At 34.0% G+C, this 133706-nt stretch overlaps 14 protein-coding genes, 1 long non-coding RNA gene and 1 other non-coding gene across 20 annotated transcripts; 10 read left to right on the top strand and 6 right to left on the bottom strand.

The window, feature by feature from the left end:
- The first annotated feature begins 21848 nt into the window (after positions 1-21848).
- LOC108226127 (uncharacterized) lies at positions 21849-22744 on the top strand. Its single transcript, XR_010284677.1, has 2 exons — positions 21849-22060; positions 22195-22744. It is a non-coding gene; the product is annotated as an uncharacterized LOC108226127 (transcript).
- A 12690-nt stretch (positions 22745-35434) lies between these two features.
- On the top strand, positions 35435-44153 carry LOC108227387 (uncharacterized). The gene is made up of 4 exons (XM_017402501.2): positions 35435-38905; positions 39149-39408; positions 39978-40574; positions 41613-44153. The coding sequence occupies exons 1-4, from the start codon at positions 35570-35572 to the stop codon at positions 44050-44052; spliced, it is 6633 nt and encodes a 2210-aa protein (XP_017257990.1). The 5' UTR covers positions 35435-35569; the 3' UTR covers positions 44053-44153.
- Positions 44154-44859: 706 nt separating this feature from the next.
- LOC108224842 (NAP1-related protein 2) lies at positions 44860-51150 on the bottom strand. Its single transcript, XM_017399576.2, has 10 exons — positions 50824-51150; positions 48683-48805; positions 48525-48575; positions 47618-47689; positions 47389-47502; positions 47250-47311; positions 46869-46929; positions 45845-45901; positions 45688-45732; positions 44860-45144 (listed from the first exon to the last, which is right to left on the bottom strand). Exons 1-10 carry the CDS (start codon positions 50941-50943, stop codon positions 45088-45090), a joined length of 762 nt encoding a protein of 253 aa, XP_017255065.1. The 5' UTR covers positions 50944-51150; the 3' UTR covers positions 44860-45087.
- Positions 51151-56356: 5206 nt separating this feature from the next.
- Positions 56357-58348, top strand: LOC108225427 (amino acid transporter AVT1I). Its single transcript, XM_017400283.2, has 3 exons — positions 56357-56647; positions 57004-57611; positions 57778-58348. Exons 1-3 carry the CDS (start codon positions 56452-56454, stop codon positions 58288-58290), a joined length of 1317 nt encoding a protein of 438 aa, XP_017255772.1. The 5' UTR covers positions 56357-56451; the 3' UTR covers positions 58291-58348.
- A 3379-nt stretch (positions 58349-61727) lies between these two features.
- Positions 61728-74009, bottom strand: LOC135146985 (uncharacterized). The gene is made up of 3 exons (XR_010284204.1): positions 73384-74009; positions 64105-72269; positions 61728-62990 (listed from the first exon to the last, which is right to left on the bottom strand). It is a non-coding gene; the product is annotated as an uncharacterized LOC135146985 (long non-coding RNA).
- Positions 74010-75637: 1628 nt separating this feature from the next.
- LOC108227585 (pentatricopeptide repeat-containing protein At5g15280, mitochondrial) lies at positions 75638-79620 on the top strand. The gene has a single exon (XM_017402817.2). The coding sequence runs from the start codon at positions 75653-75655 to the stop codon at positions 79472-79474; it is 3822 nt and encodes a 1273-aa protein (XP_017258306.1). The 5' UTR covers positions 75638-75652; the 3' UTR covers positions 79475-79620.
- A 515-nt stretch (positions 79621-80135) lies between these two features.
- Positions 80136-82197, bottom strand: LOC108227587 (pentatricopeptide repeat-containing protein At5g15300). Of its 2 annotated transcripts, XM_064079243.1 has the most exons (2): positions 82058-82197; positions 80136-81604 (listed from the first exon to the last, which is right to left on the bottom strand). In XM_064079243.1, exon 2 carries the CDS (start codon positions 81602-81604, stop codon positions 80276-80278), a length of 1329 nt encoding a protein of 442 aa, XP_063935313.1. In that variant the 5' UTR covers positions 82058-82197; the 3' UTR covers positions 80136-80275. The 2 variants fall into 2 exon arrangements, with proteins under 2 accessions (XP_063935313.1, XP_017258312.1); XM_017402823.2 differs by lacking the exon at positions 82058-82197 and having other exon boundaries at positions 80136-82047.
- On the top strand, positions 82050-92635 carry LOC108227586 (CSC1-like protein HYP1). The gene is made up of 11 exons (XM_017402818.2): positions 82050-82190; positions 82949-83276; positions 84229-84378; positions 85316-85379; positions 85473-85682; positions 86453-86632; positions 87390-87688; positions 87922-88198; positions 89031-89306; positions 90193-90426; positions 92084-92635. Exons 2-11 carry the CDS (start codon positions 82999-83001, stop codon positions 92243-92245), a joined length of 2130 nt encoding a protein of 709 aa, XP_017258307.1. The 5' UTR covers positions 82050-82190; positions 82949-82998; the 3' UTR covers positions 92246-92635.
- A 198-nt stretch (positions 92636-92833) lies between these two features.
- LOC108226920 (early nodulin-like protein 20) lies at positions 92834-93912 on the bottom strand. The gene is made up of 2 exons (XM_064080151.1): positions 93840-93912; positions 92834-93168 (listed from the first exon to the last, which is right to left on the bottom strand). The coding sequence occupies exons 1-2, from the start codon at positions 93910-93912 to the stop codon at positions 92834-92836; spliced, it is 408 nt and encodes a 135-aa protein (XP_063936221.1).
- Positions 93913-95518: 1606 nt separating this feature from the next.
- On the bottom strand, positions 95519-97134 carry LOC108226125 (UDP-glycosyltransferase 708G1). The gene has a single exon (XM_017401073.2). It carries the CDS (start codon positions 97043-97045, stop codon positions 95657-95659), a length of 1389 nt encoding a protein of 462 aa, XP_017256562.1. The 5' UTR covers positions 97046-97134; the 3' UTR covers positions 95519-95656.
- A 619-nt stretch (positions 97135-97753) lies between these two features.
- LOC108226439 (B3 domain-containing protein REM16) lies at positions 97754-102363 on the top strand. Its single transcript, XM_064080150.1, has 9 exons — positions 97754-97774; positions 99157-99202; positions 99389-99427; positions 100449-100511; positions 100594-100863; positions 100994-101121; positions 101222-101477; positions 101607-101746; positions 101895-102363. The coding sequence occupies exons 1-9, from the start codon at positions 97754-97756 to the stop codon at positions 102132-102134; spliced, it is 1203 nt and encodes a 400-aa protein (XP_063936220.1). The 3' UTR covers positions 102135-102363.
- A 766-nt stretch (positions 102364-103129) lies between these two features.
- LOC108226438 (uncharacterized) lies at positions 103130-110658 on the top strand. Its single transcript, XM_017401400.2, has 8 exons — positions 103130-103632; positions 103857-104043; positions 105424-105521; positions 106323-106428; positions 106634-106851; positions 108852-108894; positions 109381-109631; positions 110135-110658. The coding sequence occupies exons 1-8, from the start codon at positions 103469-103471 to the stop codon at positions 110541-110543; spliced, it is 1476 nt and encodes a 491-aa protein (XP_017256889.1). The 5' UTR covers positions 103130-103468; the 3' UTR covers positions 110544-110658.
- Positions 110659-111172: 514 nt separating this feature from the next.
- On the top strand, positions 111173-113664 carry LOC108226441 (mitochondrial outer membrane protein porin of 36 kDa). The gene is made up of 6 exons (XM_017401403.2): positions 111173-111478; positions 111600-111667; positions 111755-111865; positions 112387-112479; positions 112696-112907; positions 113037-113664. Exons 1-6 carry the CDS (start codon positions 111430-111432, stop codon positions 113386-113388), a joined length of 885 nt encoding a protein of 294 aa, XP_017256892.1. The 5' UTR covers positions 111173-111429; the 3' UTR covers positions 113389-113664.
- Positions 113665-113849: 185 nt separating this feature from the next.
- On the top strand, positions 113850-123047 carry LOC108226442 (mitochondrial outer membrane protein porin of 34 kDa). 3 transcript variants are annotated; one of them, XM_064079593.1, is made up of 7 exons: positions 113850-114000; positions 114389-114468; positions 114701-120671; positions 120772-120879; positions 121926-122018; positions 122247-122449; positions 122568-123047. In XM_064079593.1, the coding sequence occupies exons 3-7, from the start codon at positions 120540-120542 to the stop codon at positions 122596-122598; spliced, it is 567 nt and encodes a 188-aa protein (XP_063935663.1). In that variant the 5' UTR covers positions 113850-114000; positions 114389-114468; positions 114701-120539; the 3' UTR covers positions 122599-123047. The 3 variants fall into 3 exon arrangements, with proteins under 3 accessions (XP_063935663.1, XP_063935661.1, XP_063935662.1); XM_064079591.1 differs by having other exon boundaries at positions 122557-123047; XM_064079592.1 differs by lacking the exon at positions 114389-114468 and having other exon boundaries at positions 113854-114000; positions 122557-123047.
- Positions 123048-123960: 913 nt separating this feature from the next.
- On the bottom strand, positions 123961-128331 carry LOC108226436 (protein CLP1 homolog). 2 transcript variants are annotated; one of them, XM_017401396.2, is made up of 11 exons: positions 128116-128331; positions 127592-127804; positions 126892-126960; positions 126727-126819; positions 125807-126048; positions 125579-125717; positions 125409-125465; positions 125031-125165; positions 124693-124928; positions 124510-124554; positions 123961-124427 (listed from the first exon to the last, which is right to left on the bottom strand). In XM_017401396.2, the coding sequence occupies exons 1-11, from the start codon at positions 128314-128316 to the stop codon at positions 124340-124342; spliced, it is 1518 nt and encodes a 505-aa protein (XP_017256885.1). In that variant the 5' UTR covers positions 128317-128331; the 3' UTR covers positions 123961-124339. The 2 variants fall into 2 exon arrangements, with proteins under 2 accessions (XP_017256885.1, XP_017256886.1); XM_017401397.2 differs by having other exon boundaries at positions 127592-127800; positions 128116-128251.
- A 2080-nt stretch (positions 128332-130411) lies between these two features.
- On the top strand, positions 130412-132968 carry LOC108226124 (probable inactive receptor kinase At2g26730). The gene is made up of 2 exons (XM_017401072.2): positions 130412-131973; positions 132233-132968. The coding sequence occupies exons 1-2, from the start codon at positions 130611-130613 to the stop codon at positions 132802-132804; spliced, it is 1935 nt and encodes a 644-aa protein (XP_017256561.2). The 5' UTR covers positions 130412-130610; the 3' UTR covers positions 132805-132968.
- The last annotated feature ends 738 nt before the right edge of the window (positions 132969-133706 follow it).

The raw sequence follows: 133706 nt of genomic DNA, 5'->3' as shown, positions 1-133706 counted from the left end.
CCTTTTTATAATAGTGATGCAAGAATAATTGATTTACAATACAAAAATTCATAATTTATTAATAATATTACCACATAATATATATATATATATATATATATATATATATATATAAATTTAACATATATTAATAGCCTATATATTATGAGAGGGTAGTTGAGAAATAATTATATCATAATTTAATTTATAATATAAATCACTTATATACATATTAAGAAAATAGAGATAAAATCTAAAATAAAATTTTCATAGGCATAAATGAATTTAGATATAGATATAAAAGCACTTAATATTATTATTATTATTATAAATTAATTAGTATTAAAAAAAATAAGCATTTCATATATAAATTCATTAAATTTAAATCATTTATTATATTATTAGAATCGATTGATAATAATATTAAAAATATACATATTTAAAAGTCGAGTGGCCGCTCGGCCATGCCGAGGAACCTTTGTATAATAATTATGCAAGAATAATCAACTTTGCTGTATAAATAATTTATAATTTGTCAATAATATTAACTCATAAATTAATTTTAAATAACCTAGACGTTTTGAAAGGGGTAGTTGAGAATTATATTATAACTTAATTTACAATATAAATCACTTATATATATTAAACTAAAAGATTAGCTTATATAACAATCATTGTTTTTATCATCAATAATAAATAATCCATTATTATATATTATATTCACTTTCTTCATACTAATATATTTTGAATAAGTATTAAAATTAGGATGATGCTTCATACACATCCTGAATTTTGTTTATGCATTTTTTAATCTTAACGTGTATAAATATAATAAGATAAATATATAAATATTAAATATGATTATTATAATACATATAAAATAAAGTTTAAAACATGCAACCATGCGAAGCGGGTAAATAGGGTTATGCAGTCTTATTACAACTCATTCATTTGTAACCGAAAAACACTTGAGTACATTCCTTTTGAAGTGCCCAACACAATTGACATTTCAAATGGTATTATGGGTCTGTTTAGGAGTGCTGTTAAAAATTGCTGTGCTGTCAGAAAAAATACTGGTAAAATAAGTACGGTTGTAGAAATCAGATAACTGTTTGGTAATTTTTTGATATTTACTTATTTTGAATTATAATATAAATAAAAATAATATTTTTGGTAAGGTTTTATAATGAAATCTATAACATCATTCTGCAAAAGTTGAAAAACAGCTTTTTCCAAAAGCATGGGAGGACCTGCTTTTTCCTCAGCTAAAAGCTGCTGTTCGGAAAAGCTGTTTTTGGATTTACCAAACAGTTTTTCACATGCTTTTCAGCAAAAAACTGCTGTTGTTGTTTGCAACAACAACCCCAAACAGTACCTATGTCAAAAAAATTATCACCGTAACTAAAAGAGTAATACATTCTTTAACCACAACAAAACGAACATTTATTTAACCACTTTTTGGTATCATTTCTTTCTCAAAACTTTTGAGCAATTAATTTTAATTAGAAATCCTATCTATAACCATGCGTAGCGGGCAAAAAATCCTAGTTCAGATATAAGGTAAGAAGTGTTGAAGTGTTGCTGGTCAGAGTACTTGGTACAGACCTTGTTCCTATAAAAGTGACACAAACAGCTCGTCTTAGAGTTGTAGGAGAGATTATAATGAAAAATAGTTATAATACAGAAATTATAGACTCACTGCTGGATATGGATGTACTATGACTTGTTGGAGTCCACTATACATAGGTTCATTATTAAATAAGTAAGAAACACTGTCTAAACTTTACCCTATGTCGAGTATATGGTTACTTTACCCTATCTAAAGCAGGATTTAAACTTACTCGGAGGAAATCAGAGATCATTCTCCTAGTTAATTGAGGTGCAATGAAGAACATCAACATTCTCTTTGTTGCTTTCTTCCACACTCTGAATGTTGTGGTTCCCGAAAATACTAAATAGTATTGAAATTTAGACCTCAGACTTTTCGCCTGGAACCTAGTTTATGTCCATTAACGTAAGATCAAATTTATAGATTTATGCACATATGATGATTATAAACAAAAATATAAAGAACAAAAAGTGTGGTCTTCTCTGGCAAAAAAAAAGTGTGGTCTTCACATATATTTTCAAATTAACAGGAAGTATTTTATATATTTTCCCGAATATATATACTTGAAACAAAGTGAGAACAAAGCCATATGTATTTCCATCGACATCTTCAGTGTTTCTCCATGTATTTTATCTGTTGCGCCTGCATAATAGCGGAAGGTTTCTGCTGCACTTGGAATATCCTGATTCTTGCCATGATGAAACAATTTTCCTGCATCAATAATATCTAAAGCTGCCAACTCTTCTTTATTTCATCAATCAAGTCAGCTACTTTCATCAGTATCCTTCTCCTTTGCTGATCATCAGAAGAAACCATTTAACTTCTACACAAATTACAACATGTCTGCCATGTTTAAATCGAGCTTATTGACACATATCAAAACATATGTACAGAGTAGTAGTGAGCACATAACAAATCATTGCAATAGCTCCGTTCAAACAAACATGACCACTTAGGATCATACTCCGAAAAAACATTTGCAAACCACCCTCCCCCAAAAAAAATGTAAGATAAATTAATCCTTCGAAAAAAAATAAAAATTAACACCTTGAGGTTTTGTGAAAACTGGTCACTTAACACTATTTTGGGACCATGAAAAATTTTAGAGAAATGATCGAGTGCTTACAGCTCCGGAAAATCGATGGCCAGGGACCATTGTCAAAAGCTTCCCGAGCAGCCTTGACAGCCTTCACTATACTGGGTCATTTTTGGCTGCACTATAATAGAGCTTGATAGTAATTTCTTTACAACATTCTACACCGTTATGTCTCAGTGTGAGCTTGGAAATTTTCATCATATAATTGTCACAAAAAATTATACGTATAATTTCCACCATACGTTTCAATAAAAATAAGGTTAATGTTATTGTTTAAAGTGTCTACGAACACACCACAAATACCCTACATATATAATAATCACGGGCTTATGCACAAAAATAAGTATCAATAAAAATAAGCCTAATGTTAGTGCTTAGAGTGGGTTCATGGATACGTAAAAATCTACTTCTATATATTAAATGGCAACCAAGGGCAAAGAAAATGGCTGTGAAATGTCCATTATACCCTTATATTAATTATAATTACAAAATTACTAATATATGATTCATTTATTATACTTGATATATTAAGTATTAGTAATTAATACATTTACATAATAGATATCCATTTAATTACAATTGCCACCTATTTATGACTACTCATTACAAAAAATTGAATATGAAATGCTGACATAGTTAGTTAATTTATATTGTATAAAATTAATTCATGTGAATTGAACGTGGGATATTTAAATAAACTCTCATGTAAACTCTACATCATATTAAATTAAGATCTCTCGATTTTTATTTTATCAAAAAGAAAAGTATAATCTTTTTACATGTGCGGATACCTCAAATTATTTTCGATTTAACTTAGTGTTGTTTCTAATATCGTAATTAATAAATTTTTATCTTTTAATGGAGTGATTTTGTTTATTAATCTAATTTGTAATATGTTTGTGTGTATGTGTCTATAATAGTACAAGTGTACAATCATATTTATTAATCTAGAGTTTCACATTAATTATTGACACCAATTTGATGACAAATAGTAGATTTATTACATATTGTATATAAAGAGTGGGAGTACAGAAAAAAACATTAGACATATATCTTGTGATATAAAGGCTACGACCGCTAATGGTGTTCAATAAAACTCTGACACTCAAGTGGCAAGTCAATTGGTAGCCAACTAATGTTTCTAAAGATTGAATTCCGTTTTCGCTTGATAAGCCTATCGAGTAACGAGTACTCATATTAATTGAAAAGTACTTTTTAAAAAGTTTGGATATATTTATAAATTGATTTTAGAGATTAAATATTCATTAATATATATGGATTATATGATGAATTGTAGTTTATGTTATGATATTATATAAAACTAGCTTTATAGCCCGTGCAAGGAACGGGCGTGCTCTAACTTGGCTTGAATATATATCGGGCAGGAAAAACATCATTTGTCATAGGGATATAACATCTGCTCAAGATATACAGAAACAAAGTGCTAACAAGTTCTTTAGGAATACATATGTGTATTCATAATGCACGCCGTTTATCTTGCAGCGATGTTGTAACTGTGCTAAATACCCTTATTCTGCACTTCTGAATGATTGTGATTTTGCTACATGGCAGAATAGATCCCACTACTTGATGTAGCAACTACATAAAGTGAACAGTAAGTCAGGATCTTCCATGTATATGCAATATGCACAAATATAAAGTACATGCAATGTATGCCTATACAATACGGATATTTTAATATTCTTCATATAAATTATGTTTTTCTCATTAAATTATATCAACAAATTATGTCAAGGTATAATACATATAGCCACTATCATAGGAATTGTGTTACTGTAGTAGCCTGACTGGATGAGTCCCCGCCAAAATAATTTATGCATATTATTATAAACCTTCAGCCATTTGTACGTATCCATGTTTTGCTACCAGAAAAATATATTTGTTGTTACAAATCCACATATAACAGATATTACACCTGAAGTGCCACACACTTCTCCCAGAAAGATATATTTCTTGTTACAGATCCACATATAACAGATATTATACCTTCAGCGCCACACACTTCGACAATGACATATAGTCAAAAAAAATAAGATACCTTAGATGTTCGTATCCATAAGAGAAGGTTATCATGCGATATATAACCCAAAACCCGCTCAAGTACTACAAATCAGTATCAAATATACTAAAGAGCAATTACATCGAAAAATAATTAAGCCATACGTAATAAGTTTTATAATATTGTTCTCTAATGTATTTTGTGACAAACATAGAGACGTTCAAATATTTATCTGTTGCCACAATTGCTTGAATAAAACTGGTTAGGAAGTTTGATTCAGATTTCAAGTTGATGTAGAAGAGATAACCCAAGTTAAATGAAAGGACTGTTGCAAACATAAGCACTAAGAGTACCCCAGCACCAAATTTACACCCCAAGTGATTCTTATCAAAATCCTGCATCGATCCATGTTTAAGAAATACAGGAGGAAAACCACACGAAAAATTAATTAGTTAATGAAAATCCTGAATAATGACTCTGGCACTAAGGTTTGATCGTCTAATCATTTTAATTTAGCATGATGGACATAGACGCCAAAATATATCAATAACTGACTATTGTAATACATGATCAAGAAGTGTCTTCTTTTTGCCTTCAATATAGTGCGTACAAAACAGCTTTTTAACACTACAACACCAAGAGCCCTCTTTGGAGACTATTAAAGATCACTATCAGTCGTCCAACCTATTATGTAATATGTATATTTCATAAAACTAATAATGTAGAGATAAAAATGCTTGACTAATTGAAATCATGGCGACATAAATATTAAATAAATAACCTACAGCAATAACACCAAATGTACCAAGGCTAGATGTTTGAGGACCGGAACATATGCTCTATTCATCTAACACACTTACAGGCCCTTTAATTCATGTCACATTGTGTATATTGCCAAAACTATCAGTGCAATAATATTTTTAATTTAATGACAAATGATACTTAAACATCAGGAGACAAAAGAAATTTATCCTCACCATCAGATTAAAGATCAAATTGATAGACATTAGATATTAAGCCGCTTCCATGTTCCTGGACCATATAGAATGCATTAGTATACAAACAAATCATAATAAGAGAGTTACACCACACAAGCAACAATAGTATAATCGACTTTACCAATTCAGAACCATCATATTCATGTCCCGTATGTCTATCTGAAACCAAGCCTAAAAAAATATCATAGGTTGAATTTTTGAACTTCTATAAAATTAAGAAAGGAAACATGAGAGACTCTCTATAATTTTAAATTACCCCCTAATGATGTTGCACAGACATAACCATTCTGCAGGCATATGAAAGTATAAGCAAGGCATAAAGCCAAGCCTTAATATGCAGAAATTGTCACAGAATCTTAGTTTCATTTAGTGGTTAGCTCAGACCTGGGGACTTAACTACTGTTTATACACGAGCTTTGCCCTTTTTTATAGTATTTTCTTCTACCAGAAAGGTGAATTCATTCTATTCTTCTAAAATTTTATGCATGAACATGAACTATTTTTATTATATATGTTGACGCATTTCTAGCATCAACCCACCTTGAAATTATATGTAATTTGTATGTGGCTGATGTATAGTATAATAAGGAGAGGGAGAATGGAACGTGAAATGGAAATATCATAATATCCTAAGAAAAATCTCTCTGACAAAAATTCAATTGCAATTGATTTAAACATTTCATCAAGCACTTTGGCACTCCATATTTGATAAACAGGAGTTATGCAAAATTCAAGAGGACACCCATAGTAAAAACATATACAAAACGCAAATTACCTGGTGATATATTAGATACACATCCAATCCCACCGTTATCAAATCGGGTCCAGATGATTTCAACTCCATCATATTCGTCGCTGATGATACCTCCGGTGACGCTGTGATGAGTGCCGAAAAATAGCAAGCAAGGAAGAGCCTGCAATAAGAGCGGCAACCTGGAAAGATGTCAGGAATTTTGATGCACACAAAGGAGGATACAACAGTTGTTCTTGTACAAGTATAATGAACGATTGCAGAAATTCCTTGGCAAAATAACTGAAAAAACCGAGCGTGTAGCATAAACTGGAAGAACGAGTATTTAATTTCACGTTAAATGACAGGCAAATTTGTAATTTCATACTGATTTTTTTTTCTCACAAAAAATTCAGTACGTATTGTAGGAAACGATTCTCAGGCCATTCCAACTGTTATGTTTTCTCCAATCTGCTACTCCATCGGCGGAACTTTCCTTTCTTGAGCTTACCTGGAACAAAAGGCAGTTCTCTTTCATAACAGTACGACCAACTCAATAGAGTTTCAGGTCTAGATATCTCTCTCCAGGAACCAGCTCCAGGAGGCCCCACACTACTTGACATGAACCAAGTTGAGTCTCTGAAATGGTTGATATCTGTGCTCTAGTTAGAGCTTTTGGTTTTGTAGTTCTTGCATGAGAAAGTTCCTGAGCAGTATCTGTCATAACATCAAGTATCATGATCCTGTGGCTAACATCTAAGTTGGGTGAATAAAGGAGTTTATTTAGAGTATGAAGATACTCTAAAGGTGACATGGCAATCAATGCAACCAGCGCTTTTGCCTCTTCTCTTCTGCAGAGTCTTCTTCACCGTCTATACTTGAATCAAAGCAACGACTTTGTACAAGAGTTCTAAATAGTTCACCAGCTACATATTTAAGTTCATCTGAGGATGCCCAAATAAGCTTTACAGCAACATTTAAAGCCCTTTGCAGGTGAGAAGATAGAGGTTTATCGAGCGTATATTATTGCAAGAAGATCTTTTTAGCTAACTAAACTACCATTTTTTTTATATTATGTTACTAATATCCTAGTGAGATGCTAATTGGTCTTATTATTACCACTATGGACTACTGGAGAAGTTATAATGTTTAATGAGATAATCAATTCTATCTTTGGACATCAATAATAATAAAATATGTTAATTTCCAGCAAGGCTCTAAACATGTAATTGCTAATAACAGGAAATCATGTAGTAATATATAACTTGACAATTACCTTGATAACAGTAATGAGAGGACCATTTTTATTAACATATCCCGATTAAGATTTCAGCTGGTAGCAGTGCAGCACATCCCCTTCATTCTTGTAATCATCTGGAAAGAATAATTGTAAAGATAAACTAAATGGTAACCTGACAAAACATTTTGGTCGATAAAGGCTTTATGCTGTTGCACTATTGGTATATATCTTGTTCATATTCTACAAAGCAATCTCATATTTGTATACTGATCTGAACACATAAGCGTACTAACCTCAGAAATAATGAACTCCTCTGCAAAATTACAAACAACTACATGAAGCTCATAAAAGATAGATAGACACCTGTTTCAGATAAGGGAACAACAATTTAGGAGAGATATAACAATTTAATACATACATATACGTGTTTTTCTCTGATCCTCTCAAGCCTAACAAATGAGAACACATGAAGTTCATATGGTGGTGTGTATAATCACAAGCAAATGAGAAAAGAAAGAGAGAAAAGAGAACATACATAGAAACTTGAGCATATCATCATTATAGTACGAATTGGGGAAAGAGTAAATTTTTTATACTTAAACTAATACAAGAATAGCAGGCACAAAAAAGTAGCAAAGAGGAAAGAAAGAGAGAAAAGAGAACATACATAGAAACTTGATCATATCATCATTATAATACAAATTGAGGAAAGAGTAAATTTTATATGCTTAAACTAATACAAGAATAGCAGGCACAAAAAAGTAGCAAACCCTTATATGTCGGATCTAACTAATAGCAATCGGCAGTTGAGAGAGTTCCAATCTAAGAGCATGGTGAAACTATAAATACAATTTTATATCCTATATATGCATACATAGGTGTTGCATTTCCAAGTTTATCAAATTTAGACATGTACTAAGGCAAGATGAGGATAAATGAAAGTATAAACCAGTAGTTCCATCTTCACATGAGCAAGAACATCCCTCCTCTATTCAGAAAGCCTTTATGTGCAGCAGCGCAAATATATGCGGAAGGTGCCTTATGTTACAGATAGTTGTAGTTGAGTTCTCTGCCCAACTCAATAGCTGTTTGCTAATAATTATATCATTGTACAGACACGTCTTAATGTGCACTAATTTCTTAGAACAACGTAATCCTGCTATACTTCCATGCTTGCACATGTGTTTTTTTACTGTTTATATTATGATTATATGAATCCATTTAACAAAATTTGCAACTCAGCTGAAAATTAAAAACTAACCAGTAAAAAAAATGGTTGGCCAGTTCAGCTTTACACCACTCTTCATAATAAAGATGCAAGCTATGATATAAATATAGCTGCAAGGAATCAGCAAGGAGTGGAATAGACAACCAATGTAGTTTAAAATATTGTAAAAGTAAGGAAAAAACTAAAAAAAACAATAAGATTACAGCTTAAATCCAATGCTGAAGAGCCAATTCCTGCACTCTGACATCTATGGACAAACCCTGACCGACCTACACAGACTTGGAACACATAATTAGAACAACACAATTCTTGTGATTTGGCATCTTAGTGATCTTCTTACAGAATTAGAAAAACCCACACAAGAAATGGATACCTTGCAGCAGTTGTCTCGCTTGGGGAAATCGAAGAGAGTACTCCTACTACGATGAACGTTCCATCCCTAAAAACTGAGTTACTACCAGCTACATCATTTACAGTCAAAAAAACGAAATTGCACAATAACAGAGGAATTATAAAAACCCATTTATAGCCATTATACCAAACATAGTCTGAAAGAAATTGAGAATGAACCGAGAAGGCAGGGGCGGTTCGGGGAGGGGAGGAGATGTACTCTAGGCTTTTTGAGGAAGTGGAGTATGCTCTCAGTCACAACACACCTGAGAAGGATTTCTCCGACCATCATGTACCGTGCTTCACCAGTAACAACAAATCGAAGATGATGAAGGGGCGAACAATTTTAATTACAATTTATCTGAAAAGGTCCGGGGCAAAGGAGTAGGAGATTAATACGGAGCACTGAGCAGGCAGGGAAGGTGAAGGGGGTAACGGATAGTTAGTTAACGGGGTATTAACGGGTGAATAAAATGGCTCACCGACGTTTATGAAAGTCGTTGTTGCAGCATTATAGATACTAGCCTATAACCCGTGCTTTATAATTTTAATATTAATTTATTAGAGTTTTTCATTAATTAAATAAAATGATATTAAATTATATTAATCGATTGGTTATATTCACTTTTGAAAGTTTGTCTTGTACAATATTTTTTCTATATTATAAAATATTAGTATAAATAATCATTTCTTTTCCATATATGAATGTTTTCTTAATATTAATATGTGATAATGTGGTTTTTGATCAATATTATCTCATATTTCATAGTATAGCACACGGTACTATTGTATTTGAAAATTTTAGTTATATTAAAATATTGAGCTAAAATTTTTAGTTATTGGAAAAGAAATCTATTTTCATTTAAAAGTTTTAGTTATTAAAAAATTTTATTATTTATATGTGAATTTTTTTTTATAATATCAATATATGATAATATTGGAAAATGTTACGACAATAAGGATGATGCCTCCTTCCAGAGCTCTTTGTCAATAACTGTATTCTTGTTTGTGTAATGTGTGGATAAGTGGCAAAGACTCAAGCATAAGAGCATTCCCATTGGCTCCCCCATATGTTTCCCTATCCTCATAATTTAGGGAATTTCTTAACTTTTTATCAAAACTGAAGCTACATCTGGAACCCTAAAATAGGGTTTAGTTTTAGGGACCAAAACTCAAACCCCATATTTGGGGACTCACTGTACATGTCCCATCCTCTTTTCTTTCATTCTTTAGTTATATTTTTAAGTGCAATTGATTAGATGATGAATGAAAGAGAGAGAAAGAAGTATTATAAAACGGAATATAGGGATGGGGTAAGATAGGATGGGGAATGAGATGTGGAAGATTTTTAAATTCATGAAGATAATTTTGGGGAATTACTAAATTTAGTAAGAATATAGGGATAGGGATGAGGTACCCAATGTGAATGCTCTAAGATCAGTATTCATGCAACAAAGATCCATATACCCCATGTTATATCAACTTGCATGTACACAGTTTATTCCTCTTGTAATTTTAATAATACATACTAAGTTTTTAAGCAGCCAAAGATATGTATTATTGTTCCCCACATTAAACTGGATAACTCTATTAGAATTAGAATGACTCTTACCAATAATAATAATATTAAGTGTCTAAATCACTTGCATTATAGGTCTTACATAAAAATAAATTGAAAATAATTTTAAAATAGATCTAGATAGAAGTCAATGGATGGATTGTAGAAGATAAACTAAAAAACATCCCATGAGTAGAGCAATTTTATCCTGAAGACATGTAAATTCATCTATTTGATCCGGATGTACGGAGTATCCCTTCAATTTATAATGATTGTCCTCATTTGATATAAAAAATATCAAATAATTTAAGACAGAAGAATTTCTTAGAATCTAACACAAAGTTAGTATAATAAACTTATATCTCCGATTTTAGAATTTGTGTAAAGTATTTTGTAGAAAATATTGGAGAACTGACCACTGACCATTTACATCATATGCGACAAAGAATATACACTTCACGACAATATTATCTTTATTAATAAATAATTTTAATAAAAATTAAGTTAAAATATATTATAATAGTTTCTTGGTCTCACCTAATCTAATACAATTAATTTAATGTAAAAACAAAACATAGATATTATGTAGAAATATAATAATTTAAAAATATGATACTCTTTTTTTCTAAATATTTAAATGGTATTTTTTTATTAGTAAAATAAGTTCATATTAGACTTTTAATATTTTTAATTTAGTTATAAGTTATAATTAATTACTTAATATGGAATTAATGTATTAAGAATAAGTCAATTTTATATTTTTTTTAAGTCACGTGTACACTTAGTAAACAAAACAATTTTTTTATATATTTTGATATAAAAACTGATGGGAAATCTTTATCATTCTAAACACTTTATTTTTCATTTTTTTTAAAATAATAGATAGGCAAAAGTATTATATCCATCCATTTCAACATTGTAAGCCCCTCTGCTAAGATTTTAACTATTATATTCTGAAAGAAGATTTCATACGGACAACAAAGTTTCTACAAAAAAGTTACCAAAAACCAGTTTACAGTCACATGAGGATCACTATATTCTATATTGGCAACATATACTGGTTCACCATTTGCAAGAGGTGCAGGATCTCCAGAATTCACAAAACGATCAACTTAGACAACTTTATTAGCTAAATGTCCCCAACAGAAACAGAATATGTCTCTGAAACCTTGCTAGCTCCTCAACTTGGACTCTTAGAAAGACGGCAGGATAAATTTCTCATGAAGTGTTTTCAACACATTGGACGGAATTCATCTCCTTGGCCTGCAAAAAGAAAAAGAAAAAAAGAAAGCCGGTCTCCTGCAGATGGACGGGGCTCTCTAAATTGCATAGTTAACTTCTAAACTATTGATTCTACTTGTAAGAAACAATTAACTTCTTGCTTCTAGAGCATTTTAGACTTGGACAGGACCAAGCTCTGAGTCGACTTGAATAGGTATACTATCAGTTGAAACTTCAATGCTTGAAATTTGGCAATCGAATTCAGCATGTCAAGTAATTTTTGCACAGTTGTTGGTAACTATGGGTTCGAGGTTTGCCAAACAAATCAGAAACTTAATGGGTGTGGTTATATCCTAACTTTTCTGGATCCCATCTGGAATATCAAATAATTCCAAGAAAGAAACTACTCTGATATAGGGGTGTAAATCCAGTAATATTAAAATCAACTCTCAGAACAGAAATACAGGTCAAACAAACTAACTTCAATGGATATCAGTAAAGATATTATAGGAGCTGGTTTTAGAATAAAGAGGAGTCATAATTTAAATTTAAAATAAAAGTTAAAGGAATTAAATTGTGATGCTATATGTTTGTTTACAGGAAAGCTACAGCCAGGGGATTCCAGAAACAGTATAATAGTACTCTTACAGGCATAAAAGATAGTTAACCGCTAAAGCTCGGTACTTTGAATTTGTATATCCTCGACTACACTTCGATTACTAATAAGATAATATGAAATCATGAAAAGTGAAAGAATGAAAAACATAATTAGATGCAGTCAAGTAACCTTAAGTCTCAACATTACCAGTTGAGTAATAATAGAGATCTGGAACTATCTTCCTATACCATGATTAGCATCCAAGTGATGAAGCTGCTGGAATATAAATAACCCAACTTCGATACCTTTATTCCTTGTAAACAGCAGGTGCAAGTGGTAGGAACTGAATGTCTCTGATGCTTATATTACCACATTGCCATTACTTTCAATGACAACACTAAAAAACCTACCATTGTAAATTGGCCAGCATATTATGTCACTGGTCAGTGGTCACCTATTTTTGACAAAATATTTTACTATTTATGAGTCATCTACTTATACTTGACAAAATAATTTAATTATAATTAAAATGCATAAACAAACTTAACCCGGGCTTGTCAAGCCTGATCAGATTCAACGGCCAAGTATTGTATTCAAACAACTTTAAACGCATGTATTAAAACAACTCTAAACAGAGTATACTAAGGGAGCAACTAATAACTTCTCAAAAAGACTCACATTATGATGAATTAAATTCCTGCTCAGATTAGCACAACCAAATTGCCATTATCAAGAATTTAGGGCATGTCGTCACCAAGCTTAGTTTCAGCAGCCATGAAAAGCAAATGTTGTCAAGCTAATATTGCAAGTTGCTGTGCAGAAAAATGGCTACACTCTACTGGATAGCATAAAATCAAAATGAATATTGCAATGACAACACTAAAAAACCTACCATTGTAAATTGGCAAGCATATTATGTCACTGGTCATTGGTCACCTATTTTTGACAAAATATTTTACTATTTATGAGTCATCTACTTATACTTGACAAAATAATTTAATTATAATTAAAATGCATAAACAAACTTAACCCGGGCTTGTCAAGCCTGATCAGATTCAACGGCCAAGTATTGTATTCAAACAACTTTAAACGCATGTATTAAAACAACTCTAAACAGAGTATACTAAGGGAGCAACTAATAACTTCTCAAAAAGACTCACATTCTTTAAACAATTTGCAGACTGATCTATATTGTAGATATTTATATTTAGTCCAAGACCAATCAATAAATAAAAAGGCAGTGATTTATGAGTCTGTAAAACGAAGAAAAAGTAAAATATGCTAATGCACAATAGAAAACATAGCCAATCAAATATAAAAATGATACAGGGCATTTGATAAAACCCTTAGAAAACATCACTCAAGCAATAATCTAATTTTTAAGATCCATAGTGGCAAAAACAATATCCCCTTCAGCGACTTTAAGATATATATTTGGAAGAGCTGTATATAGAGAGTTCTTGTTTCTTGAAGTACACAAAATGGTACCTGGTGTGAAAAATGTAGCATCTCTCTCCTTGGAATCCTTTTGATGGCATCTCAATTTGAGTTTCTGTGATATACTGTTCTAAAATGACGTAAATTAATCAAATAACCTAAATTTTCCATTTATCATTTGCACACCATGTCGATTGTAGTGAAAGAATTCCTGTTCATAAAAAACATTTGACAAATTAGTGAAACAACATAAAATTCAATATTCCAGACATATATAGACTACTCAGTTGTCACCACTCAATTGCCTCCGCAAAGGAGTAATTTGGTCGTTTTTTCAAGTCACTTCAAAAAATCTTAAAATCTGCAGAACACATATAAAAGTCAGTGATATATGTGCTTTACATAAAATACATGAACACGTACCAAAGACACAAATTGAAAATTGGCTAACCACAAATGCCGAATATCATTAGCATAGCAGAATGAATGTTGGCACTTGACGCCCTCAGTTACACGTCCGAACTAAAAAAAACACCGAACTAAATTCTCTCTCCCTTTTCTGTTTTTTTTTTTGTATTTCTTTAGTTTATCACAATAAAGTTAAGCAGTTTCTCATGATAAAGTGGGGGGGGGGGGGGGAGAACAGGGTGACAGAACAGTGACATCCTGAAGCTCTTCCAAACAAAAGCTGAAGTGTCTGGACTTAAAATCTTTGTTGGCGGAGAAGATCAGCCATGTGGGTAGCTAACCTGATGGGAAAATGATTCAGCTAATGGCTCATATTTAATATACAAAATCAACTTGTACATATATAAGAACTTGCCCCAACAATATGAATAATAAGAATTCATTATAGTTTAAGAAGTCTCATGTACCTGCTTTCCAACCATCACTTTCTTTAGTTTCCACACACCATTAAAACATCCACTGCACCAAAAAAATTAGTAACCGGTTAAGAAGAATGCCATAGGCAGCTCCCATACCTATAAAATCAATGAAACTCATCAGAATTAAATAATAGATATGCTGCTTGAGAGATGTAATAAACAGGCACGCCATATATTATGGTAGTAGGTAAAGTTTATTAACATCTCTATGTGCATCCTTTATAAAGATCTTGAACATACTTCCTTGCAACTTGAGATATCTGGTAAGCATCACAAAATAAACGTTTCATATAGAGCAGGGTAGAACACCAACATGGAGCTTACACATGCTGACACATAACTGCAGGTAATTATAGAACACAAACACCCTTCACGAATGCTCCTCCAGCCTATAAATCAGAGTGCATAAAGAACTCTTTCCAGATCATTTTTATATACAGCGAAGGTAAGTTAAAGCTCGTCTAAGATGAAGGAACAGGCTTTACTAATGTTGACAATGAAAAGAAGACTATGCTAAAAACTCTGTTAGCTCTAATTTTCTAAATACAGAACATACAATCAATGACAAAAGAAGTACTCAGGATAGCAGTCTAAACTGCTTACCTAATAAATAGTCATTTCTTGCAAATTAAGAGTGAAAATTCATAGACCTGGTGGTCATGTAGTAGTATATAATATTGAGTAAATAATAACAATATACATGCGAAACCCATGCAGGAGGTAGCTAGCCAGTGATGCTTGCCTCTGCGGGTGTTTTAATTTCGCAAGGGATACAGATTCAATTCAGAATAGTGCATATATAAAAAATAGAGGAGGAGCGACATGAAAACGTGATGGGGAGAGAAATGCAGGATGCAAGGGACTACATAATACATATGCAGGACATCTTGCGTATCTTAAACTATCTGCTAGGCCTATCCTCAGCTCCGCTATATGATGCGATACCAACAATAATACTCAGTTCACACATATATATTTTTATACATGCAATATGATCTGAAGCATTTGGTTTGTTGTAGGCTTGTAGCTATAATATTAATGGTGGGTAGCCTTAAAGATATTAAGTCCAATTCATAAACATGGTGTATCGAAAATAATTTTTCTTTTCTTTATATATTTCTCTTTTTCATACGGTTTACTTAAGTAATGGCTGCAACTTAAAGTTTATGTATCTGACCTCATGTCCTACTATGACGTCACTGAGTCTCTAGATTATAGATGAGGCTTTGACAATCAACGAATCTTTAAGCAAATCGCACCCCCAATGAATAAAGATGGTAGTATGTAAAAAATATTATTTCATTTACACATAAGAACCTACCCAAACACACATACCTGTTGCAATTGAATGCTTGAAAATCTTCTCAATCTCACATTCTTAAAATTTTCATTTATCACTTCAAGGAAAGATGTTGAAATTGCCCTCCTACCTGCTGCATTCCATGGATATAAGCGCTTTGGATAATCTTTAAATTCTGGTATATCTTTCTATCTAGGCATATGTTATAAGGTGGCTTCCATTAACAATCTACGGGAAAGTAACTTCAAGGCTTGACACAATGACAGATCCTGCTTCTCCCAGCATTGTCCTATCGAAATTTTTTGTTCCCCGTTTTCTTGGGTCAATCAGGTATCACATGATATTACTAATGAGTATATGTATTGGAACATTTAGACCAGGACTACACTGGAGTGCAATTTACCAAACACCAAACTCAACTGCTACCAAACTTCTTATCTTTCTTCCGGTTCATAAAAAGTTTTGCAACATCATATTACATATGGAGTTAAAAATCCGTTATGACTTGCTTCTTAAATTCACAAATTATAACGTGAAAAGTTCTTTTTATTTTCAGTTTAAGAACTTAAACTGGTGGTAATCATTCACGACGATCCTTGATGTCGCATTAGCCTACATATTAATTACAAAAAAGATAAAAGCAAAAACAAAAAACAAATCAGATCATCTATGTACCGTCTTTTAGAAATCAGATTCATTTGCCTAACTACACGTCGACATACTTTTCCTTTCAGCTGCCTCTTTAAATAGAACATATTCATGCACCGTACACGAACTAACCTTTTTCTTCTCATAACGTGTTTCAGTTTTCTTCTACATTTTGGTTTTCCATAGTTATTACTGAACTACCCATTGACATTTTTAGGTTTTTTACTCTGATCAGTTTAATATATCTGTTCCACTTTTTGGAAGTCATCTTTTTTCTTTTCCTTTTTTGCAGGTACTCAACCCTACACAATGTCAAGAGACCATGGGAAAAATCACCTGCTCAAGCTTCTCAGTACCCAGCTACATGCTACTGACAGCTGATCATGATGACCGAGTCGTGCCACTGCACTAATTGAAATTCTTGGCGGTGAGTTTGCCAATTAAGATAAGTTTGCATTACTAGCTGAATTATGGCTATTCTTTCCTTTTCTTTTCCTTTAGTACTAAATGCTGCTACATAGTCCAGATTGTATACCATCGTATGATATCTACTTCTAAGCCATAGGTTCAAAAAATTATCAATTTTAACTTTTAAGCTAATAGACAAAAAAAATTCAATTTTAGCTTCAAAAAAATAAAGATCAGAACTAAAGGATGAATCCTTCTTTGAAATTATATTGCACACATCATCTAGAACAATATTAATTCAGATATGCTAATTCTAAATAATTGCAAACTATAGTACCGTATAATTAAAGCTGCAGATAATGCCTCAACACAGGATAGTTGACAGGGTCTGCCATAATTTATTGGATTTGCTGCTACCAACCACGGTACTACAAAAGAACACATCTCATTTAGCAAAAGTCGAAAAGAAACAAGACTACATAAAACAACTAAAGATATTGAATACACGCTGAAAGGCAAGCTGCTAACGAAGCTGTTACTTTAAATTCTTATTTGTACTAAAAGCAAGTAAACCTCACGGTGGTTGTGGAGAGTCATGGACCGCAGACTTGTGTGTTGATGGTGCCTTGGCGTTCCCATCGAATACTTTCTCTTATCATGAAATCTCTCAGCCTTGTAATGATTAGTAACTGACAATACATTTACAGGAGTTTGAAGCCCCTCTTCCTTAATTTACCAGTTTCGTTTTTTCTAGATTATTCAACACAAAAATTCATCCTCTGGCTTTTCTTTTAAACAAATTCTGTAATCCCCAACACCCATGTTGTTGTTTAGTTTTTGAGTATAAAACCCCAGAAATCATCTGCTCTGTTTTCTCGACGTCAAGTGTCTACAAAAGTTGAAACAATAGTCAGTTAGTTTATTATGTAACCTAGGAGTTTAAAGAATTCTTAATCAAACAACTCCAAGCACCAGATTTGCATTCTTATTCTGTATTGCACAATCCATTGACTTCTATCTAGATCTATTTTAAAATTATTTTAAATTCATTTCTATGTAAGACTTATAATGCAAGTGATTTAGACACTTAATATTATTGTTATTGGTAAGAATCGTTTTAGTAGAGTTATCCAGTTTAATATTATTGTTATTGGTAATAAGTTTATCTTATTTTTGTGAGATCTGCCTTTTAGCTTGGTCTATAATTCGACTTAGGATCTTTGATCATACATTAGTAAACACAGCTGTTGATAGTTTCTTTGTATTCGTTTCATGCATCTAAAGACTTGGCAAAAGTTTTGATTTGACCTCAGACTTTCGACTCAAATGCTGCAGAGGTAAAGCCAGTTTAGTCTGTCTGAATCAAGACCAGACCAGGCAGTTGTCAGTACCAGGTTTCGGACAGTTTGATGATGTCTCAACTGACATCAAAATGTGGCAAAGGAGATCGAACTCGATATCAGTCACATATTCTTGATTTTAATCAGGTAAATGCTTCTCTTTTTATTAGGCCATTTGACTTTTGTAAGCGTGGTAGAGGCTTATGATTCTGTTGTGCAAATTTGTTTATTCTAGATGTCGGAGTTTATGAACCAGAAATGCTCTGTTCCTGGGAAGATTCCTTCGGGTTGGTTTAACTCCATGTTTGGTTTCGAGAGTGAATCATGGGAGAGTGATGCTGCAAGAACAAAGTATTTAGGATTAGATGGTTACTTTATATTGTTATATGACCTTCATATAAATAGATATCATCTGCAACTTCTGGTTGAGGTGAAAAATGTAGTTCCTTCAACTTGGGATCCATCTTCTCTTGCCAGGTTTTTTTTTAGGTGTTATTTTTATGCCTTGATTTTCTTATTGTTTTTTTCTTAGTGTTTAGGATTGATATTATTATTAAAAAAAAGAAAATTTCAAAAATAATAATTTTATCATGCGGTCAAAAGACTTAAAAACACGTGCCAAAAAGTCAAGCGACCTATATTTTAAAACGGAGAGAGTATGATTAAATACATTGTTATACTGAACCAGATGAAGAAAAACCAAAAAGTGGAGGAATAGATTAGAATATGAAGTACTGCGTCATTCTTCACATAGAACAAATTAGGCACTGATGCGATTCAAATCCAGTTACAAGCGATGTCAACTATTTTCATTTGTCGATTTCTTAAACAATACGTGCAAATGTGAAATTGATACGATGAACACGGATGAAATTGAGTTCCATGAAATGATGGATCACTGCAACTTTTAATAGCAGAAAAACAAATACAAAAAACGTGGCGTATTTTCTTAATCATAATTGTGCTAAACATTTATGGCCTAAAGCATAAATATTTCAATCAATATCTTTCTTTTCACGTGATAAAAATAATGAGATTAACATTCAGCCAATGAATAATGAGAATTAGTAGATATGTTTATATTTGGATGGTTTGTAAATGATTGTGATCAATCATTAAGCTATTAAGCTATTCATTCATGTTATTACTCAATCGTATTGGTTTTGTGCTTCTTTATTATGCTTAAAAATATTTTAAAATATAGAAAAATAATGTATAAGACAAACTTTCAAAAGTGAATATAACCAAGCGGTTAATATAATTTAATACCATTATATTAAATTAATAATAAAACAGCTATTCACATTATCGCTCAATCGTATTGGCTTTGTGCTTTTTTATTATGCTTAAAAATATTTTATAATATAGAAAAATAATGTACAAGACAAACTTTCAAAAGTGAATACAATCAAAGGGTTAATATAATTTAATACCATTATATTAAATTAAATTAATAATAAAATACGAAAAAATGGTATTAAGCTTACAAAAATAAAATAAAAATAATATGGTCGTCCGTGCTTCGCACGGGTTCTGGCTTCTGTATAATATTTTTACCTAAGGTTAGAGAGGACCGAAGCTTTAGACTGTAAAGGTTGTACTTGTCTGTAGTTAAAGGGCTTGCTTTCGAAGTGTTTGATAAGAATCCTGACATATATTTTTGTTTTCTTTACATATTTAAATTAAAGGATCACGTGTTTCTCTTGCAGAAAGTCTTGGTCATAGTATTACTTGGCAGAATCCTAGATGCTTTTTTCCCCCTCCTTTTGAAATGGCCAACTCAAATTTAGAGAATAAAGATGTAAGAGCATCTCTAAGGGGCTCTCTAAATGAGCTCTTAACTTCAAATTTAAAGAGCAATGCAAGAATTAGAGCTCCAATGGGCTCCTAGAAGCTCTTTAAAAAGTTAAGAGCTTAACATCTCTCCTCTCTTTTAAAGAGCATGTAAGAGCTCTTAACTTCTTTTTCATGAATATAATATTGGTTTCCCTCCAACTTTACTCCCAACAATTCTCTCTTTTTACTTTTCTCTCTCTTTTATATGAATAAAATATGAATAAGGAGCAAGTATAAAGAGGAGCATTGGAGTTGAAATCTTTTTCAACGTCTTAACTCACTAGGAGCCAAATATTATATTATATTTTGAAGAGTGACTTAAGAGCACCATTGGAGATGCTCTAAGGACATAATATGTGATGGAGCTGTTTTTGCGGATCAAGATTTCTGATCTAGAAAAAGGAGGTGAAGCTTACAGAAGCTTTATATAGGTAAATGTTGCTATCCCAACAAAGTTGTTGACTCTTTGTTTTATTTGATAATTCAAATTCACTCACAATTTAGTCGAGTAAACTCTTTTTCTTTTTTCAATTACAAATGTATAAATATTCAATGTAACGTAAGTATGAATATTTTTGTTTAGAATTTAGTCCACCACATTTTTCTCAACAAAGAATAAGCTGAACATTTCTGCTCTTAAAAATCTATACTAAAAATCGAACTCCTTCTGTCCCATTTAATATTATACGTTTGAGACAGAGGTCTCGACACATATTTTAAGATTCTTATAAGATATAATATTATAAATTATTTTAAAATTTTCCTTCTAAATAAATATTTGATGTTCACAATTTTAATTAGAAGCAAAAGTTTTAACAAATAAGTTATAGAACTGTATTTTATAGAAGTCTTAAAATATGTGTCAATTAGTGGGAGAAAAAAATTGTATAAAACTGGGTGGGATGGAGGGAGTAATAATTTAACGACATTTTCAATATGTGTTCTAATATAATTTGCTAAAGTAGTATAAGATGATGTAAAATTTGATGTGGTTGTACTCCGAAGGGTTGTAAAATTTGATGAATTGTTGAATACAGGAGGTGTATACATTTCACATGTGCCTATATAATATTGCTTTTCCATAGGTCATAGTCATAGTTATGAAATATGATAGATATGTTAAGTATTTGTTTTATGGATGTTAATTTTTAATCTGTTGAGATGAAATATTCATCAGATTTGTCCGAGATTGGTGGAGGACGATGACGGCGGTTGTAGTATGGAGTCATTACCGAGTCTTGAAGAATTGGGAAAGATTATAGGGTAGTTTTAAGAGCCAAAGCTACTTATTGCAGCATGCCTTTACACACCAGACGTTTCATAAGTGTGAATCGCATGAGCGGCTTGAGTTTGTTGGTGACTCTGTTCTTAACATTTTGATCACTCGACAACAGTTTAACATGTATCTAAATCTTCCTCCGAGGATGTTGTCTCCACTTCGTTCTGCTAATGTTGACACGGAAAAGCTAGCACGTGCAGCAATTAAGTATGGCTTGCTTAAGTATTTACGGCATAATAACCGCAAACTCAGTCACAAGTAAGTGACTACTGTGTGGTAACTTTTTTCTTTTGTTGAAATATCATTTTATGCTTGATTGGGCATTGGCAGTTATTGTTACGATGAATCCCTGACGTTTCAAGCCTTTTCCCCCTGCCCTTTTTCATTTATAGATATCTGACTGCGGAAAGAAGGTATCTGATGTCAAAGTGATTCATGGTGCTTTTGAATATGTGGTAAATCAGAGGCCAGATGGTGATTGTGTCCCCTAAAGACAGATACAAATATAGCTGCTGCTTAGAGGAGCCAAAAAGTTGGTTGTTGATTTGTGTCGTCCATCAGGTCTCAGTGGACTTGCCAAGAAGAAGCATGTTATCCTTCCACTGACAGGAGAGTGACGTGGTCACTGCGCTGTGAAACCAGCCTAGCGCAATGCCTTCCACTTTAAAGACCAGGACCACCGAGCCTTCGCTCAGTGGCCATGAGCCATCTCTATACTGATGATTTCAGGGGTGCTAACGGCATGGTTAGTTATTTTGTTTTTTTGTTGCAGTTTGGGGGTTGGTTATTTTTCTTATCCAACTATTGCTCATCTTTCCTTGGATGAGTGAAACTTCACGCATTGTACCTATTATCAGCCTTGGTTTCTTGAATGTAAAGCATATGTTATTCATTCTGTTGAAATTTTATGATTTGCAATACCAAGTTGTCTATTATGGTCTCTTATTTTGAGTAAAAGAGAAGGAAATCTTTGTCTCTATGGGTTTCTGATGAACGATGGGAAGTCAATTTACCTGCTGAAGAGGTGCCCCAAGAGCTTCAAGAGCCAGCACTTGGTATTAATTTTGCTAGAGATGGTATGCAAGAAAAGGATTGGCCATCTCTGGTTGTTGTTCCCTGTGATGCATGGTTTCTTGCCGTTGTATTTTACTTTGGTGCTAGATATGGATTTGATAAAGCGATAGGTACAGTACTGTCTTCCTTGTTTTTTTAGCAATTTTTTTTTGTGTTGCTGCTTTGGAAGCAGTTTCCGTGTTCTCAAAATTGTATATCTCAACAAATATTAATAAAATAATTTTATTTATCTCAAAATGTGTTAGTTCACCTTCTTTATGCATTAGACAAATAAGAACATAGACAAAGAGCTAGCTCTTATTCTGGAGGCATCACCCTTATTGTCGTCGTAGCAGTTTCCAATACTATCATATATTAATGTTATTAATGTTAAGAAAAAATTCACATATGAATAATAAAAACATTTTAATAACTAAAATCTTTAAATGAATAGATTTTTTTCCAATAACTAAAAATTTTAGCTCAATATTTTAATATAACTAAATTTTTTCTAATACGATAGTATCATGTGCTATGCAATGAAATATGAAAAATATGAGTTAATATTAATCAAAAACTACACTATCATATATTAATATTAAGAAAACATTCACATAGAAACAAAATTGATTGTTTATACTAATATCTTATAATAAAGAAAAATATGGTACAAAACAAATTTTCAAAAGTGAATATAACCAATCGACTAATATAATTTAATACCATTTTGTTTAATTAATAAAAAAGCTAATAAAATGATATTAAACTTATAAATAATCAAATTAAAATTATACGGTCGTCCGTGCCTCGCACGGGTTCGACTGAACGACCGACCAAACTTCAATGTTTCAGCTTTAATAATTTAATAGATAATAAAAAATATATTATAACATATTATGAATTTAAATACCAACCGGCTCACCAAACTCGAGAGACCGATCGACCGACCAACTGAACTTTTCTTGTTTCGGCTTTAATAATATGATAATATATAGTATATCATGAATTGATAAATTACTTTTTAAAGTGAGATCATCAGAGAATTTAAAAATAATGTTAATGTATTTTGGTTGAAAAATATCACAGGTTATTTATTAATAATTAAAAATATATATAATAACATTATATTTTTATATATATGTTGCTCGTGTTAATTAGAAGATAGGTTTTTTTAGTTAGAAAATCTAAAAAAGATTATATGTTTTAATTAAATTACTATATTGTTCGATGTTATTCTAGAAGATTGAGATTTTTTAGTTAGAAAATATAAAAAGATGAGTTAAAAGGATAATTGATTATATAGATAGGCCCATATTTGGGCCAAGTACCGACCGACTAAATTTTCAATGCTTCGGCTTTAATAGTATAATAATAATAATATAGATATAGTATTTTTTTTTAAGGTTTGACTTTAGTTTTGGTATAGTCAAATAGGTTTTATATTTGTTTTATGTTTTGATCGTATATTTGTTTTATATTTTATTTGAAGCCCACTAATTTTGTTTGAAACTCGTTAATTATAAAAGTCCGTATAAAAGTCCGCGTACCGACTGACCAAACTTTTAATATTTCGGCTTTAATAGTATAGTATAGAAGTATAGATGGGTTTTTTAGTTAAAAATTTGAAAAAGATAACGTGTTTTAGTTAAAAAAGATAATTGCTATGTTGTCCAATGTTATTTTTAAAATTTTAAATTTTTTAGTTTAAAAATATATAAAAGATAATAGTTTTAGTTAAAAAGTATAATTGATTATGTAAAAAGCCCATAATTCGGCCAAGTACCGGCGGACAAAACTTTTAGTAATTGATTACACAAAAAGCCCATAAGGCCCAAGTACCGACCGACCAAACTTTTAATCTTTCGACTTTAATAGTACTAGCTTAAAACCCGTGCAAAGCACGGACGTCTTTATTTTTCATAATTCTTTAATGTCATTAGATATTTGAGATAAAATTTGTAGTAATTATAAATTAATTAGTCACATAAAATAAGTTAATTTATTTAATGTTTATGTTTTAGATTTGATTGACGAAAATGTATGTTCAAAACTGAAGATTGGAAGTTGACATTTAACTAAAAATAAATATTTCCAATGAAAAATAGAGCTTGCACACATGTAAGTTACCAAAAACCTGTTCATAGAATGTCCAATTGAGATTGCAAAAATTAGACTTAGAATATGATTTGTAATAGAGGTGGCAGTTAGTTCGCAAAGATAATAATCATATAATGAAAGGAAGGATATAGGTCAGTAATCTGATTAAACAATAGAGAAATACTTGACCCGCTTCAACAACAGGTTGTTGCAGGACATGGTTGGTATTAGACATCCATCATTTCATTGGACTTAGGGTGAAATATTTCAAAGTACATTAAAGGAATGAGACAGTGATGAAATATATAGGAAACAACAAAGTGAGGTCTAAAGTGTGGATTTATTGAGAACTTAATTTTGCATCAGTTGTCTGATATTGATATAACTGGACTGGTTATCTACCAGAGACGCAATAAATGTTCATAAGCAAAGACTATAAAGTAAATCCATATAAATGCACGCTTCCTCGATTCGGCTATAAAGCATGCAAGATTGTAAAGTGATAGCTCTGAATGGTGCTCTAAATGCAACATAATGCTTGTTTCCGAGTAATGCAACTTTTAGCTCTGGTGCAGAGAAGACATGCATTGGTTCCGGCCACTCCGGGAGAGTTTCTTCAGGAGATGCTGCCCATACAAATGCACGCTTCCACGATTGAGTAACTCCAAATGCTCCAGCTTCAAGTATACCAAACCGAACCTGAGTAGAAAAGGAATATATTTATACATCTAAAAAAGGAGGGCACTGGCATATTAACATCTATGAACTTATATGCTAATTTTCACCTGGTAACCCATCTCAAGAAGTGAAACAATAGCTAGACGGAATGTTTGTCCCTTGTTGAAGGACACAAAATTCCTCACATTCTCAAGAATAAAATACTTTGGTCGATAATAATCCGCAAAGGATAAGAATGCTAAAATCATCTCGCATTGTACTTTACTCCAAAAGCTCTAGTTAAATCTATACATTCCAGAGAATCCCTGCAATTTGCAGCAAGTACATGTCCATGTGAATTAATACAAGTAACTTCTACGCTTTTCTGAGAAGGCAAAAAACTTCGGAAACCTGACAAGAGGGGCCTCCATTCATAAAATCAACATGTCCTGGCAGTGGCAAATTCTTTAGTTCCTCTGCACTTAACTTAGAAGCTAAATCTATTGCCTCTGGTGTTGCAATGCAATCATCTGCATCTCCACTCTTATCCATGATGGCCCTGCATCAAAAAAAAACAAAGGAGAGAAACCATGTTCGTAAATTAATGCCTACTTTAAAATCACATTGCAATTATTGATGAACATTGTTGTGTCTGGATGATTGAGTTTGAACGCATCTCCCACATGCTCTTCATATTCAATTGCCCACTTCGTTTTACAGACACTTGCAATTTTGAAATTAGCTTATAGTCGGCCTAAGTTTAGTTTGTGAAAGAGGCCATAACTCACAACTTGCATTGTTACACTTAAATGGGTACTTAATAACACACGCGCGCACGCACACAGGGAGAGGGGGGGGGGGATACCTGCTCCTCTACAACCAGCAAAGCACCGGCTAATATATAGTTCAAAATTTATTATTTATAATTTAAATTTTAATATTATTTTATTAACGTTTTAGTAATAATAATTTGAAATTTGATTAAATTATAGTAACTGATTGACATATTTTCTCTTAAAAATTTAGCTCTTATGATATTTTTTATATTATAAATCGGCAGTATAAATAATAATTTTTTTTATTATCTATTTATAAATATTTTTATAATATTAATATGTGATAATTTATTTTTTGATTAATTTTAAACTGTATTTTTCGTATTTCATATATCTTGATTTGTAAGAAAAAAAATATAGAGTTAAAAAGGGTTAGATAATGGTTCACTTCATTATATATTTTTATAAGGGGTATTATATGATAATATACTAAATTTTGATAAAATTATTCACACATTGATTATATTTTTTTAGAGATTTATCTTTTATAATATTATTTATATATTGTAATTCGTAGTAAAATATAATATATATTTTTATAATCTATCTGTAAGTATTTTTTAATATTAATATATGTTATTAATAATAGTTTTTTTTGCAACTTCAGTGTAAGCAATGCAAAGAAATTTAAAATATATTTTCAGTAAATTTACCTGCTGATAAAAAGATGTAAAGTGCTTAGCAAGAACAATTGCAAATTCCTCCATTGAAACTTGTTCTGAACATTCCTTAGCTTTCACATATACCTGCAATTTAGCCATAACTTAATTTAACATAACCAAAATGACAGCTCAATGATACTTGTGACCTCTGGCAGTCCTCTAACTAAACATGTGTTATTATTATATTCAATGGAGGCCGAAATATACTCTGAACTGAACAAACGACATAAGAGGAAGTAGCAGTATAAGGGCTTGGTCTGGTAATGACAATGATAGAATCAGAACAATGCAGAAGTATGCACCCTTAACAGTTGAATACCTCAACTTGATGTTCGATGGCAACTATTAAAAAATCACAGAAGTGTGTTTACAAAGTGGTATACATAAGCAGAGCAATTTATATAAAGATATTAAAAAAAAATCACAATGCAATATTCAATTTCACCAATAAAGTGCTAATGTTTAAAATTGCAAGAAAATATACCTGCTTTAGAGAACCTTTATGAGGATCATACATATATTCACAAAAGAACACATGCTCATATATAGTGGGAGCATCACATGATGGAAGATCACTTTTCTTCCTCACTTTGCATCTCCCTTCAATTGCCTCGACAAGAAGAGTGTGTGTTACTTCGCCATAATACACCCGAGGGTACCATTTTTAGCCACCAAAAGCAAAGGATAATTATATCCATATGCATAAAAGACTCATTAACACGCAACAGGAAGTTTATTATAGAGTCTTTATCAATATAAAATTAGGTTGGATACAATTCAAAACATCACAAGGAAGAATTCTACCTAGGAAAAAAAAATAGTTCAAGTTTTACACATACCTCTCGAATGTCTGAGCAAGCCTTCTCATCTGAAATGTCTTCTGGTCGGTAAAATCTCCTTACCTTGACCTGAGTAGAACTGTCATCAGCTTGTTGGGGGTTTTTAGGGATCAAAACTTCGAGCAATTGACATATAGCAAAAGCTTTTAATCCCACATTTCTTCCACCTTTGAGGGTTTCCTGCCCTACTCTTTCTGTAGCAAACTGATCAGGACTTACATAGATAAAATCATGAATGGAATACTCAGTTCCCTTGTACACAAAACTTGTCTTGCATGAGCTCACAGAAAATTTTCTTTTTTAGTGTAGTCCTTATTTGCACTGCGAGAACTACAGATACCAGAACCCAAACCCATGCAATTAACTGTAAGACTGAACAAACCACCTATCTCTGTGGCCAATACAAACTTTTGCAGTAGTATTCAGTTTCCAATCCCATATTTTTCCTTTCTACAGCTCTGGCCTTATCAATCTTGTCAGCATTTGCATTTATTTTTCTGTGCTGGTGTCCCCAAAGCCTTGACCGAATTTCCACAATAACAGGCATCTTAACATCCATCAGTTCAAATTCCATGCATTCATTTGTAAGAATTACCTCTCGTTAGTATAGTATCATTAACACTGTCTTGACCTGTACTTACTGGGGTCGCCATCTCAGTTTGAGACATTGAACGAGATGATCCGACATGGGGCAGTCCGGGAGAGATTGACTGCGGATAAAAATTCGGCAACATGGGTATTTGATGTGGAGAGTACAGCTGACCATCAGCCAAAAATGGGGACATTGGGCTTGCCAGAGGAGGAAACTGGCCATAGGCCATTTGCGTATCAAAGCTATAGCCGGAAGGATAAAAGAGTGAGGAATTATCGTTGAACATAGCCTATGATTGATCATAAGAACATCTAGTGAGTTAATCCAAAGGCAATAAACTTAAAAAACAAAAAAATTATATTGTTTGAATAAGCTTTACTCACTCGAGGTATTATCAGCAAGTTGTTTGCGTTAACATAGTTAGGATACTCCCCCGAGTTACCAGCATTGTTCTCGTAACCTGAAGCATGAAGAAAGAAAGGAGATAAATAATAAGATCAAAGAGAAGGTTAGTTAGGTAAGCAATACATTAACCAAAAGCAACATGAGAATGGCATGCAAGGAATTGCTACCTAAATTAGCAGGAGAGTAAACTAAATCCAATGCCAATTTAGCTACATATGGTCGAAGAAGTTATCTTATTAGATTAATTGGAATAAGTGCAGCATATAATTCTGCTTATTTGATGTAGGCAAAGGAAGAGACACGTAGAACCAAGATCATAGCTACCATGGTTGTGATCATAATCATTTGCTAGACAACTAAACATACAAAAACTGAAGGAACAAATAATAAGCCATTCGAGCTTGAAAACGACTTACACATTGTACAACACAATGGACTAATCAACACCACAAACTTCTCACCAAACCTCATAGGTGCAGTTAAATTAAGCAATTATATAGGTATAAAAAATGACAAGTTCATGGGTTCAGATCCTTACACCTCTTCATGCAAATAATTAAAATCTAAAATCCTAACACACACAAACACACATAACAATATACCATCAAATTGAAGCCGTCCAAAGACAAAACACAATACAGTATACGGAATCACAAAATTCAACTACGACTCACCTACAAATAGCGTAATCAACAAACCACGAACACATTTCGATATATCCCAATAACTCCATACTCTCACTCTTAACACCATACTGGAGGCGGGCCAAATACGAATCACAGTATAAAAATTACCAAACTAACTTATACCATCTCCGATAGGTTAACATCATTCTCTGCACTAATAACAATTACACAACATACAGTATACGGAATCACAAAATTCAACTACGACTCACCTACAAATAGCGTAATCAACAAACCACGAACACATTTCGATATATCCCAATAACTCCATACTCTCACTCTTAACACCATACTGGAGGCGGGCCAAATACGAATCACAGTATAAAAATTACCAAACTAACCAAGATGGGTATAATTTGTAGTCCCATTTTTCCTTCACATTTTTTGGTTTCGTCTCGTCACGCTGGTGTTTGAAAATCGTGCCCCACCAGGGGTCTCTCTCCCATAGGACTCTCTCCCGCACAAGTCGAGCTTGCCGCTTGAAGTGAGTTGATCAAAACCTAATAGCAAAGTTTGAGTCTCCTCCTTCCGGCCCTCAATTCCATCTGGGTTTTGTAGTCCCATTTTTCCTTCACATTTTTTGGTTTCGTCTCCTCACGCTGGTGTTTGAAAATCGTGCCCCACCAGGGGTCTCTCTCCCATAGGACTCTCTCCCGCACAAGTCGAGCTTGCCGCTTGAAGTGAGTTGATCAAAACCTAATAGCAAAGTTTGAGTCGATAAGACTCATGCTGCTCTTTACTCTCCTCCTTCCGGCCCTCAATTCCATCCGGGTTCTTTAAAATCATCCTCCTCTGTGTAAGCAATTTTGCATCTATGTCTTATTTTCTCATATACTAAACTGAATCTGCATTTTTCGAAATGGGGTTTAATATATATATATATGTGTGTGTGTATGTATTGTGATTGTTGGTAGTTAATTTGGGTGTTTATATATGAATGGTTATTTCTGTTGGTGATTCTTGAAAGACCCATTTGAAATTTATGTGTATTGAGAATTTTTTACAGTCTTTTGTCAAGGTTATGGTCATTTTAAGGGTTTTCAGTGGGAAGAAGGATAAGATTGAGCCGTTCTTTGATATACTTGAGTTTCTTTGATTGTGTTTTTGCTGGATGATTGGAATGTTGTTTTTGTATTTGCTTGATTGGGCTGTAGAAAGTTTCATCTAATGTGTGGTCTCTGCATCTGCTTTAGGATGATGTAGATTCTGGTTTTTATTCAGATTATGATCGTAAAGTTTGGTGCTTCTGACATATGCTTAAAGTAGTAGAATTCGGATTAGAAACAGTTAGTGATAGGAAATTTGAACCTGTTTGATGTGGTTTTGAAAATAAATAAATTTGTATGCTGTTTCTCCCACAGGGTAATTTAGATTTGTTTATCTAAATAGCGGGTTGTTTTAAATTATTTAACAGTGGCCTATTATGTATCGAGTTAGGTGTACATTTATTTTGATCCAAATGTTTCATAATACTACTCAGTTTTTGGCTGATTAACATGTTGATGCTCAAGTACCTAGAGTGTGTTTCAATGAAAATAAGAGATTCTTGAGAATATATGAAGTTCTCAGTAATCTCTAGATTTAGGATAGATGGTAATAAATAATGATTGTCCATCATGGTCTTCCACAGTATGGTTATGTGGTTGATGCTGCTGACAATGGTTTTGTTTTGCAAGCCAATTCTCCGGTTTCTGTTTGTTATTCAATACGTTTTTCTTATAAGTGGAATATGATGATGAATGTTAGTTGTTGTTTAATGGTGATTAACCAAGTATTTCTCGTGATTCCATGCACAAGAGGTCTGCCACTGGTGGCAAGAAGAAGGCCTGGAGGAAGAAGCGAAAGTATCCTCTCCCCCCTACTCTCTCTCTCTCTCCCTCCATCCCTTATCTCTAACTCTCCGTCCTCTCCCTCTCTCTCTATCTCTATCTCTCTCTCCGAACTATTATTGATCCTGTATTTCGATTATTGCATATTGATTAGTATTTTGGTAGGTTGTGGTACATTTTTGTATTGTTTGCTTCCTCAGACTTATATATCGGAACTTTATTAAATATTGTAAGCTTTGACTGCATGATGATGAAAGAACTCGTACTACGATCCAGCCTTGCAAAATGCAACATTAGAGCAAAAAGAAATTGTGTGGGCCTGTCCTACCCCACGCACTAAATTATTTTGAATTATTTTTTCTTCTGAAAAAATATTAAGTATCTAAATTTTTATACAAAAAAGAAAATTTTCAATTTTTTTTAATGAAACTATGTTTCATATAATAGATAACCTGAGCCCATTATTAGATAGCTGCACAGCCCCTGCACTGGTTAATATTCTCTGCAGTGAAATTATATAAAATCTAGATTATCATAAATCTCCCTAAAGGATGTTATTCTACTGCAGCTCACACCTTTAGCAGGGCATTAAGATCGTCGTGAGGATGTGTATTTTTCATATCAATTTGGTTGGCTCTTTCAGGTTTTTCTGGCCATCAAATCTACTCATTTTATCTTCTGAAGCATAGGGTGATACTTCAGGTTTCATATTTTTCTTCTGCGTTGGCTTCTCTGGCTCATAGCTAAACGGTGTAGAACTGCAGGCTAATGGATGGAACCAGCTAAATACTTAAAATAGATAGATAAATGTAAATTATACCATGATAGATGTAAAGGTGTAATACAGAAGCATCAGAAGTTTAAATATGTGAATCAATAGTACTTTGTTTACCAGAATTGATTGTACATTGCAACAATAATTATTTGAGCAGCTCTTAAGTGTATCTTGGCCAACAATTAAAACTCAAAAAACCAAATAAACCAAGCTAATTTTAGGTCTAACGAAATCCGAAGTGTGAATATGAGTAAGGTAATTAAGCTTACCTCTTTCAATTATTTCTTCGCTTCTTTGTATTTGTATTGTATGTCAAGCTAAGGTGCATTGCAAAATTAAAGTGGTAGTGCTTGATTTAGGTAGTACCTGCAAAGCACACACGTGTAGAACCCTTATTCTATATGCTGAATTCGCCTACGATATAGATATATTCATATAGTTTCAAACAACTCTCAGATCAAACACTTTACGTGCATGATTGTGACTAAAAGCAAAGATCAAATTAATCAATCCTTATAAGCAACTAAAAGCAAAGATCAAATTAATCAATCCTAATAAGCAACTAAATTAACAAAAAAAGCTAGTTAATCAGAGGAGAGACAACTCATATTCATATATATATGTATGAAGAATACCTTCAGGGGAGATGAAGTTCTTGAGAGATGGAATGAAAAGCAGAATAAATGTCCAACGGAGCTACCGAGATGGAGGGGAAGACAGACGGTGGTGGTTCAAGGCGTCTGTTTTCTGTTTTCTGCAGTGTTTGCTTTAGATCGTAAAGACATGTCCATTAGGAGAGAGAGTTAGAAATAGGAGACGTTTTTTTAAGTAATACTCAATTGACGAAAAAATTACCAAACCAAAAAACGTGAACAAAAAGTAGGACTACAAATTATACCTAGGTTGGCTTATTATAGTATAGTATAGATTATTGTTTTTTAAATTTTGGGATGTCTCGTATTAGAGAATTATGTTTCCTCTCTTCCACGTTGGTGAAGGATTGTGTGTTTGGCTGCCGCTACTTCCGACTTTTTTTTAGAAATCGGAATTTGTAAGAAGTTGAGAATGCTAATTTTGTTTCGAAACTTTTATTTCTTTACAAACTAGTTTAATCATTTATAAGTCATTTTTTCTCACTTGTGGTCCATTTTTCACTTTAAGCGGGAAGCATTTTTTTGTTTGTCTGTGATTGAAAATACATCTTAATTCTTTTCTTTTTTTTTTGGGATATTCCCTACCTATGTTTCTGAGTACATAATTTTCATAATAAAAGATGCATATATTTCTCAATAAGTAAATAATGTTGAATGTAATTTGTGCTGTCATTTATCACGAAATAAGTTCAAGAAAAAGCGCAATTGAATAGTTCATGTCGGAGTCTTCAACTATGGCTCATCCACCTGAAGAACCAATCGAGAAAATACTACGAACAGATATTCAACATATCATTACTATTACTAAAACAAAGCCCACCTTGCATCAGCATTGCCACATGTTAGCTTCTCATTCAATTAGTGACATCATCTTTTACTAATCATTTGACTCATTTATTTATTTTCTCTTTCTCATTAGTTAGACTCTCATTAATTAAAATCTTTACTAATTCTCTCTCATCCTCATTTCTCACGTACTTCACCATTTCTCTTTAATTATAAATTATTGTAAATTCTCCCTCATTCTCCTTTCTTATCTATTTTAAAATCTTAATTTGATATTATTTTATTTTGATAAATGTTTATCAGTTATTTCATATTTTAAATCCAAAAAATTATCATAATTATGAATTTTAAAAAAATTCCAGATTATCATTTTCAAGTTTTTGTTTAAAATATAATAATATATTATACATATATATGATATATATTTAAAATATACTTCATCCGCTCCATTTAAAACTTGCATTTTATAAAAGTTCCAAAATCAAACTAACCCAATTTAACTTATAATATATAAATTTAATCACATTATAAAAAGTATGAAAAAATATCATTAAAATTATATTTTACCTATCATATTTAGTTTTGACATTTATAAAACTGTGAATTAATATCGTACAGTTTGTAGAAAAACTTGAACAATAACTCTTAAATACGTTTTTTTTTTTGATAAGCAAAAGATTTATATAAACTCTCGGAAGTCTTACAAGAACGTTATATCCATTTTTTTGTGAAAAATATGGAGTAACATGAACACGAAACCGGATGGGTTAATACATTTTTATTGATGCACGAAATAGAATTTTTATTTAACATCATTTAATAAGATCTTATAGTAGTAGAAATTGGACCGAATGTATATTCTTAATTGAAATTAAATTAATTTATATAGTAAAATGTGTTGTCTTCGATTATAACATAATAAACATCAGCTGACATCATCATCCGTATCATTTTCTCAATTTTTCGATATTAATATTATACATATACATCTTATCCATTCATCTATTACATTTCTCCATTAACTTCAAACTTTGATATTTAATGTTATGCTCTTCTTTATATCGATTACCTCTTTAAAAATTAATATTAAATACTTATATCTAAAATAATTCAATAGTCAATCTCAATAACTAAATAGAATTCAATCCCAATGTGTATATCAATGAATGAAACTAAAATAATTTATCTTCAGTTTATATAAAAAATTGTGTTACCTACGATTATAATATATTATATGTGCTTTGTTCGGAAAAGATTATAATAATTTGTTAATGTTTAATTTTAATATATATTATTAATGTCATTTCTATATTTCAAATTAATAAAAGCATTAATTTTATAAATAAGAAGACATAATCAACAAAAATAATATCAATTATTTAAATAATAATATAATTTATTTTAAAATTATTATGATAATATTTTTCCTATTTAAAATACATAATAATATTTTTATTAAAACCGTGCATATGCACGGGACTAATCTAGTAATTCTAAATTTTAAGGAGAATTAAAGAAAAAATCAAGTTAAGAAATAAATTCCAAAAGAAATGTGAAATTATAAATTTGTTTAGGACTTTTATCCCAGATATATATCATTGTTACAAACTTTTTAAAATACAATTTTTTGATAAACTTTAAATTCTGTAACCGTTGCGACCTTAAATATAATTTTAATTTTTTCATTTAAAGTTAAAATTAGTTTTTTTTATAATGAAATTAGTTTGAAGTTTAATCAACTGTAAATTGCAAACAACTGCCCTAAAATCCCTCCTCGGCTCCTCGTATCTTTGCTAGGTGGCCGCCGCAGTACTCAGGCCATCTCTCTCTCTCTCTCTCACCATTTTAGATAGAGAGAGAAAACCCATAAACCCAAAAATTTTGTAAACACAAAACGATGTCAGCAAAGTGGCGAGCTTTACAACACAGACATCGTTATACATACAGTGCCGTTATATTCCCTCAATATTACGTACAAAACTTAAATCAAACATCTTCCAGTCATGTTTCTAACTGTAAGTCTTTTTACTCTCACTTGAATCAATTAGTCTCACTTAACTCTACTTATGCTCAGCTTGCCCATGTTAAAAAGCTAGCTCAATCTTTCTCAGAATTGATTGCATCATCAAATAGTGATAAAGATGGTAACTTCGTGTCTGTTGCTTCAAGATTTTACATGGAAATACTTTTTCTTGAAAATTCTTTGCCTTTACATAAGACTTTACTTGGGGTTCTGGGGAAAGTTAAGAATTTTCATGGTGTTATTGGGGAGTGTTTTAGAGTGCTCTGTGAGGAGTATGGTGGGGAGAATGGGAAAGGGAGGAGGTTTTGCGTGTCGAGGAGTGTTTTGTCTGTGATGGGTTCGCCCAAGTTGGGGTATTTGGCGGGGGTTGTGGAGGAATGTGGGGTTTTGGTGGGGTTGGATATTGTGTCGGGTTTGAAAGGTGTGATCTTGGAGACTATTGACGGGTCTAGGCCTTCGCCTATTGTTATGGAACAATGTCAAGAGAGTTTGTCTTGTATGTACTACTTGCTTCAGAAGTTTCCCTCCAAGTTTAGTGACGGTGCCGAAGTGAAGGATGAAAATGGGGTTTTGGAGATGATTGTGACTGTAATTTTGAGTCTTTTGAAATCATCCGCGTTTTCGAGGGATTGCTTGGTTGCAGCTGGTGTCAGCTTTTGTGCTGCTTTACAAGTGTGTCTTAAGCCTGATGAGCTTGGTTTGGCCATAGTTCGAGGAATATTTTGTGAGAATTTTGATTATGGTTCTGATAGTGAATTGATAGATGTGACTAAGAAGATTGCATATGAGGGGAATTTGTTTACTGAAATCGATGAATTTCCCATTTTAAATAGAATTTGCTTGATAAGAGGAATACTTACAGCTGTCTCAAGAACAGTACTGAATACACCGTTTGTTGTACCCAAGGATGGGTCGACGAGTTTTCATACAATTCTTTATGATGGGATTTTACCAGAATTGTGCAACTACTGTGAGAATCCCATTGATAGTCATTTCAACTTCCATGCATTGACAGTAATGCAAATCTGTTTACAGCAGGTAAAAACATGTATACAAGCTAATCCCAGTGAACTGACTGAAAATGATGACCTGATTTCAGAAGAGATGGGAACTAGAATTTTGAGGATCATATGGAATAATCTAGAAGATACACTAAGTCAAACAGTGAAGCAAGTTCATCTTATATTTGATCTCTTTTTAGACATTCAGTCCAGCCTTAATTGGGCTGAGGGTAGTGATAGAATCAAAAAATTCCTGCGCAACATTGCGTCTGACCTCCTTCGTCTGGGTCCACGTTGCAAGGGAAGATATGTTCCTCTAGCTTCCCTGACCAGAAGGTTGGGAGCAATGACTATTTTAGATATCAATCCTGACCTGTTGTTTGAAACATCAAGAGCGTATGTTGATGATGATGTCTGCTGTGCTGTCACTGCATTTTTGAAGTGTTTTCTCGAGTGCTTACGTGATGAGTGTTGGAGTAAATATGGTGTGGAAAGTGGGTATATAAGATATAGATCTCATTGCTTGCATCCATTTTTGTATGGACTTGCTTCTGGAATTCCAAAGCTCCGCTCAAATCTAAACACCTATGCTTTACCAGTGTTGCTTGAAGTAGATGTGGATAGCATCTTTCCCATGCTATCAATTTCGGTTGGTCAATGTGGAGAAAGCGACAAGCTGCTCTTTCCTGACCTCGATATTGCACATAGGAAACTTACAGTTGAACAACAAGTAGCTGTTTTAATTTCAATACTCAAGGTCTCTCGTTCACTTGCTTTGATAGAAGGGGATATAGATTGGTGTGAGTACACATCAGTATCCCAGGAAGACTTTGCTAAGAAGACTGAAAAAGATAATCGCTATGCCACCGTGTGTGTGAAGGGTATAAGTATCAAATTCCTGGTGACGTGGCTGATATTGGCTCTGACTCATGTTGATGAGTCACTCCGTGTAGATGCAGCAGAATCTTTGTTTTTAAACCCAAAGACATCAAGCCTGCCATCCTCTTTGGAGCTTAGCCTGATGAAAGAAGCAGTGCTATTAAATATGAGGTGTTGCTCAACGGCATTTCAGATGAAGTTGACTAGCTTGTTTAGGAAATTCTTTTCTCGAGTTCGAACAGCACTGGAAAGACAATTAAAGCAGGGAATATGGCGACCTGTTGCATCAAAAGATAATAAAGATATCTATCCTTGCAAAACAATTGATAAATCTGTGACTGATAGAGCAGAGGATCTTTTCCAATTTATGAAGTGGTTGGGTAACTTCTTATATTTCTCAGTTTATCCTTCGGCACCATATGAGCGGAAAATAATGGCAATGGATCTTATGTTGATAATGAACAATGCTTGGTCTATTGTGCTTCCTTTGCAAGATCAGTGTGATCCCACCTCTTCTGAAACAGTTCTTAGTCCTTACAGTAAAGCATTTACTTCACCTGAATCTACCTTGCTCTTAGTTGGTTCAATAGTTGACAGCTGGGATCGGCTGAGAGAGAATTCCTTCCGCATATTGTTGCACTTCCCTTCTCCACTTCCTGGAATTTCATCTCCAGAGATGATCCGGAGAGTGATTATATGGGCCAAGAAATTAGTTTGCAGTCCACGTGTTAGGGAAAGTGATGCTGGAGCTTTGACGATGCGGCTTATGTTTAAAATATATGTTTTGGAGCTCGGGTGGATTATAAAGGTCTCATCCAATCTAGTTTATTTCCATCCACGGTCCGAACTACTCAATGGGGATAATCTAAATGGTACATGTAGCTCTGCTACAATAGAATATGTAAACTCTCTGATTGACTGGTTGCGTGTTGTTGTGGAGGTTGGAGAGAAGGACCTTTCTGAAGCTTGCAAGAATAGCTTTGTTCATGGGATACTTCTTACTCTTCGTTATACATTTGAGGAATTGGATTGGAACTCCAGTGTAGTTTTATGTAATCTCCCTGAGATGAAGCATGCACTGGAGAAGCTCTTAGACCTAGTAATGCGGATAACCACATTGGCTCTTTGGGTGGTTTCAGCAGATGCTTTGCACTTGCCTGAGGACATGGATGAGATGATGGATGATGATGTTCTTTTGTTGGATGCTTCTGTGGAGATGGATGTAGCTGTCAATGTGTTAGAAAACGAGGTTAAAAACCCAGAACTGACGAGGGTTGTTGGTCCATCCGAACAGATTGTAATGGTTGGCTGCTGGCTCGCAATGAAGGAGGTATTTTAATGGCTCTCTAGTTCCAAAATGCATCATTTATGACATTGTATTTCTTTGTTAATGAAGATCAATTTTGGTTATCTGAACTTGGAAAAATATTTCAAGTCTAGTTCATGAAATAAAATATATTTCCTATTTAAACATTTGATGATTTGTAAATAAGTTTTCATGCATCATTTATATATTGTCAAAGAAGAGATCTTTTTATCCCCTTATAATTAGAGTGATTGATTTTCTGGACAGGTGAGCCTCCTGCTGGGAACCATCATAAGGAAAATTCCATTACTTACTTCCGATATGTCAAAGTCAGTGGTGCCAGTTTATGATGACACTGATGCTGTAGAAGTGACTTCTTATGTCATGCTTGATTTGAAGCAATTGGAAAGGATTGGAAACCATTTTCTGGATGTCCTTCTAAAAATGAAGCATAATGGAGCTATTGACAAGACAAGAGCGGGATTTACTGCTCTTTGCAACCGTCTGCTTTGTTCAAACGATCCAAGGTATATATTTCCTGGTATTTCAATTTGTGAATGGATGCATTGTTTCATGCCTATATAAATTTTAAATGAATAACAAATGAGCAATACACGTACTGATCCATCCCATAAGTAAATCTGTGTAACCAGAAAAAAATAATCAGGATGATGATAATATCATCAAGTGAAATGTTGTGTTTCATGTCATTCCACAATCATGATCTTTCCTAGCATGTTCACATTCTATTTCTTCCATAACACTTATTAGGCAACCTAGCAATTGTATTTGTTAGATTCATTTCCATAACACTTATTAGGCAACCTAGCAATTGTCCTTCCACAATCATGATCTTTGTTTCCTGTAATTTGCTTTATTTTAGCACTGTTTTCTGATTTGTTATCTCAATTCTGTTACTACATTTGCTAACCCAGTTTCTTTGTTTTCACTAGATTAGTTGAATAGATATTCAATGAAGATTGATCTATGAAAATAAAATATAATAATTGGTGCGCTGTATAATAATATTATAACCTGGAAACTGAACATAAAAGGTGAGGCCAACATAACTAAAAATATTGATCCTACTTTTCAGACTTGTCAAATTAACGGAATCTTGGATGGAGCAACTAATGGAAAGAATAGTCGCCAAGGGACAAACCGTAGATGACTTACTACGGAGAAGTGCAGGTATTCCTGCTGCATTCATTGCTTTTTTTCTCTCGGAACCAGAAGGTACCCCAAAGAGGCTCCTCCCTAGGGCATTAAGGTGGCTAATAGACATAGCTAAGAGACCTTTGCTTGATGAAGATGAAGCAGAGCCTTCTGCTAGCAACACAAACAACTATTCTCTAGAAGAGTCTTGCCAAAAAACTTCATCCACAGAGCCATCTCACTTATGTGAAAATGACAGAATTTCAAAGAAGCGTGATGAAGGTGTAATTCCCACTGTGCATGCCTTCAATGTCCTGAAAGCTGCTTTCAATGACACCAATTTAGCGACTGATACATCAGGTTTCAGTGCTGAAGCTTTGATCACCTCAATACGTTCTTTCTCTTCTTCGTACTGGGAGGTCAGAAATAGTGCATGCCTCGCATTCACTGCCTTGATTCGCCGCATGATTGGATTTCTGAATGTACACGTGCGAGCATCTGGAAGGCGAGCAATAACTGGACTGGAATTTTTTCATAGGTAGGCTCTGCTAGTCAAATATTTACGTCGTATATTCTTTTGGTATGTTCATATTGTTTCTTAGTTCACATTTAGGTAGCTGCTTGAAATCTGCAGCATAAGCTAGATCAATTGTGAAAAATTTGTTCCAAATTTTAAACTGGAGATTCTAGTTTCTACACTGTACCATGGTTTGAGATCTTCTGAGTTTTTACACAATTAATAATTAAGAAGTTATTATCTTCTTTTAGATGTCATGTTATAGGGCATTAATAGGAAAATTGATAACTTGCAGGAACTTTAGTATATAGTTTTTCCTGTTTCTTGCAGTTGAAATGAGCATGTATACTCTATAACTGATATGAAGTATAAGGTGTCCTGAACATGTTGCGTGAATATTACAGCCAGTTTAAACTGAAATTCTACCTGAATAGGGAAATTTTCTTTACTCCAAAACATAAACTAAGAAAGTTTGTCGAGTGTGAGTTTGTTATCTATTTTCTGCTATTGACAATATCGCCTAGTTGGGCATATGCAGAGTGCTGGGCCTTGTAGGAGATTTTCTGCTTTGGAAGATAGTAGAATTTATTTTTGACGTGTTTTGTAAACTTGCAAAGTGGAGGGAATTTATAAAGAAGGTAGATGATAAATGGAAACAATCTGAAATGAGTGACAGCGGTTGATGTGGAACAATACTTGAGTTATTTTTTTGGTGAAGAATGAAAGGGGAGTAGTAGACTAGGTGATATTTTCCTAAAATTTTCACTAACCTAGGGTTTTTGTGTGCAGTGGTGAGGGAAATACATAATTTAAACACCCAATAAATCAACAGTTGTTAATGTAGAACCCAGGAGCATAAGTGAAACCTATACTAATAATCAACAACTATAGTTGGTAGGAAGTAGGAACACAAACCTGTCAGCTAGACACAAGAAACATCGAGCTGAGCCTATGAACTGCACCACTTTCTCTCTCTCTCTCTACACACACACACATATGTGTATGTTTATATGTATAATTTTATTACACTAACATCATTTGGTTTTTTCTTTTATGAAGGTATCCGTCATTGCACCCGTTTTTAATTGGTGAACTGAAAGTTGCAACTAGGCTGCTTAGTGGTAGTTCCGGAGATTTAGGATCCAACTTGGCTAGTGTTGTGCATCCAAGCTTGTGGCCAATGCTTATTCTTTTGTCTCGTCTTAAGCCTTCTCCTGTGACAAGTGAAATTGATGATCCACTTGACCCTTTCCTATTTATGCCATTTATAAGGAGGTGCTCGACTCAAAGCAATTTACGTGTTCGTGTTCTTGCAGCAAAATCTTTAATGGGTCTGATATCTGATGACAAGTTGCCAACAGTGCTGCTCAATATTGCCTCTGAACTACCTCGTATAGGGAACCAAATGGTTGTTTCTCCGGACTCATTTGTTTCTTCCAACGTAACAAGTGGAACTGATTCTTTTTCATGTAATTCAGTTCATGGTATGCTGTTACAGCTGAGCTCCCTGTTGGATAACAATTGTAGAAATCTAACTGACTTTTCAAAAAGAGATCAGATACTTTATGACCTGATTCAAGTTCTGGAATTGTGTTCTTGGATCGGAAACCCTAGATTATGTCGTTGTCCTCTCCTCAATGAATGTTTCCTAAGGGTTTTAGATAATATGCTCAGTATTGCAAGGACATGGCATACAAGCCAAAGCATGGGAGCTATCTGGAAGCTCCTTTGGGAGTTATCTTCACAGTGTTTAGATTCGAATGCATCTCGTGGGGTGTCTTATTATGATCCAACCAGTGCAGAACTACGCAAACAGGCATCATTTTCTTATTTTAATTGTGTTTTTCAGGCATCCAAAGATCCCCCTGAAGATGATATTAAGATGCCAAACATGAGATCTCCACCATCGATATCCATGTCAATTGTTGGATCTAAAATGGATGATGCTTGTTTTGCTGACTTCCATAAGAGACTGATATCCTCCATGTCAGATGAATCATATGAAGTACGAATTGCAACATTTAAATGGCTTCTTCAGTTCCTTAAGGCCTCAGAATTTGCTAGTGAGCCAAGTGCACTGTCTTCTTACCATAGTAGCATAATAAACTGGACAAATGCTAATCTCCATGCAACACTGATGAATCTTTTAGCAGGGGAGAAGAATCGTAGATGTATCTATTACATTCTGAAAAATCTTTTCACTTGGAATTCACTCAAATATCGGAAATTAAACTGTCAACAATGCATGGGCATGACATTTGCTGGTAATATGGACACTAATTCATTGTTCCGGTTTTGGGACAAGTTGGTTGATTTATGCAAGCAAACAAGGCATGCAAAGACTCGAGAAACTCTCGTCTGTTGTATGGGAACATGTGTAAAGAGGTTTGCGAATATGGTTACAAATACTCTTCTACAGAACGTAGTTAAAAAATCAGTTGATCTTATTGAGGCTGATCAATGTGAAAGTGTGTCCTACTTATATGGTTGCATAAGTTATTACATCAACATAATCGAACAGTACAGTGACTCATCACAGCCTGTTAACATGCGGAGAGCAGCTTCAGAATCGATTATTGCATCTGGATTGCTGGATCAAGCTGTCCTTGTTGGTCCATGGGTCTGTAACAAGCAAATTCTGGTAGATCAGTGTCCTGAGTTCGAAATAAGAGATGCTACCAACATATATGCTCATAAAATATTAAGTCTATGGTTGACATGCATAACTCTTCTGGAGGATGAGGATATCGGCCTCAGAAGCAAGCTTGCCATGGAAGTCCAGAAATCCTGTACTTCAACAACCTCGGATAGAAACTTTCAGGCTACAGAGGTACCAAGCCAAGTGGACAAAGTAATTCATTTATGTTTTGATCATCTGTCCTCTGTTTTTGGTCACTGGCTCAACTACTTTAGTTATCTAGCTCAGTGGACTCTGAAATCAGCAAATAATGTTGTCGGATCTCAAGGGGATCTTGTTAAACGAGTTTTTGACAAAGAGATTGACAACCACCATGAAGAGAAGTTGTTAATATGCCAGATTTGTTGTTTCCATTTAGAGAAGCTTCCAGTTTTAAAACCTTCGGCTACAGGTTTCTCTGAGATGGCAAGTTTTTTGCAAGACTGGAGAATGAAATTTGGTCAACAGTTGATAATATATACCAACACTTATATCGGCAATCATGGAGGAACTGAGTGGATTGGTGGTGTTGGTAACCACAAGGATGCATTTTTGCCTGTATATGTGAACCTACTTGCATTTTATTCCTTATCAAAATGCATATTCACCGGTGATTATTCGGACAAAGTGTCCCTTCTATCCGAACTTGAAGAACTTGGAGGGGCTATTAAACCATTTCTCAGCAATCCCTTTATAAGTAATCTGTATTCTTTGGTGGTCAAGTCCCATGAACACATGATCGGTGCAAATGTCGGCTCTTTTTATGAAAGGGAAGATGATTCCCTCTGGGTAGGTTTTGATCCTTACTTCTTAATAAGGTGAAGAATAGTAATACATTTGACATGGTATACTAGGATGGTCTAATGCTTGTTTACTGCGATTCATGTTATATCTATATTATATTTACCATTTTTCATTTTTTAGTAGAATTCATCATATTCTTAAAATAAAGATTTACACAAGTACTGTAACTTTCCCTGCCTCCGATCTAATATACACTGTGATGCACTGGCCCTAAGGTATGTCATATATTCATTCAGTATGTCCAAGACTCCAAATGCTTTTGGCACCAACCGAGAAAAGATTAATTATCAATTAATTGATAAGAAAAAGACTATAATTGGCTTGAACTCGATTTTGGACTTGATCTTTCATGTAGTATAATTAATAAAAATATTTTAGCTTACCCAGAAGCAGAATGTTGGGGTTTTTTTCTTGATTCAATGTTTCGTTAGATTACATAAATCGGACTTTTAAATAATTTTATTTTAAATATCAAACAGTAATCATGTTAAGAATTATATGTATAGCACACTGGGAGAATTTACTAATTCAGACGTTATCTCAGAAGATTCAAGTAACCACCATAACAGTACGAATACATAACAAATTATAGCAGAAATAAATGTTTCCTGCCACTGCAGTTCTCTGCCAATGTTACAGTCTCTGCAATGGGGTGCAAGGAGTCCAAATTGTATGCTATAGTCTCTGCAATGCTATCCAGTTTCTACAACATTGTGCGTGATACTATTTTTAGACAGGAAAATACCATTCAATATGCAATATATCAGCTCAGCAATTAGTAATATGAAAAAAGTACCTGGACAGAAATCACATGAAACGCAGGAATTCGGAGGGTCGCTACTTGGCCATAACTGTTAAATTCAATAGGTCTTCTGGCACAAATTATCTAAATTCAGGGTTATACATGATAATTATACTAGAAAGTTTGATTTAAGTGGAATACGGATTATCTTGAGACATTTAGCAAGAACCGAAACTTTACATAATTATTTTAATCTTCCTCGAACCCTGATAAGAACATCTGAATAAGAGAGTATTGAACATCATGAGAATTCAGCTGTCATCCTCCTCATCACCTTCTTCATCATCGTCGTCCTCGTCGCCATCTTCCTGATAAGTAGACATACCAGTATACGATAGACAATTAGTTTTTGATGAAATGCAAATGCGCCTCTAAAGTTATTAGATTTGTGTTTGGGAACATGTATTTCATTTCAAATGACATAATTTGAGTTGTCATATCAAATTCTCAAGTTTATACTTCAGATTTGAGTATCTTGGATTTTAAATGAAATCCACATCCCAATTTTTTAGTTTCTTATCTGAACATGTCATTTGATTAAATCCAAAATTTTAAATGAAATCTATGCGATATATGATCTATGTTTATACAAGTGGGGCAAGTATTATAAGCACAAAAAACCAATCTTTTCGTTCATTCAATCTTGAGAAGGTAGTCCTGACGATAAATAAATAAATAAATAAATAAAATACTTGAGAATGTAGTGATAGGTAAATGTGACATTATTTAAATTGTATTATATATGAACAGGCATGTTTTTGTAAAACCAATATTAAAGAAGTTTATGCAAAATCATGAATCTACATGTCAGAAACTTAATGTATAGTCTGATAAAAGTATCCTTTATTTACCTCATCGTCATCCTCATCTCCATCAGACTCTTCTTCATCAGCTTCCTGTGTAAACAAAATAAATATTAGAAAAGAATGCAAGCAAAGGAGGACAGAAAGGATAACTGCAATCTGAATGGAAATATATGTAATCAGCAACTTTGACTGGATAGTATACATTGTTAAAATATTTGAGAGGATTGGGCCACAGTTCTTCTTTAATCACCTCAGCAACCTGCAGTTTGGAGGTGAGAAAACTAAATGTTAGAGGACTAAAAGAAAGGGGGGCAAAAAAAAATTCTCTGCTTTGAAATGAACATGAACAATGATCAGAATAAGAGATAAGTGGCTAAAATTATGCACATGCCTCAATGCTGGATATAGGAATGCCATCATATTATATATAGCTTTACAGTTTACACCGTAGAACACATCTTTGGGAATGTTAAGTGAAAATGTTTTACAGGAGTACTTATGCTAAAGATGTGGATATATACAAGTAATACACTCTCATATTCTATTTGTAAGTTAAATCAGATTATACAAGTTTGATCTGCCTGATTAAATGGGTATCTTAGCCTTAGCCCCGTCTCCAACAGAAACATATAAACAGATATATATACTTTCTGACACGCCACTGCCACCAAATTTGCACGAGCTGATCTACGTCATCTAACTAAGTTGAAAAAACATACTACTGCCGGAAGCCTCGCTAGTGTCTAGATGTCTCGTAAGGAGCGAGGGCCACACACCGACTTTTGGGATGTTTCTTCTATTTTTCGGATGTCTCTGAGCTGTCTGCTTCCCAGTAGCCTATTCATGCAACTTTTACGTGCTAACCAGGTGTTTTTGGAACTGTCTGGTCATTAAACAGTTATGGCGGGTGTTTTTCTTCCCCTCTGACTAGATATTAGTTATTGTTATTGATTCTCAAAGGTCTGAGTATTTATATGGAGCCTGTAAGATTAATTTTATTGTGAGTTTACGAGTTGGAAGTCGGATTTACTTAGCTCTTGGATAGGGTATGTAGTTTATGGTATTTTCCTCTGCAGATTTCGGGACTGGGTATTAAAATTATTGGTCAGAGTTAGACATCATTTTTAAAGTATGGGAGATTCTTGTGCCCGATTACACATAATGATACAGGACAAAAAAAAAAAAGAACTTGCTGAAACAATGCCAAAAACAAAGAAATTACGTACCTCGTCATGAAATCCCTCAACAGTATCTTTCTGTTGAGTTTCACGGAACCAAGTAAAAAAGCTGTATAAATCAAATTTCAATATGAGTCAGGAACATGTTAATAGGCCATACTGAAAAGCATGATTATGCACATAGCTGCTGCTTCTAATTAGAGCTTTGAAAGTTTATCAGCAAAACAAACTATAAACAATATATCAATATGTCTTCTTCCATGTGAACTATGGAACTAAAAAGTAAAGCATTCCCCTTTCATTGTTGACCAAAAAGACTTTAAATCTTTCTTATGTTTATCATCATTTATATCATAAAAACAGCACGGCCAACATTGAACTTTATAATTTTAGTAAACTTTAAAAAAGAAATTGCAGTGTAAACCGTACCTCTCATCAACAGGTAGCCGTTTGTTTTCTTTCTTCTCGTGTGCATCTCCATTAGCAATCTCCTTCATATTCAGACTCCTAGTTTAGTAGTGACATTTTGACATACAAAAAAGAAAAAGAAGAAAAAAATTGCTACTACCATGCCTTCCTTCCACCTAATGGCTGTACCGGTTATCTTTGTCGTTCCTTCGTCACTAAACGCAAAGGTTTTTGTGAGCTTTGTATCTTCAAAGTAAGGGTTTGCCTTGAAGTTCTGAGAGTCAATAATAGGATATTTTAAAAAAAAATAAACCAAGCAGTCACAGATTTGAACAGCTTTTGCTACATATTCAATAATTGACAGAAGCAAATAAAGAAGAGAAAATTACAAAGGTAATAGAGTATCCCAACTTCACGTCTTTAAAGTCTTCCACCTCAATAGAATCCAGGTACTTGAATACCTAGTGAAGGAAGGAATGGCATATTTAAGATAGTCATACCCACTAAATGTCATCTGAATACAACATACCATGACCAACATAATACAACAATGATAATATATGATGGAAACAAAGAAAATATCAAAATACATTTAATTCATACAAGCAAGGTTATCACGGCGCCAAGTCAAGCCTCGGCGCCCGAGTACCTTGGAATCGACTAGTCCACAAGTCGCCTGACAGTCGTAAAAAGTCGAAAAGTCATTCATATACATATTTTTACTAGATTTAATAAATATAATATAGTTGAACACACATCAGTTTATAATTCGAATCATAAGTAAAAGATAATAAGCAACAGTGAGATGTACAGGATGTAGTAGATTGTTAGTTCACATGTAAAGTGAAGCCAGAAAGCAGTGAGAAAGGAAGGAAATAATAATGTAAAGTTGGAATATACAAAGATTAGTAACATATTGTTATGTTGAAACTGATATAAAGATTACGTAGCCGGAACAGGTAATCAGGGCCTATACGTCGATGACAAGTCTATTAGTCGGACCTGATGTAGCCGCCCAAAGCCTTATCTTTCTTTTTAGAACAAAATCACATAACATTTTGCCTGAAAAACACTACTTCTCAAGTTTCTAGTCGGACCAGGTTGGGTAAAACCCATAGTCATCACGCTAAATGAGTCGCAACTCACTTTTTCTATAGAACGACTGGTCGAATAGTCACCGACTAGTCGTCGACTTGATAACAGTGCATACAAGGATGTCAACAATCTGATATTTCTAGATATTTAATTCCTAATTGATCCAATAAACCAATTGAAATTTTTTAACATGTTTTATACCTTTTGGTCTTCCTCAATTAAAAGTTCACCAAGTGCGGGATGGCTCTGGAACTGCATGATGAAAAAGCAGAGTCACACAGATGAATAATTATGAAAGTTTAACATTATAGCTCAATCTCAAGTATCAAAGTTGCTAAAAGAATAAATGAATGACTCACAGCAGTCAGCCAAAAATCAGGAATACGTTTAATAATCTCGCTGCGTCTGGCATAAACAGGTCTCTTTATTTCATTATATTTCTGCTCAATCTCTAAAACCTTGTCGCTGGCTTCTTCATTGACCTGTATAGATAAACTTTACATCAAACACACACTTCAACTGACACATCTGTGATACTGTCATCCATCTATCAACACAAGAAAAAGTAACGTACATCTATCAGACATGCCTTTGCATGGTAAATTTGTCAGGAAGATATCTAATTCCCAATCATATCAAATGTGGGATATTATTATGTAAGTCCAGAGTGATCGTAAGTGAAACAGGTGTACATGCTTGTTCGATAGTCAAATTCTTACAATAAAAAGTACTTCGGATACTAGGAGTGTGCTACAAAAGTTAAGCAACTAAAATATGGTGGCCTGGTCTGAATCATGGGTAAGGTTAACATTGAAAAGCAACTTCGTACACATATAACATACAAGATTTCAGTATTTACAAAATGAAAATACACATCCAGACAACATAAGCGCTTAAATTAATTACGAGTGTAACTGCAGTGCCGGAAACAATTAAATCACATTACATTTAACTCTGAAACTTGTATGTAGGTTCTAATCAGAGAAAGAAGCATAAGCTATTGATTTGATGATGACAGAAAGAAAGCCGGTTCATGTAACTTCAAGGACAAAAAAGGTTATAAAGAGTTCAATGTGACAAGGGACAAAGAATTTTATTATAAGCCAATGTCTGTTTTCCCATATTCAAATAGACACAGTTGTTCTCTTCTGAGTTGATGCTGTTTTTTTCTGAACAAAAAACCTCTCATGTCACTGTTAAGTAAATAATTTTATACTTTCTTTTCACTTCAGTGTTCTACTTACTCTTCTAAAATTATGATCCCTGGTTATACCATGGTCAAATTTTGACTGGTTCATTGAGGCTAAGTACAAACTACAAAATAATAAGTATAATCTAGTCGGATGGGTTTTATTTTAATAATCAGCTGATCTGGTGATTCTAGTCGAATATGATGTTGCCATCATTCTAAATATACAAGGAAATAAGATGGATGTAAATCTTATTTGTGTATGAGCATAAGAATGACCCTTGGTAAAGAGGAAAGGGGGAGGAGCATAGGCACTAGGGGGCCATCAATCAATCCTCGACATAAACTTTAAATAGTCCAACTCACTATGTGAGAATTAATCTTTCTTTCAAAAAATAAAGCACACCATCTTCCATAGTCGATGGTATACCAATAAGAACAACATACATGCAGATAAAGGAAGGCAGCTAAAATAAGAATCAAATGAACTTGGAAGTTCAGCTCTGGCTTTGGGTTATGCTTAGGTAAATTAATAAGTGGACATGTATGTACGGTGTAAGGGATATCGTTTTGCACTTTTAAGCTAGTATTGCAACCTATTGACTAAAAGCCCTATAAATCCTTCTGATGTGTGGAAACTCAAAAACATGCAGCCTAGACGTGGTCTTCATAGAGCAAAACTAAGCAGTTGATGCAGGTTATAATTAAATTCAGTTGACTATGCTCTACTAGTGTCCACATCGAGTTAAATGAATTGAACTTTAGAAATATACATCAAGTTAAACTCATGTTGCATGTTCACTTTTCTTTTTTGCTAATACATTTTTCCTAATTTTAAGAAGGTTTAGCTACAATACTCTCAAACCTTCCAAATGCCAAATTTCTACAAAGATATCATAGCAGTACGACTACAATCTTCTTGCAACTTTCTAGTCACCATCTTCCGAAAAATACAAAACGCCAATATCCAACACCAAAATCAAGCCAGCAAAAACTAAAGTAACACACCAACTAAACATATTCCCATTGAACGAACTCAAACATCAATTATAAAGACCTAATCACTCGTGCACAGTTTTTGCATAAATGTGAAGCCATGTACTATTATTTACGCGGTTATCTGTATAGAAGTCTAAACTGAACAATATATATTCTTCGAAAACAGGCAGATCATTAATAATAAAAAAAAACATACACTAAAATTAGAGGCATAAGTGAGGGATCATTCACATACATTCAAAACACACACACAATTGAACTCGAGAATTTTATTAATTTATCGAAATAGAAAAGAGGGGAGTAGACAAGTACCTTATCGAGCTGGTCTTGAAGCTCCTGGAGATTTTCAATGGAGGCAAGGAGCTGTTGGTCAATGTGATCGGAAGCTTCTTCAACCTTCGATTTCTTCGCGCCACGCTCATCAGCTACCATCTTGCTCTGCCCCTCTCACTTAAACCCTAACTCGCCACTTTAATTAATTAACTAATAAGAGGATGAAACAAAAATAAAATTAGTTTGTTTGCAATTTATATAGGTAGTGACGTGTTGAGTATTGACTGATCAAGTGAGATCATAGGGTGTATCTACTTCTACTTCCGGCACATATTCATTACGGATTACTTCGATGATGTTCCGAATATTTGGGGATAAAAAAATAATTATTATTTATATATTTAATCAAAAATATTTTTTTCCTTCAAAAAAAATATTTTTTTGAAAATATTTATTTTGATTGTATTTGATTGCAAATCATAAAAAATAGTATATCCAATTATTATTAATTACACACAGTATTTTAATAAATATTTTCAAGAAATAATATAATTATAAGAAAATAAAAAGTATAAAGTATAAAGTGGAAAAAAAGAAATTATCTTTTGGATAAATCACTTAACTTTGTAACAAAATTCTAATTTACGAAATTCTTATCAAGAAACTATCCTGTCTTGTGTCCATTCTTTCCTCAAATCTCATGTCCAAATTAAAGCCCAATCCACCAAGAATACACCCTGGTTCGCATTCAAAGGAAAAAAAAAACTCAAAACCATGAATTTAAGCAATGCAGCTCAGCAATCGTATCATCAACATAACAAAACGCACTCACATGCAACTACAACAATCAAAACAAAACAATTTCTGTAGACAAACTCGACCACATCACACAGATCCAAGGAAATGACTGGCCAAAGATTACAAAAACTTGTTGACAAGACCACAACATAAAAACCCTGTGCTGGTTATTTTTGGTGGCGTTGGCGAGAAATCGCTGAACAATTTTGTTTTTATTTTATGCCTTGTCAGCTGAGATGAGATAGCAAGCCAAAAAAGTGTGCGCTGAAAATTTTAAATGCTTACATTTACGTCCCCAACCTCTCGACTCGTCGTTCCCTGCTCTTTATCAAGCCTTATATACGCCGCGAGTATTTATAAATGGCATCATGTAACCCAAGTAGCTAACTAGCAAAACTCCATAATTTACATGGCTTATAGTCATCAGGCAAAGACATATATATATAATGCGTAGGATCATTTCACTGAAGACCGGCCGGGACAGGTCACAATTCAATGATAGCAACATACAGAACATAAGTATACAACAAGGGGTTGATAACGTTGCGAGTAGTAGCGTGTATAGGGGTAGAGCATGATTCGGTATAAAACTGAAACCGGAATTATATACCTTTAGTTATAAGGATCGAAAACCAAAACTGTAACCTAACCGACTGTTTGCTTTCTGTTTAAGAAAAACCTCATTTCTATTGTTATTGGTTTGATTTTGGTTTCAAATCGAAAATAAATAAAACTTTAATCCGAATTAAGGAAAGTGTAAGAAATTTTAAGTGGATACACACATAATTATAAGCATATTATTATTGTCGAATTTTCTATAGTGTGCCAAGGGCACACAATAGTCACTAACATCAATGAGAATACTAGCTTTTGATTAGTGCATGGATAATAAATGTAAATGGCCCTCCTGCATTCACATCAATTCCACCAATCAAAACAAGCTATTTTCATGAAAATTGGTGGGCACACAATTAAAAAGACCGTATTATTGTAACATCTCACATCGAAGTTAAAGAGTATTTAGACCCTGGACAAATAAATAACTAATATATGATAATTTGCTCGCACTTTTGGGTTCATGTGCTCAAATGAATATGCACAACACACTATATGCAGAACAAGCAGAATATATACACTTTATTTTATTATTATTAATCATTTAATCATAATAATAAGGTCGATTTGTATTTAAAATCAGAACCGGATCATTTAAAATATTCGATTTCGATTCAGTCCAACTTTGGATGAATTGATTTTTATCGATTCGGGTTTCATCCTTAGCAGGTCGCGGCTGCATGCAGATGTCTGCTACTGCTAGAGTTTTAGTACTTTTGGTCAAAGTTACCAACTCTTCCCCTTCTGCTTGTTCACTTCCCACAGTTCTATTATGCCACAAGCTTGGCACAGCTCGATCTACGCCATACTTGTCGCTCCACTGGTCCACTTCAACTTTAATGTGAATTATTTGTGTAGCATAATAGTAGTACTTTTCTCTAACAACAGTTCAACAGCTAGCTGCCAGAATTTACAATATTTACGTATTACGTAGTACAGGAGTCTGGTGAATAATTCTTAAACATTTTCGCTTCATTTGCAGTACTTATCATGCGGCAGAAATGATAATGCATTCTATACATGTTTATATATAAATATATAACATTGTATGGATTCTATTTTTTTTTTTGTGACGTCGAATTGTAGCGGCAGGACCTAATATTTGTATTAATCTTGCTCTATTGATGCTATTTTAATATTTGAAATGTCCACCAATTTCCTAATAAATTACCAAATCACATCTAATCCGAAAGAATGATTCAATGATTTCATCCCCTGCAGGCTTTACTCCTCTGGCAATAGATTCTCAGAAGATTGAAACATGTTTAATTTCTTAATTAAAAATTTTATTTTTTTATTTAAAAATGTAAAACTATTTCAATAAAATATATACAGTATTTATCCTACTTTTAATAACTATTTTACTATAGCTTTCAAAAAAAAAATAACTATTTTACTATAAATTAGTTATAATAATAATAATAATAAAATATATAAATATTCACAATATTAAGCTATCCTAGTTCCTAGGACGACAATTTCAAGCTAATTAATGTGACACGTGTACCCTCTTTACACAAGGTCACAGACTCATAAGCTTATTCAACAGAAGAGCCGCAAGGCTCGTTTGTCGTTCGGCAAATACGATAGCTCCAGCCTCCAAACCCACCAAAAATAAACCCCGGTTTGCGTCCAAGAAAAGAAGTGGGTTCATGGAGGACTCACAAGTCACAACCATGAATCTGGGTTATGTTGCTCTCACAGTCTCGCTGTATTTTTTTTTGACAATGCAGGCTTATATGCCTTACAAATTAGTATCTGTTCTAATACTTTTCGGGTGAGCCAGAGTCGAACCCGGGTCTCCCGGGACAACAGAGCATAGACCCACCACCTGGGTTATCCAATCGTGCTCGTCTCGCTGTACTTAATTACAACTCCTATCATTCTATCACGTTGTTAAGAAAATCTCCAATATTATTAGATAAATTGGTCGGGGAAAATATTATATAATAATTAGTAATATTATAAATAATAAAAATTAATTTTACTCCAATTCTGTTAGTTATATATATAAGAAATAATATTTTATAATTATAATTATCAGAGAAAGTTAACTTGAATATGCAATAAGTGTAAAATATTAATATAAAATCGGAAGGGATGAAATGAACATTTGCGGATAATATGAAATTTTTTTAGTAATTACTTGTTAAGTTCCAACGGATATTCCGTCACTGTTTAAATGCAAATAACTAGAATTATATTGTTAAACGGTTGCAGCTCCATTACAAAAATTGTCAATGGAAAAAAAAATCGAGATGTTTTTTTGCAAAAGAATAGTATGTCGCCATTTTCATTGCTAACTTGTGTATTGTCAATGAATTTATTTTTTTCATGGTATGCCAGTATAAACAGATAAACAGATACAGACCTAAATTTTTATTACTAACACATTATTGTTGGAGAAAACGATTATATATATTAATTCGTTATATGAAATTGATTTGTATTTAATTGATATCTTAATTTTTTTTTTCATTCATGAGATACGGGTGTATTCAAGTCAGATTTTAAAAATGTATCAAAATCTTGAGTTATTTAATTAAGATTTTCGATTATGTTGTAAAATTCGTTGATATTCAATTAGGATTTTGAATTATACTTAATAATCTGATAATTTTCAATTGAAATTTTTAAAAATTCATTAAAATATGATTATATTCAAATTTTTATAGATTTTTTTGGATTTCATGAGATGATGAATTTTGTGAGATTTTTCAATATATTCTAAGTTTTCTAAAATTTCACTATAATCCATGAAAATTTGAAAAATTATACTTAAATTCTAAAGACTCTATATTAATTTTGTAATATTTTATATAAAATCTACGTGATATCAAAATTAAAAACAATCTACTAGAATATATCATATAATAATCTAATAAAATTCCATTTAAATAGCATCCTGAGCGGAAGAGGTTTGTATGGGTTGATGCTCTAACATCTTTCGCAAAACAAAACAGAATGCACGCGGATACAACAATTAACAACTGAAATATAGAGAATAATATACAAACTCAACCTCATAATACTCAAATCCAAGGAAATGAGTAATTAAAGATTACAACAAAATATAACAAAATGAAAACGTAGGGGTTTCCACAACCCTGTACTGGTTGGATTTGGTGGCGTTTCCGACAAATTACTGAAACATGTAGTTCGTGTTATATGGCTCCCTAGCTGAGATGAGATAGCAAAGCAAAAACATGCTAATATTAACGTCAATTCTTATGGTTCCTCCTGTCAATTCTTCTTTTTTTATAAGCTTAAATGTTCATGGACGGTATCCTGATCCCCGAAACCATAGATTATTCAACAAATTTTGCTATACACGTGAGTAATATTTAAAACGAGATTAGTCACTCAGTGAACACGGATATCACGAGCTGCCAAAATAATGAAATATAGTAATTACTATCAATTAATTAAACTTTTTCTGTCAAGTATTCTTATCTTCAGGTATCTTTCAGATTTCAAGAATTCAATGATATTCAAACAATATTTCACAAAGTCCAACATAATTGGACGGTATTCCATTAAATGTTTACAAAATAAAATATAGTCCTCATAATTGCTACTCCATTCAATTACTCCCTCCGTCTCAATTTATAGGTCCATTTTGGAATAAACACACATATTAAGAAAAAAGTTGGTTAGATAGAATCTTATCTCATGTACCATTAATTAGTGCATTGATAAGTGAGAATATAGTTGAGTTTCAAAAAAATCACAATAAATACAGGGATTTAGTGCATTGAGAAATGAGAATAATGTTGAGTTTCAAAAAAATCACAATTAATGTATAGATAAATTTGTATTGAAAGAAGAGAGGGACAAGTATTTTGGGACAATTTTTTTTTCCAAAATGGACCTATAAATTGAGACGGAGGGAGTACTAATATAAAATCAATAAATAACAGAATATTATTGTAAAGTTTTTATAAGTGATAGAGTTCAATGGAATTTTTAGTGTTTTCCTCTGCATCAGCTTTATCTTTTTCATAATATATTATTAGCCCGATACTTTTTATTACAATAAATGATAGATTTCGATGGAATATATTAAATAGCATAAATCAAATCATGATGTGCATAGCCGCATAGGACAGAACTAGTGTGTGTTGTCTGTATGGGCTATATATAGAGCAGTTTGGGCAATGGCCACCATACCTTAAACAAAACTTTAGCTAAGTTGAGCAGCCTCCAACTACATTAATCCCTTATCTCGACGTACACCAACTTATCTCATCTTCCATGGAGGCCAAGTCTGAAGATACTTATTATCTCACAATTGGGCTTTTGAATAACAACAATAAGAATATAAATGATGGGGTCAGTGTTGCTGTTGCTGAAGAAACAAATGGTAGTTATAAGTCATTTATAAGTCAAGCTACAGGGGGGACTACATCATTCTTCAAGACAGCCTTCAATGGTCTTAATGCCTTGTCAGGTTTTTTTTCCTTCCTCTTCTTCCTCTTGTTTACCAATTATGTCTGAGCGAGAATCGAACACAGGACCCGTCTTAATACATGTGTTTATGTAATTTATTTTGTTAGGTTGTTTTAACTTTTAAGTCAAGATATTAGTTGGGTCAAGAAAACCCATGAGTGATTGCTAACTTTATTTCATTTCCTTAAAATATTCTGTTTATGGTGAGGTTGGCTGCTTGGTCTTTTTTAGGCTTTTACCCTTTTAGGTGGATACTCTTAGAGTTTTTGTTTGGTTGAAGAAATCTAAAGGAATGAAAAAAATGTTTATTATGATGATATTGTTGTGTAATGTGTTTGATGAAATGAAAATTTTCAGGAGTTGGGATACTGTCAACACCCTATGCATTAGCATCAGGAGGATGGTTGAGCTTGATACTCTTGTTCATTATTGCTATTGTCACCTTCTACACAGCCTTGTTGATTCAATCATGTATGGATGCTGACTCGAGTATTCGGACTTACCCTGACATCGGGGAACGGGCATTCGGGAAAAAGGGCAGAGTTCTCGTATCGACTTTTATGAATTTAGAACTCTACTTGGTGGCCACAGGGTTCTTGATTTTAGAAGGAGATAATTTGAATAATTTGTTACCAGATATGGGATTTGAATTTAATGGTTTTAGAGTTGGAGGAAGGCAAAGTTTTATAATCATTGTGGCTCTTGTTATACTTCCCACAATCTTGTTAAACAACATGGGCCTTCTTTCTTATATTTCTGCAACTGGAGTCGTCGCCTCATTTGTGATTCTTGGCTCCATTTTTTGGACCGGAGCGTTTGAAGATATTGGGTTTCATGAAAAGGGGGAGTTACTGAATTTAAAGGGCATCCCTGCTGCTATTAGTTTGTATGCCTTCTGTTATTGCGCTCATCCGGTTTTTCCCACCCTGTACACTTCTATGGAGAATAAGAAGAATTTCTCCAAGGTAAATTTACAATTCTGATGTCATTGATGCCTACATTCAGCGCCGTCTTTAAACAAGTTTTAGATTAATGTCAAAGGAAATGTAGCGGCTATTGAGTTACAAACCGCGGTACCATATTTCACAACATTAGAACTAACTCCATTAAATCTATTTTCATTCATTGCAGGTCATGTTCCTGACCTTTCTCCTCTGCACCATCACTTATGCATCAATAGCAGTGTTCGGTTACCTTATGTTCGGGTCCATGCTAAAGTCACAAATAACCTTAAACCTTCCTATCAATAAAATTAGCTCAAAAATCGCCATATACACCACTCTGGTCAATCCCATCGCCAAGTATGCCTTGATATTAACTCCAATTGTTCACACCATTGAGAACCGTTTCCGATCTTTCTGCAAAAAGAAACCTAGTGTCTTCATTCGGACGACCCTGCTGACCAGCACTGTCATTGTAGCACTGGCCTTCCCTTTCTTCGGATTGCTCATGTCCCTTGTTGGCGCATTCCTCAGCGTCACAGCTTCAATATTACTCCCCTGCTTGTGCTACTTGAAGATATCGGGTGCTTATCAGAGACTTGGCTATGAAGTTGGAATTATATGGTGCATTCTGGTTTTCGGAGTTGCAGTTCTTGTAATTGGCACTTACACGGCTCTTGTGGAGATTATAGCTCAGTTGTAAGCAATTTTGTTATATATCTAGACATGAAGCTCGGTAGATTGCTGATTAGCTATTCTTACCAAGATTGTTGGACTCATTAGTGTTTGATGATATACTTTGAAATAGAGTTCAGAGAACATTGTCATTGCAGAAATTTGTAACAAATTGATTTGAGCTGATGATACGTAAACAGAGCTAGCTCACAATGAGACAAAAAGCATAAGTATAGATCATCTAGCGTTGAGATAACATATGATTCGGCTACGACATTCTTGTGATACGTTGAGATTTTAGGAGAATCGAAACGAGACCGGTATTTAAATATGCATTATGCAACCAATGATCTGAAATTTACATGGCTAATACTTACCAGAAAAGGACATGTATGATGTGCAGGATAATTCCGATAATGAGTGGGACAGGTCACAATGCAATGATAGTAACGCAAGTTTCATTAAAGGAAAGAAAAACATGTGGGGAGAGATTCAGATGTATATGTGCATGTGATAAGAGTTCTAGTAGTGTATGACTTGGTTTGAGAACCTTTATTTTTTTTCAAAGTCAAAGTGTTAATGTTCGTTTTTATTGTAATTTCATAAAATTGTATGACGTTCAAATTTATGATTTCTTTTATTAAATTATAGAGTTAATTACAATTTGTAACCCTTAGGATTGCTCCAAACGCACTTAAGATCCTGAACTATCAAACATGACATAATGCACCCTGAACTTTACATTCATGTGCAAGTTGTAACCCATAGTCACTATTCCGTCCAAATATGCCGTTAACTTTAACTGTTTGAGAGATAACAGTGTGTATATTAGTTTCCAACAGCTACTTTACCTCTTGTGAGCCCTCAAAAATTATGTATTATATTTTGAAATTATTTCTGAACACACACAACGATGTAAAAAAATTTAAAATAAGTTTAAAATATGTATCTAGATTTAGAATCTGAAAATTTATTATTATTTTTACATAAACGATGTAACTTATTTTGAAATTTTAAAATAAATACATATTTTAAAAATTATTTTAATAGTTTTTACATCGTTGTGTGTGTTCAGAAATAATTTCAAAATATAATACATAAATTTTGAGGAGTCACTGGGGGTAAAGTAGCTGTTAGAAACTAATATACACACTGTAACCTCTCAAACAGTTAAAGTTAACGGCATATTTGGACGGAATAGTGAATATGGGTTACAACTTGCACGGGAATGTAAAGTTCAGGGTACATTATGTCACGTTTGATAGTTCAGGATCTTAAGTGCGTTTGGAGCAATCCTAGGGGTTACAAACTGTAATTAACTAATAATTATAATATCACTTATCTGACAAGATATTATAATTTCATGAAAGTAAAATGAAATGATAAATAATAATCCGAATATTATGACCCTGTTTGAAAGTTTTTGGGGGCAAAATTAGAGATTTGAGGTGTGAGGTTTGACTACTACAATCCGCTAAAATTAATGTTTGGTAGTTAGCGGATTGAAATAGAGATTTGGATCCAAAAAACTAATTCCTAAAAAGCTACCTTGACGAGTTTTTTGAGTTATTTTGATTTGTGTCAAAAAAACTAATCAATCAAGTATTTATTAAACACTTTTACAAGAAAACAGCTGATTCAATCCACTCGCCAAAACATCTAATTCAATCTACAGCCAACTGTTAACCGCCAAAGGGGAGCATAACGTGGCCGAGTCTTGAGTCATGTTGGCCGACTCATCTTCTGCTGCTGTACATATCACTTGTTCAATTCCCATCCAGAAAACGACTGTATATATGATTAGCATGCCACGAACTTGACAAATCTCTATCCACTTGTCCCTCCCCGAGTCTATAAGTATCTCCATACTCCCTCTGTCCCTCTCATTTGTTTACAGTTACTATTTTGAGATGTCCCTCTCATTTCTTTACATTACCATAAATAATAAGTTTTTCTCATCATTACACCCACTATCTTCCCCACTATCTCATATTTAACAATAAAAACTACTATTACACCCACTACTTTCCTCCACTATTTCTAATCTATTATTAAATATTGATAGATTCCACCACTTTACCCACTTTTCATCTAACTTTACTCATTTTTCATATATTATCTTGGTCTCCGTGTCCCTCTCCAATGTAAACAATTGAGGGGGACGGAGGGAGTATAAGTTATTGTGATCACTAACTAAAGTTTACAATATTCAGATTTAAGTTTTAAGCGTGGACAAACTTCATGCCAATTAATGTGGCACATGTACCATCTTTAACACGAGGTCATTATATTATCAGCTATCTGCATATACGATTAAATATAGTTTAATTGTTGGTTGATTGGTCTACAAAAACTCGCAAGAATCAATCAATATACTTATATAAAGGAGAAGCGAGGGGCGTCTATGTGGCGCCTCTCACATCGCTCCGTTCGATTTTTCTAATTTTCTGGATTTTTTGGATGAAAAATATCAAAAATTAGAACTACCTTTTTTAGTTTCGGGTATATTAGAAGCAAATTTCAGAATCTGATTTTGTTTCAGATTATTTATGGAATATAGTAGCTTGAAAGTTTTAATCTGATTTTATTTCAAATTATTTAATTATGAGAAATCAATCAATATACTTATATAAAGGAGAAGCGAGGGGCGTCTAGGTGGCGTCTCTCACATCGCTCCGTTCGATTTTTCTAATTTTCTGGATTTTTTGGAATTATATAAAGGAGAAGCGAGGGGCGTCTAGGTGGCGTCTCTCACATCGCTCCGTTCGATTTTTCTAATTTTCTGGATTTTTTGGATTAAAAATATCAAAAATTAGAACTACCTTTTTTAGTTTCAGGTATATTAGAAGTAAGTTTCAGAATCTGATTTTGTTTCAGATTATTTATGGAATATAGTAGCTTGAAAGTTTTAATCTGATTTTATTTCAAATTATTTAATTATGAGAAATACAGATTATTTATGGAATATAGTAGCTTGAAAATTTTATTCTGATTTTGTTCAGATTATTTATGGAATATAGTAGCTTTAAAGTTTTAATCTGATTTTGTTTCACATTATTTAATCATGGGAAATACAGATTATTTATGGAATATAGTAGCTTGAAAATTTTATTCTGATTTTGTTCAGATTATTTAATTATGGGAAAGAGTAGCAAACAAGTCTCTCTGCACATATAAATACCCGTATAGATCGTATGGTTTTGGATCATCTAAACACAAACTCCTCTCTCAATACCACCAACCTACCTCTTTCTGGTGATAGTTCTCTTACTTGATTTTTAAAGGAGAAGCGAGGGGCGTGTAGGTGGCGCCTCTCACATCGCTCCAATCTATTTTTCTAATTTTCTGAAATTTTTGGATGAAAAATATCAAAAATTAGAACTATCTTTCTCTTGCTCGATTTCTAACTCGGAGTATTGGAGTCCACAAATCCAAACACAGAAAAAGAATATAGTCTTGACATGATATTAATGGTTGATATTGTGACGCCCCCAGATCTACATCCCGCGGATCTGGTCCGCCACTAAACATCTGGCTCAAAACAACACTTGCATCACATATTAATATGACACATTCCAACTCTTGCCCCACAAGTCCAGGGTCGATCGTCTTACAACATTACCACCGAGTCTAACTTTATTACATAAAGGAAAGTCTGATTTCAGACCATTATAATAACTATAGCTCGTACTACCAAGCGACGTAGTCTAGCAGTCTCAACTTGGGTGATGCGCCTTTTCCCTGCCTTTGCCAAAAACCCATTTTCGGGCGGTATTCTTGAGTCGTGCCATACTCACTATTTACTGTTCAAAAAGAAATAAAATAGATGCAAGAATGAGCAATCATATTGCTCAGCAAGTCCACATAGAACAAAACAACAATCAACTGAATATGCACACAAAGCATAGAAACAATTCAAGTTAAGCAACAAAGCAGCTACCGTCAAATGACAACACAAGTTCAAGTAAAGAAAACGCTGGTCTTCCACCTTTCGGTAACACTACATGGCTCGATCAGCACCGTTTCGTGAATACCGTTCTCCTGTGTGATCTTTGCAGTCTGATCGTAACCGCACAAGACACACCTACCACTCTCATTTGCTAGCATAAGGGCTAACACTTGTAACCCTAAACTATCTGCCTTACCAGATAGTAAATTCTCAACTCTACCACGAATTTAATAAATTCGTGTTGACCAGCTTGAACAGATTCCTCCGAATACAAGGAAATTCTCCCAAACAAACATCAATCATCAGTACTCATCTCTACCAAAGAAGTGCGAACAATGCACCCTTTCAACAAAGATTACCCGAAGGTAGAAGTGAAGATAATTAAAAGAACTAGATTCCAAAGAATAAGATGATCTCCAAAAAGGGAGTAAGTAAATTGTGGTGAGATCATCGCTGCAATATATTCACCTCAAGTTTTTGAAGATTCAAAATATTATCGTTATTAGGATCAGCTCATTCCCGTACAATGGGAGGACTCGAATTATGGAAAGTAATATATGAACAATATCTTTAAAGCCTTCAAAATGAAACAGAGATATTTTCTCGATTCACATTGGTACGAAATGTAATATCTTCACAATCAACACTTTTCACACAATTACCAAATAGGCACGAAAAACTTCACGTTAAGAGAGGGATAGTGAACTTGCCTGTCGTCCTTAGCTTGAAAGTATTCCAATTTAAGTTGAATAATCAAGCTCGTCTTCCAAATAATCAATCTTCTATGTCACAAAAATAATAAATTTAGAAATCCTATCTTAAAATAATGATCTCAAAGGATCCACTAAAATTATTTAATAATACTTGTCTCGTTCTTTACTTTATGTCTTTAATCCCGAATATCTTTATATACCCATGCATTTTATTACTCAATTTTCTTTTTCTAAATATCCCCTCAAATCCGTCATTAAATCTTATTTTAATAATATGATTTCATCTTCAACAAGTAATAACATAATATTTCTAATTTATAATTTATTCCTCAAAATCTCACTTCCTCCAATTTAATCCTTTATACAAATATTCATTATTAATTACTATTAAACTTATCATTTGACTTATTTCTTAAAATCCTAATATTTTCGGATTTATAACTTAATATTGAAACCATTCCCTTCTCGAAGATTCGACTCTTTTCAATATTAATCTCATTCTCCTCAATATTTCTAGCTAACATCAATCTCTATTTAATCTCTTTTTACTTACTTTTTTCAAGGATCCCATTTTCCATGTTTCCCGATATTTAGTCATACCCATTTATTGTTATAATCTTTTAATATTTATTACAACCTCGATTCTCATTTAACAAAATTTATTATTAAATATTGTTTATGAATTACCAACATTTCATTTAACTATTCCAAGTATGTACCCAAAAATTTACCTATTTAATAAACTAATTTTATTCTCCTTTCATATTTTTATTATCCATATTATTAAATATAAATTTACTGATTTGCTCCTCTCTCTAACCTCCCACTTCCCTCTCTCCTCCGGCCCCAGTGCTGCCTAGAGTCGCTGTTGAAGGGTGCCCCCTAGCGGCTCCGGCTTCTTCTTTAACAGCAACCACAATTAGCAATATCTAGATTTATTCATGCTCAATTGACAACCCATCAACAAAATCAAACAAAGTCCCAAATTATTATAACTCTAGCTTGCACAACTTTGGATTCCATTAAAATATTTAAGTTACTCAATTAAGCCACCATACAGTGCCTAAATATGGTGTATATGCTACCCAATTTCATTGGAATACTGAGTATATATACAAGCAGGTCCTTAACTTATTTTAAACACAAGAATTTAGTATATGATGTATAAAGAATTAGTTACCTTAACATTTTGCTTTGCTTTCCTTCTTCACAAATAACCATCCACAACACTTTCTCCTTTTCACTTGCTCCAAATCTCCTCTGCTACTCTTCAGATTTTCTCAACTTTTTTGTAAACAAAATAATGAGTGCATTCCTTGGTTTTTATACTAATTCCTTAATCACCATTAGCACTTAATTGGGTTTAATTAATACTTAATTAAAAAAAATTACTTGGTCCCCAAGTTTACTTGGGCACCAAATTTTATATTTATATTTTTTTTTATCTACTTTCTTGCTCCACAAGTAACGTCTCGCTGTTATATAATTTGCTCGTTTTATTCTCGAATATCTTTGATTCCGATGCTACTATTTAAATAATTAAATATTATTCAAGATAATAAAATAAAACAATTAACTACATAATTATTCTAATATTTTCTAAATATTTCGTGATTTATAAATAATAAAGATTAAATATCTATTCTAGCCACCCCGTAACATTTATTTCCGAGTTGTAGAATAGTTAAACTATTCGTGTCTATTAGTTTATTTACGGAACAGATTTCTAAATATATCTGAATAGATTAAGCTACTGGCCAGCACTAAAATAAAATCTAAGACTCATGCCGTTACTAAATTATTTTAAACGCCGTCATGATGGACTCATAAATAATAATAATTTTACGTGCATAAATTAAATACTTATTTTATTCACGTACTTGAAAATTTGTGGGTGTTACATTCTTCCCTCCTTTAAAAGATTCCGACCTCGGAATCATGATTGGTGCTGAAACAACTTTCAACAGTTCTTTTTCATTGTCTCTTCTAGTTCTCACATAGCTTCTTCTACAACTTGATTTTTCAAATTACTTTAACTAATTTCACTTTCTTGTTTCTCAACTCTTGATATTTTGAATCTATGATCTTTACTGGCTTTTCTTCATATGTTAAATCAGATTGAAGGTTTATTGGCTCGTAGTTCAGAACATGATGATCGTCGGTCATATAAGCTTTCAAAAGAGAAACGTGAAATATATTGTGAATGTGTTGTAAATCTGGGGATAAAGCTAGTTGATAAGAAACAACTCCCACTTTCCTTAAGATTTCAAATGGTCCCATATATCTTGGGTTCAACTTACTTCTTTTCCCACACCTAATTACACCCTTCCAGGGCGATATCTTTAAAAGCAATTTTTTTCCCTACATCAAAGGCTTTCTTTTCTTTCTAAATCTGCATATTTCTTTTGTCTATCTATTACAACTAATCCCTTTCGTATCTTTTCAATTTATTGTTTAGTGGGTTGAACTAGTTTTGGTCCCACAATCTTTTTCTCCCGACCTCGTTCCAACAAAGAGGAGATCTACACTTTCTACCATACAATGCCTCGAAAGGTGCCATACTAATGCTAAAGTGATAACTATTGTTGTATGCAAATTCCACTAAAGGTAAGTGATCATTCCAACTCCCTTAAAGTCCAAAGAACAAGCTCTTAACATATCCTCTATAGTATGAATTGTTCTTTTACTCTGTCCATCAGTCTAGGGGTGGTACATAGTACTCAGGTTAAGCCTAGTTTCAAAACATTTCTAAAATGTTTGCCAAAATCTCGATGTAAACCTCGTATCTTTATCCGAAATAATTGATACTAACACTATATGCTTAGATACAACTTCTTTCATATACATCTTTACTAATCTTTTCACGGGTATATTTCTTAGTAATAGGAAGGAAATGCGCATTTTTTTTAAATAAAAATAAAAATTAATCTATCAATAATTATCCAAATAGCATTATGATTGGCTCGGGTTTTAGGTAAATCTACTATGAAATCTATGGTGATATGTTTCAATTTCCATTCTGCAATTCCTAATGGTTGCAATAATCCACTAGGTCATTGATGCTCTACTTTTACTTTCAACCATTTGCTTACCCAATCAGCGATCTCTCTTTTCATATTAGGCCACCAATAATTTTTCTTCAAGTCTTGGTACATCTTAGTACTTCCTGGGTGTATAGAATATCTCGATTCATGAGCTTTACTCTAAAATATCTCACTTAAGATATGTCAATTTAGGAATTTAAATCATATTAGCAAATCTCCTCTTTTTTTTTTTTTTTGATCCTTAATAACTTGGGTTGCATTAATATCTCAAGAATCTTTTCCTCCTTTTGCTCTGAATTCTTAATCTTCAATTCTAGCCTTTTTATTTCCTTAATCAATTTCTTTAATAAAGACATCACATTAATTCTTTCCTTTCGACTTAACACCTCAGCAACTATATTTGCCTTCCATGGGTGATAGTTAATCGAATAGTCATAGTCCTTTATCAATCCTAACCATCTCCTTTGTCTCATATTCAGCTCCTACGTATTTTAAACTCTTATGACCAGTGAATATCTCACACTTCTCACCATACAGGTGATGTCGCTAAATTTTTTTTTTTTTAGAGCAAATACTATAACAACTAATTCTAGGTCATGGATAGGGTATCTCAGCTCGTACTCCTTAAGTTACCTAGAAGCATACGCTATAACTTTTCCATGTTACATAAGAACACATCCTAGCTAGTTCCTTATGGGATGCTCATTACACATCACAAATTTTCCTGTCTCTTATGTCAGGTCAACATGGTGGTCATTGTTGGTCGCTTCTTTAATTCTTGAAAAACTCTCCTCGCACTTAATGGTCCATTCAAACTTCTCTTATTTTCTTGTAAACTTAGTCAAAGGGGTCTCAATTTTAGAGAAATCTTTCAAAAATATAATATCCTACTAAATCAAGAAAACTTTTTTTTTTAAATCCAGCTGGGTCCTTGGTCTTTCCCAATTTGATACTGTCCCAATCTTTACAGGGTCTACCAATATTTCTTTCTTAGAAGCTATATGTCTTAAAACTGCACTTGCTTTATCAAAATTCTCATTTCGAAAATTTTGCAGATAACTTTTCTTTCCTCAAAATTTTTCTAAGTTATTTTAAGATGCTCAACATGCTCTTCTTTCGTCTGAGAATTCAATATCATCAATAAAACAATAACGAACTTATCTAAATATTTCTTTAATACTCTATTCATAAGATCCATAATTGTTATAGGTGCATTAGTCAATCCGAAAGGCATCTCTTAAGCACTCACAATGTTTATGTCGGATGCTAAAGACTGTCTTAGGTACATTCTCAGACCCGATTCTGTAACTGATGGTATCCAGATCTCGTGTCTATCTCAAAAAGTAAGATGCTTTCCTCATCAAATAAAACAATCATCAACCCTATGCAAGGGCCATCTTATTAAATCTCGATAATCGATGTAACAACCCTCAAATCCAGGGGTCTGGATTTGACATCTCCATACAACACCTTCTTAAAACACTTTAGGAAAAATTGCGTTTTTGAAAAGAACAAAATCAAACAATTTGATATCTGACCATTTCGAGAAGAATTTAAAGGAAATCAGAATTTTTAAAACTCTCTTGGACATATAGAAGTCTTTCACAATGGTATCACTGATCAATGAGTTTTCAAAGTAGCTTTCGTTTGAAATAAAAGGATGATTGGGAGCCCAATATGATCAAATGAACTAAGTGTTGCGTGTCCAAATTAAGACACTACTAAAGGTTGTTAACCTTCTTGTAATTACAACACACACAAGTGATGGCGTCCCATCCAACTCCTATCACACAGATAGGTATACCTTGTGTCCCCTATAATTAGGGTTGTTCATCCCAATCAGATTGAAGAAATATCAAGGAATATTTATTTCAAGGATTTGCTTTTGAATCGTTTTTTTTTCACAATTTAAACAACCTTGATCTACCATGATTATTTCTCAACACACTTCTTCCAAGGAATGCGAGCAATGCATCCTTTAATCACAATTCAAGGATTTTCAGTGGATAAAATCAGAAATAGGATCAAATATGAGACGATCTCTTAGAATTATTAGATTGAGATCATCATTGTGGTGTATATTTATTCTAATTCTCGAATCATGAATCACAAAAGATTTTGTAACATCAAAGAAATATTGATTATTAGGAGTAGTCGCTTCCGAACAAAGGAAGGACTCAAGATACAAAATAAACTTCTTAGTTTTCAAAATGAGATTTGATGTCAACTTGAGCTTAAATAGTGTGAAACGTAATATTATTCATAAATAGCGTATTCTACAGATCTTCTATTCAGGAAACGGGGATCTCCCTTGTAAGGCGTTCGCGGTTTGTGAAGTTCTAAACCTTTGATTTCCTTCTATTTCACCTATATTCTCTGCTCGCGGCATCTCTTATTTCACAAAAGGTTTCTTCACACCATGAGTCCAACGTTTCTTTTCTATATTTTTATATTGTTTTGCAGGGGTTTCCATTTCCTATCGACAATCTCTATGTTAAACAACTCATTTCTTGCCTCAACTATACAAGTTTTGTACACTTATGTCGCATAGCTAGCAATCTTGAGAACAGTAACCCTACTATGAATCCAGGGCTTTAAGCCCGGCTGTAAACGTTTAGGTTTCTTTTCGTCCGTATTTACTCGATGCGGAATAAATTTCGAAAGTTCGATAAACTTAGCTTCATGTTCAGCTACTAACATACTCTCTTGCTTAGGTTCTAGAAATTTGAGCTCTATATGATTCTCTGGGTGTTTAGGAACATACTTCTCTAGGAATAACTTTGTAAACCTAGTCCATGATATCACACTAGACTCTTCTAGAACTTGCTTAGCTTCCCACCAATAATTAGCCTCTTCATTAAGTAGCAAAGATAGTTTTCTTATCATCTTCTTCACCAACTATTTCAAAAATCTTTTCTATTTCTCTTAGCCATATCTTGGCTTCAACGGGATCTATAATCCTTTTAAACTCTTGGGGTTGTAAGTTTGATAAGTTGACTCGGAGAACTTTTCTCAGGATTGCTTTCAAAATTCTGGGTATATATGTTGTTGAAAAAGATCAACAAGTAAATGAACAGGATTTGTTCTGGGTTGAAATCCAGGTGGAGCATCTGGTATTGATTCATCAACAGGGTTGTCATTCAGGTTTGAATCCGTCTCAATATATAAGAGTAGACGAAACAGTCTAATAGGTCTCATCATTATACAAAATACCAGGTTTATTCAAAGATACAACAAGGTGCAATTTTGTAAAATACACAATATATAACTTTTGAAAACAGGCTCCACATTTTGGTTGAAAATACAAGTTGTACCAAAGTTGCATATTTTTGAAAACTTTAGAAACTTTAAAGGTTGCACCTTTTCTTTTGAAAACTCTAAAACTTTAGAAACTTGAACATTTATCTTTTTGAAAACCTCTAGAAAACAACTTTAAAAGGTTGAATAAATACACACATTAAAATTTCACATTAGATCATTGATGTAGCAGATGCAAGATAGGTTGACAGGAATGAAACATGTCAAAAGTAGTTGACAAGTGCAAGAAGCATAGGGAAGGTATAGACAAAGAAAGAGACACCAATATGACAACAAGATTGATCATCCTTCCGAAAGTGGTCAGAATATTCGAAGCTTTTAGGGTACAAGTCATGATATAGAAGTATATATGATCTGGTCATCACCCTACTACATCAAATCTGATCTGGACATCACTATACAAAAGATCACTTTATATAAATCTCTATTGCCAGAATGATCTATTGATCGAAACTGTAGCATCTGTATCTAAAATAAAAAGAGGCACACGATCCTCTATTCTGATACTATACAGTGTCTCTATATCCTCTAGATACATCATATACTATAACTGAGATACACACAAACTATATGTGTTATCTCTTGAAAGTCAAAAAAAACAAATCTATCATCCAAATATCTCTGAGACCCTATGTTGGAACTCCTAAAAGGCTCTATTTATCAGCATTGTAACAAGTTTAACATTTACATATCATGGGCCGGTGGAGGGAATCTCACCGATATCAGTACGAAGTCCCTCGAATATAGAAATATAAATCTTATACACAATCTCCATACTAAACACTCGGGTTAGAAATCCTGAACCCGCAGAACAAACATAGGATCATAAGATCCTGGAATCCCAAATATAGAGTCATATTTAGACTCTCTCAATTGCCGGTGAACTAAAGACATATACTCTGAAAGTGGTATAAAGTTGCCACTCGAAGGTATAGAAACTGGTACAATAGAAGATCCGTTAATTTGAAAAGGAGTAGTCTGAAGTGCAAAAAAACTAGAATAGTGGACAAAGCTGTAAGTGGTACAAAAGTCCCGGATAAAGTGGTAACAGCGGGTGGAACTCGAACTCGAGGCACGTTTAGTGTATAAACAAAAGTATTGCTACTTAAAGGTGGACACAGCAGTCCCAAAATGACAACGATTAAAAGTATGTGTGGTAGCAGGGCTATATGGAAGAGGTGTGGGCTCAAAATGTCGAAGCAAGTCTAAAATGAAAGTGTCTCCATTCTCCGAAACAAGTGGAGGAACAGTAGAAGTGGTATTTGAAAATGAAGTGGTCAAAGTAGGAACAGAAGTCAACTCAAGTAAAGATGGAAAGATGTCTATCCCATCACTCTTATTGAACTCAGAAGATTCTTTATCCCCGATATCCTCAACTACTAAGTTAATGATCTCAGGTGTTGGTGGTTCTAATATCGGTATAGAAGAATTCTCATACTCGATATCGTTCATCTCAATCTTCATCAATGGTTTAGAATCAGTCGTAACCTGACATCTACATAATACAACAAACACCATTAATAATAGTTACTACTACGATTGCTCGTAACTGTAAACGTTTATAGTTGTAGGGTCTACTAACCCTTTGCTAAAAGTTTATTTGCTATATATGTTCTCTAACATATGGAGATAGGTTCTTCTAGGATACCTATCTTAATCCTCGTGTCATTCTCGCTCGTCATATTCCTAGGGTTTCTCGAATCCTAAGGATATAACTACAGCTCTGATACCAAACTTGTGACGCCCCCAGATCTACATCCCGCGGATCTGGTCCGCCACTAAACATCTGGCTCAAAACAACACTTGCATCACATATTAATATGACACATTCCAACTCTTGCCCCACAAGTCCAGGGTCGATCGTCTTACAACATTACCACCGAGTCTAACTTTATTACATAAAGGAAAGTCTGATTTCAGACCATTATAATAACTATAGCTCGTACTACCAAGCGACGTAGTCTAGCAGTCTCAACTTGGGTGATGCGCCTTTTCCCTGCCTTTGCCAAAAACCCATTTTCGGGCGGTATTCTTGAGTCGTGCCATACTCACTATTTACTGTTCAAAAAGAAATAAAATAGATGCAAGAATGAGCAATCATATTGCTCAGCAAGTCCACATAGAACAAAACAACAATCAACTGAATATGCACACAAAGCATAGAAACAATTCAAGTTAAGCAACAAAGCAGCTACCGTCAAATGACAACACAAGTTCAAGTAAAGAAAACGCTGGTCTTCCACCTTTCGGTAACACTACATGGCTCGATCAGCACCGTTTCGTGAATACCGTTCTCCTGTGTGATCTTTGCAGTCTGATCGTAACCGCACAAGACACACCTACCACTCTCATTTGCTAGCATAAGGGCTAACACTTGTAACCCTAAACTATCTGCCTTACCAGATAGTAAATTCTCAACTCTACCACGAATTTAATAAATTCGTGTTGACCAGCTTGAACAGATTCCTCCGAATACAAGGAAATTCTCCCAAACAAACATCAATCATCAGTACTCATCTCTACCAAAGAAGTGCGAACAATGCACCCTTTCAACAAAGATTACCCGAAGGTAGAAGTGAAGATAATTAAAAGAACTAGATTCCAAAGAATAAGATGATCTCCAAAAAGGGAGTAAGTAAATTGTGGTGAGATCATCGCTGCAATATATTCACCTCAAGTTTTTGAAGATTCAAAATATTATCGTTATTAGGATCAGCTCATTCCCGTACAATGGGAGGACTCGAATTATGGAAAGTAATATATGAACAATATCTTTAAAGCCTTCAAAATGAAACAGAGATATTTTCTCGATTCACATTGGTACGAAATGTAATATCTTCACAATCAACACTTTTCACACAATTACCAAATAGGCACGAAAAACTTCACGTTAAGAGAGGGATAGTGAACTTGCCTGTCGTCCTTAGCTTGAAAGTATTCCAATTTAAGTTGAATAATCAAGCTCGTCTTCCAAATAATCAATCTTCTATGTCACAAAAATAATAAATTTAGAAATCCTATCTTAAAATAATGATCTCAAAGGATCCACTAAAATTATTTAATAATACTTGTCTCGTTCTTTACTTTATGTCTTTAATCCCGAATATCTTTATATACCCATGCATTTTATTACTCAATTTTCTTTTTCTAAATATCCCCTCAAATCCGTCATTAAATCTTATTTTAATAATATGATTTCATCTTCAACAAGTAATAACATAATATTTCTAATTTATAATTTATTCCTCAAAATCTCACTTCCTCCAATTTAATCCTTTATACAAATATTCATTATTAATTACTATTAAACTTATCATTTGACTTATTTCTTAAAATCCTAATATTTTCGGATTTATAACTTAATATTGAAACCATTCCCTTCTCGAAGATTCGACTCTTTTCAATATTAATCTCATTCTCCTCAATATTTCTAGCTAACATCAATCTCTATTTAATCTCTTTTTACTTACTTTTTTCAAGGATCCCATTTTCCATGTTTCCCGATATTTAGTCATACCCATTTATTGTTATAATCTTTTAATATTTATTACAACCTCGATTCTCATTTAACAAAATTTATTATTAAATATTGTTTATGAATTACCAACATTTCATTTAACTATTCCAAGTATGTACCCAAAAATTTACCTATTTAATAAACTAATTTTATTCTCCTTTCATATTTTTATTATCCATATTATTAAATATAAATTTACTGATTTGCTCCTCTCTCTAACCTCCCACTTCCCTCTCTCCTCCGGCCCCAGTGCTGCCTAGAGTCGCTGTTGAAGGGTGCCCCCTAGCGGCTCCGGCTTCTTCTTTAACAGCAACCACAATTAGCAATATCTAGATTTATTCATGCTCAATTGACAACCCATCAACAAAATCAAACAAAGTCCCAAATTATTATAACTCTAGCTTGCACAACTTTGGATTCCATTAAAATATTTAAGTTACTCAATTAAGCCACCATACAGTGCCTAAATATGGTGTATATGCTACCCAATTTCATTGGAATACTGAGTATATATACAAGCAGGTCCTTAACTTATTTTAAACACAAGAATTTAGTATATGATGTATAAAGAATTAGTTACCTTAACATTTTGCTTTGCTTTCCTTCTTCACAAATAACCATCCACAACACTTTCTCCTTTTCACTTGCTCCAAATCTCCTCTGCTACTCTTCAGATTTTCTCAACTTTTTTGTAAACAAAATAATGAGTGCATTCCTTGGTTTTTATACTAATTCCTTAATCACCATTAGCACTTAATTGGGTTTAATTAATACTTAATTAAAAAAAATTACTTGGTCCCCAAGTTTACTTGGGCACCAAATTTTATATTTATATTTTTTTTTATCTACTTTCTTGCTCCACAAGTAACGTCTCGCTGTTATATAATTTGCTCGTTTTATTCTCGAATATCTTTGATTCCGATGCTACTATTTAAATAATTAAATATTATTCAAGATAATAAAATAAAACAATTAACTACATAATTATTCTAATATTTTCTAAATATTTCGTGATTTATAAATAATAAAGATTAAATATCTATTCTAGCCACCCCGTAACATTTATTTCCGAGTTGTAGAATAGTTAAACTATTCGTGTCTATTAGTTTATTTACGGAACAGATTTCTAAATATATCTGAATAGATTAAGCTACTGGCCAGCACTAAAATAAAATCTAAGACTCATGCCGTTACTAAATTATTTTAAACGCCGTCATGATGGACTCATAAATAATAATAATTTTACGTGCATAAATTAAATACTTATTTTATTCACGTACTTGAAAATTTGTGGGTGTTACAGATATCAACAAAATAAACTATTAGTGATGTATGTTTGTTGGTTATTCTTTTATAATATCTGTTTTGTTCATCGGACACGTTTGTTGTTGTTAATTTTTATATGATTTACTTTGTATACAGGAAAAAATTATTCATGCATTATCTGTTTGCTCCGTTCAAGCAACTTTTAAGAGGATAGTTATAAACCGTTATCTCACAGATTTAAGTTAGATGTTTTTATGCACAATCAATCCAAAAAAATTGGAGGAAGGTGACAGTGCAAGAACATGATTACTTTTCAAAAAAAAAAATAAAGATTCGTCATGCTTTAAATTGTTAATTACGTGTATAAATTTATTTTCATTTCTTCACCATGAACTATATATAGTCCAATTTTACAATTTTATATATTAGTATTGGTATTATATCAAGATTTTTATAATATAAATTTATTTTATCCTACAAATATTAACTTTGAAATATTAGTATACCTTTTATAGACATCCACAAAATTATTTTATTCTATAAATATTAATATTGAATTATTAATATAATTTTTATAGGCCGCCGCAACGCGCGGTTTCTCAACTAGTATGATAATATTTATAATGTTGTCTGTTTGACTATATCAAAAATTATAACAAATAAGATATCAGGATAAAACTATTCACAACTTATTTAAATATACAATAAGTACAAGAAACAAAAAAAACCAATTTCTAAATATTATATTTTCTTCTTTCATAAGATATACTGTAATTAGCTTCACCGCTGAACAAAAATAATCAAATCGACCAAATTAAACTTGGTCGAACCGACTATACCGCCGTCTTTTATAATTTTAAATAACCTAGTTTAGTTCCATATAATTATGATATATAATTATATCTCATGTTTTTTATTGTTTGAAATTTAAATTGTAAATTTATATATTTAATAAAATATTGATCATAAAATATTATCCTATCTCGATTGTATAAAATATACACTAAGGTGTATACACAATTTTATATCAAATTCTTATTTAGTATAAAAAATATTAATAATATTTATATAATTCAAATTGTTACAAAATTAGGAAATCGAACCAATCCACTAATTTATCAATTCATGATTTTTAAAAAATATTTTAAATTAGAATATAATCAATAAATTAATAAAATATTTTTTATAAATCAATAAAAAATTTATTCGGAGTTTTGTATAAATCGATGACCTCTAAACCCAATCGTTAAAAATGTACGAGTGGATTAGTACTCTCTCCATCCCATTTTAATTGTCCTGTTTTGACCTTCAACGATCAAATTGATCAATTTTTGACCAAATATAAAAAACAAATTTGTTATTATTTTAAAAAATTAAAAATTATATTTTATAATATATTATATGTATTTTATAATGACATAATTATATTATAGGTGTAAATCTCGATCAAAATTTGGTAATATTCACAAGTCAAACAGACATTAAAATGGGATGCAGGAGTACAAACGAAGAGTAGAAGAATGGGGACTGGACTTGTCACGCAAACATCAAATCGGCCTAGCCCATCTTCAAAAATCACAACAATGAAGCCCACACAGCTAGCTTCAAACTCAAGTCCTCTGTTGTATACAACAAAAACAAACACAAGTGCAGAGCTGAAGAATGCAACAACATTGATGATATTCAGAAGTGGCAAGCTTCAGAAACTCTACTCTAACCAGGTTCGTAATCGGTTTTATACCCACCCTTTTTCTCATTATTTTTTTACTACATTAGCTGCTGCTGCTGCATCTTCACCTAATTTAAACAATTCCCACTTAGATAAATCTTCAGATAAGTCAGATAAGTTTTCTGGTATTGCAAAATCAGTGACATTGAAATGCTCACATCTCTGGGATGATAATAAAGTTTCGAGTTTATCTCTTCAAGATTATCTTCTTAATCTTTCTTGTGTATCCCCCAATACTGCCCGTAGATTTTTGAGGTTTTCGAGGTTAAAACCTCAGGATGTTCTTGAAATTTTACTGGGTTTTGAGAGTGATGATGGGAATTTTGAGCATAAAGTTAGAAAGATTGAATCTTTATGGGGAATTTTCAAGTGGGCTAGTGGCCAAAGTGGGGATTTTTTACATGTTTCTCAGTCTTGTAAGATTATGGCTTCGATGCTTGTGGAGGCAAGAATGTTTGGGGATGCTGAAATGTTACTTGAGAAAGTTGAGAGTCCGGGAATTTTGTTGGATAGTCGAGAAATGTTCAGTAATTTGATTATTGGGTATGTAGATACTAATGAAGTGAAAAGGGCTATATCTGTTTATGATCGAATGAGGGGCTTAGGATTGGTTCCATCAGTGAGGTGTTATCATGGTCTTCTTAACAAATTGATTCAATTAGGTGAAACCCAGTTGGCATTTCAGTTGTTTGTTGATATGGTGCAGAATGAGTCGGGATTCAATATAGAAGGTAAGCGTATCTACCAGAAACTCATTCAGATGCTTTGCATAGAGGGAAAAGTTCAAGAAGCAAGAGACCTCGTAAAGAAGATTGCGACTGATGGATTGAAACCGAATGCATTAGTTCTTAATGCGATTTCCAGTGTGTACTGTGATAAGAAGGATTATGATGATCTTTTAAGCTTTTTTGCTGAAATCGATTGTGCACCAAATGTGTACTGTGGTAATATGGTCATTACTTCTTTGTGCAAAAGTTTTGGTGCAGAAGAAGCATTTTTATTTATGCAGGAATTGGAATTTTTAGGCTTCTTCCCTGATGAAATAACATTTGGCATCTTGATAGCATGGGCTTGTCATCAAAGTAAATTAAAGGATGCTTTCTTTTACCTCTCAGAGATTCTGTCCAGGGGATTAAAACCTCATATATATTCCTACAATGCTCTTATTGGTGGGCTATTCAAAGAGGGCATGTGGAATCATGCCAAAGAGATTCTCAGCGAAATGAAAGATAAAGACATAGGACCTGAGTTGTCAACCTTCAGAGTTCTTCTTGCAGGTTTCTGTAGAGCTAGACAATACGATGAAGTGGGATTGGTGGTTAGGGACATGGAAAGCCATGGATTGGTTCAACTCTCACCTTCAGAAGATTTACTATCAAAAGCGCATTTGTTACTGGGGTTTAATCCATCCTCCGTGAAAGTGAGAAGGGATAATGATATGGGTTTCTCAAGAACAGAGTTTTTTGATAAAATAGGCAATGGGCTATATTTGGATACAGATATCGATAAATTTGAGAACACTACAACTAAAATTCTTGACGATACCATGATTCCTGACATAAACAATTTAGTGTTAAGGGACTTTCGTCCTACAAATCCTAAAGCCATGATGTTGTTGGTAGACGATATGCTTCACTGGGGGCAAAACCTATCTTTGTCTGTCTTTTCAGTAATAATAGAAAGCCTTTGTATGTCTCGTTGCGGCATCAGACCAATAGCAAATCTTTTGGAAAGATTTCCAAAGCTGTTAAGCCAGATTGACCAGGAAATTCTTAATGTTCTTGTTCAAACACTCATCAAAAGAGGACATACATTAAATGCAAAGATCATTTTTGATAAAATGGTCCAAAGGCGTCAAAAAATCACAAATAACACTTACACTGCTATTTTGAAGGGATTGTGCAAAGTTGAAGGCTTGGGATGCATCCAGCAGTATTGGGAACTGGCGAGATCTGATAAGTGGGTGCCTGAGGATGGGGATTTTAAAGTACTTATAGGTTTCCTCTTCCAACGGAAGATGCTCAGGGAAGCACTAGAGCTTTTCCAGACCATGATGGTGGCTTGCCCAAATATGCAATCGGATCTTTGTCATGATTTTCTTGAATATTCTTGTTGTGCAGGTTTTACACTAGTTGGACATGCTTTGACAGAAGAACTGTCAAAGCAAAACTTTATCTTGGATGGTGTTGCTTACAGCCATTTATTTTTAGGCTTTTGCAAGGAGAAGAGAAATGCGCAAGCCTGTAAGCTCTATGATATAATACTTGCTAAAAACTTCGCTCTAAAGTTTGATGTTCTTGGTGTGTTAATTCCTGAGCTGTGCCGGACAAGGGATTTCAAGAAAATATGTAATTTGAGAGAGATTATCTTGAGAGAGCAGCCTTTACCGTCTCTTGCCATCTATAATCTAATGAATGGGTATTGTAACGCAGGGATGGTTGGAGAAGCAGCCAATTTACTCCAATATTTTTTGTTAAAGGATCTACGCCCACATGATGAAGTCTATAACATACTTCTTCAAGGGTATTGTCAGAATAAGAACTACCAGAAAGTCACTGAATTACTCGGTTTTGTAATGAGACAGAGTGTAACCATCTCAACTCAGAGTTACCGGAGATTAGTATCTATCATGTGTAGGGAGGGGAGATACACTTCTGCATTTAACATAAAAGAGTTAATGCTCAAGGAAAATGAAAGTTCGCATGAGTTGATATATAACATTCTGATATTCTATCTTTTCTTGTCTGGAAATATGAAGATTGTAAGTTTAGTGTTAGAAGAAATTCAGGAAAGGGGTTTTCAACTCGAGGAGGCCACATACAATCTTGTGGTCTATGGATTATCCAGCGTTAAAGATGTGTCATGTGCTCTTGATTATTTGGGTATCATGATGTCGAAAGGAATCAAACCGAGTAATCGTTGTTTTAGAGCACTAATAAAGTGCCTCTGTAGATGTGGGGAGCTTGAGAAAGCATTGAAGTTGAGCCAAGAAATGGAGTCACTTGGTCGGTTTCATGCTTCAACCATTCAGTATTACATTGTGGAAGGTCTTCTAAGCCGTGGTAATCTCCAAGAGGCAGTAAACTTCTTAGACAGGATGGAAAATAAAGATCTGATTCCAAAAAATATTGTTTATGATAATATAATCAAGCTTCTCACGTGTTCTGGGAGGCCAGACAAGGCAATTCATCTTCTTGACATAATGTTGAGGAAAGGAAACGTCCCAAGTTCTACCAGTTATGATTGTCTAATACAGTGTTTTATTATGTGTCACAAATTGAATGAAGCCCTGGATTTACATAGTGAAATGTTGCATAGAAAACTATATCCAAGCTCCAACACATGGAACTCCCTTATTCAAAAAGTCTGTGAATATGGAAAACCAGAAGAATCAGAAGCGCTACTTCATTCCATGGTCCAGATGGGTGAAATTCCAGTCAGGGAGACTTACTGCACTGTAATTGATAGGTACTGCTTGGAGAAGAACTACAAGAAGGCATCAGAGCTTTTGGAATTAATGAAACAACATGGTTATAAGCCGGAGTTTGAGACTCAGTGGTCTTTGATCCGACATTTAAGCTCTTTTACAGACAAGGATAAAAGCAAACCTCGCTTTCTGTCCAGGCTTCTTTCTGACAGTGGATTTGTGAGGAAGGGGATCCCCGAAGAAAAATAATACCAGACAGGCAGCACGCTGTAGATAACCAATCATTGGTAATCCTTGGTATGTGTATAATAATGCCATTAACCTAGTTTTATAAACTATATGACTGGAATCTGGGGTGCGCGGCTTGACGCCCTGTATATACTGTGTCTGTTCATATTAGCCGAACAACTGGAATCTGGAGTGCTATGTCCTGCGCCCACATAGTGTATCTGGTATTCTGTTAGTTAAACATCTTATGTATATCAAGTAACCATTGATATTTCCTTGTAGAGAAAACCATCATTTAGAGAATAATTACATCTGCTTGTGCGAAGAAATTTTTTCATAAATTTATTTCGGATATTTTTACCCCATATATCATTGATATTTTATATTTTGTATGAATGAATAAGATAAATAATCGGGAGATTATAATCTCTTCAACAAACACGAGATAGAGTCTTGCATGATCTTCGATCCTGAAATTTCTCCACCTGGACTTTGAACAAAAAAGTATCCAATGCTAAAGAATACAGCTGGAAAATTTAAAAGAGACTGTTATTAAAATGGGTAACAGGGTTGTTAAAGAAAAATAAGAGAAGAAAGGTTCCTACCTACAAAGCTAGGAAAAATGATTTGTTTAACAGATTGGTTAAATACATTTGTCTGTTAGATTAGTTAAGATACATTCTGTCTGTTACTGAGCAATAACTTCTCATACTGCAACATAGAAGTACTGCCATGTATTTCATAACCATGTAGTATTCTCAAGCAATTAACCAAGCAAGGTTGAGAAGAGAAACGACTCAGACTTGCTGACATCATGGCATATCAAAGAGTGTGTTTCTGTGAATCTTTATGAGATTCTGAGTCTAGTAAGAAATGCATAAGGGCTCTGTTGTCACCGTCAGTCGAGCTAAAGGCAGGCGCTTTCCATACACCACTATCATCCATCAATTTCCTGACCCTCTCAGCTCCATCCCACTCACCTCGTGAAGCATATACGTTTGAAAGTAATACATAGTCACCACTCTCGTCCTGTCTCAATTTCAGTAAACGGTCATTAGCACGTTTAGCTAGTTCAACATTGTTATGAACTCTGCAGGCTCCAAGCAGAGTTCTCCAAATAATGCCATTCGGTTCAATGTCCATTGAATCGATAAACCCAAATGCTTCATCCAGTAGGCCAGCTCGGCCAAGCATATCTACCATACACCCGTAGTGTTTTATGTTAGGTTCAATATTATACACACCTTGCATAAGTTTAAAAAATCTGCGTCCATCTCCAACTTTCCCAGCATGACTGCAAGCAATTAAGACCCCGATAAAAGTGATTTCATTAGGTCTCCAATTCAATCTTAGCATCTCTTTAAAAAAGCCAATAGATTCCTCAGAATGACCATGAAATGCTAATCCTACAATTACTGAGTTCCATGTTGACACAAGCTTATCCTTCATGCCTCGGAACACTGAAGTCGCCTTTTCAATATTCCCACACTTTGCATACATGTCTATAAGTGCATTCCCAGTTACAATGCTCATATCTCCCTTACACCTATCTAATATTGAGCAATGTATCTTCTCTCCAACATCTAATGCACCTGTGATGGCACACGAACTTATAAGACTCAACATGGTAACATCATCAGGCAACTCTCCACAACCTATCATCTCATCAAACATCTCAAACGCTTTCTTATGCAATCCATGTACAACATATCCCGCAATCATAGCATTCCAAGTAACAACATCCCGTTTAGGCACCTCATCAAATAATTCCCTCGCACTTCCCATCTCACCTCTCTTCACATAGCCAGTAATCATAACATTCCAAGAAACCAAATCCTTAACTGGCATTTCCTCAAAAAGCTTCCTCGCCACACCCAAATCCCCTCTCCTCGCATACCCCGCTGTCAAAGCCGACCAAGAAACAACATCCCTCTCAACCGACTCATCAAAAATCCTCTTCGCAACCCCTATATCCCCACAATTGGCATGAAAATAAATAAGTGTATTCCTCGAAAACTTATTCCACTCAAAACCATGCTTCACAATCTTCCCATGAACCCCACACCCCACATTAACCCAACAAAGCTTAGCACACGCCTTAAGCACGAAAGGAAACGTATAATTATCAGCACGAACACCTTCTTTTTCCATCTGGGTATACAGCGAAACAGCCAAAAAAGGGTTAGGGCTTTGAGCTGACCCCCTCATCATAGTGTTCCACATATACTGATCTGGCTCAGTAATTCTAACAAACAGTTGGTGTGCATAGTGTATTGTACTCCTCAAAGCAACAGCAGAAACATAAATAATCTCTCTGAGCGCAGAACGATCAGAATTAAAACCATTAATGATCATATAAGCGTGAGCTTGTTTCAAAGTTTCGAAGTTCTTGCATTTTCCCCATAGTTTTAAATTGTTTGAACTCCCGCTACTCCGGTTTCTTATCATCACTTGATATAATTAGGCACACAAAACAAGTTCATATAATATTCCTAGGAAAAAGTAAGTTTTAAAATAATAAGTCGGTTTAAGATATTTTAAATTTATGTTATATTTAATTTTAATTGAAGTCGACGAAAAGAATCTTAGAATTAACTACTTCACCTGATTTTTAGTCGACCCAAAAGATCTCACAACTGAACTGATCACTACTTGAGCTGTTGTAATAAATACACTGTTCCCGAGGCCAACTCGCACTTGATACACACTTTCTTCTCCACCGTCAATTCGCTCTCAGGTATTCAATCTGTTATTATTATGTCTAATTCTATTTGTTTAACACTTTGTGTGTATAATTCTGGTGTTAATTACGGTAAACACTTGTTTTAGGTATGTTTGTGATGTACTGTCTTGTTAATCTGCTTAGTCTTATAGCTCATTTACTCTTTTAAGTAATGTCGAATGCTTATCGAGAAATTTGTATTCATGCTTGTAATATCACTTAGGACTAGCATTTGAATTTGATCGATAAAGCTTCCCTTAATTTGATGTATAAATGTTGGATGTTATATTCAACTTTTGTGCTGCATTGTTATGTTTTAGAAGTCTTAGATACAGAATATCGTAAATTCTTAAGATCCTCAACTCCCTGTTAGAGGTGAAGCTGGACAAAATCCATTGCATACAAGTTGGCAAACACGAATCTGCACACCTCTTCGGAATGTATGAATATTATGATTCTATAAGAATTTGGTCTTCTTCACCATTTATGAAACTGTCTATTATGATCTTCTAAACCTGTTACTACAAAATCAAATTTCTAATTTCCTTATCGAGTCCAGTATAGTGGAATTTCGTTAGAATTTGTCGAGTTAGTTGTCTTAAAGATATATAAAAAAAAATGAGTAAAAGAATTCCATATCATTATGTAATAACTTAAACTATTAAGTTCCCTTGTTTTTTTTCTTCATGTATGGCTTTATACTTGCATTATGTCAAGCACGCAAAGCTTCTGAGTGTTCAATCTCTTGAGTTTTTTTAAATCTGCATATGCAGTTATGGTGAAGGCTTTGTATTGATGAGCGACAGACTGCGAATCTGCAAGGATGATTCTTTCTGCTCTATTAACAACTGTTGGGATCAATATTGGTCTCTGCGTTTTGTTTTTCACCTTATATTCTGTATTGAGAAAACAACCGGGTAATGCCTCCGTTTATGCACCACGTTTGGTTGCTGAAGGAAAAATGCTTAGAAGCGATTTCAACCTGGAAAGGTTATTACCTTCAGCTAGTTGGGTGAAAAAGGCATGGCAGACATCGGAAGAAGAACTTCTGTCACTCTCAGGCTTGGATGGTGTTGTCTTCATGCGTATTTTTGAATTCAGGTTTACTTATAGTTTAGGACACTTTTACATTCTATTTGTTATTCACGGCAGAGATATATACTTATTAGTTGTATGTATAAATTAGTTTATTCCAGCCTTTATAAACATTGAATCAAGGTCTTGCATATGTATCTAGAAGATAGCTTAGTAAGAAAAGAGTGAGAAAAGAATGCGAGTCACAGTCACCTCATAGCTTAGCCAGCCGTTACCGGCCATGTGGCACGTTTACCATTTAAAAGTAATGCGGACTTGGTAGTTAGTACCTTCATAATAGTATCAAGTTAAGCTAGTTAAGCGAGATCCATTCATATCGGTGATCTGTTTAAGAAATTGTTTAATTTTGCTACTTTATCTTCTCCAATATATTTTCATACTATAACTTTTTGTATGTCCATCCCTGTCTTAAATAAGGACAGGTTTTATGTGTAACCAATTTCTAAAATTCTCGAGCTGGACACTGAGAGCCCTGTTGTGTCCAACACCCCGTACCCTATTCCGAGCAATGTAGCATGTTATGTAATTGCTTAAGCAAACCAAGCTTGCTAATCATAAGCTTTGTCATCTTAAGAAGTAGGCTGAAATGTTTTGGAGGCGTAAGCTTGATACAGTTCTAAGTATTGTCAAGACCTTGTTAAACCCCCTAAAAGAAATGGAGTTACCCTGAACTAATTAGGAACTGAACTTGCACTTTCCAAGGCGAGAATGAGAGGAACAAGCCTAAACTTGACCTTGCTCATCAATAGTAATAGATAGAAACTTGCGTTTGATCTTGAGCTCTCTACTTAATAAGATAAATTAAGTTTTGCGATCGAGCTAAACTTGTTAAGAGCAGCATGTTTCTTCTTCCTTTTCTCTTTTTCAGTATACATAAGTGAATTGTGTCTGAATTATATACCATTTGATTACTGTGATGTCATCTTATGAAAATTTATCTGATTTTGTGTTATTGCAGCATAAAAGTTTTCTCTTTTGCCATGATCTTTGGAATTATTCTTCTTCCTATCAACTACGTGGGGAATCAGTTAACAATGGATTACATGGACCTGCCAAATAAGTCTCTGGAATCATTTAGTATTTCAAATGTTAACGATGGATCAAACAGGTCACTGCTAACTTTCTTGGTATATTAACACATAATAGTAATGTCGTCCTAGCCACGAAAGAGTGTTAGTTTATATCTATGATAGATATATTTAGTTATGTCATGTTTGTATGTTCCATTTCGATAGTTTTGCAAGGTATGGAGATTTTAATTATCTTTTTAGCAGGTGTTGATTGTTATTCATGGAAGAAACATCTGAGATGGAGTTTCAGGGTTAGGATGTTTGTGTTAACAAAAGGAATGTTAAAAACAGATGTATATTAGGACGACTTGACTGCTTCACACAAGATCTGCTATTCCTTTCATAGAATTTATTGCTTTAAAAAAACAATCTTACTCAGTGGATATTAGAAACTTACCATTGACTGATGACTAAATTTCACGATTTGATCTGAAAAACTAATACATCTTTAACTACTGCACAATATAGTTGGGCTTATTCAAAGAGGTTGTAGCAAAATTAAGTTAAAGGCGAAACTGTACAAGATTTATAGCCTAACTCTGTGAACACAAGCAAAATCTGAGAGCTTCTCACTCATCCACTATATTCTTTATAAAATTGTCAGATCATGCATGTTAAGCTGAAAATTAATTTTTATGCCTCCCCCGAGTCATTATACACAGCATCCCACATAAATAGAGTCTATTCCTCATTGAAGTCCGTTGGGCATAGCTTATTAAAGTATTGTTTTTGCTGTATGTAGTTTTGCATGGATTTTACCTACTTTAATGTATCTGAATTAATATTATGATTGCTAGGATATGCTGCATAATTACTTGTTGTATCACATATGTATATCTGAAGTTTTTCTGTGTGATTTAAGTTCCTTGCTTTGACTTAATAAGAGTATTAAGTTTCCAATCCTAATAAAACTATTCTGAATTGGCTAGCTGATATTTGTAAAGCGATTCTAAAGGTTTTTTGGCCTCTCTGAAGGTTATGGATTCACTTTTCAGTTGCTTATATTTTCACTGGATTCGTCTGCTATCTCCTTTACTCTGTAAGTATATTGCAATCACTATTTGCTGACTCATATTAGCTATCGCAACCTTTGGATTCCTTCGTCAATTTCTAAAGATATTAAGACATGCAGGAATTCAAGTACATCTCTTCAAAACGGATAGCTTGCTTTAATTCATCCGAGCCTAAGGTTCATCACTTTTCTGTATTAGTTCGAGGCATCCCTGTTTCATCCGGCATCAGCTTCAGTGAAAGCGTTGAGAATTTTTTCACGCTGTACTACCCTTCTACATATATTTCACATGTTATCGTTCGTCGAACAAGTAAACTTCAAAAGTTAATTGTAAGCAATTCTGATGAAGCCTCTCATACATTACTCCTTTTTTGGGCTTTAAAAGTTATTCTACCATATTTATTATAAGATGCCTTATCGCACTGTTTAAAATTGTTTTTTTACCTTATGTCCTAGAATTTATGTTGCTCCGCATTTTAAAGACCGAGCTAGTGAAAGCCAAAAAACAGTGACCACAATTCTGGCTGAATCCCTGTGAGATTTTCTTCTGAAAATATCAGGGAAATTTGGAATTAAAGTGAAAACTACAATTGCATCAAGTAATATATAGACAGTAAACCCTGTTTATGCACAATTGCGGTTATAAGAGCAAGTCCATTGCTAGATGCTAAATATCTATTGCTATTACTATAATATAGCATATAAAATGTTTATTGATGCTAAAATAGAAGTGGCACTCCAATGCTAGTTTCATAACTAGTTTTAATTTTAGGTAACTTTTTTTTAACTTTTATCTAATTCAATATGTTTTTGGCTTTGAGTGATGTACAATGTAACAATTGGTTAAGTCTTACCCTCCACATATATACTACTTGCTCAGTATTACCATCTCTGTCAGGTTCTACTGGGTATAGGCTACTCAAAATGGGTCTAAGGGTTAATGGAGGCTGTGAAATTCGTAATCATTATAATATAATGTTCAAACTTATGTGTCATATTTAATACTTTCATGAACAATTTAATTTCTAAATGTTAAGTATTGCTGCCTCCTTTATTTTTCTTGTTTTACTGGTCAGTATCTAATAATTATGATTTTTTAGAGTGATGCAGATGATTTGTCTAAAAGGCTTCTTCAAATGAAATCAGCAAGCTACACTCAGCAAAGAGTTGGTCGTGCTAGCTTTTTAGGACGCAAAGTTGATCTTGTGGATCACTATGAAAAAAAACTGGAGGATCTGGTAGAAAATGTCAGAATGGAGCAAACTTTAATTACTGGACAGGTTTGTACTAAAAGTTACTGATATATAATATAGATTGGGCCAGATTTAGAATGATGATGAGGTAACTGAGAAACTTATATTGCATACTATATAGTAAGAGCTTTTTGGTTGCACTCTATAGACCATGAGACCCTTAAAATAAATACATGATAGTTCAGCCAAGTCACATTGTTATCTATACTTTGCAGGTTCTATTTACAAAATTTTGAAAGCATTGCTTTTTTTATTGCATAATAGAAAAAAAGGGATCGATGTGTAGGTTCGAGCTCTTATTTTGGGATGATACTGCAATTTAGTCCACTGATGGAACCATGCATACCCAAGAGGAGGGAAGGGGAGAGGTGGAATTTCAAAAGCTCTTCAAATTTATACAACTAATTCAATATATAATAAATTATATGACTAATTTCTAAAACGTGATTTTTTTAGAAGTCGAGGGGAGAACAGTACAAGTTTTTTCCAAAATCAAGGGCAAAACAATGTGAACTTCAGAAACATAATATAGCAAACAACAAGGTTGTCATATTGCAAAACAATAAAGAAAAAATGCCTTCACGAATTCTAACCTACAACATTATGCTAAAAATTTCTCTTACCAGCCATTTTATCTTCCATATTTTAATACTCCTTTATAATAAAGAGGCGGGTGCCTATTATGGTTCCGTCGTAATAGAAGACTATATTCAAATTTTATCCATGTATAACAGCCAGAACTTAATCTTCCTGTTTGCTGTTGCCTGTTTCTTTTAAAATATAGGAAGTCCCGGCAGCATTTGTTTCTTTTAAGTCACGATTTGGTGCTGCAATTGTTTTACACGTCAAGCAAGGTATAAATCCTACAGAATGGAATACTGAGGCAGCCCCTGAGCCCCAAGATGTGTACTGGCCCTTCTTTTCTGCATCATTCACGCAAAGATGGATTTTGAAATATGTGGCTATTGCTGCATGTATTGTTCTTGTAGTTCTGTTCTTTGGACCCGTTGTTTTGGTACAAAGTCTTACTCATTTAGATCAGTTGGAGACTTGGTTCCCTTTTCTGAAAGGCATACTGAGAGTGTAAGTTTTAACATTAATTGTCTCGTAATCTCTTGATGCTTCCTCCATATCATGTTTTATTAATCAAAACAATTTTTTTTAAGGCCTTTAAGGATCTTTCATTATGCATCATGTACTATATATTCTCTGGACTCGTTGTCAAGAATTCCAAAAATATTTGAGAGGCTCAAAGAGTTATTTATTCAAAGCCTTTCTAGTTAAAAATGCAAACTAATATTATTCTTGATATGCAGGACATTTGTTAGTCAAGTTATTACCGGATATCTTCCAAGTCTCATTCTGCAGCTGTTTCAGCATTATGTGCCTCCCGCGATGATAATGCTTTCCTCCATTCAAGGATATATCGCCCGTAGTCATATAGAGAAGAGTGCATGCTATAAGATACTCTTTTTTACCATATGGAATGTTTTCTTTGTAAATGTCCTGTCAGGATCTGTTCTATACCAGGCTAACGTCTTCCTGGAGCTTAAGAATATTCCATCTGTTTTAGCTGTTGCTGTTCCAGGACAGGTATATACGCTCGTGCTATTTTATAATGCTAGTCTAAAGTCGAATTTGTATGCTATTTGTTATATGGTCCAATTTATTGATTTCATTACAAGCATCTTCAAAACATATTTCATGTGTATAGTTGGGATGTGCATGAGGCACTCCGTTATGCAGCTCCCTTCCATAAAAGTAAATTTCGTATTACGGAAGAAATATGTAACATGGTTTAATGTCCATTGCTTTTCCTACCTACTTCAGGCGATCGCTTTTGTTGAGCTTTATGACTATCCAAACTGAGGAAAGTGTAAATATCGGATCGTGAAATAAGCTTTAATTTACAGTCATATATGTTATTGTTACAAAGAAATGTAAGACCGTCCTCAATTGAAACACAACTAACACTGTATTTGTGTATAGTGCCCAATTCTTTATGTGAGGGAAATTTTGGCTGTAGTACAAATAGTCCAAGTATTCTTTTGCCCAATGAGAGGCTATGAGCTAGAGTTTTAAATTCCTATACTTATTTTATAGGATGTGCTTTGTGACAAAGTTCCGAACACACTTCACGTTCATATTCCTGGAGAATTTCAATTTATTTGTTTGTATCAAGTAAAGTAGTAAACTGAACATATATATAGGTAGCCAACAAAGAGAGATTAACAGATATAAATATATACATATATGTATATAGTTTTATTTATATTACATCCTTTTAAAGTTCTTAGAAAGGAAATGACCAAAAGCATGAGTGATTTGTAATGTAACCATGCCTAGCTTATGTCTTATGTATGCACTTTTTAAGTTTTGTTTCTCACATGTATGCTATTCTAATTATTTAATGTGTTCTCTGTAGGCTGAGTTCTTTATTGCATATGTTGTGACGACTGGCTGGACAAACACATCCTCAGAACTCTTTCAGATGTTTAGCCTGATTTGGAGTTTCATTAAAAGAAAAATCCTGGGAAGAGCGGATGATAAGTTGGTGGTCCCTTCAGCTAATTACTTTAGCAAAATTCCTAAAATTCTCCTTTTTGGACTATTTGGTATAACATACCTTTTCCTCGCCCCCCTAATTCTGCCATTTCTCCTGATTCACTTCTGTCTGGGCTACATCGTCTATCGCAACCAGGTTTGTGTATATATTACTTCTTAACCTTGCAATAAATTAAACGCCATTGAAATGTTTTCCTTGTATCGAATGATCAGTGTGTATCTTATTTTTTTTTCTATTATTTCTTTTTATTAAGACATCTTAGTGGTATCATCAATTGAATCTATACTATATTATTAAAGCCGAAACATTAAAAGTTTAGTCGGTCGGTATTTGGGGCTACATGCCTCCTTAAATTATAATATGTTCTATTGGATCTTTTTATTATAATTAATAAATCATATTTAAACATTCCTATTGAACGTATCTCTTTAGACCAATTTTTAATTAGCTTTTTGATGGACTTAACCATTTAGAATATATGAAACATGTTAAATAAAAAACTTATCTAACACACCCAATAAAAATACATTAATCCAAACACTTATTTACTTATTTAAAAATTTATTTTAATTAAAAAATGCATATTAGTATAACTTAATTTTATCTTCACAATAAAATTAAATATTATAATATATACGATAAAATAACATGTATAAGTCGCCTGTGCAAAGCACTGGTTATAAGCTAGTATATCTATTAAAAGCTAAAATATTGTAAATTTAGGATGCACATATATTAAAGTATCAAGCTTTTGTTATGAGTTTCTATAAGAAAAATGCAGTCTGCATAAATATGTGAATTCGCTAAATTCATATATGAGGGGTGTAAACTTTAATTATGCATATCTTCTTAAAAGAAATTTTTTTTGTCCTACTAGACATGAAGCCTGATAATAGATGCTCCTTCTAGCCTTACATGTTATTAAGAATGTTTTTTTCCTTAAATCTCAATAATAAATGCTCTATTGTAGATACTACTAATATATATAATGCATCTCAGTATATTTACTCTTTGCCTGCAGCTTTTGACAGTATATTCACCCAAATATGATAGTAACGGGAAGTTTTGGCCTATAGTGCATAATTCGACCATTTTTTCCTTGGTACTAATGCACATAATCGCCATTGGTATATTTGGGCTAAAGAAAATGCCCCTGGCTTCTGGCTTCATGATTCCCCTTCCAGTCATGACTCTTTTATTCAACAACTATTGCCAGAGAAGGTTCATTCCATTGTTCAAGTCTTATCCTGCTGAGGTAATCGATGACTGATCTAAAAATGCATGTTCTCAGTGTAAATGTTAAGTATCACTACTGTTCACATATCAATACTAAAAAATATATCAGATATATCCGTTCACAGTTCTACTTCCTCAAACTATTTCTGCATCATAAGACAAATCTTTCATAATCTAGGCACATAGGGTCTCTAATATCTACACGCAACCACCTCCTTGTTCTGCATTTTCATTTCCAGGACCTTCTATTACTATACATAAATATTCTTAAATGGATCTTTTGAACCGTGTTTTTCTCCTCCCTCCCTCACACGGGCCTTATTTAGTCTGCAATATAATGTCTTGACCTTCTGCTCCTTAACCATGTGGAATTAACTTGGCCTTTGTAACATTTGGCAATTTGTGTGCTTATTCGAAGAGTGTTGGCCTGCTTTACCCCATTCAAAAGAATAAAAGCCCAAAACACCAAAATTAAAAATCGAGGTTCTTTTTTCCCACTACACACACATATGACAATGCAGTATCATCTGAAGCAATTTAAATCGCACATTGTCTGGTTGTTAGAGCAAACTCTGGGATCAATTCCTGGTCACACATGGGAAACGTGTGTGCCTTATTGTGTTGGAAGGGAACCGAACCCATGTGTTCCTAATTTTAAATCAGCTAATTGACCACAACCCCCCCCCCCCCCCCCCCCCCCCCAATATTTTCGTTTGGAACTGATACACTATAGTATGATGGGTACTTAATAAAAAAGGCCACCTTCCTATAATCAGGTATTTCAGGCCATAAAATTCGAAAATGTGTCAATCTCGCCGTTTTTCCATCGGTAAAACTTTTTACACTTCAGGCACTAGCCAACATTAAGTGACACCTCTGCATTCTTCCCTCCCATTATGGGCCTTGTCCATTAAACTTGTGTTGCCCTTGGTCAGTCTCATTCTCTGTCAAGCACCTACTGAAAGGCTTTAGGACACAAAACTGAGGCTTGTCACCTCTTTCCAATCTAACTTCACATGTCACCGACTTTCTTGAACTTTATGAGTCAATTCACAATCCAACTTCACTATGAAAGACTAAATCCTGATTGAGCTCCAAAGATAGTGTTTAAGGCTACAAAATTCCAATGTAGCTCGCTGAACAAAAAGTCTTAAGGCGGCAGAATTTCTTCATAGGTCACTTGACCGAAAACAAGAGCTCACAGATGTTTAACAGAAAGCTTTCTGAAGATTTATACAAGTAAACAATGGACAAGAATAAGAACTTAAATTGAGCATACCTCTGCGGTTTTACTTATTTCCATCCAATATCTGGCATTACAAAAATGAGGTGTCTTTAAGACTCTTAACTACCCATGCTCAATCTCCTCCACCTTGAGCCCGATCCAAACTTTGAAGGTCACTGGTCACCTGACCGCTGTATTTAATATACTAAAATTGTTCTATAATCTTTTTTCCTTTGTTAAGAGTTCTCAAAATATTCAGTTTTATATAATTTTATGGTTGGAAGGAACACAAGTTACGCATGTAAAGATATGTCATAATTGAGGTCTCACTGTATTTATAATCTCCATTGCATGTTCATCGTTTGTCTTCCTTTTTCTTTTTGGCGAGAGACAGATATGGGATATGTTTGTTTAGCTATAATTTTACCTCAACTGTATACATGTGGTGCAGTGCCTGATTAAGAAAGACAGAGATGACCAAAGCAGCGGTACAATGGATGCATTTTATGAAAGACTTGCCACTGCTTATCGAGATCCTGCATTAGCGCCAATCCACACTCTTGGAATCAGTGATGGGCGCAACGCTCCCCTTCTTCAGGCTACTGAAGTTTAAAACTAATAGGTATTTCATTCCACTGGTCCGCATATAGCAAGCTACAGAAGTGTGTATGGTAGTGATGGTGTACGCTCGAAGGTTGGATTTGGAGCAATGGACAAGTGTGTACATGCCGCCATCGTCTAGGTCACAGGATCGAACACAAGAACCAATTTCCTTACAAAAAAAAAGGTAAGTTTGTTTATATCAGGACCTTCCGAGACCAGATGTGGGAGCCTGGAGCCCCAGCCACAACCTTCATACTTGACAGAAACTTTACATTTCTAGATGATCAATGTTTTTATAAAGTAGTATCACTGAGAACCTTGCTTATGATCATATTTCGATGTAACCGTGCTACTTGATAGGTATTTTATACATAAGAAATGCGAGTTTTTTGTGTTTTCATGTTATGCTGTCCATCAGTCCATGAGAAACTTTCTACTGTTTTTACAGTTCAATTTTTGGACAATTTTTGTTCAACTGTTTAAAGAACTTGGTGAGTTACAGAAAGCTCAATTAAGAGTCTAAGACATGGAAACAATCCTTCTGATAACATCAACTAGGTAAATCATAATCGCGACAAGCACACAGTCGCTATATAGTTCAAACCACCGCCCATGGTAGAGGGGCGATAAATGCTAGCAGAATGGAGAGGATTATGCAGGTGATCACAGTACCGAAACTCCTCGGAGGAGAGGAGTTAGGAGGGGTGGGAGCAGAAGCTAACCGAGAGTAATCAAGAACCTCCACTGATAACTTCATTCCCTGGTAGCAGTATCCTCCGCCGCTGAGAAAATAATATGTCTTTGCTTCTGTGAGGTTGAACACATCCTTGCCACCCTTGGTTATGTTCTTGATGAAACCCTGATCGTTGCATTTTTCATAGCTTGTCTGGTTCACTTCCAGCACGTTGTACTGATGCTTGTCATATGCAAATACTGTTGTTCATCAATACATTCTCGTCAAATCAGCTCGTAATAGTGCTAATAAAATGTGTTGTGATCATAAAGAAACGTATTCTTAAGACTAATAACATAAATTTTAATTTCCCATACAAAAAAAAACATAAATTTTAATTTTAATATGTGGTTGACAAAAATTCAAATTTTATATTTGTACTTAAAGTTAAATAATAATAATATACATTAATTTATTAGTAAAATTTTCTTCTCCTCGACACTAAAACATAGTTCTATAACTCATTTCTTTACAGTTTTTTCACATTGCTCCACACGCATTTTAAGACGTATATAAAACATAGTTCTATAACTTATTTTTAAAATTTTCTTTTTTTATAAAAGTTTAAATATCAAATTTATATTCAAAATAATTTATCGAACTACGCATTAGAATGCGTGGTGAGCCCCGTCCCCCAATGTAAACAAATGAGGGGGACGAAGTGAGTAGTCTCCTGATATAAACAAATGAGGGGAGGGAGTGAGTAGTTCTTACCAAGAGTGATTTAGTAAAACAAATGCTATAAAAAAAATTAACGAGAAAGTAGAGAATATTTACATAGCCAATCACCAACGTAAAACGGAGGAGTTTGATGAAGTGACCATTCCGTATAATTGACTGTGTTATATGTCCATCCTAAGCTTCCACCAACCCTGTGAAGCACAGGATCTCTGCCGTCCGCCACCACTATCAGCATGACTGCCACCGATATAACCGCTGTCCATCGCACGCTGCAACTCATTTGGAAAAAAATTTGGTATTGTGAATGATTATTTGACCCCAGAAATACAGTGATAGACAATCGGAGTGAATGTAAATTTGGGTAGTATATGAAATGTCCGTTTTCTTTTTGTCTTTTATAGTATGGGCCAGCTGTCAGGTTCTATTTTTACTCTGCCATGTTCTGTTTATCTTTCAAAAAGATACTGTAACATCTCCAACCATCTAAAACCCTTGGCTAAAAAGTGAGTTGGCATACTTAAAATAAAAAGATTTAGCCAACAGCTTCAAAAACTCAACTCCAACCACGATCAGCTGTTGTCTGTAAATCTAGCCAACCTCCTATGGATGGCTAAATTTGTCGAACCTCTACAGGTCTGTAAGAAAATCTGTAGGAAGATTGTACATCATTTATTACCATATTGAACTGATATATTCTATTTTAACAATTTAAAATATTAATAACATGCTATTTTTAAATTATAGCCAACCAATATAGCCAGTACCACTGAAGCAAAATGTCTTACAGTTTCAACAAATTTTACATAATGTCTTACAGGTCCAATTTAGCCAACGATTATAGCCAACACCGTTGGAGATGCTCTAATATGGTTCGAATATTTAAACGTTCGCAAATTTATGATTTTGATATTATATTTTATTTTAATATTCTTTTGGATATACATTTTCGCTATAATATATTGAAATAACTTTATATTTGGAATTATGATTAAATATAATATTTTGATTTTAATTTATTTTGTGAAATATAGGATTTTTAAGTTTAATCAAGTTACCTGAAAATTTGGATAAAACTTGTACTGGAAAATTACATGATCATTTTAAAGGTCTGATTAATCGTTATTGGGACAGAAAATGTCTAGATTACTAATTAATCACAAATGGGATAAAAAGATAATCTGCTATAGTCTATACCATGTCGCAGTAATGTTATTGTTACGGATTATCTTCTGCTTAATTACGAAGATGATGAGAGCAGAGTTAATCTTCATCCCAGCTCCTTGAGTTGGTCATCTGGTATCCAGAGTTGAGTTGGCAAAGCTGCTGGTTCGCACAGTTGAGTTTAGCGAATCTCCATCACATCAGCATCCTGATCATAACCATGCCTTTTGTAACTGGTTTTGCAGCCTTTACTCAGAATCTGAGACAAGATGCACTGACCCTTTGTAGACGTTGATGCTCCCAGCCAGACCCTTATGACAGAGCTCATGTCTCTGCCACACAACTCTTTCCTCAATGCCTTGGTCTTGAATCACCGGAGTAGATGCAGTTAGAGACATTTCAAAGCGTCCAGAGGCTTCTAAGCTAGGTGGATTTTTCATTGACACGTTCTGCACCCAATGATTTCAGCCTATGTTTTCTTTACCTCTGGTTTTAGTTGGTTAAGGAATTAGGATTGTCAGTTGAAATTAAGCTATATTACCGAAAAGACAAGTTAACTAATAAGCCATCACTACTCGTGACAGCGAAAGAGATCGAAAGTACTATTCAACAGTGAAATGAGAAACAAGTTGAAAACAATGTAAGACATGATAATTTTGGTTTGCCTGGGCTTAGTTATGTTAGAATCTGTCGGCTGAAGCTTAGATATGTTGAAGAAATGCAAGCCACTTTATTACATTGTTGTAAAACTACTTCATAAGTTTATACGAGGTAGTTGATGTTTTATTGTGACACTTCATTATCGGTACAAACACATAGATTAAAAAAGATCCATACAAATCACTCTCATTCTTTAGGTTTCAGTGAGTTGATAACTTGTGCCAAAACTTTCTCAGATCCCCCATCTTTCTGAACAGCCCTTCTAGCCTCTTTTCCCACATTACATGCCTTGCCTCTCAGTACCTCATCTTCCATGACCACCTTTATTTTTTCTGCAATCTCTTCTCCATCAATCAGCTTCTCTCCACCCCACCCCCATTCCCTCTCCCACAATCCCAGCCCCGATTTCTCGACAAGTTCAGCGTTTATCCTCTGATCCCCGTGGAGCGGCCAGGCTAAGACAGGCACTCCATGCAGAGCTGCTTCCATCACTGAGTTCCATCCGCAATGACTCACAAATCCTCCAACTGCAGGGTGCTGCAGAATATCTTCTTGGCTCACCCATCCTTTCACTACAATTCCTTTATTTCTCGTCCTCTCGAGAAACGAGTGGCCTAACAACTCATCCAGCTCTTCCTTGTCTTCTTTATCCACTTTGCCCCCTTTGAGCACCCACAAGAACCTGTGGCCGCTTCTGTCCAGTCCCTCTGCCAGCGCTTTTATTTGATCTTTCGACAGAGCTGTTCGGCTTCCAAAGCTCACGTATAGTACAGACTTAGCAGGCTGCTCATTCAGCCATGGAAGCGGATGATGATCTTGTACGAGTCCATATGGGCTAATTGGGCCTATTGGGAGAACAGGTGGGAAGCCTTGTTGAACTTGATCATTGTTGAATGCAGTAATCGTCTCAGACTCGAAGAATTCAAAGCTGTTGAGTAAGATACCTTTTACTTTCGAGAATGACAGAATGTTGGAAGCTAAAGTTGAGGCAAAGAGGCTTTTCCCTGGACGAAGAAGTGGCGGGGGAATGCTTGATTTTGGTATATTACTGGTCAAACCCGGAATTGTTATGTGATTCATATTAGTGTTTGATATTTCAGGACTTGACAGAAACGGAGAGTAAGCCATCACGGATAAAAATCTTGCTGAAGTAGTCAGAAGGATAAAGTTGGGTATTCCAAGACGATCAGTAATGGGAATCATATTAGTAGCCATGCTAAAATCGGAGAAAAATGCCGTTAAGGGTGGCGATAGAGAAGAAATCAGAGGAGGAAGTAGATGGAGTGAGCGATTAGTAGCTTCCCATTGAATGAAAAAAGGGTCATCAGGGGTTGGTGGATTATAAGGAATGACATGGAAATCAAGGCGTTTGATTTGAGGATGAATTGCGAAAAAAGAGTCAATGGTGTCTGATTCTGCAGCAGAGAGTGTGGGTTGGGGAGTGATGAGGGTGACATTAACATTGTGTGCATCCAGCATGGCGGCGACACGGAGGAATGGAGTCAAGTGACCCATGCCGGCAGAAGGAAAGAGGGCTATATGAGGTTGCAGGGGCTGGTTGCTGCTGGTTGACATTGTGGAGTTTTAGCAGAGGGAGTTGGGAGTTGAGAGTTGAGAAAATTGGAGTAGATAGAATGTGCAGAGAAATGAGGTTTGTTATGTGTTGGAAGTTGACGAGTAGTAGTTGATTGTTGGTTGGTATGATTAATACTCCATCCCTCCCTTTTTACTTGTCTCTTTTGAAAAAATAACGCATCTTAAGAAAATGTTAGTTGGATATCTTGTTTTCATACATATCCCTAATAAATGTAATGAATTAGATAGAGTTGTGTATATATATATGCTAGTCAAACATTGGAAGTTGTTATTTTTTGAAAAAACATACAAAAAGTTGTTTTGAAAAGAGAAGTGGACAAGTAATTTGGGACAATTTTTTTTTTCAAAATGGACATGTAAAAAGGGACGAAGGGAGTATTAGGACTATAGTAGGACTGTATGGTTGTTGCTTGTCGATGAATTTGGTGAAATGTGTGGTTTTGAGTGGCGAAGTTTCTTCCCGGAGTACAGGAGTTATTCGTAAGTGAAAAATGATATTTAATTTATTTATTTGTATAATTTTAATATTTATATTTTAACAATTATAAAAATGATTAATATAATAATAAAATATTATAAATTTAAAAAAAAATGATCTTATACATATATTATAAAATCACATATCAAAACAAATGTAAGTCTTTTAAAAAAATTAAAAATTTTAATTTCTCATATTCTAACTCAGAAATGGGTTCACAAGGAAAAATGGTTCTAGATCTCACAAATTCACGAAGTAACGTCAGAATAACATAATTGGAAAAAATGACCTTCAATATCATCCAACCAGTTAGTAACGTCGGAAAGTATAGCATTTTTATTTGTAAAGAAACGCTAGATCGTGTAGCGTTTTGATTTAGCATTCTGTTTTTAATCATAGAACGCTAAACGAGGTAGTGTTTTGTATAAATATATAAAACATTACACAATACGTGAATAAATGAGACCATTTTTCTAAATCCCAATATCTGGATTTTAATTACAAATATAAAAATATAATATAGGGATAGCAAGGGTCAACCACCAAATCAAGATGTTGTCAAAATAGGTTTGTCAAAATAAAAACCAGCAAGACCCTCTATTAAAAATCCTTGGCCAAAGTCATGGTAGTGACATCGATGACAAATCTAGTACGTAAAAAAAAAATTCGAACTCCTGACCTCCATTCAACGACTTGAAAATATTGTCAAATTTCCCTACTAGTTGTAGTCATTATTTTATTATAAAAATAAAATATTCTAGAAAATTTCCTACTGGTTGTAAAAATTTGACTACTAGTTGTATCTTGCAAATAAAAATTTGACTACTAGTTGTATCTTGCAAAAAAAAAAAAGCTTATTATTTTATACTAGTTGCAGTCATTATCTTGCAAAAAAAAAAAAAATCTATTATATTTTAGAAAAACCCGATAACTTAAGATGCTCTAAAAGTTTTTAAGTCAAAATTTCCTACTTACTAGTTGCAGTCATTTACCTAGCGGTCACTAGATAGCACCTAGTACGTACGGCCATAATAAAGGAAACTCAAATTTCTAGCTCTGTATAGTACTGTGCAGTGTTATCTTTCCTGCAGTGTGGCAGCCAAACTGTACATGTCTATAATTTATGTTTATAATATTTGATCAGTAATGATATATAAAGTGTTTGGGAAAGAAGCAGAAGCTGTGAGAGAGAAGCTAGTATTCTCAGCATTTTAAAAGTGTTTCTACTTCTTTACACAAACGAGTCATGAAAAGCAGAAGCCAGAAGCAGAATTTGATTCTCATTCCCAAACAGGCTGGAAAACTAAAGCGGTTGGCTTCATTGAAGATTTGAAGGCTCAAAAGATTCCATTCTTGCTGCTGCTGGACGAGAGCTAAGCTAGCTTCGCATCTTTTTGTTACAAAATCTGTCTCAAAGCTCATCAAGTAATCTCCTGATTCTCCTTTCTTGTAAGATGTATATATGCTTGTGCGTTTGCTTCTTCATGTGTACTTTTGTGTGTGTGTCTGTATATTGTGCGTATTAGAAGTTGGGAACCCATTTGTGATGTTAAACAAGCAAGTTGCACTTGCACAGCCACAGATATAAGTTTATTACTGAGAATATGGGCAGATTAGATACTTAGATTTCGAAATCATAACACTGAGAAAGGGCTCTGGTAATTTACAAGTTTCATACTCAACTATATTGAAAAATGTGTACACAAATTCCTAGTGGCTGCAACTCTTAACTTGCACACACAGTTGCACACCAAAATAGTTTCTAATTTACCCCTCCATAGCCTAAAGGCTTGTGGGCAGATATTTACAGAGCTCTAATATGTGTTTGATAGTTTATCTTACAGTTGCAACTTGGGGGAGTCAAGAAACAAGTTGCACACCTAGTAAGTCTCTTTATAACTGTTTACTAACTCTTTCAGCATTTTATCACTGCTTTGTGCTTTGTGTTTCTTGTTAGCATACGTCTTTGTTAGTGATCATTTGTACTCTTCTTCTCAATATTAATCCTCTGAACGAGCTTTGATCACTTAACCAAGTTCATTTTAGGGAAATTATCTGATAACACCTTCTCACCAGGTGTTATAATTTCGTAGAAATGAAGAAATTGATAAATATATGGTACACGATAACTTAAGGTCAAACTATAGTAGCTATTTTTATATCACGAAACAAACATAAGCATGGTGAGTGCTAGAGTAAGAATCCAATTTCATGGAATGCCCAGATAATAAGAATGCCGGTATGTTGCACATTTTCGATCCTAGGAGGACCCTAACCAACTTCACCAGCATATGATATGCTTTGTTTGTGTAGTCTTCTATTACCTTATTAAGTTTATGTAATCATTGTTACCATCACATGAAAAATGCTCACTTTTCTAATTGATGAATCACAGTGACCTGTTTATTTTGAGTTAAGCCATATAGTATCGTTTCTTTCTCTTTTAAAGAAAAAGGAGACATTAATTGAACAAATAGATGATCAATTGCTACAATAGAGTGCACAGCAGCAGCAAAGCAATACTACTGCTTCTTAAACAACCAAATCATATAGTCTTGTTGCTAACATTCAGAGAGGCATAAAGTCCACATCGGACAGTCTCTCTATATATGCATGAAGTTGATGAGGCAAGCTTAAGTTTTTGGTGCATATATGACTAAATACCAATATTTTCATATCCTGCAGCGAAGCTAATATGACCTCTTCTGGTTGGTCCCATATGCCGCAGAAGTCAACCCGCTTCTTTAAAATTATACTAACCAGTGTTGGGTCACATACTAATCTTGTAAGGACACATTCAACCCCTTAAAGCTTGCACATCCATGACACATCTGTATTTTTATGTTCTCTTTTCTCCTTGTAGATGTTATTGTAATATGTGATATTTGGATATATATCTTGCAGCTATTTCCCAAGGAGTTTTTAAGGATTTTCGGACAGAACCTCAAGGACAGTATAATGTTGAATGTGAGTGGTTTAGAGTGGTCCATTGATTTAAAAAGACACAGAGGAAAGGTTTGGCTGCTAACTGGTTGGCCAAAATTTGCAGACTTTTATTCCATAAGTTTTGGTTATCTGCTAGTTTTTGAGTACAAGGGAGACTCCAAATTTCAAGTACTCATATTTGACCCAAGTGCCTCGGAGATAGATTATTCATTAGCTAGGAAGGACAAACCTGGCTCTGTCAAATCAGCTCAAGTGAAAGTAAGGCAAATTGATATTGATGATTCCAGTAGTTCTGATGATCTGATCAGGCCTTGCAAGAAGACGAAAGCTGAACCTAGTTCAGAAGCATCACCTAAATTGGGACAAGAAAAAGGTATAAATCTTCTATGAGTTGATCTTTTGATGATGTATACTCTAAAAATAGTAACATGCACAGTTACTAAAAAAATAGAGGATGAACTAACATATATACATATTGGTTTGTGTTTATGAATATTTTACAGCAAAAGAGGCATCTAAAGTGGACAAAGATAGAGCACTTGCAGTGGCGAATGCTTTTAAATCAAAGAATGTGTCTTTCATTCATGTTATGAAAGAGTCACATATGGTAGGTGGAGGATGGCCTAACGTGGTAAGCTGCATTAAGATAAATACTCGATTTACTCTGGAATTAAGTTACGTTTGAAGTGCATTTAATAATAAAAAGATTGGTAATTTCCTTGGTTTTTCAGTATATCCCAAAGAGCTTTAAAGAAGCATATACCTGGCAGAGCAATCAGAAACTTATTCTCGTCGTTGAAGGAAGATCTTGGGTTGTTTTTTGCAATATGAATTCGAAGTGCAACCAGTGTAGAATTAGTCGTGGATGGACTATATTTGCAGGGGACAATTCACTGCGTGTAGGTGATGTTTGTGTTTTTGAGCTTATCAGCAGCTCTAGCAAAAAATTCAAAGTCTTCATATCTCGAGCTTCAAAGGAAACAAACTGTAAGTTAATCTCTCTCTCATTTGAAATCATTAAGTAATTTGTACAGTATGTCATCATTTTTTTCTGTAGTCTACTTTGTCTTCCTTTGTGGATTATCTTCGTGTGATTTTAATGTTTGCATTTTTTAGGTGAAGAAAATGAAAGATTGCCCAGGGTACGAAGTGAAGCAGACAAAGCTAGAGTGCTTCAATCTCTTAAAGCTTACAAACCAAATCGCCCCTTCTTCAGTGTCGAGGTTCACAGATCTTACTTGTATGGTGGATCCATGGTAAGCATTTAAACTAATATGAGCTACTCACTAATTATTACTGTATGTAATAATGTTTAGAATATTATCTCTGTCCGTTGCAGACTGTGCCTCTATGTTAATTTTATGTACCAATGTTTCTAATTTTATCTTACTCTGTCCTTTCCAGACTGTACCATTGGATTTTATAGAGAGCAACATAACCAAAGACAGTTGCCGTGTTGTCCTTCAACTTCCCGATGGAAGAGTTTGGTCAGTCAAGTGCTACATCAACAAGAAGTGCGCCAAATTTAGTGCTGGTTGGAAGAACTTCGCAACAGAAAATAATTTGGCTGCAGGTGACTTCTGTGTGTTTGAGTTGGTTAAGGAAAGGTTGTTGAATGTTGTCATTTTTCGTGTTGAATCATAAGATTTTCCAATGACAATTGTTGGTTATGTTATCAGCTTCATGAATCAGCAGTGTATGTATTAAGTGATAGTTGCAGGCTTCGGTATATTTTAACTGCAATCAGAACTGTTTATTGATCAGCGGTGTAAGTACCAAGTGACATTGTTGTTAATTGGACTGATTATGCCTAAGATAATACAGTCTGCAATAGGATCTTCCATGGTATTTGCCTTGGGGATTGTTTATTGAAGCTAGTTATGTAGTACTCAGGTGCATTTGTTCTCAAGATATTCTCACTATGCTAGGTAGCTCCTGATTATATAGCCTGGTAATCTGTTTTTTGCATGTTTTTGGATATCTTCCTCATCAGCTGGTCCTCTTTGAACTTCCCACAGCCACTTTATGTATCATATTAAACATGTTCAGCAGATCAGGCTAAGATCACACAATTTAAACCTTGGATATCAACTCATCTCCCTTAAGCTTTGAATTGTGCTCAATGTTCATGCATCGACATCACAGCTTCTGTTTAAACATTTCCAGCTAGTCGACTAGAACAGAATAACAGAACTACCTAGTTGAAATAGTTCTTCACTTGACCAATCTGGAAATGCATTTGCATTAAACTGAATCCAAATCCTGGTCTTGAATCCATGGTTTTCAAGCAACTTGAAATAGATACATCAAACAAAGCAAATGATGACAAAACCTACTGATAGCTCAATACAAGCAAATAATAACCCTTTCTTATAACTTACAAACAGCAAAGTGGAAATTACACTTCATTGTCAATCAGGAGCGGATCGAGAGGGGTTCGACATCCCTGACCCCCAAAAATAAAATAAATATTTAGTAATAAAATTAAAAATTTTATACATGCATCACTGAATTCTTTTTAATAATATTTATTAATAAATTTGATATGTATTTTCTTATATTTCACATCCAGGAATATCAATGCTTAAAATATTTTTTCTAATGATAATTAAGTCCCCGTTTATCAAATACCGAGTCCGTCCCTCTTAATAATATCCAAAAACTCATTAGGCTTGATCAAGATGGATTCATAATTGTTTCAATCAAGAAAATTTCATATCAGCTGACAGCTGTTACAGGTGTTCTGTCCGGGTTTGGTTAGTGGGCTTTTTTATGGATCGGGCCTGTTTGCGGACAAGTGTACTATCAGCTATTACAGGTGTTCTGTCCTGTCCACATTCATGTCGCATGATGATAACAGACTATTGAGCACAAGGCAATAGGCAAAAGTTTTGTGCGCTACGCCTATATAGATTTGTTTGAAGCGTTGTGCACTTGTTTTTCTGGGGGTTTAATTATTTCAGTTTGTGTTTGTAAAAATGGCTGGAATGGCGAGTGGCACCAAAATAACGGATATGGGTATGGACTCTTTGATTCACTGCGCCAGCTTTCTCAATCTTCAAGATATCTCCAATTTGTCTCTCACCTGCAAATACCTCAATTCACTTGCTTATTCTGATTCCATCTGGCGATCCTTCTTCAGGTCTCTCTCTCTCTCTCTCTCCCTCCTCTCTCTCTTTCTCTCCCTCCCTCCCTCTCCCCCCCCCTCTCCCTCTCTCTCCCTATTATAACTGTACGAAACAATGGGTCTCACTGTTCACAACACACCTATATGTGTTTGGTCAAATTATTAGAATAATTTAAAGTCACGTGTTTATTTTCTGAAATATGTACTGATGATTGCAAATTGCGTTACTAATGTTTCAGACAGAGATGGCCTCAACAAGAACCTTCTAGCATCTCAGAACGCTCAAGTGTGAGAGAAGCATACATCACTAGAAATTTTGATGTGCAGCAATTTAAATTTGTTGACCCTTTTGCTGCTGATATTCTCACTGATGCAAAACCTTTTGACAATTTGTTCATCAACAAAAATGATATTGTTTTCTCACAGGTGATATGTTTTCCACTATATTCAACTCTTAATGGTTTTGTGATCTATTTTATTTAGAATTGGTTTTGCATTGTATGGCATACATGTCACAAAGACGGCTTCACAGCTTTACTAAATTGCACAATCTTTTTCCATTTGGAATTCCTGTATTGTTAATGTGGAAAGAATCAAGCAAATTGTTATTCAAGTCTTATTTTTTGTAGATATCTTGTTCGATACAGTTAAAAAAGAAAGTCTCCACACAAATTACAGGAGATTGTAGTTTAAGAACATGGAAACTACACTTACAAGGACACAAGTTTCTATCAATAAATAGAGAAGCTTGAATGAGAAACAAAAACTTTGAAATAATACGTGAACGTGGGGGTAATATCCTGATCAAGTTCCAGTTCTTGTCTGAATGCGTTCATTGTTATATAAATTGTATACTGTTTGTAGTACAAAGAATATAGGACGTGTGAAATCCTTTCCTTAATTGAAAAATAAAGCTAATTTGTGTATCTCTGTTATTAGGGGTGAAAAAATCAAACCCGACAACCCACATGAATTCGGCCTTTAAACCCGACAACCCACATGAATTCATTGTAATATTAATGAATTATCATATTTCGGTTGGGTTCTGGGTTCTGGTTGATTATTCAGATCCATTAAAATTTCGGGCCCGGTTCCGGAAATTGCCAGCCCTACCTGTTATAATTAAATATGTCATCCACCTGATACAATGGAAGTGATTTTTACTCTTTAGTTGAAGTCTATAAATGATTCTGCTCTGTATTATTTGTGTGGCTGTCGGAGAAGGTGGTAGACCAATCCCACTGATCTGGCCTTATGGGTTAATGAATAATGCATCATGGTCTTTATTTGTTTAAAGAATGATACTGTGATACTTGAATTCGATAAAGAAAAATTAATAACATGTCATGGAATTTCATAAAATTTATTAATATTCATTTTACATGCATAAGATCTTCTTTTTTTTGCATATATTACCAATTAATACGTTCAAATGATACCCGTGAACAGTCAGATTATAAAAAAAATGAACTTGAGGATTTATTGATTGCCTGTGAGTAGTGACGAGGTCCCTCCCCTGATCAGAGTCATGGGACAAACCATCATCATCCCCAGTGTATATTTACTAAATATCTGAGTTTATTGATGTGATTGGATGATGTTTTTAGCTTTAGTTTAGGGTGCTAGAGATGTTATTGATTCGTCTCTGCTTAGTGTCGTAGTAAGATCATGTGAAAACATATATTGACAAAGTATCACTATTATCTTTCACATTAGTACCAGAGAAATACTACATATAAGTAGTAAATAATTAATATTAGAATCACTGACATGCATTAAATTTGTCTTCTTTGGAAAAACGTTCAGGGTCCAGCAATAAACATAATGAAGATTGATAGCTTTCTAAAGAGAAGAGAGCCTCTCCTAACGCTCCGTGATCATAGTGCTCGAGTCAGTTGTATGAGGTGAGACTTTTTGTCATAAGACTTTCTTGTCGTAATATTTTACTTCTAGTTTGATATGTCCAGATATACAGTATACTGAACCTCCTCTCTTTTCCTCCCATGAGAATCAAACTTAAAAGTTCCAAAACTGAAAGTAGGACTCGCGGGAAATCACAGCGACGTTTTTATTAAAAAAGAAAATATTGCAAAAGGAAAGAATAAGAAAATTACTTGGCCAAATATAAAATTTAGATTGCGAAGGAGGTAGCTTGTCAGTTGCCAAAATGGCTGGTAGAATGTTGCATGGAATTAAAGAAAGTCTTTAAAAGTATCTTCTTGTTAACTTAAAAAACCGCCTTTAATAACTTTTCTCCCCTTAAATTGCTTTTTTAAATGCATGGGTCCTCTCTCTCTCTGTGTGTGTGTGTGTGTGTGTGTGTGTCTTTTTTAAATTGCATGATTTTATTTTCTTGTAGGTTTCGTTCCAAGTTAAATATACTGAGTATATATATTTGTTAATATTTTTGTAAAATGGTTTTAGGTTTTTACACATGTTCCTCGTAATTGATTTTATATTTTAACATGCAAGTGTGAACCTGATTTGTGATATGGTACGTCAATTTTATTGAAATTAACTCCAAGTATATGTATGTTTGCTATCGCCATTCGCCAGAAAAGCAAACTGAGATTAAAGATTTTGTTTCACAATTTTATGTGTTGGGTACTGCTAAGATTGCAAAGAGCTTCTGTTAGAAGACATTATTGTAATTAATAACTTGAGTTGTAAATTACAATTTTGTAAAATTCTGATGTGTTTTGCAGATTCTATTCTCTCGATGAGACTTCTTTATTCCGTAGTGAGACACAAAGAAATGAGAAAGTTTTGGTAACATCAAGCTATGACCACTCCATTCGCCTATGGTGGAAGGTATTGCGGAGTGAAGTTTATGTATATGATTGTTAGGACATTGAATCTAATGTTTCTCTTCTTCCACGCATGTGTAAACTTTACACTATGTATGCTGCATTTGCAATAAATTCAAAAAACGTTATGTATGCACGAACTTGTTCTTAAACATATCAAGATATGTGATAGATTATCAGCAAAATGAATCTCTCATTAATGAACACAGGGAAATTGCCAGAGATGTTTCAGAGGTCACAGCGGGCCAGTTACGACACTTTCAGATAAATTGTTGGGTGAAGGTAGTGGCAAAGTATTTGCGAGTGGAGGTGATGATGGTACTGTTCGACTCTGGTCACTAAACTTAAACGGAAAGCGTGGTCAACATGCTTTAAGAGCTACACTTTATGGTCATGGGAAGCCATTAGTACTGATGTCAGTTGCAGGGTATGGACTTGTTTCTTGACATTTATCTGTTCGTTCTTACCCTTGTCTATATATGTCTTGTATGTTAATGCTTCAATTAGTTTGCTAAAATAAGTGCGACAAAGAATATAGGTGTTTGCATTTTCGGAAGTCCACAGCCGGTATATGAAATGTGAAATTCTGTCAAGGAAACATATCTAATTTAATTGAAAAAGAACTATAATTACTATATAAATTTGTTAACTTGTGTACAATATGCTTGTTTGCTGGAATTATCAAGTTTATTTTTTATTCAATAAGAGCTATGAAACAAATTAATTATTTCGTTTTCAAAATATACCTACCACTTTTAATTGCTTAGGATCAAGGATGTTGTACACAACAAAAACTGAAAAACTGCTTTCTTCACATATAAAAGGTGTAGCCATGCAGAAAGTTGTTCAAGGGTGCAGTATTCCACAACTTAATCATCGGTCTGCCACACTAAAAGTTGGTATTGTTAACTTCTAGCTTACAACCAGTGCAAAGCACGAGCGATCATAAATAAGTTAAATATATATTTTGAATATAAAATTTTATTTTAATTTAACAAGATTATATTGTTTTATCATCTTTTAAGTTTAACTTTGTTTTGATTTAAAAAAAAAAAAGTTTAACTTTGTTTTAAAAGTTACTCTAAACATATAATATTAATGAGATTCAATGTAAATAATGATTTTGAGCAGTGATGAAAGTGAGTTTTGTAAGTATATTGTCCGTTATATGATATTAGATTGCAAGTATAATTCTAAGTATGAGTATGTAATATTTAGGATATTAATTCATAAAAAAAATTTAAAAAAAAATTGTTAGCAAAATTTTTTTAGGTTAATGAAAACTGATTGATTGAATACAAAAACTTTCCAGTTTGTTATAATAGTATAGCAAGTATTTTGTTCGTAATTGTATTTTGAAATTATATAATATTTAAAGGTTTCATACAATTTTATATGGACAAATTTTTTAATTGAAATGTTAGTGAGATTCAGTTTAATGTTGCATTTCAAAATATATATAGGTTGTTCTGAGTTTTAGCAGGGATGAAATTGAGAGTGTACGTATATCGTATTTGGTAGGACTGTGTTATTCAATTATAAAGTTTAGGTGTATAGTTTAAATGTCATTAAAAAATAAAAAAAGTTAACCAAAACTTGAATAACCAAGAGTTGGGGTTAACCAAGGTCGACTACAAAAGTTTTTATGTTTGGTTATTATAGATAGCATACAGATATGAAGTAAATAGTTTATACTCCTCTATCCTGAAAACGGTGCTTCTATTTTCGCTCTTTAAACTTATGTTCCCACTTGTGCATAGGACTTACGTGGAAACAAATACAGTAGTGTATGTGATATTGGACTTGCTGATTTGGAACTAGCACAACAAAAAAATATTTTTATGATGTTATATATTTTAATTTAACCTAAATAAAGATAGACAGAGTAGCACCAAACGAAAGAGGTTGCTCAAAGAAAAGGGAAGAACATGTCCCTGAAGGTAGCAGTATATCCCGTTTTGTGGGCATCAAAAGCTGTAGATAGATATTACTTCCATCCAACTTGTCATGTCCTAATTTGAATTTGTTGGTCATATTAACTAAACTTTGACTACAAATTAAAAATTATCTTTTGATGTATTCATAAATCAAAAAGTTGAATCTTAGAATCTACTGAACATTGTTTCCATGATTTCTTTTTCCAAATTTATATTTTTGTCATATAATTTAAGTAAAATACATTATACAAGTTATTAATTCAACCAGAATTTGGTCAGAGCGTCAAAATAAATGAGATGAAAGGAGCACCGTACAGTTGCTAAAATGATTTTTGTAAGATCCGACTATAGCATAACTAATTTTTGTGTCTTGCTAACCAGATATGTTGACAACATTTTGTTTTAGCCCTAATTAAACATTCTGTTTAACAACTTCATAAATTTGAACTTGTGATTGAATTGCATGCATGCTACCTTTTTTTGTTTCCAGGCACAAAAGTTCTCTTTTGGTGAGCATGTCCAAAGATTCAAAGGTATTGTCATCCTTGTAAGATTAATTTGTAACTTGCAGGTATTTATTCAGTTTTAGTCAAAGAAATGTACCAACTGGATAGATATTTCTAATTAAATGAATCCATGTGTGTTCATAATTTACATAAGCATAAATTGATGGCATGTCACCGCTAGTAGTGGATCTTCTCTAAAGTCACTTTACTTTCAGATATAGTTTTGAGGCAACAAGTTTACACTGGACCTACAAATGCAGTGAATAGGATATATTGTTAAAGATGAAAACTGTGACTATATTTCTGACTGCATAATTTGTAATTTGTAAGCATAACATTTTGTAGGTTTGTCTCTATTATATTTTTTGTGATTTTCCTACGTAAGAATTGCTATTATTTGAGTTTTGATGTATGATGGGGAATAGTGTAATATTTTTATATTAGTATGTAGCTTACCTAGTTCACTTCTTGATTTTTTAGTAAGCGTCATCTGACAATTTTTATCGAAATTAGTTGAGGCTTTGGGATACCGCTACATCATCTTCGAGTTCTTCGTGCTGTGTCGGGATGACTTCGATACCTGGTGCACCTGTTGGCCTGAAATGCCATGAATCACTTCTTTTTGTAGCTGCTGGTTCTTCGGTTGTTGCAATTGATTTGAGAACCATGAAAAAGGTTTTCAGCACACCATATTATCCGCCAAGTTTGTTTTCATTTGAAATACTTCCTTCCAAATCATTAATCTGCACTGGTGGCATGAACAGGTACACACTAAATTTCAAGTTTTGTTATTTTGAAGAATACTGAATTATATGGAATCTCTTACAAAGTTTTTCTCCTTACCTTGGTTGATTTTTTAGCATCAGTCACCTTTCTGCAGTTAATTTGGTGTTGAGAAATCTTTGCAATCTCAATCAAGTTTTACCCATATTAAAGGCATTTTCAGTGTCATAACTAAAATAATTCATCTTCCATTCTGCCTTCTTATAGGACTTGTATAAATATTTGGATTTCTTTATTTCAAACTGGAGTTGCTGAACTAGTTGTATTTCCACAACTTCTTCGTTTGTGTTGGGCGTTTTATTGCACCCATCTGAAATCACCTTTGTAGAATGTAGTATATTCAAAAGAAAATTAGGTCTATCCAGATCCGTGTTGTAGCAAACTTATCTTGATAGATCGTGTGTTAGTGTTGGCAGTAGCTTTTCGTTAAGCTTTTCAATATGATTGTGTAGTCTGTAACAGAAATTTTCAATATACTCCACAGTGCAATGCTTTGGGATATGAGAACATTCTCTGAGACGGTGAAAACAAAGCCTTTAGGTTTGCTGGATGGGCATATTGGTCCAGTCAAGTTTTTGCACATGGATCGGTATAAAGTAGTTTCAGGAAGTCCTGAGGATCCATTTGTCAATGTTTGGGAGTCTGACACAGGTCGACAAACAAATATCTTGGCTTGCAACCCTACTGGTGGTCTGCATTCTACCACAGGTGGTTCTGCCATTGCTGTTAATGGTTGTGAAATAGTCACTGGTAGCTGCACTGAAGGACAGGGGATTATACACTACAGGAACTTCAACTATGCTACCAGTCAAGTTTTAGCAGAAGAGAATGAAGGTGGTTCGAAGTTTTGGGGTCCTCAACATTGTAGTGACAGTTATGAATCTGATAGCTGATCATGTTTCTTGTACCAGATATATATTACAAGCAGCACAATGTCTTGTGAATTTTGTTTGTGAAAAATAACAGTAGTCGTTATAAGTTTAAGTATTAATATCTCACAGGGGTTCATTTTTTTTTTTTTGTCAAAAAGTTGAATTTTCATACTAACACACATTCTGAGCTTTTGAAAATTTTTACCTTGTTACTGTTTGGTGGTACAGTTGATTGTTGTACCCCTTTGCATATTTTTGGAATTATATATTTTTCCTGTCTCGGGGTTATTTTGCAGCTGTTAGTGCCGAATCAGAACTATCAGCATCATGTCGTGCTTACTGGCTTTAATGTGCTAACAACTAGCATATGCTCAAGCTCTCTGCTTAAATATTTATAATAATCATAGTTGTTCCCGGACATTCAAGCAGTATAGAGCCGAAGATTAATTAAACTAGAATTCAGAGAACATTGATGTTGAGTGTTGACATACTTCTCATGTCACACAATATGCAATGTTGTGACATTGACATTGTTGATTAATATAGAAACAGTTTTGATAATTTCTAGGTGTCTTGATCCTACATCCTTTCCTTGTTCCCCATAATATAATTTTGTTTCATGGTCAAGTCAAGATGCTTCTTCCTTGTTTCCATTACAAGTCATTGGAGTGCATGTCAGATGATGATTGAACAATGTTCTCTCAGTTCCAAAAGGAGCAATCACATTTCTATTTGTGTCAAAAGCTTCTAAGTTGCACATCATTAAAGATTTATAAAAGTCTAAAACATGTTAATATATTAATCAAAAGAACCTGGTTCAGAAAGTGTGGGAGTCCTTTTATGCAAACAACAAGAAGACCATCTCATTTCTTTCATTTGGACTGCACCCATATTTATTCAAGAAATTATGGGAAAGGGTCTTAATTTCTACTCTGATGCTCGCAAGACAAAAAGAGGTTTGATTTGTTTGATATACATACAAGTGTGTGTGTATATCTTTGTGGTACTAAGTGCTTGTCTATGTTATTGTACAAGGTAGAAGAGTTGTGTGTCTAATATGTTTAATTGATGTGTTAGATCTTCTTCACAAGGATCACAGTCACAGCAACAATGTCAAGTTCCGGCCCGATGCTCCTCCTGGACTTGTGAGTTGATGACTTTGTTGCCTATTTTTCATCGATTAGGTTGTCGAGTTGTGCTTCATTTGTGTTTGTGTTTTGGTCCAATTGCAGGCTATTACATCTTCGATGAAAAATGGAGTTTACTTGTCTACTATCAGCACACAGCTTAAGAACAGGAACTTAACTGCTGATATTAATGTTAAACTGGGCAGGCATCCAAACGTAAGCTCTGCGCTTTACAGAATTACAGTTTCTTGATTGAATGCTATCGTCTTTTAAGCACTTAAAATTATTTGTCTTCCAGGGTGTTTGCTACGCACTATATGCCAACATAATTTATCATGCATCTAATTTGAAGCCTGAAGGTCCATTCGGGCTGTTAATTAGTCTTTTAATACAAATCAATATACAGCTTTCATGTTGCATTATCTGCCTGCAATTGTCATTTATATATTTGCTTTTGTGCGTAAAAGTTTTGATGTACTTGTCCTCAAAGGCGCAAACTCAGAATTTGTGTGTCATTTATATGCCTTTCGTGAGATTAAATACATCAGAGGGGGCACTTAAGCTTTAATTTTGGCAAGATTGTAGGAGAGAAAGATTCACATAATTGAACTAATTAAGTCTTGTTGCTACTTACTTGAAGCAGGAAATCGATTTGCTTCCTCTCTATATAGTTATCCTATTTCCTGTTGTTTGCATGAATAACTCTCTTTCTTTTCGTTGATCATGTTGTCCCTCAGGTTTTCGTCAACTTAGTTCATGATCAACGTCACCTTCTTCCTGGGTTAAAGGCTATTGGTAACTTCAATATTCTCAAGCCGAAATCTCAAACAGTAAGTCAAGTTATGTTTCGTTATACTGATAAAGAACAGTTGTTTACTTCTTTGTTATATGTATGAGTATGATACATATATTATTTATCATATACGGTGGGTGACAAGTTCAGAGCTGAGGATTGAAATTGGGGTTTTGAAGATTAGATTTGCATACATTCTAAGTTCTGAAATCTGAATTCTTTTCTATTTCTTACATTTGATTTACTGTAACAGATCGGACTTCGTTACCTATATGACTGTGCTGATATCAGTATGAACATTACTGGATTGACTAGAACCCCCATTCTCAACTTCTCATGCTTGCTCGGCCATAATATGGCATCACTAGGGACCGATGTCTCATTTGACACAAAAACAGGAAAATTCCCCAGATGCAGTGCTAAGATTAGCTTTGGCTATGCAGGCCTAATTGCTTCTTTAACCCTGTAAGTATCTGATTAAGTAGCATGTACAGTTTCAACATTCAAGATCTAGGAGCATCAGACCACACTACATTGGTAGTGTCTGTTCCCTTTTGTGCATAATTTGCTGACAAGCTTGTGATGTTAATACAGTAATGATAAAAGGAAGACTCTGAATGCCTTTTACTACCACAAGGTGCGTGGCAAGCTCTCAAAGAACACAAACATCATTCAACGTGCATTGACATCTGTATCCATAACAGCAGTTGGCGCTGAAGCAACTCACAACTTATCAACAAAAGAGAATACCATCACTATTGGCACTCAGTTCGCTCTGAGTCGTTCAACCACACTGAAAGCGCGTATAAACAACATTGGCACGACAAGTGTTGTTATGGAAAGCAAGTGGAACGGGAAGTCTTTTGTTACTATATCAGGTGAAGTTGACATCAAGGCTTTGGACAAGACCCCCAAGTTGGGAGTGGCCTTTTCTACCAGATCATAAGTGGCTGTTGATGCACCTCATTTTACTGTTATATTTTGATAACTAAAGTAACATATTTAGCACTAGCACAAGGGCACCATTGCCAAACAATTGAATAGTCAGATTATGTAGAAACTAGAGGCAGAATATCACCTCCAAAGAACTCTTGTCCAAACAAGATGCTTTTCTAAAATTTGTTAAATTTTGTTCTTAGTTTGAAATATCTGTTAAGCATAGCATTACACTTATGAATGTTTTTATCAAAAGAATTCATGGTTTACATTTCTTTGAGCATACAATCATTAAAGAATTGTTTTTTCGTCCTAGTTTACTGAAAAAAGAATTAAAATATAGAAACTCCAAAATATAAAAATTTATAAAGATATAGTAATACAATCTTTTAAAGGGTAATTTTAGGTGTTAAAAAGAAACAAAATAATTTGGCAAAATAAAATAATAAGTAATAAATTTATATAATAAAGGTCTCTCTCACTTTCTTCTGGGAAAAAAAGAAGAAGCTCGCTCTCGTCTCTTCTTCCTCTGGACTTGGAACATGGCCGCAAGCCTGCAAAAATGGTGCAAACTGCCAACAACCCTCACGTTGGATATTATTGAAAACCCATTTCGTCCCACGTACGTTTCTTCTATTCTTCCTTTCGCTTTGTTAATTGGGTTTTTTAATATGTTTTCTAGTGTGTGTTTGTGTGTGTGTGTGTGTGAGAGAGAGAGAGAGAGATGGAGGGAGATAGGGAGGGAGGGAGGGAGAGGGAGGGAGAGAGGGAGAGAGAGAGGGGGAAAGAGAGGGGGAGAGAGAGAGAGAGATTGTCCTGCTGTATTGTTAGTTTTATAGCACTTCTTCAATCACTGGGTGAAGGGTTAAGCTAGCTGTATTATACTGAACAAAGCTATAACAATTATACCTTGAACCAAATCTTAGATGATTGAAATAGAAGCAGATATCACAAACACTGCACTATACAAATTTTGGGCCTTTTATTAACAAGAGTAATATTTGTTTCAGGGATAAAAAGTATTCAAATAGGATTGTATTGAACTCATACAATCTTATGCTATGGCGGAGAATACTGAGAAGATCATGTTGTACGTGTTCGAGTCATTAATATTTGAAATTTTTTGTTAAGAACAAAGTAATTTGACTGTTGTAGCATGACAGAGGACCCTGGCTAAGATTATAGTTCAAAAGCATGTTTCTGAAACTCTTCGTCCTGCAAAGCACACAAATTTCTCATTTCTTTTATTCGTTTTTACGGTTGTATAATTTCACAAGTACTAATTGGCAATCATACTGGTATTTACTCTTATATTTGGCCAGAAAACAAGATACCCCGACAGACACTGCACACGTACAATACCTTAAAGGCTTCAAAGATAGTAAGTCCTTCATAAGGAACACCTCTCCTTCTCTCTTTTGTCCTTTGTTTTCAGTTATATACTTATGATCCATTGTGCATTATTTGTTATATAAACAAATTGTGCATATGGCCAATTTCCTTGGCTAGCAATTATTGTCATATTATTTAGTCAGGTTTACTTTCTAGTCTTATGCCTTCTTGAATAATAAACATAAAGAGTTAAATATGAAATCTTTTAGAATTTTTGAGTGTGACTCTAAGAGGTGAAGAAAACAAAGCAGTTATTTTTATATAATAAAGCTCGCTCTATCTTATTCTCCTTAATCCTCCGGCTTGGATCATAGCTGCGACAACGCCTGCACTGGAGGTAATTGAAAACCCTTTTTGTCTCAGGTATGTTTCTTCCAATTATTTGTTTGTTTTTACTTAATTCAAGTTTTTTTTATCTATGTGCCTGTTTATGCTCCTTTAATATTTTTTAATGGATCTATATATGTATCTCAGGCTGTAAATAGACTTACAGAATTTATCCCTTCTATTTACGACTTTGATTATCCTACTGTATTATTATATTTTATAGTTCTGCCATGATAACCAAGTATAATAACAGCTAGCTGCACTCAAGAACACTATAACTTCATAGCTAAAACCAGATTTTAGATATAGAAGCAGATATTGACATTGCAGGATACAAATTTGGGTTGGGATGACATCCTAGTTATACTATACTAACATCTTGAATTTTGATATGTTGCCATTTCTTGTTTTGGGCGTTTTCTGTATAAGAAGTACCGTTTGTTTTTGTATATACTTTTATGATGGATACTGCTACTTTATTGGTTGTAATTACAAGACTTTGAATTTCTCCGGAATATGCATGAAAGGTTGAAAAAACATGAGTCCAACTAGCAAATCCTTTGAATTTTGAAAATGTGTTAGATTATGCTATCATTGTATGACATATTAAAACAAATACAAAGCTGATGTTTTCCAATTCTCAAGCACATCATGGCTTAATTGTAAATGAGGGCTAGCTTTTTTATCTACACATCTACAATATAACTATAAGTCGTTCTAAACACATTTCATCACAGCTAAAAGTTTATGTCTCCATGTTGTTCAGAATAAAAGTGTAAATCAAAATCAATATTTTGCAAACTCTGGTGACATGTATATCAGTCTCTTGTATAATCTATACTATACTATAAAAAGCCAACATGGGTATAATTTGTAGTCGTACAAAATTTTGGTTTGGTACTCTCTTCTAAAACTAAAAGTCTACATGTAGATATCTATTAAACAATTTCATATACTAAAAACACTCCTTATGTATATTAATATCTTTTTAAATATAATTTATAATTAGTTGAATAAAGGTGAAAACTACTGTTAATAACATATATTAATATTAAAAAAATACTTATAAATAAATGTATAACTAATTATAAATATACAATTTTGAATATCTTTTGTCTAAAATACATATAAATAATTGAAGACGCTACTTTTTAATTATAACGTATTCTACTCGAAATTTAACTCCAACGTGTTCTAATTCATTACAAACACGAACCATTACGTAACATATGACGATATATGAGATACGAAAAATTTGATTTAAAATTAATTGAATAATAAACTGTCACATATTAATATCAGAAAAATATTTATAGATAGATAATAAATTGTGAAAGCTAAATTTCCGTTAGAAGATATATAATTAGTTGGTTAATATAATTTAATTAAAATCCAATTCATTAATACTAAAATACTAATAAGATGGTGTTAAGATCTAAATTATAATTAATAAATATGAATTATATACTCGCCCGTGCTTTGCACGGGTTAAAGGCTAGTGTTAATTAATGCAAGAAAATATTGTGAAATTACCAAATAATTTGGGGCGAAAAACAATCAGAATGATATGCTTGGATGGATGTAAGAGGTTTCATGAACTGCGGGTTGGAGAATACTGTTTGGCTTACAACCCTTGACAAGAGTAGAATTTTGATGTTTTAAAAATATATGACTGCAATAGCCAATAAGTAACGCCTATATATTTGGCAGTTTCATATCAATATATTGATGGATTATTTGTCAGATGATTTATTTAGTTACGGCCCATTAGATATAGTGTCTCTCTCATAGGATAGTAAACTCAATACTAACATACGGATTGGTCATTTATATGTATTTATTTTAAAAAAGAATTAGAACTATAAATTGTGATTTGTAACCCAACATTCTTTATCAAATTTTCTGTCATAAAGTCACTATAGAACATAGATCAATAGAAATTACTTAAAAGAGCTATGAGAATAATACAATGAGAACTTCAAAAAGCATACAGAACACATTCTTCATCGAGAAGTGTAGATATTGAAGTATTGATTAAAAAATTCAGGCATATGTAGGCATCAAATATTTAACAACTAATGGTTTTTAAAGTAGAAACTAGAATAGTGCATTAAGATAATCACAACTCGCAAGTTGATTTTATTACTCTGGGGCATGGAAACAAGGAACGGGGGACGTGACCACGTATTGCGACCCGGTTCGTTCGTCCCCGATCCCGGAACAAACGCGACCGGAAACGTCGCCGATCGCGATCGGAAACGCCGGCAGCAGCGACTCCGATCAACCAGGTCGCGATCAGATTCACCATATTCCGCCATACGCAAACGGACACTTTTTCCCGCCGGCGCCGGAAAGTTATGAAGCTGGTGTTGTAGCAGAAAGATGAAAAAAGAAGAAGAGAAAAGAAGATGAAAGAGACTGAAGATGAAAGAGATTGTACAAGAGAAGAGTTATAATATGTATACAGGTGTATTGTATAATACATGTACCTGGACATTAGGTTGTCCAGGTTCATTTTTGGTTGGTGAACAGCTGGCAACATACCATATTATATTGTATGTGAAATATGTTAATATAGCTGATCAGATCTTCGATCAATGTACTACAATACATTTTATGCAGGAGTACATTTTTTCAAAAAAATATATCAGCTCGTTTTTTCTTGAAATAATAATTAAAAATATAAGAAATGATGAAAAAAATATTAATTTAACTATAATAGTATAATTAAATTTAATTTAATTTAAGAATATATCGTACCCATACGTTCCCTCGTACCCCTGCGTTCCCTCGTACCCGAACGTTCCATCGTTCCGGAAACGTTCAAGGTAGCCTTCCACGTTCCCGATTTCGTACCGCGTTTCGTATCGAACCCCGTCCCATGTAACCATGCTCTGGGGTTCATCGATAGAAGTAATATTTTAATGTTGCTGCATCGGATATTAACGAACATAACGATCAATACCTGATTTTTCTTTTACTTAAATGACAATGAAAAAAACTCTTAACAATTTATTCTTGGGATAAAGCAATTTATCCCAATTTGAATTGGATAGTACATAATTGGAGCCCAACCCACTCAGTGTTGTTAGAATCGCGATTAATCTCGCTTCGCGAGTAAGCGAATGTTTCGCAAGCTGCATATGACCGATTTAGTGCAATTATGAAATTGGCATAAAATCAAGCCTGATTCGCGATTACTTGCCAAATATCGCACTATCTTCAAAAATACAAAATGATTGAAATAACCTTAAATTAAAAATAAGTTATAATCCTTTACAAGGAAGAGAAAGAATGTGTAAAGTTCAATGGAGACCCTATTTTAGTTGGAGTCTCAGAGTCCATTCGGCATCATTGAGCCAAATTTAAACAATGAGTCAAATTTCAAACCTATTTTGATGAAGATCATAGGTTTAAAATTTGAATCATTGTTTAAGATTTTATCCAACGATGTAGAATGGACTCCGAGACTCCAACTAAAACGGGGTTTCCATTGAACTTTACTCTAAATAATATTATCACGAAAATAAGTAACTCACAAATTTTATGTAAAACAGATCATAAACCAAATTCTATGGCTAATTTTACTTTGTTTTGCCATGTTTTACAATTTTCATGGTTTTTACAAGCTGCCTAAGAAGATATAGCAACTTCGTACCAAGAACATATCTGGCAACACATTAATACAAGCACAACAGTCATAAGCAAACAATGTATTTTTAAGGAAAGTGTCACTGAACAATTGCACCGTACAAGTTAAACTGGCCAAAAAGGAAAAAGAATAGAAAACCAATAAACCAGCCATATAACAATATTAATAAATGCCAAAAAGTAGTCACATCCAATATTATGTTATTAAATAAAAAAGAACTATCCATATTTATTTATTTATTTGACAATTAAAGTTAACAAATTAGCGAAGTTAATAAAAAAGGAATAGAACTAGAACTTGTTGAAAATTGACGCAAACATATACACAAATTACATTAGGATTTGTGAGCAGGTTAAATTTGATGTCAGCAATAAAAATTCCACTTTTCAGATGTGCACTGTACACAGACATGTATACACTATTTTCCCGGCGCTGATCCAATAACCAGAAATGAGAGAGGAGGTCAAATCTCACACAAAACAAGCTAGTGTAGTTGACAACCAGATCGATGTAAAATAGGCAAACTGATGAACTCAGTCACTCACAAATCTAGATGAAATATTGGGACTGACTTGAGCTTGCCGTAATCCTTGTTAAAAGTATCTAATTGAATTAAGTAAACATTATCATAAATTAGAAACCCATCTAAGTTATCACATGATAATAATATATACATGAAGAGCAATATTGTTTAGACATAATTTATAGACCTTAATTACAAATGAAACTACAAATTAAACAGTGAGATTACTTGGATCGGTCACTAGGATCTCGTCATTACGCATGGTATATATTAATGTTATAATAGATATCCAACAACTCAATCAACATATACATAGGAATACAAAATAAATTTATACACAAACCTCTTGTTTACTGGATGATATATGAGTAAAGACCAGTATCCTTGGTCATTAGTACTTGCGGAAATGAAGAATAGTAAGACATAAAAAAAATGAAACTCTTTTGCTTTGCAAGACAAAGGGTTTTAAACACACGCCATTAGCCTATAATCTTAGCCGGGTTTCTTTCTCATTCTGAAACCGTCAGATTATTTTGTTTTTGAGTTCTGATAATAATGACAAGATTCTTTTTGGTTTTCTTCGCCAACGGCTTAGACCATTCCCATCAATGTAGTGGGGCCAGTTTTATGAAAAATGCAAAACTGAAAAAAGCGCAAGCTCCAATTTTAAAGCGCAACTCGCGAAGTGTGATTACTCACACGATTTTTTGGCCAAAAATTAAATTATCTATCTATCTATTGATCTATCTATCGTGTGAGTAATCGCACTTCGCGAGTTGCGCTTTAAAATTGGAGCTTGTGCTTTTTTCAGTTTTGCATTTTTCACAAAACCTGGCTCTACATTGATGGGAATGGTCTGAGCTTTTGGCGGAGAAAACCAAGAAGAATTTTGTCATTATTATCAGAACTCAAAAACAAAATAATCTGACGGTTTCAAAATGAGAAAGAACCCCGGCTAAGATTATAGATCAATGGCGTGTGTTTAAAACTCTTTGTCTTGCAAAGCACATTTGTTTTCATTTTTTTTATATCTTACTGTTCTCCATTGCCGCAAGTGATAATGAGCAAGGATACTAGTCTTTACTCTTATATCATCCAGAAAACAAGAGGTTTGTGTATAAATTTTTCTGCATTATATGTTGATTGAGTTGTTGGATATCTATTTTAACAATAATATATATCATGTGTAATGACGAGATCTTGGTGACCGATCCATGTAACCTCGTTGTTTAATTTGTAGTTTGATTTCTGAACAATATTGCTCTTCATGTATATATTATTATCATGTGATAACTGCGATGGGTTTCTGATTTCTGATAATGTTTACTTGATTCAATTAGAAATTTTTAACAAGGATTACGGCAAGCTCAAGTTCAGTCCCAATGTTTCATCTAGATTTGTGAGTGACTGATTTCATCAGTTTGCCTATTTTACATCGATCTGGTTGTCAACTACACTAGCTTGTTTTGTGTGAGATTTGAGCTCTTCTCTCATTTCAGGTTATTGGATCAGCGGGAAATGGTGTATACATGTCTGTGTACAGTGCACATCTGAAAAGCGGAATTTTTAGTGCTGACATCAAATTTAACTTGCTCACAAATCCTAATGTAAGTTGTCTATATGTTTTCAGTGCAACGGGGTCAATTTTCAACAAGTTCTAGTTCTATTCCTTTTTTATTGGCTTCGCTAATTTGTTAACTTTAATTGTCAATTAAATAAATATAAATACTTTTTATTTAATAACGTGATATTGGCTGTGACTACTTTTTGGCATTTATTAATACCGTTATATGGCTGGTTTATTAGTTTTCTGTTCCTTTTCCTTTTTGGCCGGTTTAACTTGTACGGTGCAATTGTTCAGTGACTCTTTCCTTAAAAATACATTTTTTGTTTAAGATTGTTGTGCTTGTATTAATGTGTTGCCAGATATGTTCTTGCTACGAAGTTGCTACATCTTCTTAGACAGCTTGTAGAAACCGTGAAAATTGTAAAACATGGCAGAACAAAGTAAAATTAGCCCTAGAATTTGGTTTATGATTTGTTTTACATAAACTTTTGAGTTACTTATTTTGGTGATAGTATTATTTAGAGTAAAGTTCAATGAATACCCCGTTTTAGTTGGAGTCTCGGAGTCCATTCTACATTGTTGGATAAAATCTTAAACAATGATTCAAATTTCAAACCTATTTTCTTCATCAAAATAGGTTTGAAATTTGACTCATTGTTTAGATTTGACCCAATGATGCAGAATGGACTCTGAGACTCCAACTAAAATGGGGTCTGCATTGAACTTTACTCAGGCATCAAGACTTGTCCTCAATCTCATTATAATCTTTTAAAGCCTTTAAATGGATTAAATACTTCATAGGGAACACCTCTTCTTCTTTCTTTTGCCTTTGTTATCAGTTATTATATTTTGATATATTGTGCAGCATTCGATTTGGATATATAAACAATTATTGCATATGGCCAACTTCCTTGGACAGTAATTGTTGTGATATAATTAAGTCATGTCTAGCTACCAGTCTTATACTTCATTGAACCATGATTAAATGTTTACTCTTCTCATTTATACTCATCCATATTCCATTTGCATGAATAAATTCTTTTCTGTTGGATGGATTGCCATGCTCATCCTTTTTGGCCACACAAGGTTCTCACCAACTTCGCCATTGATGGACGTTCTCTTTTTCCTGGTATGAAGGCTTTTTGTAGATTCGACATTCTGAAGCCGAAATCTGACGTGGTGAGTTTAGTAATGTCGTGTTATATTGATGGAAAGCAATTATTAATTTCTGTATTACTATGTAGTATAATTTGTTATAATTATATATAAAGCACTGATGAGGGAGGACAGGATGCCAAACTAGCTCTCTGCATAAATTGCCAAGGGGAAGCTCGACTGCTCCTAGTTACTAATAAGCATCTGAATTTCTTATGATATTATTGTGTTGTTTGTGTTTGAATGTATCAGATAGGAGTTGAATACCAACATAAATATGCTGGGATCAATGTACACATCATGAGGTTGACTGGAAACCCTATTCTTAACTTCTCTAGCTTTGTAAGAGATAGCACTACTGCACTGGAAACAGATGTCTCATATGATATGAGAACGGCAAAATTTTCCGGTGGTATTACCCTTCGCTATGTAGGCCTGAAGAACACCTTCATGTTGTAAGTATCTAACTCCGTATTGTTTTAGAATTTCAAGTGTATCTATTAATTTGTTGCCAGGATCCTATTGTGTAATCTGCTGATGAAACCTTGTAATGTTTATACAGTGGTTATAAAGGGAGCACATTGAACGCATCCTACTGCCATAAAGTAAATTGCAACCTCTGGAAGAACATGAACGTCATTCAACGTGCATTGGCTTCTCTGTCTATTATAGCAGTCAGTGCTGAAGCAAGTCATAATTTATCTACCCATCAAAATACTATCACCTATCACACTAAGTTTGCATTGAGTTCTGCGACCATACTGAAAGCATGTTACGACAACCATGGTGTGGCAACTTTTGTTATGTTAAGCAAGGTTAATCAGAATTCCCGTGTTGCCATTTCAAGTGTGTTTTACACCAGGGATTCAGACAGCAGTGCAATGTTTGGAGTGAGTTTCGGTACCAAGTTCTAAGGGGCCTTTTATGTAGCTTATTTTCCTTCAAGGCTGACCATGAGAAAATGCTTTACTGTCTCTAATATTCTATTTTCTCTTTTGTGATACATGACCATTCTATGACTTGCGAGTTATATTTTGCAACCTGCTTACTAGATTCCTGTTGTCTTCACTAGAATGATGGGACAAATTACAAGGATCCCTTTAACTCAATACACATGTGAAGGATAGTATTTCTCGCATTAAAAGTTATGGGACCTGGTCTCCAATAATTAAGTGCTAGGGATGTTTTAAACAACATATTTTTCTACCTTTGGATGAATGTCTAACGACCAGGATTGTAATATTTTTTTTTTAACATGTTCATGTTCAGTGTTTTTAACCTCCGGATGAGTAAAATATTCATTTCGATCGTCCAGCATAAAAAATGGTTGAATGGATAAGCAGTCATTTTACTCGTCGAGCTGTTAAAAGCGATCAACGTGTTTAAAAATATTATAATTTTGACGTCGGATATTCATCCAATAACAGATTAACAGGTTACATAAAACATGTATGCTATTTAAAACGCCACAATACGTAATGGATCCAGAACCCTTAAGTTATACCAAGGGCTTGTTTTTGCCTTCTTTTATGTGTCTCGTGCATGTGTTTATTGTTAATTATTTAACCATCAAAGAGCCATTGGAAATGCTCCTGGTTTTTAATCATCAAGCAAAAAAAGATGGAGATTTATTTTATCTTTACACTTAATTCATCTGAGAAGCAAAAGCACTTGCTACATCCCGTGCCACGAAAATTCGGTAAATTTAAATTATTATTATTACAATTGTATATTTTAAATGTCTTAAAATAATATTTATCATATTCGAACTATGCTTGAAAACCGGACTACTTAAAAAGATTGATTAATTTATGATTTATCTTATTGTCCATATACTTGTATCCATATCTATTATCTAATGTCGTTTAGATTAATAGAATTATCTCCTTAATCCACGGTACGTAAACGAGCAGCTAATATGTAAAGGACAAGATGCAAATATAACTAGGAGCACTGCAATCCAAAATGCAACACAGTAAGACATACAATGATACAAATTTAAGTTAACAGAACGAAAGAAGTCTGAATAACCATGACATTTTTGGTACTGCCAATAAAGTGCTTTCTTTCACCAACATATCTTAACCCAGACCTATATTTTTACAAACCATTCCATAATTTCTGGAGGCTATAGAGATCGCTGAGGATCTAAAGTAGCACTGACACTACTTGCACAACTAGTTATAATGCAGTAAGACGGTCAAGACTTCGCCCATTCCAGTGAGCCCCGTATTACATGGGTTAAACACACCTCTTTAGCATTCATCAATAAGATGGCTATCGTTCTCCTGGATGAGCTTGAAAACTATTGGATACCTGAATCACACTCATGGCTTAAACCATGCTCAATTCTCAATCCATGTCAAAGATCCCACTATTAAATATCTACTAGGAAGTTCTCCAGCTGACGGTGCGAGGTAAGTGATTTTATTCCTGAAAATGACCATTTAATAACAACTATCAATCAGTCATCTATATATAAATGGTAAGCTGGAGGAGTTTTCAAGTTTGGAACCTTTGAGTGTCGACATCTGTCACGTAGATGAACCCAGCAACATTACTGCATCAAAAAAGAATAATATACACTCATCACAAAGGAAAATGCTATTAGTGATACAATGTAAATGCAGGCAAGTAGTTGTTCTAACGACCGATAGAAAGTAAATGACGACTAAACTAAAAAAGAAATATTCCATGCCTTGAAATGATTTCATTTGGATCTTTGGCATAGGAAACGGCAAGAACTAGATGAAGCAGGTCCCTGTCAATTTTTACTTGAACCAATCTTGTCGGATCTGCAGCAGGCTCAGCACCAATTGGCAGAGCTGAACGAGGGGCCTGTGGCCCCCCACCAACTCGAAAGACAGTTAAATCGCTAAAACTAGCAACATTAGAGTGTGGGGACAGATCATTAGTAAGGCCATAAAAGTATTCCTGAAAAATTTAACCAAACACAAATAATATTCAAAAATTCACATTTCTAAACCACTAAATCATTTAATCTTAGATTTAAAGGAAAAAGTTAAAATCTTTTACCCTTATTCTGTGGCCCCTAGCCTTCTGACGCACTTTCGCGTTCCTTGATACAACGCCACCTGACTTTTGAAGTTTCACAACATCTACATTAGGCTTGCTTTTCAAAACATCTTTGAGCATGCTACAAAGTTTTTCCTGCGCAAATTTTAATGATCAAGACAGACACTGGCAAGTACCAATTCTGGTCTAAAATCTCAAACTGGCACAAATTCTTTCAAACTTTGAGGTCAAGTATTTAAGAAAATTCAAACAAACAATAAGACCAAAATATAAAGATGACGAAAATCATAATAGCAACTACATTAACAGCCAACCTAGGAAACAAAAAGAATTGCATTCTGACCAGTAGATTTCAGCTACTGACTGAATAAAACTAACCTGTCCCAGAACCAGAACAACTGTTGCACTGAATGTATCAATCGCATGTAAAAGTAGCTGAAACAGGTACAGTTAAAATGTCAACATCTAAAATTTATACATTCACTGCTTGAGCCAACTGATTTCACCAGACTAGCAACATTGAATGTATATATTTACAACTCGGGTACCTCATAACCAAGACCATCTACCCAGCCCATGGTATTGATCACCATTCCAGCAGCTCGAGATTCAGTATTCCCGGCAAACTGTCTCTCCAAGATTTTAGAAAGTTCCTTGACCAGAACCTTGTAAAGATCAGCATTTGCACTGTAGCAAGCGTGAGGGCCACAAATGATTAAAAAGGAACAATAAATTGGAACTGCCATACAAAATAAATGGGTGGCAAGAAGTAGTACCTAGGTGTTGGATGCCCATAGAAGTACACAAGAGGCATTTCAAGAGGAATTCCTTCCACAGGATCAATAGGCATTTCAATTGGAGTGGCAGCGACGCACCCGGGAATGGTTATAGATCCTTGGCCAATGTCTAAATCCACAAATGTAGGTTTCCAACCTTGTTTAGCTGCCCAACTAAGAAGCATCCTAGACAAGGTACTCTTTCCTGAATCTGTAGGTCCCACAACAATTACCCTTGGACCCTAAACAACACACGGATTGAAACTTTAGAAAGAAAAGAAAACGTGCAACATTTGTGGATAATGCGTCTTCATATCCAACTTTAGGCAACAACTAGGGAGTAAAATAAAGATAGCAACTGTATACACTATACACAACATATCAAATAGGATACTTCTACAATATTACAAGGACTGTGATACTTCACTGGAGATATTATTCCTTCAACAGTGCTAATTAAAAAACAGATACAACTGCAAATACTCCATGACACATGTCGCTGTAAAGAAGGCTATAGAATAAGAGGAACTCGACAGAGTACCAGATGCCAGTTTTCAAGTTTACATCTATAGATACTCTATAATAGTATAGAGAACTAGACTATAGCGTTAATCTATCTAGATTAAATTTGCACTTGGAGCTCTATAATGAGAATGAAAAGATGTCGTACGTCTTTGGAACTAGCAGAAGTTAACACAAGACTACTTATTGCTCATAACATTTTTAGAGGGAAAACGGATTCAGGTTATTCTTAAAACCTCCATAAGCTAATGGCAATCTCTAATCCTAAAAGAAAAATGTATCTGGCATTTAAGATGGCATCACATATTAAAGACTGCAGTTATGGAAAAGCAATTCCTACTTTCACAAAGAAGACTTCTAATATTTTATATCTAAAAAAACAATGACTGGGATAGTACTTGAGAAGACTCGGTATCACTAGGAGATGCTTTGGCACGGTTTCTCCTTGCATCCAGTACAGCATGTACATTTACGTAACTAACCATTGGTGTCTGACATAAAGATAAAAAGAATTAGTTGCTGAGTAAAATTTAGCAGACTACCTTTACAAAAATTCATGTTACCTCATCTGCTGTGTAATAAGTTTCAGTAGGACCATCCATTTCTATAGTAGCTCCATACCAAGTAAAAACCTGAGAAAGTCGTGTGAAAGATGACAAGGCATTATATTAGTAGCAAGCAGGTGACTAGTACTAAAAACCAATTGGAAATCGCACCTACTGGTTAATAGTGTCAAGTCTAGGCAAGCAGCAACAGATTTAAAACACAACTACTAATAGTAGAAATATAGAGTGTACAATTTGGTCACATATAATCCTCTGGAGGCAAGGATATTCTACTATCTGTCAGTGTAGAATTTCTATTTGTAGAAATATAGAGTATACATTTTGTTCACCTATGCCCGCTCTAAGCGGGATAACTGGACTGAGCATGTCCCGTCCCTTTATGTTGTGCACATACAATCCTCCAGAGGCAAGTACATTCTTAGTCCATGTAAAATATATGCAGTTAAGAATTTGTGACTAGTGGAGCAGTATAATGAGGTCAGAAATATAATGCCGTGAATTTGCGATATAAATGAACCACAACACTTAAAGATTGTCCAAAGAAGTCATCTTTATTCAGAAACCACAAACCCCTCATTGATCAAAGAGCCAATAATACCCTAATATTTACAAAAGTAGCTAGGTCCGCTCCGCGTAGAAATCAAGGGATGATAAAAGAGTAATTTAAACGAAAGTTGAAAAGTTGAACAAGGCTTACTGCAAATTTGACGGAAGGGGGGAAGGAGAGCCAAATTTGAGGAGGGATCTCAGTGCCAAAGATTTCAGCAGTGCCAGTGAGTAGCCTAAGACGAAGAGGAGATTCCGGGCCGATTTCAACTCGTAGCTCACATTCCTTATCCAACTTAACCTGCTCTGGTGTTGATGCCGATGCCATTACAGCCTTGTTGAACCGCAACAACCAATCAACTAACTACAAAAATCACTACACAATTCATTCACTTGTCTAATCTTGACATAGACTAACACCCATTTCATCAAACAAACATTGCTTTAAGATAGTATTATTATAACATAAAACAATCACGCAAATTTGATCGTACAAAGACAAATAAGTATGCAAAGCCATTCAGACAAAGAGAACACGAAGAGTGTGTATATATTTGAATTCACAGCGACATTTAATCAAACAAGTGAAGTACATTACATTTATCATATCAAAACTTAAAGCAGTATACAAAAAGAGAAATTATTAATTATTAAGAAAATTTTTACAAAAATTACCTGTTCCTGTGCGTCTGTGATGGAAAAAGTTAGCTCAGGGTTTGGTAAACAGCTCCTGAAGGAGGGGCTGAAACGTTTGGACTCGACTAATACAGATTGGGCGAATGGTCGCGACGAATACAATAAATGTGTCAGTGCTCTTTTTGCTAAAATTATACTAGTATATTGCTCTTTTAGGATAACTAATTCTATTGTTTTCATTTTTTTAATGGAGTATGCATTTTTTAACTAGATATCAAAATAATGTTTCTTAATTTGTGCAAGAAATATTTGTCATAAAAAAAAAGGTGGATATGGACATTAAAAGATGGATATGATACATATAAAATGATTATTTTATATAAGGTTCAGCTCAATACCGGGAGGCCTAATGTAAAATTAAATTATTATTTTTTTAATATAAAATTATTAATTTTAATTATATTGATATATAATATATATAGATAAAATTAATATTTATAATATACAATTTTTGACAAATTATATATTATTATTCACTAAAAATATTTAGCAAAATAATTAAAAAAGAATTTTCCAGTCCACCGAGCTACTTGATAAGTCCTATCATAGTGATGATTTATTTAAATTAAAAAGCATCTATATAGTTCAAGACTTCAAGCTTTTACTTTTTAGCTTTTACATAGTTCAAGCTTTTTTGGCTTCTTTAGTCACATTTCTTGAAAAAACCAAGCCCAGCCTTTTGGGGCACCTCTGCTGAAGTCTGTATGCTGGATGTAGTCAACCAGAAGTGAATCTAACTTTTGGAAGCAGGATGCATCTAGGATTTCAAATTCATTAGAAAATCAGAGGATAAAGAACATTCTTCCGGCCATGCAGAATTCGAAATATGGCTATTTTAATAACAAACTCCTGCTTCAACCATGGGATAATATTGTACTTAGGAAAATTTGTATACTAGAAAATACTAAACACAGACAACCTACGGGTGTCAAGTACCCCCACTGCCCCTGCGTGTCTCCGTCCCTGTAATTGGAAGAGTAGTGGTTAAGCATTTTTAAAAATTCATGGAGCTGCCTGCATCTTTGCATAGGAAACCAACACAATTTTCAAATACAATAAGTGATGGAAATGATGTCCGGGGAACACCTGTCCTCCTTGAAAACTTGTTTGATAAAACAGTATGATAATATGAATAAAAAGTTGAAGTTAACTGAATGAACAAATTAGCAGTAAGAAATGAATTGCGGAGTTGCTTTAATCTTGACGCGCAATGATCAGGAAAGGACACAAGTCCTTTCTTGGTGACTGCAGAGCACCCTATGCCTTAAATGAAGAAGAAAATGTTACCAGCAGGCTAGTAGAATGACAATGATAATGAGGCGAGTGAGGTCCGTAAGAATGATGTCAGTGAAGATGAAGTTCTTGGGCATGCAGACCCTTGAATGGGGACTGAAGCGCTGAAATCATTTTGTATGACCGGATCTTTCTATTAAAAAAATGAAATAATGGATGTTATGTTGGCATCTTTGATTTGTTTATTGTTTAGTTTGTTTGTAAATTTGGAAAATGATGGGGAGAAATTGATGCATGATACTGATCTGTCAGATGAAGTGTATATAACCACTGCCGGCCTATTGAATTGCTATGACTTTTGAGATGTGATTGTGGCGAAAGATCAGTTCCAACTAATTTCTGTGCTTTGAGAAATTATTGCCCTATTGGAGCACTTTGATATTCAATATAATTCCATAAGGCTCTCATAAGTCCGGTTCTGAACCATCTTGTTTTACGCTGTAGTAAACACACAAAACCCTTGATATTCCTATAATCTGAGTATACCGCTTTGATACATATTTGTTGTACAAACTTATGTAACAGAATGCCAGAAACAATATGATTTTCATGCAGAGGAGTGTAGTCTACAGAACACCTCAAGCTCACGGAACAAATGATTATCAGATTGTTTAACGACTACTCAGTTCCAACTAATTTATAATCCTCAAGTAAGTCCAAACCTCCAACAATGACTACAGACTACAAAACCTAATAGCACTGGTGTAAGAGCACAGAATGAGGTCAGCTGAGAATGCCGGCCAATCTTTAGCTCTGTCACTGACTGTAATGTGAGAATGATTTGTCGTTTGAACAACTGTAGCAGCTTTAGCAGTAACTTTCAAGAGATACCAAACAAATAAATCATTTATCTATTAACCCAATTGATAATTAACAAATTGATGGATCACCAATAGTTGTACAAATGTGGCGTTTATTTATCATAACATATCTAACCAAGATGTTCACAAGCTGCATGTAGTCCAAATATATATACCATCTGTTGATATTGTCCAAGATTCTTGCATGAAATACCTTTGAAAATAATAGTGAAATTCTAGAATTGTAATCATTGTTAGCTGAAGCCGGCATGAATTTGACAGGATATATCCTCAACTTCCATAAAAGAACAGGTTCCCTAGTTGTAGTATCCGCCAACGGTTTTAAAATACGTTAAGTTAGAAACAGATTATGAATGAACAATGTCATTTTCTCTTCATATACTGAAATTTTATACAATTCCTCAGAGTTTTTCTAATTTTGTAAATATGAATCGAATATGCATCTGGGCTTTCCTCGTCTCATTCCTTCTTCTTACACGTTCTACACGATCTGAGGATGATGTTCAATCCACTTTAGTCAAGTTCATCCAGAAACTTACTAGCAGTAATGATATTCCTGATCCAACATGGGGTTGGAATTTGAGTTCTGATCCTTGCAAGGATCAATGGAAGGGTGTGACTTGTAGTAACAAGACTTTTCAAGTGCAAAAGCTACAACTTGATGGCTTAAATTTTGCTGGAATTTTTGATCCGTGGATACTTTGTACTGGTGATAAATCTTTTGCTGAATCTCTTACTGAACTTAGTCTCAATGACAACCGTCTTCGCGTAGAAAACCTTGATGAGATCTCAAGTTGCAAATATCTTTCAAGATTGCATTTACGTGGAAATATGTTCTCTGGTAACCTTCCTGATTCTATGTCGAGGTTAAACAATCTAAAGATCCTTGAAATCTCTCAGAATCAATTTTCCGGTGTTTTGCCTGATTTGGCCAGAATATCTGGCCTGACAGAGTTTTTAGCTCAAGACAATGAGCTTTCAGGGTTTATTCCAAAATTTGATTTTTCTAACTTTCTGAAATTCAATGTCTCCAAAAACAATTTCAGTGGTCCTATTCCAGATGGCGGTTCTCGTTTTCCTGCTAGTAGCTTCGACAATAACTTGGGGTTATGTGGTGAACCATTACCTAACGAATGCCTAAAAGAAGACAAGCCTAAGAGTGGCTACTCCCGCGATCAAATTCTCATGTTTGCAGGCTATTTTCTTATAGGTTTGGTTATTGTGCTGCTCATTCTGTATAAATTCTGTTCAAAAGGCAAGAAAAACAAGAAAGTAAGTGATAGTATTGATATTAAGGTAGAAGCCTCTGATTATGATGGTAGCACCAAGCCTAGTATCATGTCAAATGATAAAAGTGCAGATAGCAAATCAGAATCTTCAGCTACCTCAGCTGAAAGTGCAAAATCCTTGGTTGTTTTATCCAGTCCCGAGGTAAATGGCTTGAAGTTTGAAGAATTGCTCAAGGCACCAGCAGAGCTGATCGGGAGAGGAAAACATGGGAGCGTGTATAAGGTCATATGCGAGAGCCAAGGATTGACAATGGCTGTGAAAAGGATTAAGGATTGGTCGCTTTCTAGCAACGATTTCAAAATTAGAATGAAAAGGTTGGATCAAGTGAGGCATCCTAGGGTGCTGCCTCCTATTGCATTCTACTGCTCCAAACAAGAAAAGCTTCTAGTATATGAATATCAGCCCAATGGAAGTCTCTTCAAGCTTCTCCATGGTAATGACTTCGTCCCTTTTATTTTTTATAACCTGATGAATTTTACTGTGGTCCGTTTGAGAACCTGGATTTCATTTGAAATTCTGAATTTGAACAATTAACCTGTTTGGAAATATCAATTTCATTTGAAATCGAGGACATTCAAATATTAGTATAAACCTGATAATTTGAACTGACAACTCAAATTCTGTCATTTGTAATTAAATGCACGTTTCCAAACGCCCTCTTAGCTTAATCTTGCTATATCACAAATGAACAGGAGACCAAGTGACCTTTGATTGGAGCAGCAGACTAAGTCTAGCCGCTACAATCGCCAAGGCCTTATCTTTCATGCATGAGGAGCTCCGCGAAGACCTACTTGCACACGGAAACCTGAAATCCTCCAACATCCTGCTGAACGAAAACATGGAACCCTGCATCAGCGAGTACGGCCTAAGAGTGGAAAATCAAGACCGATCCATGGTGAGCATAAGCAACATCCAATCCGCGGAAGAAAATGGTGAACAAAACACATTTAAATCAGACGTGTACGCGTTTGGGGTGATTCTCCTCGAGATGCTCACAGGAAAAGCTGCCTCAGTACAGAACAACGGAATGGATTTGGCCAGATACGTGGTTTCCGTGATTAAAGAGGAGTGGACAGGGGAGGTTTTCGACAGAGGCTTGAGCAGAGAAGGTGCAAGTGAAGAGAGAATGGTGAATCTGCTGCAGATTGCTATACAATGTGTTAATGAGTCGCCGGAAGCAAGGCCTAGCATTAGCCAAGTTGCGGTTATGATCGATGCGATTAAAGAGGAGGATGACATGTCCATGGATGTTTCTCAAGTATGAACTTGCAACAGCTAATTTTTTGTTTCTTCTGTTTGTTGTGGAATTTATTTGTTTTGGTTTTGGTCCGGAGGAATGTTTGGTTCATGTTTTGATATTGTAATACGATGTTATGTAGAGATACTAACAAATGCTAACTGTACAAGGATTAACTGTGTTGTGCTTAAGTTCAAATTTCTAGAAATTTCTCGTTTAGAGTTTAGCAGACAAACCCATCCATCCCGGTGGCTCATGTGATAAGAGCGAATATGAAATTGGGTGGATAAACGGTTTTCGAGAGCAATATGAATGCAAGCTAAGGAAAAATAGTTGATAGTAGGCAAGAGTAGAGACAAAAAAGTCTGATAAAACATCGGGTGATTGCAAAACCGAATTAGATATTCTGTTGCAACACACACTAATTGCACTAGTTAGGTTTGCCTAATTTCCGAACTAAAAAGTTCGATTCTAAAACATAATTTCCACGATAATAATATCTTTTAAGAAAATACTATCTTTGCAAAAGAGCTAAAATGAATTGATAGGAGTTTATATTGTATATATAAAGCCCAACACATTCGTGTTGGGCCTCCCTCCTGAGTAAATAAATTACCTTCCGATACAAATACATCACTCAAATCACTTGAACTACACAAACAATTAGCTTGTTATTCAAAAGTATTAACCACATACTTTAAAACTTTTGTATTTATATTCGTTTCCGTATCTTATTTATTTGAGATAAGTTATTATTCAGTCAAGTCTCATATATTGTTTACATGATAGATTAATATCTATAAATTAATTATTTACGTAAATAAATTTAAAATTGAAAAAGAATATGAATAATCGGGTTCGAGTCATGATTCAGGTTTCTAAAAATAGATATAATTCATATTTGAATAAAAATGAACAAATTCAAATCT

The sequence above is a fragment of the Daucus carota genome, chromosome 6, assembly GCF_001625215.2.
Source record: "Daucus carota subsp. sativus chromosome 6, DH1 v3.0, whole genome shotgun sequence".
In the NCBI taxonomy this organism is placed as follows: domain Eukaryota; kingdom Viridiplantae; phylum Streptophyta; class Magnoliopsida; order Apiales; family Apiaceae; genus Daucus; species Daucus carota.
This window is presented reverse-complemented; position numbering and strand designations above follow the sequence as displayed.

Bases quoted from the DNA above. Each gene is read 5' to 3' on its own strand.
- LOC108227387 (XM_017402501.2), top strand. From the start codon at position 35,570: ATGTCAGCAAAGTGGCGAGCTTTACAACACAGACATCGTTATACATAC. The intron at 39,409-39,977 runs GTATATATTTCC...CCTACTTTTCAG, and splicing joins CTTTGTTCAAACGATCCAAG to ACTTGTCAAATTAACGGAAT. The intron at 40,575-41,612 runs GTAGGCTCTGCT...TCTTTTATGAAG, and splicing joins GGACTGGAATTTTTTCATAG to GTATCCGTCATTGCACCCGT.
- LOC108224842 (XM_017399576.2), bottom strand. From the start codon at position 50,943: ATGGTAGCTGATGAGCGTGGCGCGAAGAAATCGAAGGTTGAAGAAGCT. The intron at 47,690-48,524 runs GTATAAAACATG...TTCCTTCACTAG, and splicing joins TAATTGAGGAAGACCAAAAG to GTATTCAAGTACCTGGATTC. The intron at 47,312-47,388 runs GTAGTAGCAATT...CTGAATATGAAG, and splicing joins TTAGGTGGAAGGAAGGCATG to GAGATTGCTAATGGAGATGC.
- LOC108225427 (XM_017400283.2), top strand. From the start codon at position 56,452: ATGGAGGCCAAGTCTGAAGATACTTATTATCTCACAATTGGGCTTTTG. The intron at 56,648-57,003 runs GTTTTTTTTCCT...GAAAATTTTCAG, and splicing joins TGGTCTTAATGCCTTGTCAG to GAGTTGGGATACTGTCAACA. The intron at 57,612-57,777 runs GTAAATTTACAA...CATTCATTGCAG, and splicing joins ATAAGAAGAATTTCTCCAAG to GTCATGTTCCTGACCTTTCT.
- LOC108227585 (XM_017402817.2), top strand. From the start codon at position 75,653: ATGAAGCCCACACAGCTAGCTTCAAACTCAAGTCCTCTGTTGTATACA.
- LOC108227587 (XM_017402823.2), bottom strand. From the start codon at position 81,901: ATGATAAGAAACCGGAGTAGCGGGAGTTCAAACAATTTAAAACTATGG.
- LOC108227586 (XM_017402818.2), top strand. From the start codon at position 82,999: ATGATTCTTTCTGCTCTATTAACAACTGTTGGGATCAATATTGGTCTC. The intron at 84,379-85,315 runs GTCACTGCTAAC...GCCTCTCTGAAG, and splicing joins GTTAACGATGGATCAAACAG to GTTATGGATTCACTTTTCAG. The intron at 89,307-90,192 runs GTTTGTGTATAT...CTTTGCCTGCAG, and splicing joins ACATCGTCTATCGCAACCAG to CTTTTGACAGTATATTCACC.
- LOC108226920 (XM_064080151.1), bottom strand. From the start codon at position 93,912: ATGGACAGCGGTTATATCGGTGGCAGTCATGCTGATAGTGGTGGCGGA. The intron at 93,169-93,839 runs GTTGGTGGAAGC...GATGAACAACAG, and splicing joins GAGATCCTGTGCTTCACAGG to TATTTGCATATGACAAGCAT.
- LOC108226125 (XM_017401073.2), bottom strand. From the start codon at position 97,045: ATGTCAACCAGCAGCAACCAGCCCCTGCAACCTCATATAGCCCTCTTT.
- LOC108226439 (XM_064080150.1), top strand. From the start codon at position 97,754: ATGGGTTCACAAGGAAAAATG. The intron at 99,428-100,448 runs GTAAGTCTCTTT...TATATCTTGCAG, and splicing joins AGAAACAAGTTGCACACCTA to CTATTTCCCAAGGAGTTTTT. The intron at 101,747-101,894 runs GTAAGCATTTAA...TGTCCTTTCCAG, and splicing joins ACTTGTATGGTGGATCCATG to ACTGTACCATTGGATTTTAT.
- LOC108226438 (XM_017401400.2), top strand. From the start codon at position 103,469: ATGGCTGGAATGGCGAGTGGCACCAAAATAACGGATATGGGTATGGAC. The intron at 104,044-105,423 runs GTGATATGTTTT...AAAAACGTTCAG, and splicing joins ATGATATTGTTTTCTCACAG to GGTCCAGCAATAAACATAAT. The intron at 106,852-108,851 runs GTATGGACTTGT...TTTTGTTTCCAG, and splicing joins GTACTGATGTCAGTTGCAGG to GCACAAAAGTTCTCTTTTGG.
- LOC108226441 (XM_017401403.2), top strand. From the start codon at position 111,430: ATGGGAAAGGGTCTTAATTTCTACTCTGATGCTCGCAAGACAAAAAGA. The intron at 111,668-111,754 runs GTGAGTTGATGA...GTCCAATTGCAG, and splicing joins CCGATGCTCCTCCTGGACTT to GCTATTACATCTTCGATGAA. The intron at 112,908-113,036 runs GTAAGTATCTGA...ATGTTAATACAG, and splicing joins CTAATTGCTTCTTTAACCCT to TAATGATAAAAGGAAGACTC.
- LOC108226442 (XM_064079591.1), top strand. From the start codon at position 120,540: ATGTATATATTATTATCATGTGATAACTGCGATGGGTTTCTGATTTCT. The intron at 120,880-121,925 runs GTAAGTTGTCTA...TGGCCACACAAG, and splicing joins ACTTGCTCACAAATCCTAAT to GTTCTCACCAACTTCGCCAT. The intron at 122,019-122,246 runs GTGAGTTTAGTA...TGAATGTATCAG, and splicing joins TGAAGCCGAAATCTGACGTG to ATAGGAGTTGAATACCAACA.
- LOC108226436 (XM_017401396.2), bottom strand. From the start codon at position 128,316: ATGAAAACAATAGAATTAGTTATCCTAAAAGAGCAATATACTAGTATA. The intron at 126,961-127,591 runs GTAAGCCTTGTT...CGACTTTCTCAG, and splicing joins CCCCTTCCGTCAAATTTGCA to GTTTTTACTTGGTATGGAGC. The intron at 126,820-126,891 runs GTAACATGAATT...TCTTTATGTCAG, and splicing joins CTTATTACACAGCAGATGAG to ACACCAATGGTTAGTTACGT.
- LOC108226124 (XM_017401072.2), top strand. From the start codon at position 130,611: ATGTCATTTTCTCTTCATATACTGAAATTTTATACAATTCCTCAGAGT. The intron at 131,974-132,232 runs GTAATGACTTCG...ACAAATGAACAG, and splicing joins TCTCTTCAAGCTTCTCCATG to GAGACCAAGTGACCTTTGAT.